The following is a 114,875-nucleotide window of genomic DNA, read 5'->3' on the forward strand; positions in this document are numbered from 1 at the left end:
AAGATGATTTGAAGTTTTCTTATTTCCCACTAGCAAAATTAAAAGCAGAATGTCATTTTTTCATAATGCAATGAAATAATATGAAAGGCTATGAAGGGAGATTTTATTCTACCTCTAAAATACACATCTTAGTTCAACATGCTCTTACAATTTGACAAGAGGATTTTCATTATTAATAAGATTAAATGTAAGGCTTCTAATTAAGTAGAAAACAAATCAGTGTAAACTACACTCAGAACACACAAACCTATTAGGTTTTGAATTTAATAATAAATCATTTATCTAAAGCACAGCTGATTTGTTGCATGATCTTACTTGATAAGACTTTATTTCATTTCTGCATTTTTTGCTTCCTTCTATCCTTACTATTCTTAATGGTGATACAAGAGCAAATTTCTTCTTTCAAATCCCTATGCTGAAATGTAGCTACACAAAATGATTAGCAGGTAACAAAATGCCTTAGTAGTGGTCTCATTAATTTTGGGGAAGTAGAGTAATTTACGAGTAAAATGAAATGTCTAATATGAATCAAACACTAAATTAGAACTGCTCTGCTGGACTGTAAAAACAAAAATACTAGAGAAAGAAAATGCATGCTACAAATTTCAGCAGGAAAAATGCTAAATAGCCCTTACCCACAGGAGTTTTTGGAAACAATTAACTACTGACTTCAAAGTGATTTTAAATACTACCTAATGTGGAATTTGCCACATGAAGACAACTATTCAGAGAAAACCTTTGACAGGTGAAGATGTATCTGCATAGAAGTGATGTAACTGGGCTCTACCTGTCTGAAGCAATTACTGTTGCACAACAAACTATTTAACAACTATGAGCATTACATGTAACACTGCTCAGCTACATGCATGAAACATGGGTGACTGAAAGGTGCCACACATGCAGTTGAAAGCTGAATTTGACTCCCATGTATATTAACTCTTTTCTGTGGTCTTTGAGTAGAAAATGGCTGTTCATAAATGGTGAACAACTATCGCCCTACAGATAATGTACCTATTTCACTTATTCTGCCATGTTTTCACAGCTTCATAAATCCTCAGTTTTTAAACAAATATCTAATAGTTCATATTATCACTTTTTAATAGATCTCATAATCTGGAGAAAAACATTTGTGGTTTTTTTTTTTTTTTTCTGATAGACAAAATGGTATGAAATCTTGATGATTGATGACATCTTCTAAAGAATTTGGTGGACACAACTTAAGTGCTCCTCTCGAAATTTCTCAAGTACCAAATATGTATCAGTCTCCATATGGAACGACAAGTTATTTTTAAGTGTATAGCCTTTTGAAAATGCCAGCCTTAACAGCAGCAAGTACCATGTTATCTTATCTGCAGAAGTCCTAGGATTTGCACAGATGATGAGGATGGGTCCAGATGATCAGGATCGTATAGCAAAGAAATGTACCCCTCTCTCTACTTTCATCTGGTGAAAGTCACTGGGCTATGCTCCTTTCATCTGCAGAAATGGGAAGAAATGAGACAAGCTTTTTATACTAAGTCTTCCTACCTTTAGGATAGGAAAAACATGCCTTAATTGTTGTAACAATTCTTTTTTTCATGTATGCTAATATGTATTAAAATGTACATCTTAAAGCAGAGCTGCCCTGAGAGCCCAGAAAGCTTTTTTTCTAATATGTACCACAAAAATCATTAGAGGATAATATAGAAGATCTAAGCTGGGTCATAGTAAAAATTGTAACTGTTACTTACAGAAAGTGTTCTTTCATGTTTAAATCAAATCTCAATTATTCAGCCTACTTATTCCTTAGAAAGTGGAAGTGAAGCATAAATATGTTAGATGAGACCTTTTCTGAGAAATATATGTGCGACAAAGAAGCAGAGGGAATCGCAGATGACCCCAGAAGAAAACTGTATAAAGTCAATCAGAACGATCACCTGAGTGTGTCTTTATTTGCCTGTATACACATCATATTTGTCAGAACATTATCACACTGGTTAATTTAAAATTCTCTAAGTAGAAGATTTATGACATCAACAAAGACTGTGAGGAACAGAAAGAGAACTGGGGAAACTTAGGAAATTTGGAAACGGAGCCAAAAAGTGTCCAAGGGCTAGGATTAGTTAGCTTGCCAAGATAAAAAAGTTTTTCTTTTTAACACAGACAGCAGTTCAAATGGTTGACCAAGCCTTACTATCTTCTAAACAGTGAAGTCTATTACATTTGTTTACGATCTAATGAATTCCAAAGTAAAGTGACAACAACCGGTTTTAAAAGTGATTTTTCCTTTTTTTTTTGAGTACTTTCCAGCCATTAAGTTCACATGCAAAAAGCTGATTCCATGTACAGAAAATACTTTGAAATAACCAAAGGATACCCATTCCAGTCCTCAAACTGACAAAAATACATTTCACAGAGTAATCAATACAAATAGAGCAAACAAAATACAAAATCACGGCTGCAAAGCTTCAGATATGCAAAATGACTATTTTAATGTTGTGACAGATCCATGATTTGAAAACATACTATAGCATGTTTTAAGCAAACTAACATGGGATTATAGTTACCCGTGCTGTACAGGTAAATATAACTAAAAACAGCTGGTGGCATTCTGCCTCTCCCCAAAATCAGGGGATGTGTAATGGGATGCGTATGCTGGAAGTCCAGCTTTTTTTACAAAAAGAGAACTGACAACGTTAAACTAACCTTGCATACTGGAAACCCTCAAGATTAATATACAGTAGCACAAAATGATAAAAGTAGGTTTTTGCTAGGTAATAATAAAGAAAACAAAATAAGTATCTGACAACACACAACTGGAGATACTGTAGATACAATGTGACACTTAATTATAAACCCCTCTGGGGATTTACAATCTGACACCCAATATGCAGATCTGCACATTCGTCGCCAGAACTCCCGTCTTCACCTGCTGTGGACTGAAATGCCATGAAACATATGTCTTCATCTGGATTATAATGACAGTTTCAAAGTCCTAAGACTTTAATAAGCTGCATAAACAGTTGCAAACAGTCATTTGCTCTAATTATGTTACTGTCAAAATGTAAAAAAAAAAATTTTAGAGAATTTTAATTACTGCTTATTCAACTTAAAAACGTAGAGAAAAGAAAAGCAGCTCAAGGAATTCTGAAAATAGGGGTAAATTCAGTCACGGACATGAGCTAGGGGCTCCAAGGTTCTGTACAGAAATGAAAGTATGAAAACAAAATAAGCAAATTCAAGAAAGGAAATGAGCACTGATATTTCACCTCTAAAAACTTTAGTAAAAATGCTTTTTTTAAAATGCATATAAGTAGGAGCATGGTTGATAACATGACTGCAATATAGCCATTTTCTACAATCTTTGATTGATATATAAAAATAATTCTCTGAGTTCTGTGCCAAACAGGACTTGCAAATATAACCTATTCCCATTAAAACTGTGCTTGGTGTCTTAAATGTTTAAGGCTATACATGCACTGAAATTTAAGGAATTTCAAGTTGGAACAGTAGTTGAAAACTGTGTTATATTACATAAATTACACAATGAAGGGATACTGGTAGGAAATGTACATACAATGCAGCATGAGTCGGTTTCTGTAAGACCAGCATACACTAGACAATTATATAATATCAGAACTTCAGACACAGAAAAGCCAAATCTGTTCCCAAAGTTGCACACTTCAGTTATAGGTATAAAATGGGTAAAACAAGCTAACTGGACAGCACTGCCATATTTTTGCTTGTGATGGGATTTTGATTAAAATGCACAAAGAAATACAACTCAAACACTTTGCTACTGATAACAACAATGCACAACCAGTCAGAAAAGAGGTATCTTGAGTTCTCGGCTGTGAGTCACATTTACAGAAGCCTATTTTGTATTTATTCAAAGAGATCCAGCACATCATTTCTGTCTTTAAGTAATAGCAAGTCCAAACATTATTTGTCCAAAGAATTAGAAACAGACTTGGTTCTTTGGTTAATACCATGTGACTTACATCAGACACAGGAATCAATTAAGAATAAACAGTCGTATGAGGAGGTTTCTTGGAAAGGGGGTGAGGAAGGAAAGGGGAAAACTTCAAATTCAAAGAAATGCATTGTGTTAAACTGAACTGCCATTTGAAACCTCCTGTACTAGGAATAATCAGGTTAAGACATCTCTCCAGTTGCAGTGACATTGCTTACACACCATAACTTTAGTTTCTCTACGTTAGTTTTATACAAAAGAAAGAAGGCACCGACTGCATCGGTGGCATACAGGCAGTATAAAAGTATGCAAGAAAATGCTACATACTGTATATTTCATACTTTTTAAAAATGTGGTGAATGTGTGCTATCTCTATGCAATATAATGCTTCACAAATCCAGTTTCTTATATCCGAATGAAAGAATGAATTAAAATGTGAAACACATTTTCATAATCTTGCTGATAACAGCGCAGTTCAATAGTTGTATTCACTAAGATCAGTTATTAGCTTATAGTCACCAGAAAACAAGTTCAAAATTACTGAAGATCAAGGGAACTATAATCTATAACTATACTTTTGGGACAGAGCTAGCAGCCTTACTCATGACAGATGTCCCGCTAAGAATGGAGAGGAGGCTCAGTTTTACCACTGTTATTCATGTTAATAGTGCCTATCTCTGAGTCATCCTGGAGAAATAGATGGAATTGCTTATAGGGAAAGGTACTACACAACATGAAAGATGTGTGGTTAAACCAGGACCTGGGTAAAAGGCAGTAGGTTCAGGCCCTTAGTCATTGTATTAGCACTTTAGATTGTGTAACAGTGATATAGCTTGCTCATAGAGCATTTAATTTTACATTGTTAAATAATCTTATATAAAAATAGGTAAGAAAGCTCTGTAAGAAAGTATATATACTATAGAAGGAGAAATCTCTCCTTAAAAAAAGCAAAGAAAGGGAAAAATTGAATAAAAGGTTTCACTAGTTACGCTTTGTAATGAAAATCACATTAAAAACAGTTACTGTAAATGAAACAGTACTGAGCACTAATGAACCTTGTGGTTTGCTGGAAAGGACAGCAAACTAGCTGTATAGTAAAAAAAAGATCATTGCTCTATATCCTTTTTTGTAAATATTCCCTAATACATTCAACTGCTTAGAAATTTTCTTAAAATGTCATAATAAGCCATTTGCAAAATTTACTATCAAAACTTGTTCAAAGCCCTGCCCCTTGCTTGCACTATGGCCTAGAGATTACATCTCAAAGCTATAATGCTTCTGGTTAATTCTGTAAATTCATTCAAACTCATGCTTTGGAAATGAACCAAAAGTTATGAAGCAACCCACTTTAGACCCTCAGCATGCAGTGAACATCCACAGGATTTGCAAAACACAGGAAAAAAAAAAAAACTTGATAGAATGGGCAAAACTCTTGTCCTCAGATATAAGAGAAAAAGGATGACATCAACTACATCTCTGAATGTCCATGAGGTATTCCTTCAGTGGTATGGTATTACTGTTTCTGCTCTCCTGAGTAGGGTCCTCAGAGACAGGCAGCTTTTGGAGGCTTTATGCCAGCTCAACCGGTAGATGCTTCCAAGGAAGTGAATGAATTCTTCTTGCTATTAGGCTAGCCCTGCCTATTTTCTGGGCATAGCTGTTTCCCAGTCTTCATTCCTACAGGAGCAATACTACCCACTTTCCTGACTCTTGGCACATTCCTCTGCATAAGGATGTGATTTCTATATTATACCAGCATAAGCCTGCACAGCAAAACCTGATCCAGCGTGTATCAGACCAATTTATTAATTCAGTCACACCATGTTACATTTGAATTAATTAAGCTTGCTAGCATTAATATAATTGTGCCGTATTCAGGTAGGCATAATATAAGCAGATACGTTGGACACGTAAGATTTCTGCATAGTCTGCAGAAAGGAAGAAATCCTGTTTGAACTTAAGGAGGGGCAGTGATAAGTTCTTAAGGCTAAACTAATCTGTGTCACTGTGGGGCAGTTGGTACTCACCCTACTCGCACTCGGCAAATAAACACCATCTGCCCTGCTTACATCTGTAAAATACACTAGGTTAGAAGCCACAGAATGCCCACACAGACCGGTGCTGCTTTGAACGTATAAACTCCCGCAATTCAGATGTCACAGTTTCTCTGAGTAGGGCCCTCTGAGGGCCACAAGGCTCCAAGAGTGGAATCTGAGTCACTGTCGCTGCTACTGCATGAAGCCATCTCTTTTTAATGCTCTCACTCTCAGATGACATCTCTTCATCAGGCATTGATTCACTGACAAGCAAACGCTCCTGTGACTTTCCCCTCAAAAACTACCATCAGAACAAAGTAGTCTGAAATCCAGCTGTGATGCACTACAAATCTGGCAGTTGAGTTAAACAGACCAAAAATACAGAACATTCTTGATGGCTCATTCTAACAATAAACTTTGCTGAATGTTCCAGTTAAAATGATCAAGATGTTTGGGGATTGCTTTAACATTTTTAATATTAAGTTTTAAAAATATTTCAGAAGCTGAGGAAAAGAAGAAATGGAAATAAGAGATGATTAAATAACAAGTTTGTGACACTATCCGGATATTTGGTTTTTTACCTCCATTCATAATTGAAATCACATTTGATTGTGTTGCAGGTGCCATGCTGTACCACTGCTCCAACCTACTGATCCTATTGCACTTCATACTTTCAGGATCAGGCCTACTCTCCTGTTGATGCCCATGGGCTCCTCTCATTAACATTAATGGCAAGCAGACATGCACATCAGTGGGACAATGAAGTGGATGTTTAGCTGTTACTGAGAATTCAGCTTCAGGAGGAAGTCAGTCTGCCCTACAAGTGACAAGCCGTAATTTTAAAGACTGCTTTAAACAGGACAGCTTTTTTTCCCTCCAGAAAAGTGTGATGAGTAAGTAAAGGGCTCCATACAACTCTCAGTTAAATGAAAGGGCATTCTGCTGTTAGTTTCAAGTTGGAACAGCTCAGGCCAAAAGGCTTCCCCTCAAACCTCTTTCTTTGATTTTACCGCAGACTTTTCGTTAGAACTTGTATGTGTAATAGCGATCTGTATTCAATTCCTACATGAAAATGTCTCCTTCAAAGAAAAAAGTTTTCTTCTTCTGCTTCACTACATTAAAACTGATGGTTTGCATTTCAGAACTCTTAGGAAGTTGGACAGGTCCCAGAAATTTTGCACCAGTACCTTACTGTAACAGGTGCAGAGTGCCCGTGACTTCTAAGGTCCAGAGACTGCCACAGACAGCTTCTCAGGGTGCTGGGGAGTTTGCAGGAGCAAGTTAGAGAGAAGAGAGAATAAATCAGTAACACAAACACAAATTTTAGACCACAAAAAAAAAATTGCTCCAAAGGTATGAAAAATAGGAAGGTACTGATGCTGGCACTGCATGTGCCTTCAGGAATGGTTGCAAAAATTTACAGGTGAAAATACCTCCTACAGTAAATGCCATAAAATCTGTTTTCAGCTCAAGTGTTCTCTTAATTGATAAACAATGTTCAGCTCCCGTAAGACCATATATATTCATCCCAAGGGCTCACCGTATTTCGAAATCTAATTACTAATGAGGTTAGAGGATCTCAATCAGATTTAGAAATTACGTCATATTTCTCCAGGAGCAGATCTTACGCCTTGCCTAACTTCTGCCTTTGCAGCCAGACCTCACAGTGTGGTTATGACATGGATGTCTTAAGTCCTGAGCATGAGGCAGCACCACGGGGACCAAGCTTTGCATCTTACCAGTATTATCCTCCTTCCTTGTGCCACCTGGCTGAACGGGGAACAGAAGTATGGCTGTGCTGACTCCTTGCCTCCATGCATGTGGGAGGCAGCGATGTCCTGCAGGTGCTGTACCACCTCTCATCCTTATGCGCAGTGATTTCATGCTTGTCTGTACTGCCCTTCACCATCTTGCCCTTACCACAGAAAGGAACTAACCAACTTTTTCATATTTGTAATACTTCAAGAAGACCTATGTGGAATGTTCTAAATATTAAAACAAACAGATCATATGCAGAAAGGATGCAATATTTTCAAGAATAGAATCTGTAAGAACATCACTGTTCTATAATTATTTAAGGCTACACTGACAGGAAACAGATTCAGTTCAAGAACTGTAATCTCTACATGGTATATTGGCACACAGAAAAGTAATTTGATAAACTCTTCCAAGTACTTACTGTACTTTTGAACAAAGGTAAACACAAAGAGCTATAAAAAAACTCTGAGGAAAATACAAATGCCTCTAATTTGTTTCCAATACTTTGTTCTTTAGAAATTCTGTTCCATGCTTAAGACCTAACTGAATGCACAAAACCACACTGTATGTATAAGCCCTTATGCAGGGTTTAAAAAACCCCAGTATCTAAAGGCAGATTTCAAATACAAAAGTAAAGGTTTGCATAAAGCAATAAGAAAAAACAAAATTACAAACAAATCATAAGAATGGGATCTAGGAAGAAAAAACAACATGACAGCTATTGATACTACAACTAATTCATAAAAATCCCAGGGTGAATCCAATTATTGGTGTGACTGGTTTTGCATGGCAAATCCATATTCTACTGCCTCAAAATGACACATTCATTTCCATTCTTTATACATCCAGTTCCCACCCTTTTTACAGTACAAAACCAAGTAAGCCAAACCTGCTTCTGTGAAGCACAGACTGGATCTGGACACCTTGGGAAAAGTCACATGATCTAGAAAGAGATTCCTCTCCCCAAATGTGCCCAACACAGACTACTATAAAACTCTGCTGTGTCTAAATTAAGATTTCAGTGTCTTAGAAATCTGAATGGTTTCATGTAAAACTGAAGCAATGGAACCTACAAACAGAAACCCAAGTCATGACACAGTTTAGTTTAGTTTGGTTCTGTAAGAGGTTATTTGCTGCACCTTCCAAACTGACTTCTTCATCTGTTCGATGGTGATGTTAAGTATATTCTCCACTGGAATTAATTTGCTCAGTTCTTGCTGTTAAATACTGTACCTTATTTTATAAAGCAAAACCTGTACAAAGAGACAACCATCAAGAGAAAACTTTCAGCTTTAGGAAAGAGCATCCAAATATCCGCAAACAGAATGAGTAAAAACACTTCCACATCCATTGAAAAATTCCTTTTGAACAGCTTCTAAGTCAGTGTTTCTATTATATGGAAAGCTGAAAGGATTGGGAAAATCTGAGCATTTTCCTTATGCATATAAAATTAATGTTGATTTTTTATTAAATTCTACACTCAATATTACATTTCACAACAAAAAGGACTGAAAGAGACAACCTGTATTGTATTACTGCAAGACCATTCCTGTTTAAAGAAAGTTTTTGTATAATTTGTATTTAGTAAATAAAGCTTCTGTAAGTGAAGCAGCAGCACAATACCAGAAAAAAAAAAAAAAAGGCCTGTAATAACATTTTAAATCTTTAAATCAATAAAAAACTGAAAGCCTGGCTCTGCAAATAAACCCCTCAAATGACACCAAATAAACCAAGAAGTGGAATTACAATATCATTTAAAAAGGACTTAATGAAATTGTTAAATAGTGTGAGAATTTGAGAACCATGTGAAATATCTTTATTATAGCATACTCACTGTCTCCAATCCCACTGTACTTGACTGTCTGTATACCCTAAAGCCAGAACTGTTCACAAGTATTATAAATAAATTCAAGAGAAAAACATTTGTCCTAATGAGAATGCTCTAGACTACCACTAATTCTCTCAACAAAACCCCAAACGTCACTATTCAACCCACCAAGTGATACAACAGTCAGTGAAGTCCTATGTTAGTAAGACATCACAATCATTTGTAAGAAAAAAACTGCTTGCTTTCCAGATAGCAACAATTAAAAGTAAATGAAACTTATAATTAGAGGCAAAAAGAATATTTGAATTGGGAAGCTTTTCAAAAATATGTTTCCTCAATAATCCACAATTTCAGTAATATGAATTAGATTCAGCAGTCAGTAAACTAGCGCGATTCCAGTTAAAGTATTTGGGACAAATAGGAATCTCAGAAGCACAGATATTTCCTTAATTTCGGTGGAAGCCATGAATGTTTATCTGATGGCAAACTTTCTTGTGATACTGTGGCTTCTCAATTGTGTCATTAGAAAGCTGTGTTTCCCAACTTGAATGTAAGCAAAGCAAACTTCTATTTTGGGTGTGAACATTCATTCAATTGCTGGCAAATCACTAGAAAAATAACTTAGTGATGTTCTCTTCTGCAAGAAGAAAGGTAAAAACTCCTGGTCTGCTCTCTACTTCCAAACAACAGCATACGGTAATCCCTAAAACAGCTCAGAAGAGACTCCAACAGATACCTATTTCAACCAAAGCCACAGTATTTCACATTCATTCGGAGTAGTTCAACTGCTTCCACTTCCTTCACAGTCTTTCAACCTAACTTCCAACTGCTGATATTTTAAATAAATTCGTATCAATTTGTTTAATGAAAATATATTTTAGTAAAGTCGTGCTCTATGAGCTTCCTACATTGGAATACATGAATACAGGAAGTGCTTTCAACAGAAAGTTACATAGTTCTACAGTACAACCTGTCTAAGGAGATTTGGAAGGGACCAAACTAATGATCTGGTCTCTTTGGATTAGGCAGAAGTACAGGCAAGAGGGAAAAACCCAATTTATGCCATATATAGAGCTCGTTCCTGTCACAGATTGAAGAAACATTAGTTTGATGTCAAGGTTCACCCGATGCCCAAATGCTAGTATTTTTCAAACCAACTGCATATCAAAAAATGAAAACTTACTTGTACTAGGCTCCTGGAAAGAAACTCAGTGTAAAACAACAGTATATACATATTAGCTATATTACTAAGTGTTCTCCACCGGTGGTTTTTTTTTCTTTTGCTCTACAGATCATTAACTTTTTCTCAAAGTGCAAATTATTGACCTTTAATCTGAATGCAGGCAGGTCAGAAGCTACAGTATTAGAGCAATACAAAAAGTACACAAGGAGGAGCTTACATTAATTTGGAGAACCTTACATAAAATGTTTCTAAATTGAAAACCACAAAACAAACCCAAACAAATACAGCATCAGGTGGATGGGGGAGAGACCGCTAACATATCTGTGTACAGCAAGGCTTCTCTGACACTAAGGAAGTGTCTGACACTAAGTGAAGATTATATATTAAATCCCGCCATTTGCATGTTGTGCGTTCTTTACAACGGAATGTTGACCTCAATTTTCGTTTTTTACTTCCACAACAAATCTGTTGATTGTGACTGGGGATGATCATCTTCTTGAGAGACCAAACTCCCTTAAAACCATGACTGCACTTTGTACTGTCCATTATGATTCTAGTAAAGTATGCCATCTACATACTTGCTGTCCTTTAGATTCTTTCATTTCAGTCCAGTGATTGAGTTCATCTTCTCCTGAGCTGTTGAGACCTAAGGAAATCCACCCTATCATCTCTTTTCGTTTCATGCTGCGCTTATTATATACAGACAGTATGAGCGTCACATCTGAAAGCTGAAACAGTGCCACTTGGAAAACGAAGGTTTCTTTATATACTGGATTTGGCTGCCCTCGGCGGATTGAAGTTTTGCATTTGGACATCTCTTGCCCCATCGAGTTCAACAGTGTTAACTTAACATAGGTATCTACAAAATAAATCATATTTTGGAATGTCAGATATCTTAGAACAAAAGTTTCTGAGAATGAGATATTTACAAGATAGAAGGATATGGAGTATACCAGGCTGACTGAACACAGCTTAGTTTAGACACATGGAAAGATGACAAGTAAGCAAAATTATAACAAACACACTAACAAATTAACTAGCTTCAGTACTATGTAAATGGATTAATTTAAAGGTATACCTCATAATCCTCTTCCCCTCGACCCCCCTTATTTGTTCTAAACAAACTTAAATTGCATTAACACTTAGCAAGCTCCAACTAGCACAACACTGTAAAGCATACCACTGAATTTTCAGAGAATAAGAATAAACGAAGTGGAATGAAGGCAACTAATGAAGAGAAAAAAAATAACGCTGATACGCAGTGATGATATCAAAACAGCCAGAATGAAATGTTTAAGAATAATCTCTGCATGGATGTGGTTCCCACTTTGGGCTTTTCGATTTTATTTATTTTAAAGACCAAAATGTAGCAAAGTGTATTCAAAGGTGGAAGTTTACAGAATAAAAAAACCCTCTTAATTCCTAGATTCATGAAGGAATAAATTTAATACACCTTTAAAGAGAAGTATGTTTTTGCATAATTCAGGATGGTTGTTTAAAATACAGCTTGTACAGTGCTCTTAGGAAGTACGTTTAAGAAGCTGATTCAAGTAAACGTGGTTAGCACACACTGGGTGCTAGTATTTGGGTAGAAACCCTTATTTTTAAAGCTCTGTTTTCATTTGACTAGGAGCAGCAAGCCATTCTCCTGCAGAAGGATGCGCATTTCATGAAGTTAACTGATTTTAAGAAATATTAAACTGTATAAAACCATCTGGTGTTTCACTCTTTATTCCTGTAATATTCATGTTAATGAATAATATTATTAAAAGATTGGAGTTTATGTAATAGAAACACATCGAATATTTTCACTTTGCAGGTACACTGAAATCCCAACATCCATAATCAGAGATAAATGCAACTTTTGCATTAGAGAGTGCCACAAATATTAAACATATAGTTTTATAAACCAGTATGGTAGGCAGCCGTGGATAGCTTTACTGCTGGCAAGTTTTCTTTTGCATGAAAAAGACAACATCCAATTAGTTTCTGCAGGAACTCACCTCGGATTATATAAACCTGTCCACCTATCAAGTGTTTTAGACAACAGAACAGTCCGTCTGACAACAGGGGGTGGAAAGCAGTAAAAGAAATAATGACCAGATGTCAATAGTTGGGTGAGAGAGGATCAAAGGTTAAAGTTTAAGAGGAAACACTATTCACTGGAGTGGAAGAACACAAAACCTTAGCAGCATAGATCAGAAGAAGGATTGAACAAAAGGATTGTTGGGTAAAATTTAATGAAATGAAAATTTTGTGCAGTTTTTGTGTAATCTTTAACAAAAATTACACCACTTACATAATGAGTTATCTTAGCACTAATAGCTACTGGGTTCTACAGCACACTTAACATAGAAAGAACCATGCAAACAATTAGATTATAGAAGACTGGGTAAAAATCACTGTATCCTTTTTATCAAACCTTATGCTTTTTCATGCAAACTCCAGCATATTAAGAAAAACTGCACAGAGTAATTATACTTCATATATTAAAAGCAATAAAATGAAAAATCACCGAACTGAAAACTAAGCTGGTTTTGCCCTTAGCTTTTATAGTTACAGATATTTGATTGTAATACTTCAGTTTTTGAGTAGTGATGGACTTGGGCATGAGAATGACTCTGACCTAATCTCTAAAAGTAGCTGAGGGATGCTTGCATCTGAAATTCAACTATGGGTCTCTACTTAAAATGCAAAGATCTCACTTGTTAAAATCCATGTGTTTGTGGATTTAATGTGTGTGTATGCATGCATACACACACATGCATTTAATGTGCAAAAGCTTGTACCCCGTTTCAACAAAATTTTAAAGAATACTAAGAAGCATCTTTTTCTCAGACAAAATATTGTCACACAGAGAAACAAAGACACGTTCTAACACCAACTGCTGTTGCCTGCAGGATTTGGCCTATTTGCCTGTACTTGGTTGCTAAATGAGTTACTACATAACTTATAAATATGCAGCAGAGGAGTATATACTGCCAAGAATCAGAAATGTAGGACTCAATCCATACTTGCTGCAGAAGCATTTCACAAAAATTGCATAGGTTCACAACCCCTAGACTACAGAAAGGATCGCATGTGGGAAAGAATAATTGCTTCCATTTGTATCATAGTTTCTCAAGACCTGAATGAAAACTGACCTGTGCATGTACTTTGCAGCACTTTTCAGGATTTTGGACCACTGACGGTACAAACAACAAATTTGATCAGAGCATTTCATCATCATTCCTATGGGCCTTAGTTTTCATTTTGTGGAAATGATGGCATAGAAAGAGGCTGGTACGTGTCCACGATGTTCTTGACAGGGAATTAGGAAATGGCAGTGGTATGTACCTGGGTCCAAGAGTTTACAAGAAGGTGCTACCACTGCTGGGGGGCAGGGAGGGACACATGGCACAAAACAGCCCACAGAAGAAATTTGGATTCCACAATATTCTGTGCACGGTCTTACCAGACCCAAAAAGTGCATTAGTTTCCAGATTTCTACAAACAACAGAACTCCAAACCTGCATTTGCCTAAACAGAACTGGATTATTATTATTATGAATATCAAAACTTCCCCCTATCCTTCACAGGGTATGACAAAAGCTAACACACAAGATCTTCCCTCCAAAAAGGTTAGACAGAACATGGTATTACAGGGCTATGTGCCATGTTCTATGCTGCTTTCTTGCAATTTGAAACAGATTTTTGACCCCAGTGACACACACACATGTGTTAGCTAGACAGCATGGGCCCACAGAGCCCATTTTGGGAATTAACATACCGGGGAATGAACATATCTGTCTTCAAAACAAGTACTGAACCCACATCTAACTTGCATATTCTAAATATTAAGAAAAACTTGGCTTTCTCTAGAGATTCCAGAAAGATAAGCATAAGCCACCTACTGCTTTTGCTTTAAGGGAACACATGGCCCCTTCTCTCCAAGTCTTCCCTCCCATTCATTCCTTCCCCACCCCAGTGTCCTTGGGCCTTCTTGGCTTTCCCCATCTATTTCAATGCTTTGTCTCCAAATAGGTGACTCTGGGGCAGCTACCTAATTATATAAAAGTATGAGAGATTCTTCTTCCGCCTTCCTTCTTTGGCCATGTTAACAAAGTCTGGCTCCATCAGTGTGAAAAGTATAGAGAAAGCAAAGCAGAGTAAGGCTCAGCCAAATGTAATTAATGAATAGAATAAAACATGGGTCAAGAAAGTGAGAGGAGAGCATCAGTCTCAAGTTGTTTGGCTTACTTCCTAAACTCTGAAGATAAAGTGAGATGTGCAAACCACTTATAAAATGTTGGCAGCCTGCTACATAATCTAGTAGTGCCAGTTAACCTGCTAGTGCCATAAAATCTGGGGATTAAAAAACAGAAAGAGGGGCTAAAACCTGAGCCTCCAGACAAAATCAAGACGAACAGGTAAGGTATGTCTACAAGTTATGTAAATCAGACTCATCATCTAAAAAACAATTTAAAAAAATTTTTAAAAGTTCATTACTGAATTTTCTCAAGCTATATCAAAGAATTAGAGACAGTAAAAACATTCTGTGTGTGTGACATTCCATCTGCCTCCAATTTAGAAGTACATAAAGTTCACAGATATTTCAGACAAATATATTTTTGAACAAATGCTTGAACGCACAGTTCAAGTCCTTTCCAATGAACATTCCTTCTGCACAGTAAACATGCCAAAGGTCTCAATTCGTTTCTCTGTTGTCTTTACTGACATTCCCAAGTTACATATATTACTGCCACATATACACAGGCATATAAGCAATTAAAGACTGCAGTATCAACCCCTCTAGGAACAGCAATAACTGTTCAGAGTGTTTAGATTAATATTAGCTGGCATGTACTTTCTCTTTAAACACTAACTTTTTATTCTTGGCCTGTGATGTGAGGCATCAGTAATTTAGCAATTAATCATTATGATAAAGGTAATTTATTAGTCAGTCATCATGAAAAATTAAAGTCTTGTCAACTTACAATTAATATTTTGAATTTTAGATTTTTGCTATTTCCCGACTGACTAGAAATATAAAACATGAAACAGATTAGTTGATGATTGCTCTATTTCATTTTGATTGGGTAGGACTAAATGATAGGATTGAAGTCCTTGCTACTGAGAGCCCCACCAGTACAGAAGCATTAGGATGAAAAAAGATTTTCACTCACTGGGTGGTCTGTTTGCTGCCAAGTTTTTGAAGTGGCTGCCTTTTATCACTTCTGCTGATAATCTTCCAGTTGTAGCATTATAAAGGAGGCCAATGAGGATTTCTGGAGCTGAGCCATGTACCAGAGACTGACAAGAGGAGGTACTTTCACTGCAGGACACTTCTGACATGCTCATTTGAGAGTCACAACCCTATAAAACAGATAAAAAGTTCTATGTATTTTATGGAATGATGTTACGGGAAGTCAATTTTTAGAATAACGCATAGAAAATTAGGAAAGCAACTTACTGACAATAACAGAAGTTCCATTCAATCACCCAATAAGAAATGTACATCCTTAATATATATTTAGTTTGCATATGTTAAAAGGTAACAAAGACTAAAGCAGTCTGGAATTAAAACAATTCTTAATTTTGTGTTTCCGTTGCTTCATAATTCAGGAGAAATAATAGCAGAAGATGAAGAGCACCCTTTATGGTCCCTATTTACTTCAATTGCTAAGATAAGACCTGTAACGTAATTTGTCAGCATCCTGGAGAACATTAAACCTTGCATCTTTTACTTTCCAAAAATGGAAAACACTAGTGGAACTCTGAAGATAATAAAATGCAGGAAATTCTTATTCATCCTTTGTAAAGGTTATTCTCTAGACTGAGAATTTATGAGTAGCAAAATAACAGAACACATGCAAATAGAAAAATGCACTCTGTCTAGAATAAATTAGCTTACAGGAATTTAATTGATCCAGGGATACAGAATTGCAATAGACCCTTTGTCTTGGGTGGGAAAGGAAGAATGCCATCCTAAAGCTCAGCAAGTGATACTTTAATTTCCACCCTGCAAGCTTCCAAAAAATTCAGCTCTCTCATGCAATTCTCACCACATCGCATCTTTGACGGGAACTTCCAATATTAATTTTTATCATTTTAACCCCTCATTATTGGCCTTAAAAAATAGAAAAAAAAAATTATACTTTCTTTACACTGCCATGCTGATCATACCATAGTTGTTCCTACTTTCATTTCTTGCTTTCATGCACTGGCACATAGAGTTGTACCACTGAAAATAAGAAACTGGATGGAATCTAGCCAATGGCATGGCAATTTGCCTGGTAGCCGAGAAGAGACTTTTGAATTACCAGTACATCCCTTTATGATTCTCTCAGAAAAAAAATGTAAATTGGATCCACAGATCTTTCAGATATGGCTTGACTCATTAGGGAATCTGGCAGCACTCTTTCAAGAAGTCATGATGATTTTGTGAAGCTGATTCTTCCCAGATTCCACATGTCTCTATCATTTCCAAAAACAGCTGACATGGGCGCAAGATCAGTCCTAAAACCTAAATAGCACAAATCTTCATCAAGATAAAAGTTAACTTTAAAAGCAGGTAACTTGATCTGACATATAAAGCCCAAATGCATTATAGAATCTCAAATTATAGAAGACATGATACCTACAAGAAGAAATTATGAACCTACAATAACATCCTCCATATTGATGTTTTAACTAGTTCTTCTCAATAGAACATTTCCAAGAAGTCTGGCAGAATTTTCAAGTAGCCATCTAGTTCCTCACTAATAAACATTCACTGTAGTTGGCAAATGTATTCTTACTACTAAAGAAGGACCTCAACAAAATTCCCTGATTTCCATCCCCCAAGCTGCAAATTCTGAATTTTAAGTCTCAGGTTATTTCTCCAGTAGTTCTCTATTCAATTCCAAGAATAAATTTCAAATGGGTTGCAAATTGTAAATTGCTGAAATTGAACTACAAGTATACGTTCATTCTCTGATTCTTGGGACTCACAAAACAGGGAACTTTTGATTCCTAACTTCAACAGCAGAATACAAAATGGAAAATTTAAAAGAAAGATGAGTTGATTCAGCAGTCAGTATACACTGCTCACTTGAAAGCCTCAGACTGTCGCAACTGCAGCTATTACTTAAGTTTTCTGGTCTTTTAAAATTGTAACACATTATCCCTGTAATGCTTATCCATCTTACTATTTTGTTGGGCCAGGAATTAACCACAGTCAACGTGATACTGTTCAAAGCTTAGGTCTCAAATTTGATTGTGATCGTGCTGCAAATCCCCCAAAAAGACATAACACAAAGTGAGCAGCTGGGTAACACTCCCTCCCAAACCCTCAAAGGGCTTTGACATCTGTACTGAGAGAAGGTGATGATACCACTTTTTTCCTAATTGTGACTTATTTGTACAGTTTACTAATATTCTAATAGGGACTCAGTCTAATTCAGTTTATGACAGAGTTAAACTGATTACAACGGGTATCAGAATAACATTTGGAATGCTAGAAATAGTAAATAGTAAATGAGTGATGACTGAGTGGGAATGAGTCCTGAAGTACCTTGAAAAGGAAGACAAGTAGCTTCTGCGTGATATAACAGAGAAGGGGGAAAAGAACTGAAAAATGAAACAAGTGTGATATTACAAAGTTACATAAGGATGGGCTAGAAAAATCATTCCTTTACAACAGAATCCTGAGTGGATGTGAGAAGGACAAGACTGCATTTGTCAAGGCCAGAGAAAAGGATCTCACCAGCTGAATGGTGGGATGAGAAGACCCAGGTGATGCTTCAGATCTGTAAGTGGATGGAAATGCAACTAAGTGGCTGTACCTTAGAACTGTTGCACGGATAGAATTGGTAGATGTAGCTGAAAACCAGGAGAGAGGGTCTAACTTAAATGTTTTGCTACAATATTTTCTAAAACAAAATATTTTGCCTTTTGTTTTCAGACAGGTGGCAGGTTTGAAACAAACAAAAGCATGGTGTTTAATCCCTCGTGTATAATAAACTTATGAATCTCCTTCCTACAAAATGCTGCGGTGACAGAAGTTTAAAGGCATTAAAATAAAGCAACCAAATTCACTGAAGAAACAATCTAAACAATATTTTGTTTTCCATTTCACATTAAAAAAAAGACTCCAGTCCATTTTATTTCATGCTGACCCAAACATATTTTAAAAAAATACTCTGCTTTTCAATTATGAACTGGAAAATCCTAATATAAAAGAAAGTGAGATGGTTAAGAAGAAAAATGAAGCAGTGAGGAGTGAAGCAGATTAGAAGACAGACTGATGTTACTGGGTTAACAACATAAACCGAAGTATAATTTCTGTGTCTATGATAAGGGAGAAAACAGAGAATTTGGGGGCAAGTAGGTAAAAGAGATGAGAAAAAGGGGAAGGTGAGGTTGTATGTTGTCAGTTTTCTTTTGAAAGAAAACAGAAAGATCCTATGAGGAAGAAAAGAAGAAACAGGAATCAGGGAGGTAAAGAGACAGCTGGGACCAACAGGGCTCAGATCAACAACTGGAGAAAGACTTTTCATTGCAGGACAAAGTTAAAATCAGGGATACTGAGAATTATTAGACATCTTCTCAAAAGTATTTTCTCCACCGCACAGTTTATTGTTCACATTGTGGAGACCCATTCATTGTTTTCAGTAAGGTATTCCATGATAATCACAGCTGCTGGTAAGTAACCTGACTTTGTGTTAAGTCCATAAGCTGCACTAGAATTGAAAATAACAGTTTTCCAAGTCTCTGTATAGAGTTTTTTTTCTGTTTACATAGTCAAAATTCAAGAAGAGTGCTAACAAACTCATCAAGAAAACAGCAAGACAAGAAGTTACATTTTTACCTGCTCAAAATGTAACCTTCATGATCATGTGCCAAACTGTAAAATATTAACACTGAAATTGCTAATTGGTACAACATGAATATAAACTTAGCTACAACAAAGCTTTCATCTCATGACATTACAGTGCTACCAGATGCTTTTCATTCCATACAGATCTGCATTCAATCTATCTGCAGGCCACTTTGATACTCTAGCTCCACTGTGGGAAATGTAATATTTAGACCAAAAGTTACCATTTGTTTGAAATAATCTGTCTACATAAGTTTATTTTTGTAACTCTTCTCTCTCTTCCTCTATAAACACTGTGTGTATTTTAATAAGGGAAAAAAAGGACTAAGGTTCCATAATAGCAAAAGCCTTTCAAGGTCAGTGAAGCACCAGAATAGCCTAGTAAGAACTGTTGTAAAATCTTAAATGCAGATTTTTAAGAACTTGGATGAATTGTCAAGGTATTGATGATCTGGCCACAGTGCAAGAAGCTGTCTCTTGAGTTTGTCTCCAGGATATGAATGCTAAATCTCTAACCTATTTTTGTCAATTTAGCCATAACAAGAATGTATTATTAACAGTAAACACAAGCAAAAAAATATTAGGTAAAGTCTATTCCAAAAATTTGGTTCAAAGGTCTGTCTTACTACAGTAAATTATAAATTTTCAGCTTTTCAATTTTATAACACAGAGCTTTGCACAAAGGACCTAAACCTTCCCATAGACACCATAGGATAGTACTTTACTACAAAGTTAGGCAGATTTTATTTGATCAACACTTATAAGAATCAGTGCCTTTCACTAGATTATAAGAGTAATGTGTGTTATATTCTACAAAAACTTAATTACTAATTCTCCAAACTATTGTCCTTGACGACTTCTATGCATATATTATCTAGGGAAGAAACATCACTTTTTAATAAATATATAATAAAAATATTCCCATTAAGCGGTATTTGTACTTCACAAAATACAAATTTGTATTTGTACTTCACAAAATACAAATTTGTATTTGTACTTCACAAAATACAAATTTGTATTTGTACAACAGTTGGCAATCAAAATAAGAACACTCTTTTCTTCCCTCATGCCAATGGACGTGAACGCATACAATGCACAATGTCAGACCTGAACCCCTAAGAAGTATTTTCATTAATCTTTTTCTCTGCTCTCTTACAACATAGAGAATCCTCTATTTGCAACTATGGTAATATATGTAAAACGTATTTATTTGTCTTCCTTCACCATAATTCCATGGAAACAGGATATTTGTTACTTACATATTCATCTCCTACTGTTATTTTTCTACACCCTGAAGTTCTGCTTATAAATTCTGCTCTTAAGCCAACTGGAGTTAATGACAGGGAATAATGGCGCCATGCTCTGAGGGCAGTTAAAAGTTCATTTTCCTCAACACACAGGTTAAAATCATGCCTCTGTAGGCTTACAAAACAAGAACATCTGATTCTCTTGGCTTTTCAAAATATACACAGGAAAGATGAAACCTTGCTGACAATCCTTCAGCAACAAAAATCTGATTCACAGCATGTTACTTGTCAAAATGTCTCTCTCAAATTTTAAATGTTAATGTTATACCAGTAATCTCTTAAAGAACTTTTTTGCACATTACTTTCTTCTACTGCTATATCAATACAACTGAGGGGTTAGGGAAGGAAATTTGAATCCTAGTAGGCAAAAGAAGGAACTGAATCCAGGTCTCCAACATTTTAGATAAAAGTATTCATCTCTCTTAATCACCAGCCCAGTGCTGAACCCTGAAGCTACTGTTTCACTTTGAGGCAAAAGCTTGCTGGGGTGATGAGAGCACCCAGGCACCAAACAGGCTCCAGACCAGCTCTTAGCCTGGAGCCCATCCCCTACTTCAGCTCTGAGAGGCAGAGAGGAGGAGAAAACTGAACCTAGAGGCTCCACATCCCTCATTAGTGGCTTAACCACAAGGTACTTTATAAAAACATGTTTCAAAGCTAAAATACTTTTGAAAAAATATCAAGATCATTCCTGGGAAAGAGAACTTAAACCACCTGAAGAACTCAGCCCTTTAAAACACAGGGATGTAAAATAATTAGGAAAGTCAAAGAATGGAGCTTTATAATTTTGAATTCTGGCATCTAAATCCCACTTACGTGCTATACTGGACACTTGGATGCTTTTGTGGAGATGTTTGCCTCGGTTCCTCATCACTTCTGCTCCTGTTTCCTCTAACTCATGGAAGAACTGTGACGATCGATATGCTTGAAAAAAGGAAGTCCTCAAGAATACAATACTCATAACAAAACACTTCCTTAAACGAAACAATCAATACTCTTTCTGTATAACCAATAGCTGCAGGAAGTATCAACTTTTTGTTTCTAAAGGTAGAACTAGGTGTTACATGATGCTCAAAACAATATTAAATGTTTGAAATAATAAGATTCTTATTGATAAGATTAATAATAATAGAAGTTCGCAAAGATGTTGCAAAATAAGAATTAAATTAAGAAGCAAGTGCCAAGAAAGTTTGGAGGGTTTTTTTTTGTTGTGGTTGGTTTTTTGGTTTTTTTTTTTGGTTTTTTTTTTTTTTTTTTTTTTTTTTTTACACATTTCTTTCTGTACTGTATACCATTGTCATTTTGAGGCTTTGACAATTTTTAAAAATACCTGAATTTAAATGGTGTCAATCTGGATGTTCTAGCTTTTTTTTTGTTTGTTCTTTGTTTTTTTGTTGGTTGGTTTGTTTTTTAAAGAAAACCAACACTTCTGAAATTGTACAAAGCTACCTATCTTCACAACATGTTAGGGAGGAAATTCCAATTCCTATTGTAGCTGGCTGTCCTGTGTAGTAAGATTAAGAGAACATAGAGTTTTATCAGTATTTTGCTTTAAACTAATAACCTGAACTTGCAAATGCTGAAACATATAGTTTTAGGCACCTCTCAAAGATTCAAACTTTAGGAAAGCATCATTATTTATGACAGGTAATTATTTGGGGGTTTTTTGCTTAATAGCTTCCTTGAAGCACGTTCCAATTAAGTATAATATGCATTTTTATTCAGGTACTTAACACTTTACAGTATTCATATCTACGTCAACTTAAATCACAAACATGAAAGTAAATATTCTAATAATATATCCATTATGCAACCTGATTTTAGGAAATAAAACATATTAATTTGGGTAGAATGGCAAGCTTTAAAAATTACCAGGATTTCCTATTCACAAATTCCAATTAAAAAAACCTTTAGCAAATAAATACATTCAACATTGATGGTATTCACATCAAATATGGAATTGTTTTAATTATTAAGCTACTATTAATGTAGCTGAAAATCAGATTATCTGAAGTGGTAAAATTCACATTTCTCATCAAATGCTTCTGTTCTACCTTCTTTTTTACCCTCAAGAGAAAAAAAAACTTCTAGATGCAGAATTTTACAACACACATTGTTTTCTCACAGATGAAACACTGGAAATGGAGATCAAATGAAAAATAATAATTCTTTCATTCACTACAGTCAAAAGACTAAAATCTTAAAAATTCTATGCACAACTTTAATTTACGATAGATACTATAATGTACAGAGCTATAAAACCTCTTTAGATACATGATGATACTACACAAATTTCAATTTTGAAGTAATTTAAAATTAATTAATTTTAATAAAAATTAAAACCTTTGTGGGTTTTCTAATAAGAATACAGTATTATTAAAATAAGGTTTGTTTTCAAACTTTAGGGTACCATAATTTAGTCATAAAATGAAAATGACAAAATAAAATGTATATATTCTTAATAATGGCAAAACAACATTCCACTTTTCTGAAAGATTTTGAACAAGTTCACAGCGAGATTTCTGTGTTGCTGTTAGTATTTCATGAGAATTTGCTATTAGTACTTTGTGTCTAAAAGTTTTAAAAATTATCAGCTCTGCAGAACAAAACATTAATTCTCTACAGAAAGGGAAGCATTTTAAGTTTTCTATAACTTCTATTCATCTGCATTTAAATTACACCTTTGGCTTCCATGCCAGATTATGAAAGGTCACCTAGTTGTTCCATAGCCTTAATGGGCTTGAAATTTGCACAGCAAACCCGAGCAGCAGTGGAGGCAATTGGAAATGAATGTACAATGGAATTTACAGCATTTACAAAAGTCTACCTGCTTTTTATACAGTCATAGGCAAGGGGAGGAAAAGAGGCAAGAGGCCTTTTATTACTGAATTCTGTTTTCTGAGATAAGACATGTAGCATAAAGAAACACTCAAGCACTAAAAGCTGTTAGATGTTTGTGCTAGCAATTTAGTTAAGAACATCAGACACAAAGTGCAGACATTTTACCTGCACTCCTGATGAAGCTATGCTAACAGCTCCTACTCAGACTCACACCTCCCCCTCTCTTTACTCCCTGTCAAACTTCTAAGACCATGGAGATGTTACTGTGGGACAGCTTCCAAGACCACAGACTTCTTTAAATGACAATACTCTGTCCAGATGGAGTTATTCTCTATGCTCACTGGGGAGATCAATAGAAAATAATTTCATTTTTTCTCTTTTCTCTCTTGATTATACTCTTTCAAACTGGGAAAAGAGAAAAAGATTCAGTGATCAAACAGTAAGCATAATTTATGAGGAGTCAATCTATAGACTAGTATTTGATGGCATAAACATTCATGCAATTATTTTTCACAATGAAAAAATCCATAACATTAAAGGTACATTTATAATGCATTTGTCAGTTAAATTATCTGCGATTAACAGTTCACCCAGCTCCAATTTTATCTGCTAGTGGTACCCCTTTTGATTTGTTCAGGTCATGTTTAATCTTGTGATCGGAAGATCACCAGGTGTTTGCAGTTATAAGGGATCTGCTTCAGTTCTTAGAGCTATTATACACACCACAAAGAAGGGCAAGAGGTGGAGATAAACTGGATTCTCCTGGGGCCAGCTGACAGCTGATTAAGCCCAACAGAAAGACAGGAGCTGTGGAAGATCCAGCTCAAGGTCAGACAATGAGGGCCAAGCCTGCCAAGAGGCTAACACACTAAGACTAGAAGGATCCTTTGCTAAAGACACCCTATGAACAGAAATGCTTATCTGACACCAAATACAGGATGCTTGAATATACAAAAGAAGTGATTACCTGGATATCCTCAAGTCTGAAATAAAGAATGCTAATGAAGAACACTTACATTACACTGCAAAGCCCGGGAGAAGAATAATCACCCAGTAAATAAACCAAAAACTAAACCTAAAAGTTCCACAAATATGTAAGTTATAAATTTGCAGACTAGGTGACTTCATCTGTTTGTGCAACGTCTCTGATTAGGATTTCCCCCAGTGGAGATGGAGGAAAACTGCACATGCTTTTGCTGAAGGGTGCTCAAACCTGCAAACAGAACTGTGTTTTCCCTTTTTCTTGTTTCCTTCAAAGACAGTAACAAAAGTGAGAAGATATTTGTGTGTATGCATACGTGAAAACAAGAAAGAATTCAAATTATAAGAAAATAGAATAGTTGGGAAACTCGGTATCTCTAAGGGAAACAGAAATTTCACTTGGATTCATAAGTTAAAGAATATATCTCCACTGAAAGAGTTGCTTGAGGAAGATTTGAGCAGCAGCCTGTACTCTTCAAAAGTGGAAATTTCATGCAATGTGACAACCTTGATAGTCTTTACTTGTAACTCCTACAAAGCCACTTCTGGGAAATTTACAGTTGTTTTTACAGTATGATTATTTTCCTTACTGCTCTTTGAAATTGCAATCCAGGTTGGGAGATCATACTTAACGCCACAGAGAATGATAGTCTGAGAATCTCACAGACACCTGATGAAATTCTCATTTTTCTAGCTTTATGTATTTATGAGCTTTTTCCATTTTATTTTGTTAAAGATGATCAAAACTAGACATACAATTCACAATGTGTTTGTCACTGACGGACTGGCTTTCTGGGGCAGCAAGAGTATTGCTCAAGAGGATTACTTCGATTTAATCTAGAACAGTCATTCACAGCCTGTCATTTGACTGGGCGCATTTTAGAGACTGAAAAGCATCATCATATACTCAAAATAGTAATACCATGTCTAAAACATATTTGTGAACCCAAATATCAAAGATTGTGGGGATCAAACTGAGTAAATAACTTTTTTCAAGCAACTCATTGATTAAAGGCAAAAGATCCCAGTTTTTATTTATTTTACTCAGTACACAGATACTAACATGGAGAGACAACAAACAATCTTTATTCTGGCTACGTGACCAACTGATGATTTTGACAAATAGATGAAATTATTTACATTGCTGACATCAAAGAATTCTCCCAATATCCTACATTCAGGGTCATGGTAACAGATCTAGTTACCAAAGTAGGAACTTGCCTCCCATCTGAGTATCAGCAAGGTAGTTGAAAGTTAATGTTAAATTCATGGTCTGGTTTTGCTAATGTGTTGAAGAAAGCCCTGGTGTTATGCTGGCATTTTTTTTAAAACCTCTAAAAACTTGAAGGCCAAGTGGACTTTGTTAACTCCGCCACGGCAGTGGCATGTACATTCAGAATGCTTTGACCATCCACATTGGCCAGCATATCCCAGAAATAGTATAGAAATACCATTTTGATAGCATTTTTATTAGCTCTATTATCCGTGACTGTCAGGGGTAACTGGAATCAAATTATTATTCTTGTCTCTTACAAAAAAGTCCAGCAATAAAGGCTAGAAATGCAAACTAATTGAGAAATGTGGTGGATGTGCAAGATCCAACTAAGGGCTCTCAGAACCTCATAAGAAGTCAGAAGCTTGTTTCCAGAGAATTAGGGTTTTTCATTTGGAAAAGCTTTAGACTCTTTGAATTGCTGATAGAACAGGAATCACAACCCTAGCTAGCCTAGACATGACAGAATGACAAACCCTGAATTGTTGCTTTGTGAAAAGCTTCCTGAACTGATCTTGGACTTGATTTTCAATGGACGAATAGCAGCAATATGGCCCATGCCTACGATGGTATAAGGCAGAGCATCCTAATGACAAAGATCCTTCTCATAATCACAGTGGAGATAGCCAATAACCCATGAAAGGGCTGAAGTACTAAATTTAGTTATAGAGTTTAAAGCAGTTTGCAGGGACTATTGCCTCTTACTCTGGATTCATTCAAATAACTGGATATGAATTTCTGTAGAGCTTGAGGAAACATTCTAGTGTTTCTGGATAGCTCACTCAAGAGGCTTGTTCAACTTAGGACAGAAATAACCGTATCACCCTCCACGACAGTAATCAATTATCAAAAACAAGTGGCATATGTTGAAACTGGTCAACCATTTTGCTCCTGAGATGACAGAATGGCTGCAGTTACCTGAGACAAGTTGTGATTGTAAAAAAAAAAGAAAAATCTTGAAAACTACATAAAAGTGTTCTACAAAGCATCAAGGTTATTCTATGTGGGACTGAAACAGTCCCACAGTCTCAATGCCTAGTCCAGTGCTTCTTGGATGAACAGACTAATTATATGACAAAAATTGCCATGAATGATTAGACATATTTACATAAGAAAAAATCCGGAGAAAATAGCACTGATTTGGAAAGCCAATTAATTTTTAACTGTGACAACTGAACTTAGCTAGCGGGAGGTCCTTATCATCTGGTCAGATTCTATTTGAGTTCTTGAAACTTGCATCTGTCAGAAGAATGCAGACACACCATTGGCTTTAAAGCACAGTAGCCACAGCTGTCTTTGTGTTTTTCCCCCCATATCCTGATGAAGACCCAAGCAGAGAGAGAGACATGGGTTAGCACTTATCTTCTCAGCTGCCAGGAACAGTGCTCAGTCACCACCACACAAAGGCACACAAGTTGAGGCAGCCATGACACTGGAAAGACAATGGCTGTTACTTGCCGATACTGCCACGAAATGTTGCACAACCAGCTAAACACAGGGAGACTGCTTCATTTGCCAAGTACTGTCAAGTTCTCCTGCAGCCTCAGTAATATGATCACCATTTTCCAGTCACCTAATAATTTTCTTCAAAGAAATCACAGGAGTCATCCTTCTTATTGTGTCAAAGGATTAATTCTGATTTTCCATGTTTTACACCACTAACTCAAATGAATTCAGCAAGCTATTCCCAAGATAAGAATGTGCTCAGTGTTTAAAGATAATTGCCCCTTACTTTGATGAACATAATTTTTACAAGCTAACTGAAAGCATTTATGCACCATCACATAGGAACTGATCCATTTAGGTAGAATTCTAGTTAAATAAAATACTATGAACAAAATCTTTTGAGTATCCCCCCCCCCCAGACAAGTCTTAGTCATTTTTTCATTAGCCGTTTTAAAGTATCATACTGGTATTTAGTAAAGATCTGTTTATACGTATGTATTTTAGTATTTAGCCTTCCAAATATAATCCTGAATAGACCATGCCATAAGAACACAATAGTAGAGTCACCAATAGGTCTAAAGCGTAAGACTTTTCACAAAACCTGACAGCTCGACTCTAAAATGGACAAGAATTCCCAAGAAAGAAATGCCTCTCTGAAAGCTTTTTTTCTGAGAAGTTTATGAACACACAAATATCGATTATAAAGAATACTGAAGATATACCACACATAAAGGGCAACATGGAACAAATGCCTTAAGCACAATGCATAAACCAACATATACTAGATGATTAACCATTGTCAGACTGGAGAGAGTGCGCACTTGTGTGTGCAAGAGCGAGCATTTTTATACACTGCATGCACAAATGCCTTCACTCAAAATATACAAAATAATCCTTTAAGCACATATGATTGCCCACACCATCCATTCTTTGTTATGGGGATCATATCTGGGAGTTCAATATGTTAGAAGTGTTACAGAAATAAAGAAAAATTTAATTCTCCACAGTAAACACCTTGTTATTGACAATACATAATGAACGATTACTAGATTGGCTTAGCAGGAAGAGGCATGTTTTGGTCATCCAAATTGTACTTCCAAAATCAATGAAAAAATAAAATCATGATTGATTGTTGTTATTCTACACCAAAAGCAACCTGTGGGATGGTGAAGAGGATTACGCTTGGTTTTTTTATCTTTTTCAAACAGATTTCACTCAATAAACTGCTTATATGTTTTTATAATCACATCACGCTGGAGGCTGTTGTTCACTGTCAGGAAAATTTCTTTGGGTGAGAAGAACGAAGAGCAACTAAAAACAGGTCCACAGGGATTTCCTGAAGAAAAATAAAGAGCATCGCAATAGATTCTAAACTTCAAGATGGGTGAATAAAAATTTGTCTACAATTCTATTAAAAGGAAAATTTCTCTAAAAGCATCAACAAAGGTCTTTCTAAGCAAACTATACTCAGACAAAACCACAATGTACACCCCTGCTTATTAACTTCTGATGCAATGTCCAATTTCTATCAAATCTGAAAGGGGAACAGTCTCAGATAACAGTGACAACTGCACTCTGGCTAGCCCATATTGGTTCTGTTGCTTCCTCCTCACTCGAAAGTATGCTGAACTTGGAAGGAAGCGTGTGATAAATAAGGGGGCTGAGGAGGAATTCCCTGTTACGTGGGAGAACTGCAGCAACACAGGACTGTTAAAGACAAATGGCAATAGGACTGGGGATAATAGCTCCTAATGTAAGACATTGTATGCAATGTAGGAAGGTGAGGAACAGCGTGACATCTTGGGTGAGAAAGATAGTTTGTGAATGTATTTGTAAATTTGAAGCCATGTGTAGCTTTGAAACCTAATTTAAGGAACATCCTAGTATCACGTACTCACCATGACATGCACTTGTCCACATTTTAACAATAACCAGAGAGTTGCAGGCCCCACTCATGTGAGTGTGCCACCATGTTTGAAAGGCACTGAACTTGCTGGGCTACCTTTAACCAGATTCCCTGGTAGCTTTAAGGTATAACTGAAAATATACTAAACTTCACAGGACACAAACTGTTCTTATACAATCAGAAAGCAGATGATTAGCTAATGAAATACATTCATATAATATCAGTCATAGACAGAAACAAATAAAATATGTTTCTGCAGAAGAGATTGGCAAGATGTTTTAATGCATTACGAAGTTTCAGTGGCAGAAGGTGTACTTAATATATAAAGTCCATATAATAAGAAGCAGTGGGAAAAATAGGACAACTGTCATGTGTCCAAGAAATATTTTCATAAAAAAGCTGTCAAATATAAACACTTGTCAGCAACAAAACACTCTGCAACTGAACAAGACAAATTTAACTCAGAATTTACAATGTACCTCATAATGGATTTTATAATTACAAATATCCCTGAACAACTGGATATCTGCAAATTGAAACAACACTTACCTTCTCCTGTTAAATAACTCCTGCCTGGCATTTATGATTAATTGGGCATAAAGATTGTTGTTGGCTTATTCTAGCAAAAGGACAGTTGAGAAGCAATACAACCAATGTGTACAGATAGACCCAGGGGCAAACACCTGAGAAGGGTAAGAACTAATTAAGCTCAAGGACCATGCTGGTATAAGAACAAATGGTAATAAATTGGCCTTGAAGAAATTCAGGTTGGAAGTGAAACAACCTGATATTTTCAGATGAAAATTTGCAAATTTGTGATCAGGATGACCTGGCTGTTTGCAATAATAAGGGCTTCAACGCAAATGACCCAGGATGCCCCCCACTTCCAGTCATACATCCTAAAAACACGATAAAACGTAACACTCTTGCAAAATAACTATATGTTAAATCCTGTAATAAATCTGCTCACTGAAAAAAATAATATAGGCTATAAATAACAATAGAAAAATATCTGTAAACTCAGATGTCAATGAATTTCCAAAGGTTTAAACCCTGATTTGCATAGTTCCAAAAAACCATGGATCCTCATTCAGGCAATCAAGACTATGAAGGTTCCTTTCCAGCAACAGGTAGGGCTAAGATAAATCTGCCTAAATCCCATTACAGCAACAAACTCTGGAAGATCCTTTCACTTCCTACCAATATTCCTTATTCTTGTTCCTTCTCCCAAAAAATGAGGAGAGAAAAATGTAGACATGGCATCCCTTACCATCACAGAAAATAAATAACCATCTTATCTTTGATGACTTCTGGAATTTGTTTTTACTCTCCCTGCCACAAAAGCCCAAGAAAATAATACAGAAAAATAACCAATGCACATATGGGATATACCAGTTAATCAAAAGCCTGGCCCATTCATTGGCGCCTTTCACTGACTTCGGTAAATTTTATACAAGAACCTACCGAAAACACACACAAATTTAGCCAGTAACATTTAGAATATTCAGTGTTTTGTTTCATGGGGTGCTTTTTTCCCAGCTGTGAAACTAGCAAACTCTGTGTTAGGGAAGTTTACGCTATGTAGGTGAACCACTTCATCCTTGGAATAGACTGATCTGTACTTCTTAAGGAATCATAAAAAAGCTGTTCTATTATCTGTTGATCCTCCATCAGATTGAAGTTTTCATCTCAGCTTTTACAAATTCTAATTAATATTTTTAGTCATTAAATACAATGGCATTTTGAGTGTCTTTTGTAATATTCATGTTCAACAGAAATGCCGTTTCAATTGATCCAAACTTTTTTTGAAAATGTAGAACAAATTAACGGCATTGTTTCACTTGAAAAAAACCTTTTCCTTTCTTTCCCTTCTCCTCCTCTTTCTCTTTTATTGATAGTCTAAAAAACCCACAGAATACACAGAATGTGCACATAAGGATGCCCTTGCTAAAACACCTTCTCTTTCCCCCATAAGTCCATTATTTAGCACATATGCAGCTCTTAAGCAATGAACATTCAAGCACTCCTAGTCTAGGAAGCCTTGACCATAACATCACAAACATTCTCTTTCTGGACAAAAGCATACTTAAATTCTTACAAAAAAGAAAAAGGAGATGCTGATCACTGCCCATATAGTGATCTCCTGTGTTTTTTGATAGTGATACCTAAGTTTACCCTTAATTACTGTTGCTCTGCTTTATTAAAAATATTAAGGTTAAATTATTTTGGGGGACAAAAAATTTTGTTCTTCAGATAGGTAGGAGTTTTTTTCAGCAAACAAAAATCCTTTTCAGTTTGAACTACTTTTCACACTATTTTTCACTTCAGACTGAACCAGAAATCAACTATTTACAAGGTTCTAATCTAAAGTTACTAATAATGGCTTTGTGCTCTCAAAATTCTTCTTTCCTATCTTTCTTTCTTGAAAGGAAAATACCTTTTGCAACCAAAATTTAATTGCAACAGATGAAGGACACTCGCTTGTATAGCTTTTTTTTTTCCCGCTCCTTTTTCTTTTTTTAATTAAAATGCTGTGGGTAGCAGAGTAAAGATTATACTATTAAATACATATATATGTATTTGCATGTATACATATATACATATATTCACCACTATATCCCTATTTATAGACTGGAAATTTCTAAGTAATTAGAAGGAAAAATATGGGCAGCTTTTGCAGGTGGAAAGTGAATGTACTTACAGAAGCTCTAAGGAAATTATCATTGTGCTAATACGGCGCTATGACTGTTGAAAACAAGCCGAGTGGATGTGATGACTCTATAAATATACACACTATTCTTACAAAATTCAGGACACTGTATATCGCTGCATTCTTATTCTGCCTCGTTTAATACTCACAGACAGACTGTAAGAAGGTTCCAGTATCACTGGCACTGACATCTTCCCTTGAAGATTCAATTTTGTTAAGTAAAAAATCTTTTCTCCCACAACCCTCTCTTTTTTCATGCGACGTACGCTGTACAGTCTAAAGCGAACTGCATAATTCCCAATCATCTCAGACTCAACGTGATTAAATTTGAATGTCTCTGTGAAGACAGGGCACGGTCCCCGCTGGATGCTGGTTTTTGCTCTTTGCTTCTTTATAGGGAGAAGAACTAGGTGTACTTGCCACGAGCTTCCACCTGTCCTGCTGTATGTGGGAATGTCTGTGACAGCTGTCACTGTCACCAAAAGCTTCTGTTCCTGTGAGTCATAGTCAAAAGTCACATCCAGTGTGCCATATTTAGCTACTGGCTCAGGATCAAAAGGTTTAGGAAGCTGTGAAGACGATCCTCGAGCTGACATATCCTGAAGAAGAAGAAAAAAAGCTATTTATTTATTTATTTATTGTACTCTATTATTAAATCTAGCGTGGAAATACATGGTTTTCTCTAAGCAATATGAAGGGACTATGATCTTTTTGTTCATTTCATAAACAAGGTAATTAAACACCGAAAGCCTGAGGAGATGGCTGACTAGCAGCCAAGAAGAAATCAAAAGACTTTACCTAGCCAAAACCACCAAAAGACAGGAGTCAATCAGACAAAGCTCAGATTAAATTAGGCCTCTTCTTCTGTGCCCCACGTTAAAACGTATATACATTTGTTACAAGATAGAACTACCTTATTTCAGTGCAAAAATACACACATTTTTAAGTTAACATATTACAGTGCTTTAAGACCCGGCTAGTGATTGAGAGCACGGTGAGATGCCAGCAAAGAATACAGGAATCACAACACCTGCTTGCACATGCAGCTCTTGTTGCAGTCCACAAGGGTTCCATGAATGTGCCAAAAATTATTATGGCTTTATTAATGTAATTTTACTAGAACTGTGTAAGATGCATCTGTTTTGAACACACCTTCTGAACTTTCTGTCAACAGCACCAGTCCTAAAACTGTATTTTAAACTTAATTTTAAGATTGCTTATCGTCACTTCAAATTTCGAACAAAATATTGATCCCCCATATTGTTACAACAGCTAGTTTGATAGTGATACTGAAACACAAAATATTTACAAGTACAGGTCAACCTAGTGTTCATATAATAAGTTATTCCAAGTATGTAAAACAAATGTATTTCCTGTGTATTTTCATATTATCAAAGATACGTTTATTCATGTAAATTAACAGATGCCACAATAAAGAGTTTTGCATTAAAAAGTTATGTTCTTATTTTAAACTGGTTGCTACATAGTTATTGGAATTCATTCCTCTGAAAGCTTCATTCTTCAAGTTGTTGAGTGGCTATGAAAAAAGCTGGCAGTATTCTTAGTTCTTATTGAGTATGCTTACCTTAATGACTGGTGTGACACAAAAGGGGAAGAACTAGGATTAGATTTGCTGCAATCTGATAGGGTTTGAGGACCATATGTACACACTATGTCTTTACTAGCAGTGAAGTCCATAAAGATTGTGGTCCTAGCTGATCATCAGGTACACATAGACAGCTAGCTACTGGAGGACCTTGCAGCTGGGCCTTCCAGGTGTTGCACCAACACCCCAGCTATGTAACATCAACTTACCAAGAGGTCTACCAAGACAGAAACAGCTGTTGGCACATCAGGACTGAGCCCTAATATGCAATTCAAAACTTCAGGTAGAGACAAAAGACAAAGTTGTACCAAATAGAGCCTCTTCTGCACATGACATCACTAATGCAGACTTACCCATAGATGTCAGTGCAGTAAGCGGTTGTTAAAGACACTTCAAGGAAATACATGTCAGAAAAGATGATTTCTTCATAGTAAAAATAAACAGATATCATTACAGTTTATAGCAGAAAAAAGGGAAATTAAGTGGACCAAATCTCTATACTACCATCAACAATTTAAAAAAATTCTTTGTAGTAATTTTTTTTCATAAAGGATGTTTTACATTATGGGGTGTTCAGTTTGAAAAGCGTTAACAGATTCTTTTTCTTTATTTGGGTTGCTTGAAAAATTATGTGGAAGAAAAAGAATTTTGACTACAGTCCTTATTGTGTGATGAAGTTTTCTGACTGGTTTAAAAAATAATTCACTCTTACTAGGAGCTTGTTTGAAAGTTAAGATGCCATAAAGATAACTATAAAGAAAAATCTGAAATCCTATTGTAATGCTTTCTGATGAACTAATATTTTAAAAAATGAATGAGCTGCAATATTAGTGTTCATATAACTGTGCATTGGTCTTAAGATAAAAAAAGCTCTCAAAAGGTTGCACTGCATGACACTTCAGAACACTCAACTGTTTTCATTTACCTCTGGACTAAGGACAGCTGTGCTATCACTTGGTACATCCTCTTCGTATCCTTTGTTATGAAAGCTTTCTATTTCGTGTCCCGTGCTTCCCTCACTTGGGCATTTATATGAACATCTTGGACTGTTGCTACACTGGGAAAATTCACATTTACTGTCTCCGACTTCAGAAGGTGTACATGAAAGATGAGGAGAACCACTATCATCCTGGTATGGAGGCGGCTGCAGTTCATCTAGTGGAGGTGTTCTTCTCATCCTCTGAATGCAGTTCGCTGAGAATAAGTGAAAATTCTTTACTTACTTTCTGATTATTTACTGTTGAAACAGTTCTGTGGAAAATGGTAAGTCTAAATATCTGGACAGAATATTTTAAAAAAATCTGTAAATGTCTTTTTTTACTTTACATTTCAAATTAGATAACATACTACTGAAAAATATTTGTTAAAAATGGAAATGAATGATCTCAGATGAGATTTAGATAAAAGCAAAGTATTAAGTATATAGTCACAATGGATTGTGTAAACCATATATAAATAAATATAGCACAAATATGACATGACAAAAATTCTAGGCTTGAATTTCAGGGATGCTTACCTTGCAAAAACCTTTGGATACCTTAAATCAGATTCTGTGCAGGTGGAATGTAGACCAATTAAGGAAACAAAATGCACTCCCTAAAGCCATGATATCAAACCTCTGATTACCTCCCATACAGTTGCTCACCCAGGGAGATACTAAATTAAAGTCTGAAGACAAATAAGGTACTAATAAAGGCAGACGCAAGCCTTTTCACACAAGCGAACTCTGCTCACCAGTGAATTTAGCAAGTGAAGCAGCGTCTCAGATCCTAATTACTTGTTAAGGACAGCTAAAGGGTACGTATCCGGTGTCTAAAAGTTAGACACTAGATTCAGTCACTAAAGGCAGTGGAAAAAGGATCATGAGCAATCTTGTGCTTGGGATGAATACTTGATGCTGACCATCTTTGCTTCTCACACTAGATAGATAGAAACGTGGTTATACATCTCCTCAGAAAATAAACCTGATGCAAGGCTATGGATATAGAAAGTTAATTCAAAATAATTACATTTATTACGCAGCATTACACAGTTGACTAGAATTGGGAAAAGACAGCAAGGTGTGCAGTAGCTGAAATGAAAGGAATACCAAAGATAGGTAAAAACCTGTATCCCATTTTGTTTACATCTTCTGTAGAGATTTTAATGAAGATTTCGATGCCCCTCACACATAGAATTAACTTATACACAAAAATTTCAAAGCAACAATGTTTTCTGGTGTCAGACATACCACTTTCACTCATAGAAAAATCTACCAAACAAGGAAGTTAAGGAAAGTATTAACATTAGAACAATATAAGCTTTGATTTCAGATTCATCTAAGAAAAACCCAATCTTGGTGGTACATTTTAGTTTCATCATCAAATTTTTGTATACAGGATTGCCCTGCCTGTGTCCTAAATTCTCACCAAGTACATCAACCTTTTAACTGCTTCAGAGGCAATTACCAGTTGTTCAACATACCACATAAACAGTATGTGTAAGAGTTACCCTTTATGGAACAAGGCTGAAAACACAGTAATGTGGCTCTCTTGGGAAACAAATAGTCTTAGCGAAAGGCTCCCTTTTGTTCTCCTTTCCTTTGGAAGTCTGGGCTGTATCTGACTGTGGCATGCTGGAAAATTTCACAGCATCTGGGACTTCACATAAGCCCAAAGCACCGTGGGTTTGGTGCACACTGTCCATGGGAGGCAAACCCAGACACGTTGTCTTGGAGGGGAGCCAACATGCATTGCAGATCCCCAAAGCTCGGCAACTGAAGGACAGGGACAGGACAGCTCATTATGGAGCATATCTACTGCACAGATAAATATAGGCCTCAAATGTAATTGGGGAATGCAGGGCTCTTCTCTATTTCACTGGGCTCCTAATGGAACTCCTCTTAGCTTTAGCTAAGGCAAATGAGTAAGTAAAACACTCCAACCAGATGATACCACCGTCAGGAATCCTCTCTTCTCTGATAAACCCATCAGAGCCAGCCTACCATTCACAGTGATTCCAAATTACTGTTACAGCACTCCTGCAAAAGGTCTTCTGCTGTTAGTTAGCACAGTGCCACTAACTCTTGAAACTCCAGTCCCACAGGACTGGAAAGGAAAACAGAGCAGGCAGGGAATCTATACTCGAAACGTAGTCATCAGTCTAGCAGATACACATAAAACCTTACATACAAAACAGAGTTAAGTGCAACAGTTAGAATCATGAAATCGCCATGCAGGAATAGTAAGAAAGCTTTATTTGCAAAACACAGAGAGATACGGGAAAGCACTTCTTTTTTTTGTTAAATATTAGATAACTTGTGCCCATGAAAATAGATATAATTTTAGAATCTAAACTGATATTTTAATCATAATAAAATAATAATAAATATCCTTTGACTCTCTATGCCATGAAAACAGGACTTCCTTTTCAAAATTTATATAAATAAATATTCTAGCAAATTTAGAGCAACAACATTTTTGCTCATTGTTGCTAAAAGGCAACAAACAGCATTAAATGACACGGTAACCACCATGTAGCTATGACTTAATTTCTTTCTTTTCGCTTGTAGTCAAGTCTGCAAAGACTTTTTAACTCCCAGCTTTTCCACAATCTAACAAAATGAAAGTGTGTCCAGGTAACTACCAACACCACTATTGTCTTACATGAGTAAATAAATGACTGTGTGACTCATTTTTTTTTCACTTTGATGAACTGCATTATATGTCCCTATGGGAAAACTGCACAGGCTGTGTGACAGAAAAGGTACTTTTAATGTAGGCGGGGAAGAAGTGAAGAAAAGAAAATCCTTATTAACCAGCTGTGACTCAAAAATCTCAGAAAATGCTGAAACACTGGGGCAGGTTTTAACTATTTATTTTTGAAAGTTTAGTTTACCAAAGAGAAAAAGCGTGTAAATTCTTAAAACAAATATCCAGGTTTAAAAATCTAAGGACACCTCTGTCTAAACAGGTATAAACTGTTTTTGAACAAAAGGTTTCTCTACATAAAAAGATATCAAAGTTTTCAAATTAATTTTTAAAGTGAAAATGTCTCATTTTAAATTAATTTCCCCCTCCCCACAGTAAATGATGCAATAAAATGATGATTTCATGTTATAGGTCTCTGAAAATACTGCAAATTTGAATTACGTGAAGACATTCTAATGACTGATGATATCAAAGACAAATGATATCACAGACAGAAGTGAATACAGCAACACTAAATACCTGATACTCGGTATTTTCCTTAAAAATTACACAGAAGTAACAACTAACTCCAACAATCAATCCATCAACAAAATTTTGCATAAGTATCAAAGTTTAAAATAAAAAAACACTGCTAATACGTGCTGGCCTATCACTGATCGTATTGGAGAAAAAAGTTTGGAGCTGAAAGGAAAGCACGTTCTGAAGTGTTCGCACGTTTACATGTAAAACCATTGTCTCTAACATACCTTGTACCTTTCATTTAAGGTATAAACTTAGACACAGTTACACTTGTGCATACTTGTATATTGTGACAAAGCCAAAGAATACATTCCAAAGACCACTGAATGTGGCTTATAACTTCTGCTAAAGAGTTACTCTTAACAAGCAAATGGTTACAGTGAAAATCTAAAATTAATTGTTGCATCATTTCTATGCAAGTTTCCCAAGAAACTTTCTGCTCTCAAACCAGATAGAAAATAAATTTTGCCAATTCCCCCAGTGAAATTAATCATATTAAATTACCATACCAGTTTGGACTAGACAGGGTAAAAAACCAAGGCAACATATATCCCAGACGTGGAAGAAATAAATAGTCACAGAGAAACCAAATTGGGTTTGACCTGAGGTTCCTACCAGCCAGAAAATGCCAGAATGGAGGAAAGACAAATAGAAAGAAAGATCCCACACCCAGTTTTCCACCCAAACTATGTGAAATAACTTTGCATTCTCATAACATGAGTGAAACTAAGTTGTTTAGTAACAAATATTTAGTAAACTCTAAACTGAGTATACAGTGTATTGCTGTCAATAGGCAGATTTGAATAATCAATCTTTTAAGGGTTAACTGCTTTACTTCAAATTTGCACCCTTCTCTAGTGGGCTGGGAAAACACTCATATAGTGGTAATAATAAAGTCCTTGCTCAACAGTTGAAGAAACCAGAATTGTAAGTGAAATACCTGACAAACACAAGCAGATTAGCATTTTGCTGGTACACTCAGGAAATTACAGCGTGTAAACTGTCATTAGCACCTTTAAGTCAGAAGTAAATAAATACCTTCTTCTTAGTACTGTTTGTTATACAATGAAGGTTAATTTGTTTTCATAAATCCCTGTACAGGGGACTGATTGAAAGCCAAAGGGAGATGATACATATCTTGCCATCAACCTCAAGGGACTGCCAGTAAAACCTGACACAGCAACTTAGGCCAAAATGAGCATTCCTGAACATACAATTGATAACTATGAGAAAATACACAAACTTCTTCAGTCATTTTTCTGAGTGGAATCACAGTTTAAAGATACATGAGCTTACTATAAGAAATGCTTTTTCTTTAGGTTTTCAGTTACTACTTGAACTTTCTACTTCCAATGCTTCTCATTTCTCTTCTCTGTCCTGGTCCCTTGTGAACCGTGCTAGGCTGTACAACATTTCACCACAAAGCTGGTGATGTTCCTTTCCATGTTTACAATGTTTAGACTTTGCTATCTTAATTAATTTTCCCAAAGGTTGTCAGCAGCAGCACAACCCTAGCTTTCTTTAGCCCATATTTCCTGAGTAATTCCAAGAACATCCATCTCTTAACATAAGGGAAAAGAAACTATCCTTGTGATTTTAATTCCCCTGTCTCATAAGCAGTAATTAACTACACTTCTGCAACTTGTAGTTTCTCATACATATTACTTCTTCAAATATTCATTCTATTGTGAGAGGCAGCATTACTGCAAAACTTCTTTGGGAATTTGGTTTCCAGTTCCTTTAAAACAAATAATCACTATATAAATTAATAATTTTTGCAAGTCATATTTTGTAATTATCAGAATATCTTCATACTCAAACAGTACCTTTTATTCCTCTAATATATCTCCACATACACTATGCTTCATAATTATTTATTTTTTTAATCTAACGTAAATTTCAAGTTTTCAAGCCTTCAAGGGGTTCTATGTAAATGTTACAATTTAAATAAAACATAAAATGAAATACATGTTTAAAAATTAAAGAAACCTTTCTTATTCTGAATGATTAAATACCCTTAGAGATTTCTGATATGCAGCACAGAGAGTCCAAATGGAATTTTCATGTTTGAACTTTTCTACCATCCAAAAATATTCTGTTGACTGAATAACCCCACATTACGAGGAGTATAAAATACAAACATTAAATATTGAATGAAACCTCGGGGCTCTCCTTCCTTTAAAATGAAAAGCTTACATGCATCTTTGTGAGGAAAAAACCCATATTATTTCACAATAAAACAAATTATCTTGGCATTATTCTATGTCTTTTCAAAAGACTTATGGCACGAGTCTTGCTTAATGAAAAAAAGAGAAATATAGCAGTGGTATGGGGTCATACGGACAACAGAAAAAACATCTTTTATCAGCTTTCTTTTTGCATTTGCCACATTTTAGACTTTTATTCACAGTTGAACTATTTTCTACATTATGCAATTCACCAGTAAACAAGATAAGTAATCGTATCTGTTTGGGTTTTTTTTTTCAGTAAAAAATAGTTCTGTTTCCTAATATTTAGAAAATTCCATACACTATTAGCTTAATCCCAGACTTCTGGAAATCAAAACAGCGTTGCTGCCATTTACATCTGATGTCAGATGAAGTTCTCAGCACTGCATTTTCCTCACCTTCCAAGGCTAAGTCTACTGGTAATTCATGTAATAAAAAGGTTCTCTTGTTTTTTAATAGAACTAATCCAAAATTACTGAATAATCTTTCATGTCCAGTCCTTAAAGCTTCAATTTTCTTCCTCAGGAAAGGTCTAAGACCAACTGAAGTTACTGATACTCACACAGTAACTTTTTTTTTTTTTTTGTCTGTTTACATCATAAGCCTGCAGAACTACAGCTTGGTTTTGTTTGCTGACAAAAGAAATTAGCTCTTTTCTTTGCTTATTAGAGCACTTCTGATTTGTAAGAATTTATGGTCTGTTTTACAGAGCAATACAGAAAGGTGCTGCACTGGTGAAAAATTCCAAGCTTTCTCTTTCCAAAATTAGCCCAAATTAGAACATTTAAACTACAAATACATTATTAAAGCATTATAGTGAACTAACTGTCAAAGACATTCTTTTGTTTCCTCCCCAAATATTTTGGTCGTCTTTCAATGAAAATTATACATTAGCATCTCTTGAATTAATTTTCTTTCAAGTATCATTCTCTGATTCCTTATACAGTATTTCTATTAATTTTAATAGGAACGAGTTCTGCTACCTAGTTCTGTATTTATACTTTCCAGCTGTCCAAAATATATCTAAATAGTGCTTAAACCTATTGGTTCAATATTTTAATATCTTATTGATGCAAATATCAATAAATCAAGCTTTCCAGAATTTTTTTTTTTTTTTTTTTTTACTTTTAAAAGGAGACTTTAGAAACTCTTCTTTTCTGAGACTACATCCAGCTTTATAACTTTTTGGAAGCAGTGATCTTTAAGAAGTGAAATTTTAAAACTGTTTGCCTTCCCTTCCATAATTGTATTTCCTTAGGTAAAGCATTTGTACTAAGTATGTTCATTCAACTTCTTAGGTAGAAAAACTTATTTTCTATTCCATTTAGATGCTGGTTTCACTTTTACTGTTTTTATAAGCAGCCAACTTTCCTTTACACTACTTTTCAGATCACTATGTTGGCTAAATTTATAAATGAACAGGTATTCCTTTGTACCTCTGTTCACTGTTAATTTTTTCCAAGTTATCAAAATTGTTACAAAAATACCACTTCCAAAATGATAGTAAGTTAAATGAATTCATAGAATCTTCCCCACCCCACCCCCCCTCTTTTAAAATACACTACAAGTCCTGCTTGCTGAAGGTGATTGACAACTAGCTTTGAAATCTTAAAGAGTGTCTTGCTGACAAGGAAATGCCTTTTATCATCTCTGTGAAAATTCACCCAAATTTGGCTATCTCACCAGCATTTACAGATGCTTAACAGCTAAAAGCTTTGAAAACTCCACCCTGTAAACCATCTCAGGCCCCTAAGAATCCCCATTTCTCCCCAGTTTGTGCTTAGTAGCATCCCTTCATACCTCTGGACCGTAGCAGCTGGATATGGGCTTAGAAAATATTTTCCTGTCATTGCTATACTTCATTTGAATGTAATTTTCACTTTAAATTATAGTTCAAATACAGCTGCAGTATTAAGCACAGGAATTGAGTAGCAGGATAAAGTGCTGAAAAGGTGAAAAAGATCCCACAGAGGTCTAAAATCAATTCCCAGTAAAGTATTGTAACACACAGCTAATATTCCTGTAATGTTCCTGCTCTCATTCTATTTGGTCTCAAATGAGGAAAGAAAGTGTGATTAGAAAGCAAGATCAATGTGTTATGTGTATCATTTTCTTGAACATTTTAGTATTTTTGCAGCTCATTTCAGGCACGTTCATTTTTATTTGACAAAAAAAAAACCCCAAAGTTTTCTAAGTGATACAGAACCCCCCTTTAAGATCTCAATAATTATTCATTGGATGATATAATCAAGATCCATTCAGCAGTATATACTACACTTAAATGTGTTCCTTAACAATCAGAATTCCATCATTCTTTTTCCATACTTTTAAGCAAGATACAACTACTTCCTTTGGTGAGAATTCCTTCTGCACTTAAAATGCAGTAAGTCCATGGTTTCTTAAAAACAGCTTCACCTTGGTAGCTGCATTTTGTAATTTGTTTTCAAAAAACTGTGTAAAATTCCCTAGTATTTTAGCTCTCTGTTTATTACTACCTTAACTGGTGAAAATGAACCAGGAAAGATATTTTCCATCAAGAACTGCTTCCAGAATAGGAACATAAAAGCTTGCTTTGATTCCTTTGCCTTATTTACACAGCAATTTTGAGTGCAAAGGATACTCTGTTGGAGCAAGTCACTAACACAGAGCAGTGCTACAATGATTCTGCATGAACCATTTCAGTAGGGCATGAGTTTAAATTTTCTGCCCATCTACTTAAGATATCTATATGATCCCAGTTTGGGTATCTCGTAACTGTTAATATATATAAGTGAAATATATATTATGGTGAATAATAGTACTACCACAATAGTATAAGTTAACATGTTTGGCATTTTACAGATGGAGAACTAAAGTACAGGTTTAAATAAGAGGCAATAAAGATTGCTGTGAATCTAGCTCAGAAGTGCTCATAATCACAGAAAGCTTCCCATGAAGCGTGGAACTGAAACCAAGTCTTTTAAGACTAGTACCCTAGCCGTTTCTTCAGTTTGTTTTTTTGTTTTACTTCAAGCCTTGTAAATTATTATTATTAATCTAAAATTCACCTGCAGTGTGTACCACCACCAACATGGAAACCTCCAAGCCACTAGCTTCTTAAGAGATATACCCCCACAGAATTTTCCATTATCATCAGCTCTGTAGTGGGAGAGAAGGAAGAGAAAACAAAAAATACAATATTAGGGTGGGGAAAAAAGTAAAGGGAAGGAAAAAAAAAAGGGGGGGGCAAAAGGAGAAAGTAAGTGCAATGATTCAGAAAAAAGTGATAGGTTGTTGGTAAGTGAACAAAGGAAAGAAATAAAGGGAGAGAAGTTTAGTACATCTGTATAGAAAACTAGGAAAAGAGCAAAGAGAGGAATAAAGAACAGACAAGATGCAGACAGGAATGAAAAATTACAAACAGCTAAAACAACAAAGCAAAAGTGACAGAGGAAGAAAGGTGAAGGAATGGGGAAAATAAAACAACACATGACATGCAAAAAAGTGGTTCAGATCTGAGAAAAAAGCAATGTCAACAGAGCAGAGAGATAAAAGAGAAATCAGTGATGTCTGATAGGTGGGAATAACCATATTTGTAGGTGAAAATCTGCACAACCTAGAGAACGCAGCTAGTTACATTCCAGGAGAGGCAAGACACTTCCCAGAATAAGCATTTATATTTATATTTTAGATTTATTATTATTTTTCCTTTTGAGTGGGGAGACAGTGGTAATTATTTATTCAGATCCTGAGATTCCAAAGGACCTTGATTTCTCTTATCTATTCGGGCACTTTTTCTCCTTCTTTCCTTGACAAACTGGCTCAGTGACTTGCTTTAGTAAAATGGACTGTATTTCCTGCAGTATATTAGAGTATTCCCGTAAAAACGATTCTAGAAAATTCAGATTTTTTAACTTTTGAAACAGCTCTCATAACTTTACCAAATAAAAAGCAGCTAGAAACCAGAAAAATCAAAGACAATCTCAGTTTGCAGGAGTACCTAATAGGTCAACAATAGAAGAAAATTGTCTATACATGCTTAAGAACTTCAAAACCTTTTAGATATTAATGCCTGTAGAAAGTATGCTTAGTAATAATGGAACTAGTACCACTTTGGGGGCCAACTGTCCAGAAAAAGAAAGGCAAAATAGACAGTGTGAAATCACAGGAAATGGATATCCTTCAAAACCAAGGTATCCTTCCTTTGCACACCCAGTAAGAGGGCTACGAATTCACAGAAAAGGCACAGATTAAGCAGCAGGGAGCATGTCAGTCTGTTCCACTCACTTCAGCAAGGCCTCAGACAAGTTCCTCCAGGCATAAAGAAACACAATTACTCAAAACTAAATTTCTTGCACTTCTTTGCGGCACTTCTGAGACAACCCACTGTCACAGACGAGCTGCTTTACTAGGCTTATATGTAATATATGATGTAGTTGTTGCTACGTGTCCATAGCTGTGCTATAATTCACAAAACAGGTAATTTTCTGCATTTTGACAGGACCAGATGAACATGAGTCTGGCTGGTGAAGATATTTTCATTCAGCCATAGCACCAGTTTTAAGAGCTATGCAAGAGCTTATGAGGATGAGAACAGTGGCCAAGCTATATATTGGTTACAGAGGGCTCATAAGGTCTACAGAATGATGCTTCAGCCCTCAACAAACAGTAGGAGAGGAACTGGTCTTCCATATCATCCATCCAAAGAAACAACAGCGCTGAACAATCAAGGATCAGAGTGCAGCATACCATTCTCAACCCATTTAACTTCCCAGAACACTAACTGGAAATTGTGTTGTCATGAACATGGTGTTATACCTACAATATTAAACTTACTAGCCGTTGTGACAGAGTAAAACATGCATATCCATAAAAATTTGTTTCTCATGGACTTTTCTTATACTAGCAAAAATTTATGTATCTCATTTGAAATTACCGTTTGATGCTGCTTGTTGAATAAGAGACTTAAAGGTGGTGCACAGCAGTTAATTAGTAATCAAAGTCTGACAGCTACAGCTGCAAAATGTTTGTATGATAATTTCAAAATTGAAAATTATTTATTTCACTCTACATGAAATTAGTGTACACTCATTAGAAAGTCAGTGATTATCTTGAAAAGTATTACTGGAACATTTCAGCAGCTTTGCTACAACATTAGAAAGTATACAACATATATCTCCAGACCTATAACCATCCACTCTTTCTCATAATTTGGTGTCAGCAAAGTTTTTAGATCTTAACATTATAATTGAAAACATACTCAGCAGAATGTTTAACATGGTTCATAACCAGAATGCTAATTTTTTCAAATCTCAGCACTAAGAGTTTAAACTACTTTATTAATAAACTACTTTATTAAGCTATATATAAAACCAATACATAACTAATATACGTGCACATTGCAACAAAGGAAATTCTGATTAAATATAAGGAAAAAACTTTGAAATTATAGTGGCTATAGACTGGAAGAGGTTACCCACAGAGCCTGTATAATTGACAGCCTTGAAGGTTTTAAAAGCTGTCCTGGCTAGGGCCCTGAGCAACCTGGTCTAACTTTGAAGTTAGCTCTCCTTCAGTCAGGAGATCAGACTAGATGACCTCCACAGGTCCTTTTCAACCTGTTATTCACTGATTCTACAATATATATATTGAAAAAATTCAATACTATAATAATCAAGGATGGGGATCATCTCGAATACAGGTATCTCAAGTATCTATAAAGCTCTTTCTGTAATGCAGCAGTTCAACAATTCAGAGGCAAGCACAGCTCCTCTGCATGTACCAGTTCCATTGCTGCATCATCCATTAAATACATATACCTACCAGCACAGTACTCTCATTGTTAAAAACAAAGAAAAAAACAACCAAAAATTCCTCACCCCAAACCCAACCTCAAAGAAACAAATCATACAAGGAGCAAAAGAGATTCAGAATACTTTGTTAACTGGTGAGATTCTACTGCAGTATACCTTGTGGCTGACTAGTTTTAGATAATGTAGTATCACCGAAATTTTTACTTTGATAAAATGAATATGCCAAGATACAGACTTTTAAGTTAAAAACACCCTAAAAATTGTTTACACACACACATAGACATATATGTAAACACACATATATACACATAGGCACCCTATGGCCACATATCAGTAACATGAACAATTTAAGGTTTATGAAATATTAAATATAATTAAGATTACATTGAGGAAGTAATATCCATTACAAAATGCTGATGTTAGACAGCAAATATTGACCTTTATAATTTATCAAGTGAAAAAGCCTTAATTTGCTTGTTATTCAAACTTTAACAATAAGTATGATAGCTTAGATGGCAGAAAGAAAAAAAAACCAAACCAGCATTTGCTATCACTTTGCATTAACATTTTGACCAGTCAACAATTCAGCAGTGATGAAATGTGCAGTTTGATTCAAAGTAAGACAAGGCTATTTAAATAACTCAAAATAAGAAATGGGTATTGAAACATTAGAATTTTGATAAGCGATCACAGCTGCACTAGAATTAGTTTCTATAGCAACAGAGGAAATAATGTGGAGAATTGCACTGCAATACAAGATGGATTCCTTACAAACACTGCTGTTCAAATAGAAAACTTTAAAATTATTCACTGTATTAAAATATTTCTATTAAAATGGTTATTCAAATATCCTATACCTTGTATTTCATACATTGTTCTATTTTCATTCTCCAGGATTCAATTCTAGTCCATCCATTCAAGTTTCGTATTACGTTTTCACATTTTCCCCCATTGCTTACCTTCCTATTTTAAAATTAATTAAAGTGACTTATTCTGAAAAATACTGTATCTTCAATCTCCAACTAATCTGCATTGTCAATCTTTTTTTTATTATCCCTACATAGAAGCACTCATTACATTTATTTTTCCAGCAGTGCACTTGTAAAACATAAGCGAATGCTTTGCACATGCTATTCATAAGAACCTGCATCACAGCTATGAGAATTAACATCACTATGGAACTTCTGAAACTTGTAGTCACATGAGACTTGCACCAGCTTTTATCAGTGTGCGCTCTCATGTCCTAAGCATGATTAAGAAACCATAGCAAATCTATTAGTATTCACAGACCGAATACCCATAAGATGGTAAAATAAAAGCCTTTCAGTTGAGCATATCTTTAGATTTCAAATGTTGCTCATTTCTAACACTAAGAATTATTGTTTCATTGCATTGTCTCTGATTCTAGCTATTTTTGGCAGCTAATTAAAAGCATATGCCTGAACCTTTTATGTATTTTGCCCTTATAATGAGACCTATTACTCTAGCTTATTCTATCCTTTTGAGTTCCAAAGTATCTTTCGAGTTACCATGGATACAAGTGATATGCTTTCTCCCACAACTGCTTTGTGTGCCTTATCAAACACCAGAAAAACTGACACAGTCGGAATCTGAGCCATCTATACAGGATGAATATCTAACCCCTTGGAAGTGTTCCTCTTCCCAATACCCCCCAACACCCCCCCAAAAAACTGAGGTATGCCATATACTAACATTTGTAATGAAATAAACAAGCAGGTTCTTTTCTACCTGAAATCTAGCACTTTTGCTCAAGGAAAACAAAATGAAAAAAGGTGCAGACATAAAACAATTTAATCTGATCAGCCCTGAAACAGTGTTAAAATGAAAACTGGAGCACACAGAATCATTCTGCGTCTGCCGTTTATTTTGAGTTGACAGAGTTTAAGTGTTTCTAGATGAACATATCCACTGGAGATGTAAAACGCAGCAGATTTCAGCAAGCATTTCAGAAAGGAGTTGCAGAAACATTGTATGCAACTCCGAGATTATGCATTAACTAGAGTAAATAAAACTCCCTTAAACAGAAATTGTTAGGCCTCTTTATACCAATTTATTATGGGCATTTTCAAATGCAAATTGCATTCCAACAAGCTGGGAATAATTTGTACTAATCAGTCAAGAAGAGGGCAGTTAGGAAACTGATTTTTCCATTATGTTTCTGTATTCTGACCTCTTCTTAAAGATAAAAGACTCTCTCCCACTCAGAGAGCAAAATTTACACAGGATTCAAAAACCAAGTGCTGATACTAACATAATCTGAATTAATGTATGAGAAGTAAAGGGGAATAACCAGAAGAAAAAATAAATTATTGTAATATGAACTCAATATAGACTCATTCAGAACCGTCTCCCAACTTTCAAGCATTAAATCATTGGAAAGACATCAGTTACATAAATGAGTGCCACAAAGGCAACTAATAGCTAGAGAGCCAGAGAAGAATGGGTAGGCAAATGCTGCTTTTGCCCCTTTTCCTCCATTATCTAAAATTCCCTAAGTATTACAGCAAAACACTTGACAAAAAATTTACCTGACTTGCTCCTGTCCACAAGCTCAGCCTTCCTTTAAAATACAGAGATTTTGAAGCATAATATCTGAGCTACAGACACTGAAGCATAAAAACCGAACTCTTACCCTTGTTTGTATTAACATTATGAAATAACTGTATAATTCTGGTAAGTTTTCCACAAGCACATATGAACTAAAGACATTAAATATTTTCATTTTTCTAACAGTGTCACTGTAGGTTAGATTTACATGTGCATGGATTTCATAAGATGCATTTCTTTCAACTTTTAAATTTAGCTTTGAACTGTCTCAGGTTATGATACTTTCTTTTGGGGATGAAAAACATCCACATAATGTTTTTACTGTGAACATTCAACTAGAATTAAACCTCACTTTTTCTTTTTTTTCCTGGAAATTTCTTTTAAAAGTAACTGAAAGCTAGAGAACAATGAAAAGGAACTCTCAGTTGACTGCTACATAGTGGTATTTATGCTTAGTCATCTGTATTATCAAAACATTACTAGTTCTGTAGTTTAATGTTGGAATCACTCACAAAAAAATGAGCATCTGGAGCAGTGGAGATATTTACACAATGGCTCTGTACTCCTGCCATTACATTCACCATTACATATACTACCGTTTCTCCTCTGTGTAATATTCTCCTGGATTATCTGCACTGTGCACAAAAGCACACAAGAGATCCCCCATTCCTCTCTGACTAGAATTCAAGTGCAAACTAGTATTTTTTAAGAAATAACTACCATTGTTACCATCCTTCATAAAAAGGGTTAAGTTCTTCCTTTGCAGAATCTCACAGTTGTCTGGAAATTGTCACTGTTGTTCCCTACACCTCTGAGGCCAACAGATTGCCTTTAGCACTAATAACAACTACTGTTTTTATTTCCAAAGATTTTCTTCTTTTAAAGCCCCTTCTTGTTAACAGGAAGGCACAAGGAAAGCAGATGATTCAGAGCAGTGGTTCTCATTGCCAGTGAAAGGAATTTTGCTCTGAAAACAGTCAAAGATAACAGCCATTATCAAACAGGATGATGAATTTCTCTGAAGGAGAGCATTAGATGCTAGTCTCTTAACAGATTAATTATTCCTCATTTACAAGGGAAAATGACTATCAACTCAAAACACCTTTTCAAATTTTACCAGATCTACTCAAGAGTTAGCTATTGGCCAAATTTTGTGTGGACATACAATTCATGATCCAAGATTTGACAGGAAAACAAAAAAAGATATCAGAGCAGTACATCAACTTCATCTTCAAGAAGAGCTTTTAAATCATACATTTACTTGCAAATTTTCATGTGATTATTTCTATACTAAGATGTAAGCAAATAAACACTGTAAAGTCCAAGGAAAATACATCATTATTCTCTCTTGTTATTCTCATAATCTAAAAATAGTTCCATTCTGGCATTATGTACAAAATTTAACATAGCCAAATATGAAGGACTCCAAGCAAAATAATTTTGAGAAGGTAGTTCTAAATTAATGCAAAATTAGACTAGTTTTTTGTTTTGTATCCATCAGATCTTGAAAATAAGGGCAATAGTTTTTTAATTTTCACTCAACTCATCAAATTGCCACAAATGCTACATATGCAACAGAAACACTTTGAAGTATAATAAATCTTAATAAAATGTAAGATAGATGGCATTGCACTTTTCACTTCAGAGTTGTCTTTTTTTCTATTAAAATTCACAGGAACTTGGACAAAATTCTAAAGATACTATCTGTTTTAAATCTTACTAACACAGTGTTTTTAGTGCTGAGGATTTAAAAACAAAGTTTCAGAACTCATTACATGTACTACCAAACTACAGACTGCTAAAATACAGGGAAAACCAAACAACAGATCAGACACAACAAAAACAGAAACTATGATATACTGGAAGCCACAGAAAGTTTGAGGAAAATCAAACAACATTCAAAACAAGATTCCTTGAAGATATGAAGAAATTAGTCTAATAACTAGTGTTAATCTTGACCAATTTAAACAAGAACAGACGCTGCCCCTCTGTTTTGCCAAAAGATGCAGAGTTGGCCCTGACCTTTCAGTTACGATTGTGTTTTCTGGTACAGATGTCAACTCTTTGCAGTAAACAACAGCAATCGTGTCACCTGTTCAAGTCATACACATAAGCTGCATTTGTTCGGGCTGAGCATTTTCAAAGAAAAGAAAATCACACCTGAAGTCAGCCTCTTGAAGAGATGAACCTTTTGTAGTTGCATTCTCCAAGATTTGGATTTTTCAGATACACATGCTCTTATCAGCTCTATTTTTAACCTGCCGCTCATATAGGATACTTAAAATTCTGAACATGTTTACATTATCCATCCAGCAGGCTAATGGAACTGCATACCAGACAGTCATGCATAATTCAAATCAATATCCTCAGGCTTGCAACTCTAAGTCAAAGCTGCCTTTAAATAAGCTGGGTGTGACTTTGACATGAATAAAATGTATCTAATTTTTAACCTTTATCTGACAAATTGATATATTTGCAAAGGAATGCCATAAGTCTTCTTTAAAAATTAAAACAAATAGAAAATAATGATAACTGAAAAACTTTTAAGAAACACTTTTAAGGACAAAATTCAGAATGGTTCAACAAGACTGAGCGCAAAGGTTTCAAATAGGGAGCTGGGTAATTTTTTATTTTTTTTTTTAAGCAAAATGTACAAATATATACATAAAAACACATGCTGGCAGAATATTAAGTGGTGTGGAAGGTGAATGTAGCAGGATTTCCTATTTACAAATTTAAAGATCAAGCTTTAATTGAATTGGGCATAGGTGACTACACACAGAAAATCTTATACCCAGTTAAGCATGTCTGCTAGCTTCTCTCTAAGGACCGGAATCAGAATTTCCATAATAAAATAATTTTCCCTTTGAGTTTTCCTATGTGCTTTCATGAGACCATGATTCCATCACAGCAGATAACCTTCAGCCACACTGAAATGACCAGAAGCATGGCAATTACACTAGCTACGGATCTATTTCCAGCTTACTTGTAAATACAGTGGATGAAAGGTAATTACAAACAAAGCCCCACCCCCCTCAACCCCCCCAAAACCCCCGCCCCAAACCAAATGAACACAAAACAAACAAAACAAAGGACTTCAAGTTGTATAATATATCATGCCTTCCCTTTCCCCCAAGGAAAATATTCCAATAATTCCTAAAAGTTAGGATAACTTTATAACACAAAAGTGTTCTAAGTAGTATGTCAGAGCTTATTTTAACAAGAAAAAAAAATACAGATCTTTGCCTCCATAGAAGCTATAGACACAATTTCTTGTTTACTCAGATACAATACAGTCCCAATAAATAATATACACAATTAAAATAGCTATGAGGATAGTCATCCTAACAATAAAATACCTGTTATTAGATAAAAATGGTAACATTGTTCATCTTGTTCAAAGACAAAATATTCATTAAATAATTCCAAGAGAATACTTAGGATATAGCTATAGCATGTCTATGAAATTGATACAAATAGATAAGGAAAATAATCTACACTGACTAGGTAACAAAAGAACAAGAGTTCAGTTACAAAAATAACCTGTTGTTGTTCTTTTAGCAAAGAGACGGTTAAAACGTAATGTGATCAGATTGTAAAAACCAGTCCTAATGGCAACCGGTCTTTAACCTAGGGGAAAAAAGCACAACCAGGAGGCAAGCATTAGTCTCAGACTAGAGATAAAAATCGTTTGTTTTTAACCTTTAAATGTAAGAAGAATGATCCATTTATCCACAGGTGCTATGGAGCAAGAACTGATAAACTGTTCTTTTGTAATAATTTTATGTAAAGTTGTAATAGTGTTTTCAGTTCTTGTATTTATGTAACAAGTACCACTCCATTCTGCTGACCAAGTAGCATGACTATTCTCAGCAGGTTAAGTAGAGTATTGGGTCTATGCAGGGTAAAATTCCTTTTTCCAATGCACCCAATAAATGTCTACACAGAGATTTCCAGTCTACTGTTCAATCCTGTTTCTTAGTCACTCATTCCATGATAGAGCCATGGGATCTCTGCAATTAGGGCTAAGATTAATGAAAACTGTACCTTCTTTTGTCTATTCTGTGGGAGTCTTTCAGAACAAGATATGTCTCACGGTATACATGCATAAAGATCAAATAAACTGCTCCCCTGTATCACTAGATGTTACCATAATACCAAGAAAAAAGAATGCCCATACCCAATAGCTTTTAGATCATATTAGTACAAGAAATACCCAGTCTTGAATGTGAACCCTCAGAATCAGCAAAAGCACTAGGTTCATCAAGGAAGCAATCTTTTCTGCTGATATAGTACTACCTCTTGTGTTTATATAACAAATCAGTTCTACATTTTATTAATGTAGAACATCTATATCAAATACAATGCCACAAGTATGTATGTGAACTTTTCCCAGTTAATGACAGATCTTGATCCTTTCATAAATTCCAGATTCAAACAGAGGAGAGACTTATTCAAACAGTAAGTTTACAATAAATTGAGAACTTTCTTGTAATTATTAATGTATGATTTACAACACTTCAGAGACATCACATTGCTAAGGGTGACTTTCTTCAAAGCCTTCACATCAATGCAAAGGGTATTTCTTCAAAGACTTCAAAATGCTGGCAGGAGAAACCTAATTTGTGAGATTGCTTTGCTCACTTGAACACATCAGGAAAAAAAGCCCTTTCCCATTGGAGAACAGTTTTTCCTTCTCTTTGGCGTTGGTCTAGCTGGAAAGGGGATTTTCCTGTTGAAAACTTATCATTATCACTGACTTTGAGTTTTGTTACTGGTTTTCTTCTCTCAGCAGCAGATGACATGCATGCTTTAACATCTTTTTCCAGCATCTCTGCTGCTAATCACGGAATAAATCCATGATTTCAGAATTATTCAAATTCATTCTATCAAGCACTTTCATGTGTTTCCTTTGGTTGACAAGATTGTGCACAACTTTGATATCATCTATCTGGCTTTTAAACTCAAAAGTTCTCAATGTAAATCCATTCTGTTCCAAACTGTGTTTAAACTCAGACACAGATCTCCTTTGCATTTAAATCCGATGTTTACATCTTGCCACTTCCGTAATAGTCCTCAAGAAAATTACAAGAATAATATTGAATTACACATGTACTTTCTACCCCTATCTGTGAATTCTGTCCATTCCAGGTCTCCAGACTTTGTAAACACTATGCTTGTCTGCCATTCATGCAGGTAAAGAACCATAACCACAACACAATCACAGCCTAATACATGAATTACTTACACAAAAAGTTCCTTGCTATCGGGAACTTTTCAGAATACAAAGGATAATACTTTCTTGGGAAGTAAAAAAGATCTGAATTCTGTAAAACTGAATAAAATACAGAGCAAATGTTAATCTTTAAATCACCTTAGCCTCTGCAATGCTCAGTTGACTATATTTTTGGGAAACATGCATCATAATTTCAAATACTTAACAAAACTGACTGTCTTCCACTATTATAGAACAATAGAGGACTGTCATAATGCCCTAGGAAGCTACTTTTAAACTCTTAAAAAAAAAGCCCCAACAAAACAAAACAAAAAAACCCACAGCATCAGAGAAATGAAGTAGAAAGCAACAAAAATCAAGTTAGGTCTGGACACTATTCTGCAGATCCTTGAATTACAGAAGTATCTTTTGTATTACACAAAACTATCCCTAAAATATTCCCTTAATATTGCTATGGATTGCACTGCCACACTCCCCAGAGGCTTTAAAACCACAAAGAATTCTCTTTCTCCAATTTTTAAGGGCTTGGAGCCAATGAAGAGTCACTCCAATTTACCAATAAATAGGAGGCAGATACACATAATCAGGGATCAGAACTTTGTATCATTAGTATTGCATCATTGCACTTTCTCCTGTACTACATGAAGATTTTTAATTACTCTTAAAGTGTCAAGAGTAGATGCCGACATAGTAGAACATAAGCATAAGGAAGCTGGATCAACTAAAGAAATATTGTAATTAAAAAATCCCCTTTTTCTCTCCCCCCAAAATTCTAAGAAGTGCATCAAGAATTATATCAATTGATAGTACACAAGTACTATCAGCTGAGATACACGAGTATGAATATCTGGAATATCTCATAGTTGTAACATGACTCAGCCTTCAAAATACACTCTGAAACATTTGGGAAATATTGCTCTGAAGATTACTTAAGACTCGTCTTAAGTATCTTTACTGAAGACCCTTTCAAAGTATCTTGATGAATGTACTATTTGAAGCCCCTAGGTCTATCCAAAGCTGCTGGCCAAAAAGAGTATTTTCTTCCAATAGGTATTATGCCAGAGAAATCTCACAGGTGATCTGACAAAAACACATCAGAGAAAAATGGGTGGCCACCTTCTTCCTAAATACTCTTTCCACTGTATTTCTAATTCATTTCTTTAAAGCACATTAGAGGAAGAAGAAGAGAAATAACTATTTTAAGTTATGATCTAGTATTCAACTGAACTTCCAGTCTTCCAGCCTGAATACTAGTTCATAGTTCTTATTCCACGTAAGCCATCTTCTTGGCCTGTAATTCTTAGCATCTGAAATGTACAGATACACTGATTTTGAGAGAACTTTGTGGCCTTATTTTGCTGAACACAATACAACCATACTGAGCCTCTCTATACTTTTGAAACAGTAAGTCTTCATTCACACTTGACTTGAAAATAGATCTGCTTATATGAAAGGAATAATGATAGAAACTAAACTGGAAAACATATGGTTATCATGGGATTCACTGAGTGATCCATTGTTGCTCTCTTAGCCTGTCCAGTGGCTTTCACCTTAGCTTGACAAGTCTGAAGAAGCAAGATCCTGCTTTACAGAAGGTATTTACTAAGGAAAACTACCCCCAAGTTGCTTTAACAAACTGGGGAGCTTCACCTGTATACCAGTTTTGAGGTGTTTATGTTGGGAAGATACTGAAAGAAAATCTCTCTTTATACTTCAAGCAGTCCAGTGAAGAGGCTTTTCCCAAGACATGAAGACTAACAAAAGAGAAAGAAAAGGCAAAAAGCTGCATACAGAATCAGATCCAAGAGATTCCAGAAGAACAGTCGCCTTCACGTGCAAAGATTGACACTGAGGAGCAAGGCAAACATATGTCCAACAGACACATCAACATAAAGTGCCGAAAGCCTAGAGAAGAATAAAAGTGGAGAAGATAAACTACAAAAATAACATCATACTCTACCTTCACAATATGGAAAAGATGGATAAAATCCAGTAGCATATGCCTGCTAGAGCAGCAGATTCTCATTTAAGAGAACTTATGTTTTCTCACTGCAGTCTTTTAGTGCTTCCATATGTTTCCAAAAAACCTTGTGAAATGTAAGGCACTTGGGCCAATCTCAGAAACAAGAGCCTCTGAACAAACATGTCTTCAGCTGTGGGGCTTTATCAATTGAGAAGTTAGAAAAAGACTTTAAAATAGGCTGGAGATGGAACTTGTGGTTGTACTGATCTGGTAAACTATAGCTAAATAAAGTACATCTAAGTATGCTAAGTAAGCAAGCAAGCTTACTACTTTCTTCCATCATGATGTCACTTTGCCTCAGAATTGGGATCAATCCCCCTTGCTTGCTTCCTGATTTTGCACAGCTGTTAAAGAGGTGATTTGGGCAACACATGCTTTAAGAACATCACAAATTAACTCTAAAAAGACTGTTTTCTTCTCCTCTTCTACCCTTCTCATCTCAAGGGATTCAGAGAATTTTGATTTCAAAAGCAAAGAAGAACCTACAGCTTTTGACATCTGCCTGCAAAACTGTAATTTCAATATATTTACCCTAACATTTCTAAGTTTAAAAACTTCCATTTTTATGAATTTATGGGACTGCTTCCTTAAAAAAAATATATTGTACTTGCCTGTGAAGCTTATAGAGATAACAAAGACATAACTTGCCTGTATAATGTTTGAGTTTTTAAAGTTCAGAAAGTACTCACTATTGGAGACAGAGGCTAGTTTAATATCGTATTGTACATTTTTTTGAAATTGAAGTTACTAAGAATGTATGGTCCATGTAAGATCACAACAATATAGATACTAAAAAATATTTCCAATTACCAAAGAATAATGTCCATTTTAAATTTAAAGTTTGTACACTTCCTTGTTTAGACCACTAGTTCAACTCAATCTCCTTGTTAGCAGAAATATCTTACAGTGTTATTTTTGTGGGGGTTTTTTCCTTATTTTTTGTTCTTTATTTTCTGAAACAGATGTGTAATATCACAGCCTATATTAATCCCCTCTTCCAAAATATTACAAATAATTGGAGCACATAAAGGCAATAGTACATATTCAACAGGATAGTAACAGCATTTGAAATGGTAGGGAATAATACGAGAAGTAGGATGCACATTATAAAAAAAAGAAAAGGAAGTTTTATCAGGATATGTATCAGAGAGAAGGAAAAAAGGTCACTTCAGGAAGTATCCATACTTTACTGGATAACATGAGAAAGAACACAAAGAATATTATTGGCAAAAATTAGATTTCAAACTTTGAGCTGACCCTAGAACTCTGGGCCTAAGCACAGAGACTGGCTTAAGTCCACACATATATATATATCAAGAAATACTGTAGTTATACAGGTTTGTCTTTTCTGTGATTAAGAGTTTTGGGTCATTTGTGCAAGAGTTGGAAATTTCAGGTGTAAACCTATCTTCTGTACCATTTTACTTTGCCATCTGTACCACTTACTTTGCCATTCCGTACCATTTTACTTTTGATAATGACATTTATCATCATCTTGATTTTCCAATGAATTAGGTTTTTCTTTAGAGATACTCTGGAATTAAGCCTGTCCATGAGGAGCTCACTGGAAAAGTTATATATTTACAATAGCTTGGAGTCTGTAGAAATACTTGCATCTAAGCACAATTTCTTTTTTTTTTTTCATTTAAAATATATACTATAACTCATCAAAATCGAAGTGCATCAAATGCACTACACAAATATATAAAGTGGATCAGACACTGGTCATAAGCAGGTATTTGTGAACTAAAATTTAAAAACCTAAATTTCATAGAATGAACTAAAGTACTAGTAGAACATTCTATCACTAGAATACACCAACAAAACTCACAAAATATATTGTTTTCTTCATTTAACTATTAAAAACATTATACAAAATGCCATGTCAGTTCTATATAAATATGCTGAAAAGAAAGATTAATATGGCCATCTAGAGGAGAAAAGAATGATGTGAAAACATACCACATACATTTTCAGGCTTCAGAATAAAACATTTTTAGAGGCATGCAGCCAGAAAATAGATGTAATAAACTAATTACGTAATTGATAATAAGTGAACCTTAAAATACGATCAGACATTTTGATGGTCTTAGTATTGTAAACATTAATATTATACATGTTTTTAGCAATGCAACTAAAGCTTACAGGGTGTATTAATAAAGACAAGATTATATTTTTGTCTCATTAAATTTTGTGTGTGCACTTAAGAATGCACACACATCTAAACAAACAAATATAAGAAGTGAAGACTGAAGTGCAGAGTAAAGAGTTATTAGTAAAACTGTTTATTGACTCCTTTGAAAACACACAGCAAGATGTGTTGCAAGATACAACATGTGATAGAAATTAACTGCTGAGGAGAAATTAACACAGAATTTTCCGAAAATGAAATATCATTTTCTTTGCTCGTATTAAGCTACCTCTGATGGAATTTTTAACGATATCATCAGAGGCTGATTTACAAGCAATGAGAAGGGAGGAAACAGAGATGAGACAAAAATGAATTCTGTCATCTCATCACTTCACTGTAACACTATCAAGCCCTGCTCAACATATGGACTGATTGGTGCCTGAAGCTGGAAGTACGGCTGAAATGTTTAAGTCTTAAAAGTAGAAATGATAAAGTATATATGAGGAAACAGAAGCACACAAAGTCAGATATATTGACAATTGGTTTTCGTATTAAATAAAGTGCATAGGAACACATTGCTTGCTCCCCCTCCACTACAAAGAATCAAGAAATGGTCCTATCATTTGCCTTTACCCTTCTTATAAAAATAATTCAACAGTCATAAAAAAACAAGTATTTAATGAAAAATTTCAGGATTCATAAGGCATCAAGTCTTCTACAGATTTATTTTGCAAGTTTAAGGAACAGTAAAGCTTTGAATTTTTAAAAATTTTACTGAAACACCGAGAATGTTGATGCTCTCCACTTGGAATCAGAGATTTTTAACCTCATCTGTTCAGTGAACTGTTTCTCTAAACACACATGAACTATTTGGTAGTGACAGCCAGTCTCTGGTTTATTTCTGCCTGCAGGCTTTCTTCATGAGGTTTCCACCTTCTCTTTTCACCAAAGTTCTGGGTTGGGCAGTTTTGTCTCTGTAATGATCATAACATAACGAGGCATACTCTGCCTTTTATGCTATTCTAACACATTTTTATCATTATGTAAAGATTCTTTCTTTTATGTTTGAAATAATTTAGGAAGAACATAAAAAGTAGTAACACTAATTATTCTAGTGTGCCACCTTCAGGTCACTGAAAAGTGAAAAATACTAGGTAGTTAATCTGTTGCTATGTCCAGTATCACAAAACTCTTTTTAATACTATTGAACATAATTTTGTTGAGACTAATGGATTGCAAAAATGAGACAAAATCATCACTCTAATTTGCAAGCATTTTGCCGAAAATGATAGAATGACTGCAGGCTATCAAATAAATAACATCGCTGATTCTCTACTCCTTTTAAAATGTAGGAAGAGAATGCTCTCACAAGCAGCAGCAAAAGCAAAATACTGACAGTATTAGAGATTTTTTTGCAAGTTGAAATATGTGGTTAAAAATTTACAATTTTCTAAGTTAGAATGTTTTGATAGTTTTTGCTTTAAAAGTTTTTTTCCAAACCCTGAATGTTCTTTCATTATAATAAATTCAATTTGCATACTAATTTTAGAGTGAATATGTGTGTGCATATATAAAAATGGGGTTTACATCCAGTCAGCTTCCTGAATGGAAAGAGCATTGAGAAAGGATAGCAGCTGGTGACAGATATCTTTAGCAATAGAAGAAAAAACTGAAAAGGAGGAGGGGGGAAACAATTGTAACTTTCCTGATGCAGTACTTGGACTTGCCAACAGTGTTCTTTTGTCTTAGATTCTAACCATGATACAGATTTCCAGGCTGGAGTTCTCATTCCCCAGAAGAGCATAAAAAGTCAGTGACTATAAATTTTGATGATCTGAGAAGATGATAAGGAAGACAATTATTAAAAAACAAAACAAAAAACCTGGATACAGGCTAGCACAATGCCTTTGGAGCTTAAGTCTTATAGGGGCAAAGTAAAAAGCTCACATGAACTGAGAACTTTTCACTGAGATGATGAACTAGGTAGAATAAAAAAACCTGAACAACTGTGAAATAGAAAGAGGAGTGTCACATGTTCCAACATGAATTATTCTATGACTGTTTCAACAACCAGCCTCAATAGTTTGAAAAGAGACAAATTCATTATTCTGGGTATCTGAAATTTGTCATCTTGTATAATTTGTATCTGGTATTATTTGCTAATAAATACAATCGAGTTTTCCATCTTCTGTTAATATACATCACCAATCTTTCCCAACAGTCACATAAGCCGTACAAAAAATTTGTATCTAATCTTTTATATTTCCCCCACCAACGCTGTTGATAGATCTCAGTAGATATAAAAATCAAACATGATACTTTCACTATCCCTGTTCCTTGTTGTCCTCCATCACAGTGCCCAAAGGTGGGTTCTTACCACCTGACCTCATCTCTGCATCTCCTTCCCTATTTGCTGGAACTCAGACTCCCAGCCTTCCTACAATTTAACAGCAAAGGAAAGAATAAAAATTTCTGATGATCAGAAAAGAATCCTCTTACTCTGCAACTTACTTCAATTATGGCTTTCATGTCCTTTGTGTCTTAACTTGGAATCATGAATGAGCATGCACTAATTTCAAATTTCAGTGGCAAACAGACTTTTCTATATTTGAATTACATCACATAGTAGAAAATTTACATTTTTTTCAAGCAATTCTGGACTGTATAGAACATTTAAGGACAGATATCTTTTAATTACATGTATCCACTTTTTTTTAGACAGTATCAATCACTAGAAAACCTTTGCATTTTAACATATTAGAGGGAGATCAATAAATATGTTACTATAACACAGCATCTATATTAGAATCTGACTTTTATGTAACTTCAACAAAAGCTCACTTTTCATGCTAGGAAATGGCTATAGACACACTTCTCACATACAGCTATTTTCAAGCACAAAAATCATATTGACAAAATTATTGACAGCAGAATTCTCAGCCTCTGTGTCAGGTTGTCACCCCAACTTAAAATCAAGAAATGTATACCACGAAAGAAAATATCCATCGTTTACATCCAACTTTTAACGCCATGGAAAAATTATATTAATCTAAACTTTGTAATATATTCTTTCTATGATTTCAAGAGAAGAAAAGATACAGAACATTCCAGTAATGCACCCTGCAATGACCATATGCACCATTAACCAATAACCAATTCCATTTACTTTGCTGCTATGACAGCTTATCAGTAGAGGAACAACAGCTCTTCTTTGTATTTATAATACCATAGTACTTATCAAGAGTTGCCATGTTTCCTTCCTAAATCAAAACAGTTTAAATTCCCCCCAAAATAAAATTACTAATGATAAAATTATATGAAACTTAATATAACAAGATATTGTATCATTTGCAGTATTTCTGGAAGAATGCTCACAAGCCTGTGCCATTTTTTTTGAGCATGCACAAATATAAAAGATATCTGGATATTTCTTGCAGACATTGACTATTTGCAAGTCCAGCTGTCCTTGTCTAGGACTTAACTTATCCAGAACATAATTCTGAAATTTGGAATAAAAGGAATGCTTTTAAATCACTCTTACCTTCATCTATTGAGGCTTCACTACTGTATCCATCATATTCAGCAGACAGGGGACTATATTTTTGTCTGGTTTCCCATATATAGTTTTTTTGCTGTCTGCCATCCACCACTGGCAGCCTGGAACTCTGGGTTCTAGACAAGGCCTCATGATATTTACCCAGTGCTTCATCTTCACTCTCAGATGATGAACCATGCTGGTCTTTACTCATATAAGAGTTGTCTGTTTGAATAAAATAAAGCAAATCGACTACAGCTCAAAATAGAATACAACAAAATAACCATAAGAGGTTATCACTGAAGATATTTAACCTATTTCAATTAAAACTTCTGTAATATTTTAAAAATATCACCTCCTTGTAATTATAAGTATTATGTGACTTTGTAACTGGTGAGAGCTATTTTTATTTTCTAGAAAAACTGGAAGATCATTAAGCCCCCAAAAACCATTCTAAAACTTATTCAACAGAAAATGGATCAATTTATGTAAGGCAGCACACACCGAAGTTCTTGAAACCCTTCATTAAGTAAGAAAATGCTTAAAATCATTTATGTAAAGTAAGTCCAACTGCTGCAATATTACATTTGGATATGTAACATATCAAAAAGGCAGCTCCTGATCCTCCATTCCCAGCTGATTTTTGCTGTGAGCATGCAGTGTAACATAGAAACGAAACTGATTTACAAAGAGAAACCTACAACAAAATCGTCTTAAGATATTTATGTCAGTAGTGCTTAAACTCACAATAACAAATGGGGGAAAAGCTAGTGAAAGATGTTTGCATGCACAATTTTATTTAACTTACAATAAACAGCCACTTGTTCAATAACTGAAATTAATGCAGATTCTCACTGCAGACATCTGGCAACAGCAAAAATTGTGCGGAAGAATCTATCTAGTTAATTCTTTTATACCAGTTCTTCTATAATGCCCAATACTGTGGCCAACTTTTTCCAACTATATCTCGAGTATGACTTCCTCCCACAAGTCAAAGATTCAGCTGCATTTCTATTTCGGTAAAAAGAAAGCTTCCTCCTCCCTTTTCCAAAATTCACATGGATTCTGCCCAAATTTAACATGCCATGCAGAGGTTCTGCAGATTTCAAACTCTAATAGGCATTAAAAGAATTCATGTAAACTCAGTAAAGGTCAGCATTACCACTACTCTGTGAGCAAGCCTATGGTATATGATTTGCCAATGGATTTCCATTACCAGCAGAGCTACGAGATGCCCATAACGCTGTTTTTCAGCTCTTGATTCTGCAAGGGAATATTGTCTAACACGCTATCTAGCCACATTCAACCGCTTCTCCCCTCCCTGCTTTTATGCCCTCCTCCCAGTCCCCTGTCCTTAGCTCTAGTTCTGCATTTCCGCTCCCATTAGTCTGTCTTCATGCACCAGTCTCACTCCCTCTGCCTAGGTATTCCAACTAAAGGAGGGTTTCAGCTTACCCAAAATTCAGCCATTTAAAGTTAAAGTAACTCAACCTATTCCAGCCACCTAGGCCCTCTTTTACAGTCAAGTGTTTGCTTCTTCCTACTTCCTTCCCACTTTTAGGTAAGCCTCTAGAGTAGACGAGTAAAATCACTTCCCATAGAGGTCTATTTCTCCCTGGTACTCATACAAAAGAGCCCATGCCACAAGCTTAGGTAAGACATCTTTTGCAAAGTTACATTTATATGAGTAGAAACTTATCCTAAGTTCCTCTCTCCTGGCCCCATATTCCAGGTTCCTGCTCCAAGCACCCACTTGTGGTCTCTTATGGGGATTTCCTCTTCATTCTCTTTATCTATTCAATCCCAAATTCTTTTTACTTGCACCTAACCAACTACTCATGTAAGCTCAGTCTTTCACCCTTAGTTTCTCCACCTTCATATAATGTTATCAGTTCTCTCCATAGCTGTCACTCATCCTACTTCAAATCCCAGTCTACCACTTGCATTGTGTCATATTCCTCACATAAGTCATGTTTATTCTCAATTCTTGTGTTCAAACTTCCAGTGTTCTTCAGTAACCGTAAGTATCAAAAGCAGGATAAGACCTGCTCTGTTCTTCAACCCCTACAATGAAGCATATGAGTGCAAATGGGATAGTTAGTGAATTTAACAAGCAAATTATAAGAAGTGTTTACTATTCCTTTTCAAAAGGCAGAGTTTCTGAAGATTTACAACTTGGTCAAACTTACGTGTTTTTTCATAGAAGAACATGGGCATATCTGACATCGGAAAAGCACTCTCCGACATTTCCACTACATACTCCAATATACAAAGGTGCTGAAGCATCTTAGTGAAGCAGATGTGAAACCTATTTTTTGCACAGATAACCAGCATGTTTTTCCCATACTCTATTCCAGGAAACAGCTAAAGATTTTAAAACTATAGCTTAAAAAAAAAAAAACAAAAAAAAAAACCCCAACCCCCCCCCAAACAAAAACAAACAAAAAAAAACCCAAACCAAACCATCTCAGACAGAAAGCATGACAAATTTCATCCCAAGTATTTCAAATTTGGCACACAGTTTTAGGAAACTGAAAATAAGGTCTTGAAATGGAAAATGTCAGGAAACCTTAACTGCAGATGGTGCTACCAGCTCTACACGTAATGTGTACGTAATCTTAGTTTAGTATTTATAGGAAAACTGGTGCCTTAAAAAAGAGTGCTAATGAGCAACGAGATCTTTCAAATCTAGGCTATCAATTTTAATTCAAGTCTAACAGATATGGTTCTTCCCATTGTATGGATGGCTACAAAGCAAGTTCAATTATTTCACTGATCACTTATTGAAAATATCATACCAAGCAAGATATATTCTGGCCAGCAGATTCACTGCAAGAGGTTGCCCAGAAAAAGAAGCCTCCTTTGTTGGTACACAGAGTAAAATTTTTTATCTCATATGGCCCTCAACAGGTTGAAACCTGCCACCTAGGAAACTTTTACAGATTTCCAGAACTATAATTAAAGTAGGGCATACCAGGACTAAAATATAGTGCCAGATATCAGTATTAGATACATCATTTATCATTACAAGAAATGTATTCACAAATGTGAAACTAAGTTCATTAATCAGTCTATATAAAGAATGGAATACTATAAAACATGGTAGCAACATGTTTGAAAGAAGTGCTGAAAGTTATGCCTCTAATAATACACTGACATTTGTAAGCATCCAGAAGTTCTCAGTGATACCAGATATTTTTTCTCCAGTTCCTAGCATAAAAGAAAAAGAACGAGGATGTATACTATTACTACAAGTCATGAAACAAGACCTCTTCAGAGGACTTAAAAACCTCATTAAAGTTAAAACACAAGCTATCCATGCAAACATTTTTTAAATGAACAATACAAATCTGTTTCAGTTTCTTAGGAAAAAATAGCTTCCTGCACATTAAAAAAAATCCTCAGGGTTTTATGCCTCTCCTTGCCACTTCTCTTTAGATTTTTATATCTTAGTTGGAAACTTGCCTACGAGAATTCATGTTCTTATTAAAACCTTTCCTTTATTTGGCTAACACAGGTCATATGTAATTATTAACTATTGAAAGCTACTAATTTGCTTATTATGGGACCTAAAATGCCATTTTTGATAGAGAACATACTTTACAAATACTGTATTACATGAAGAAATAACAGATAAGATCACAGTTTACCATACAAACATGGAAACCACTTCCTAAATAAAATTAAAAAACCAAACTGAAACAAAACAAAAAAACACCAAAACCCAACAAAAAAAAACCCTGAAATTTTCAGATAAGGGAAAACACACACACTGAAAAAACCCCCAAACCTATTTCTACTACGAAATCATTCATTTCTCTACAGAAACAGCATCTCCAGAAAAGCCCGTGTTGCTTTCTAAAAATTCGCTACACAGCCTGCAAAACAGTTGTGTAAAAATGCAAGGTTTTAATTCTTACTCACAGACTATTATTGCAATTTCACTGTCACATTGTTTAAGACTGGATGCTAAGGACAGCACACATAGCATCCATATCAAAAATACACAGGTTTTCTTTGTAAGACTACAACTTTAGTTCTTTGTATACTTAAAATCACTTAATTGCCACTTCTCATTGAGTTTTGTGTCTTGAAATTATCTTACATATCCCAGAAATACATTCTGAAGATCTACTATAATGTAAATGTAGCCGAAGTTATTTTTTTTCTTTATCATCTTATCACATTTTATGCAATGCTTTTAAAATACATAAAATAAAAACCACTTTCACAGAACAAGTGTTACTTTCCAGTATTAATTAATTCATCATTTTTAACAGAAACCACACAAGGCACTGCAGACAAGGTAAGAAAAACTGTATATAGAAAAAGAAAAGTTAGAACATAGGAAAGGCATTTATTAATCTGTTCCTTTAAGTAATACTTTAAAAAGTAATTAACTTCCAAGAAATATCAACATAATTAGAGAATGAAGCACTGACAACACAGACATCCACAGGAAACGCTATTATTAAATATGTAAATTAGGTGAAAAAAGTAGGAAGTATCATAAGTTTCAGGAAAGGTTGAAGAATGCAGTTTGCTGATGGACTCCTCACCTTTTCCTGCTGTCTTCCTATTACATAGCTCTCTTTCTGATTTCTTTGAGTTTTTCTTTTTACCCATTTTTGCAATTGTAGTTGACACATATTCTTCATCCTTTGATACGAATTTTCCTTTTCTGTCAAAAAAGGCTTCAGATTTCTTTTCTTTTATTTCATTAATGCAATTGGGGTGGTCATTGTGCATCTTCTTCAAGCTGGAATCTGATAATTTTTGCTTCTGTACTTCAACAAGTTTTGTTTCTAAATCTTGGGGAACGTTCATACTGTGCACTTCTTCAGAATCCTTAAAATCACCTCCAGGTGACCGCGGTTTGATTTTTCTATGCAAGTGATTCCCAGATTTAGCTGATACTGCACACAGGCAATTGTCTTGTTCCTCAATAGAGTGCTCCATTGTAAATTTATTACTTTTCAGGTTACTATCCTTAAAGAACTTATCATTGACAAAACACTCATTTCCTCCTACTCCTTCCCTTTTAAAAGGTCCTCCTACAGTCTTCAAATCCTGAGGTACTTCTGTATCACTTGAATGATTATTACTATCTGTGCCTTTTAACTGGCACTGGTTTTTGTCAACAACATGGTCGGATACTCCATCTTGACTTGTATCTTTTTTTACAAAATGTAACGACTTAGAATGAGTCCCTCTCTGTTCTGCAATACCTCTCTTCACTTTCATATTAATTTCCTGAGAATGAGTTAATGATCGTGTATGTTCCTCTCTCCCTTCCAGCGGTTTATCATTCTGTATTTTGGAGCTTTCATCTTCTGCACGAAGGCCATTTATCATGCTTGTTACTTGTTCTGTTACTGAATCAGCTACACTGTAGCCAACCTCTCCAACAGCACTGGTCAGATCATCCACAGCACTGCTAAGGGTGTCGACCAGTGAAGACACAGAGGGAAGGCTCAGATTCTGGTGGAGGTTTCTGAAAAACGCCATTTGTCCAACCTATTCAGCAACAACTTTTAATACCGAAAGGTCCTCTGCTTCACAAACAGATCAACTCCATTTCTCCAAGTTCAATTTGAGAGCTATTTGCTTTTGCTACCTCAAACTCAATACATTTACCAGGGGAAGTTGCAGCTTTGCTCTTTCCATTCAATATGCATTGAAAATAGTAAGAAAGCAGCTAAGTAAATATCTTGAAACGAAGCCACAATCAACCAGCAAAACCATAGTCTTTCATCAACTGCAGCATCAACTAGCCATAATAAAATTCATTCTTTTCAAAAATAAGACAACTGTGTGAGGTGGAAATATGTTTTTTTATTCTAACCTGCAAAGAAGAAGTTGTGAGACATTTAAATTATGTCCTTTCATCAATGTCACACTAAAACAAGCTTTTAACATAATAGCTGCACAAAACCACGCATCATGGAGACTTCTTCAGCCCAAAATATTTGTTGTCTTTTACATAAGGTAAGATATTTTGAAACATGAAGACTTGTTTTGTGGCAAAAGAAAGTTAAGATGACAGACTTAATTTCCAGCAAGGAGAACTTTTTCTGTCTCCAAGGAAATTGAAAATAAAAATTTAGCTGCACCTTTCAAAGAGGTAGAAGGGAAGAAAACCTCTCAAATTTCCCATTCTGTTCTCTGGTGCCTGTCTCTTCCTCTCAAATCAGCTAACTAACAAAGCCCATTCAATTTCCACAGCCCAAAAGTAGAAAGGGGTTATTTTAGCAACCCTCAATATCTTTTTCAAGGTCTATTTTTTTAATTTCACATTATCTTTAAAGACCTTCTTCTATTAAAAAAGTATAGAAATAATTTGTTAGTCAGAGATAAGATGTCTTTAGCTTCTAATGTTTTACTTCTTTAAAATTATTTTCCAGGTGAGTAAATGCAAGACCTTCTCCAACAGGTCAGTGAAGAATTTTAACAGGCTGAGTGAAAATCCAATAATCCCATTCACAAATTTACTTGAGAAGATTTAATTATACACAATTATGGAACATTTAAGGTATATTAAAGAGTATTCTCATAGTGCAAGAGAAATATCTTCCCATAAGCAAATGTCAACTCTTCAGTTATATATAGCTGTTGAATTTCTGTGGCTTGTGAATACAAAGGTTTCTTCCTTTCCACATACTGCACAGTCACAGGAAAAGTCAACATTGTGAGTTTTCATCACTTGAGTCAAGTGATTATTTGTGTATTTCTACACATCGTTGTAAAAATGTGCGTTCTTATAATTAAGTTTAGTACACTGTATTTCAGATACTTACAAAGTTTATCTTGTGAATTCTTTCTTGTAGTGTATCCTGAATCAAGATCTGGGAAACCACTAACATTTTCGAAACACATCTTCTTATTAATATATAGGAAAAGTAGCAACATGAGAATAATGAACACCCCGACAGCAGACAGGAATCCAATTGCTTCAGGAGATACTAAAAGAAACAGAAAGAAACACGTTTTAAAAATCTTGTAAGTTTAACTCGTAAAAGTTATAATATTATATCAGAATTCATCATTACTAAATACTACTAAATTTCCAAATATATATGCAAATACAACCAAAAAAACTCCATTTAAATTTGAGTTACTGTTTAATCACCTTTTCAAAGAATAGAAAAGTATCTGGTCCTAATCTAAGGGATGACTGACATTGTGAGCAAGAGATTCTGCTGGAGTACTGGACCCCAAAACAAGACAGGGTCTCTGAAGAAAATGGGGAGATTATCAGCAGATGCCAAGGCCGATGATTTTTGATGGAACATCTGAGACAGTGCTGGAGCACTGGAAGGGAGCTAAGAGCATTCCCCTCTCCTGGAAGGGGCTGGACGTTTGGCTACCTGGACCCAGGGCCAAGTCTAAGACAGTGCTGCTGGGGAGGGACTGAGCCCTTGCTGGTGATGCCATTGCCTCTGCCAGCCATGTTCTGCTCAGCTCCCGGCTCCTTTTTCCTTAGGGACCAGCTGGCCCTTGCTGCTCTCTGACAAGTAGTATACTGTGTGAGCAAAAAACAGAATGAGAAAAAGCAAATAATGGTATGTTCCTTGCCCTGGTACATGTACCACTTGCATATTAACCAAGAAAGAGCTAAGTGGAATAGAGATAAAGCATACTTAATCAAAACCAGGTAGAGGAAAAAGGCTGAAGTAGACTGACATGTCTTAGAAAGTGTATAAAATAAAGAATATGGAATTGCTATTAAGCAGATAACTGAAAGGGAGTACTGGGCATCTTTTGCAGAGGTAGAATCTTGCAAGTCCATCACCACCCAAGTAACAACATCAGTAATACCATTTAAGGCCAAGAGTGGAAACGGTTTTAGAAATATGAAATCTGGGAATAGATGTAGCAAATTGGACCAATGGGGAAAGAGAAATTAAGGGGCAGCTTGTTTATCTGAAAGGAGACTGTGCAGAGAAAGGGATACAGAAAGGCAGCAAAAAAGAGGGCCTAGAAACGTAAGAAATAATGAACAAGTTATAAAAGCAGTTCAAGAACAAGAGAGGGCAGATCTTTTGACAGGAGGAGTGCAGATGCCCACAGACTATAATGAAGCTCACATGATTCATTAATCAAGGTTGCCAGGATGTCAGAGGGAAGACCCTTGGGCAACCCACTGGACTCTCCATTGGGTCTACACATCCAAAAGACTTGATGTGATACATTAAAGGGTGACAGAATTGCAAATTCGTTACTAAGTAGTGTGGGAGGTTAAAGAACTATAATTCAGTAATATTTGGGTGCAATTTATAAGAAAAAAGTGATAGAACTCAATAACTGCATGCAATTAACAATGGTGTAAAGCATTATAGAACTACTAAGTGATTCATAGTCGTATGTTTATTAGTTAATTAATCTGTTAATTGGTTTATTAGTAGTGTGCTGATCAACTAATAAACATTATAGCCTCTTATATCAGTTATGTCTCAAAGCTGCATTCTAAAGAGGGAGAGTAGGACCTTGAGGTAACAGACACCTTAACACTTCAAGTGGGTTTTGTGGCCTAAACACACAGACATGCATCTTTCAGGATTGAACACGGCTGGATTCATCTGTATGAAAGCTAGGATTTCACATATCCCTTTCTTCCTGCTGCTTTTGCTAGATTTTAAGCGTCCCTCTACTCACTACCATAAATCCCACTCTTGGGGGTTGATTTTTTTCTATTTATAAAAGATTTATGAAGATTTATCAGATTTATGAATTCCATTTGCCAATATCTTGGCACTTCACTTTAGGAGTATAACGCTGTGTGGCAATATCTTTCACTATGTAAAAGGAGTGGGATTAAAAAAAAAGTTGGCGACAGATGCTGCATTCTGAGAGATGCAATACAAAAGGACAAGAGGCAACAGTTCACAGTAGCAACAAGAAAAAATCCAGTTGGAGATGAGGGGAAAAAATCACAGAATAAGAGGGGTTTTTCACTGGAACAGACTGCCTAGATCAGTTATAAAATCCAACTTTAATGTTAGCCCTGCTTTGAGCAGGGGGCTGAACTGGGAATTACTTTCCCAGGAGCCTTCCAAATTAAATTACTCTTTGAGTCTACATATGTCCTTTGTAAATCTGGGGTCATACATCTATGTAAAAGTGCTGACTGAGAAACACACACAGTTCCACAACCTCCTCTGTTTGTTTTGTGGGATGACAAGGAACATTTGTGGTCCTGTTCTTAAATAATTATACAGGTGTGTATAGAAGAAAGATCAAAAGAAATCCACTTTACATCATCTAAAAGGAATTGGTGAGATTTGCACGTCTATTTTGAGCTGGACATCCAGACCTATCTGAAACTGTGAAAATTATTTTTGCTTCACTTTTTACCTCTGACCAGAAGAGATCATGTAACATTGTGCCTAGAACCCTGAAAATTTTCACATGAAAAGGAACCTGCCAACAACTTTGAACCACCCATCCTGACAATACTACTAAAAAAATACCGGAATAGCAACGAAAGAACTCCCAAAACGATAAAACAGAAACCCCAATTACACTAGACCTCTATTTAGTCAATATCAAACTTGAGTAAAATTTTTTCTTGTTTTATTAGATCATACCAGAAAAGCTAGGAAAAAATTGAGCAACTGTCAACTGAGTTAAGTTGGGAACACTGAAGAACTGAAGGCAAAGCTAGAAATACTTGGAAACCTTCAAAATCTGACCTCCACTTTCCAACCCACTAAAGTCCAAGAAAGAACAAGAAATACAAGAACACAGTATAACTGCTTAATAGGGCCAAAATAAAACAAACAGGGCAACAGGGAGGGGCAGGCATGTGGTATTTTCAATTTCAGACAGTACAACAGAAATGCAAAGACCCATAGAGTTACGGAGTTCCTCATCAGTCCTTCAGGATGAGATGTCCTGCTGCATCAAGCAGAGCAACAAGGTGAGAAAAGTGGAATTCTATTCTGGGCCAGAGAGGAAAGGAAGCTAAAACTTTTAAAAAAATATTTTCATTATCATGAACAAATAGGAAAAAAAAAAATCCCTTTGTTCACGAAAGACCTTGGTTGCACATCCTGCTAAGATTACCTGATATTCCCTTCAAAAGTCTGCTGGGAGTTGCTCATCATTTCATTAAAATCACTTGTTACAGCTGAAGTATATGGCAACTCTGCCTCACACTGAAGGGGTTTTGTTTGTTTTTAAGATCCCCAAAAATAGTGAAGCCATGACCAAGAATGAGGTGAAGGAAAAAAAATTACTGCTATAGTGGTGACTAATTTATTTTTTTTAAAAGCCCTAGTGTTCCCTGATTAAGAGCAAGGAAAATTTGGCATGTCAGGTGTTCATTTATCATTTGTCAGGCATCCATTTACCATTTTCATGCAATCTTCCTAAACATGGGAAAGCTCTGAGATTTGACAAAACCCTCAGTTTCTGTATATTCATTTTTGACCTCAAAGTTTAACAGATGAAATCTCCTAAGGTTCTGCTGGCAGTAAGCATGCTTCCTCCCAAGACTGCATATGGATAACTGAGAATGTCTGGGGCTATTGGAACAACATCCAGTTTTCTTTGAATTATTGATCCTGACCCAAATGAGACTAGAGACTGGCCAAGAGCAGAAAATCTTCATTTTTCAATAACTTCCAGTTCTAACACCTATCAAATACAGAGGCAGTGGCAGAAAAGGCAGGAAGAAGAAATGCGATTCACCACACACAGGGACCAACAGAAGTGAGAGTGAAGTGGAAGATGGCAGTTAGGCACAAGATAATGATGAAATGGGAAGTACGAGTTATGAAGAAGGTGCAACACTGGGATAGAGTACACAGAACAAGTTGGAAAGTTAAGAGAAGGCAGAAAAAGACGACAGATTAGGAAGACTAGACAGGTAAAGATAATGGCACCACAGAAATTTATCTATGAGGATAATTGCTTTGCTATTGGAGCAGGCTGTCCTAAGCAACTTTGCCTGAATTCAGTGTCAACACTGCTTTGAGCAGGAGACTGAACTGAATTCCAATCATTCTATGATTCACAATAAAGGACAGTGAATGTTTTCTTTTAATAGGATAGATTAACTGTACAACATCTTCAGAGAAAAGTGGCGCTGGCCACGGGCAAGTATTTCCCATTTGATCTTTTGAAACCGTTGGTTTAAATTTTGGGTTTTTTTTTTTTTTTTTTACTTATGCTTATATTGTTCAGTAGTCAAAGGTGCTTTGATCCATCAAAACACGTGCTTAAGGAAGTTAACCACAACCTAAAAGTAACTTGAAAACACAATGCTTTTGTTTTTTTCTCAAGTACTTCCTGGATACTAATTAGTTAAAAAAGGCACTGTATGCAAACTGTATAGTTCTCTATGGAAACACAGTATCTGATGACATCTTTCTGGAGTGAAAAAAAACATTGGCTGATACCTTACAAAAAGAATGAAACTTTAGCTGCAGCAAGACTACTTAATTATTTATGTAATTAAGTGTGAACATAGGGCTTGAAAATTATATTCCCGTATCAATTTGCATCCATGTAAAGAATCTTAGAATGTTTGTTCACAGATTAAGTATATTATCAAGTTAAAATCCTTTAATGTATTACCATTGTAAAGCCAGAAAAAAAACCAAATAAAATTGTACTTCAATTTTCCATATGTAAATATGTACAGATTCCCATCTATGAATAAAGGTTTTATACATCACATTAATCCTTCAATTAGTTTCTCACAGCTGAAGTGCCAAGCAGTTATACTTTGTAGACAGAAAAAAAAAAAAAAGTTCTTTTTTGCACATAAAATACATCTGTGTCACATTCAGCACCAGAATTATTTTGATTGAAAACACACTGTCATAAATTCTGATTGGTTTGGGCATTAATTGTACCATTAAAAGCAGTTTAAAAACTCTCAGAGGTTCCCAGTGGTTTCTTCTACAATCACAAACTGGTAGAAAGGCAATATTTTCTCATAGTCATATTTCAAATTCAAACATCCTACTTTTATGAACTTCATAATTATCCTCAGTTCTTAAGAAAAACAACAATGAATGTTTGAAATTCATACTAATACAACACACTTTTATAAATACTAAAAGAACAAATCTCTTGCTACAAAGTTATGACTAATTGAATTGCTGGCTATGGAAATGGCATAGAAAGTTATACTTATTACAGAAGTATTACATTAACATCACTAATTCACTTTTATTATTATCATCACTAGAATTAGAATTATTAGAACACATAAACTTACCATCTCTTCATCTTAAATATCAAATTAGGATCTCTTTCTCAAATAACTTCCTTATTATTAAACAATTTTTCTTTTCCAAAAGATGTTTCAAACTCTTCAGAAAATAATGGCATCTTTAAATAAGTATCACCAAAACAACAAAAATCCTCAGACATATTAAAAAGCATTTAATGTTTTTAATATTAAATTTAAAAGCATTTAATGTTTTTAATATGTATCTAAACCCCCAATTATATTTAATATCCAGTCAATTATTTTTGGAGCTCTCACACTCCACATCATACTGCTCACTCAGCTAGTAATGTAAAAAGCCACATAGTTACCTCAGTGATGTTTTAATTATTCATTTACAAAGCAATACTATCTGTTCTGTGCACAAATTAACTAGGGGTATGATCCAAAGAACCTCGATTAACTTTAAGATCCTAGCACAAAAATATTTGAAATGAAAAATGTAAGCTTGTTTTTATTTATAACCTGTTTTGTTTTGTTTTTTTTACAACTTGATCTAAAATATTTTAGCCTTTAAAATTCTTTTAAATAATCAGGACTGTTGTTTTGTATTTAGTCCTGAAGAAGAATTATTTATTGTTATTAGTTTTTACACCATTACATCTTGACATTACATGAAAATAACCTGCGCTGTCCAGCTCAAAAGTATTTTATCCAAATGCTATTCACTGGTGCTTGTCACTTCATACCAACTTTCCGACTTGCACAAGAAATTAACATATTTTCAGAAAGCTAAACAGGTTACTGAACCAAAAAATAAGATTCATGCCTTGACTGCCTTTTCTCCATGCTTAAATTATTTATCTCCAAAAAGCACATATTTATTTCTCACAGACAACTCATGTCATAATGGAAAAAAACAAATAAAACCCTCTATACCTCAGAGTCAGCTCAGAAGTAAAATACTTTGGTCTGACTGATTACTCAACAGGAATAAGAACTGTACTTTTGTATGTGTCAGTTTACACATAAATATTTTTTTCTTTTATGACTAATTATATAGGATGGTCTCTTCTCTAAAAGTAAGTAACTGAATTTGAAGGCTACCTACGATTTTGTGCTCTTTCTGAACAGCTTTTCTTTGACAAGGTAAACTCAATACACAAAGTTCCACAATAATTTAGCAGAATTATTGTCTTCCTGTTTGCTGGAGTAGTTGCAGAAGCAATCACAAGTGAATAGAACCTAGTTTACCCAGACAAAATGCTACACCTACAGGGGGCAATATTTTATCCAGTGTTGTGTTAGAAGACTTAAAAAATTGAATTCTTGACTAGCTACACTGTTTTACAAACAAGATAAACTCTATGTAGCAGCTGACATTACTATTAGAATGCTTTCCCATAGAAAAATCAGAAGCAACTTTGCCATAAAAATTGACTAGCTGATGTTTCTGCTAAAAATCAATGACACACAATGAACTCAGAATTCCCTCTAAACATTTTATTAAATGTGTAAAAAACAAAATTCCAAATGTATTTCCTATGCTTCCTGTTTTATTCAGTATTCATCTTTCTTCTTTCTCTCATATAAAACATCAGAACTATGTAATTCCTTTCTACAGATTTACCCATATCTTTTATATTTTGCCAAAACAAGCATCAGAAGTGTTTTAGCTCAACTTAATACATGCAATTAATTCTCATCTATTAATGTTTTTAAATTTTTAGCTACATTTAGGTAACATTAAAACTGAAACCTTCCTGTATAAAGATGCTGTCCCCTTCAATTAAAACTTGTATTCTGCCTTTCTTCTCCAGCCCAGACTTAACTTAGCCCACTGCTAATGGCTACGTTTGTCAGTGTATTATGTTAAATACACGTTATACTGCTAGTCTTATGATGTTCCTTCCTACATGTTTTTCTCCTGCATCTTGCACTTTGTTATACAGCAAGTTTACGTGCTCTCCAGTACAAATTACAAGCATGTGCAACATGAGCTACCTGTATTTCAACACTTCAGATATCTATATTGAATATATTACCCTGAGTAACATGCAATTTTAAATGAACATAAACCTTGAATGACAATTGAATTTCAATGCAGAACTGAAAAGAGCATTGCATTTCCTAAATAAGAAAATTATTAACAATTTTGAGTAACATGAACCTTTCAGAAGTTTTGAAAGACTGACAGAATGAAATTGGGATGGAAGTGCTTATTTAACTTTCTATTTGGAACAAAAATGCCCTTTAAAAATTCTGTTTATAAACCTTTCAAAGTAATACTGGGGAAAACAGAAAACTTACATTATCTGAAGTGATACACAATGCCATTTAAAGGTTAATTTATTAAAAAATGACATACATCTAACATTAAGTAAAAAATATATGTCCTTGTTTACATAAAAAAAATTTACTGCAATTACTGTATCACAACAGCTACACTGGTCTAACTCCACCGCCACTTTTATTGCAGTGGAAAGTCATCAGGAATAATATCAACTTTTTTCACCATTTGGTTTATGTCACTTCATACTGGCTGAAGGATAATCTGCAGTGCTACATAGATAAACCAGAACTTCTTTTCCCCCTCGTTTTCTTAACACCTAATTACAGGGACTAATAAAAAAAATACATTTTAACATCTAGATTCCAGGACTTCCTTCACACAGGAATGTATTTTAATTAAAAGTCTAGAATGTATTTTAATTTAAAAAATTAATTTATTTAATTTTATTATGAACAATTAAATTATTTGACTAAATATTTACATCAAATAAGAGTTCAATATATTTCATAAATTATAGTTTGTGTTAAAAAGGGCTTGGTTCAGCAAGTTAACTAATCACATACATAACTGCACAAAAATACTTCTAGCAACACTAGTACTGCCTCTGCAGATCATCATTTACAGGTTTCCTTTCCCTTTCTTTTAAAATACCATGCTGAAACTGTCTTTTGGAGATAAAATTATAGGAAAAAGAGGACCCTGGGCTCCAAAATATCACTGACATAAGAAAGAATTTAGGAATAACAGAAGCCATAGTCTGAGATGGAGATTTAAACTTTTGACAGAAATCTTTTAATTCCTAAACCCTTATGGGCTGAGGAAGTTGTCAGCCTGCCACCCCTGCTGATTTACCAGTCCCTCAATGCCTTTTCTCTCTAACATGGAATTCATCTCCTATTAAGTAGTATCTCACAACAGAAATCTCTGAAAAGAAACAGCGAAGGAAGCATCTCATTGCTACTTGGAATAGACATAGATCATGGAATCATCTTGATTACCTCCAAATCCCAATAATCTGCTGCAATTACATAGCATATTACACGACTGTAATCTCAACACAGTGGGTAAGAGAACAGCTGTGATTATAGATTTTTAATGGCACTCTCAAATAATCCTCCCAGTGCAAAAGTATTAAAGACCTGCAGGGGTCTAGAGACTTGTGGTTTGAAAGTTCATAGCTACTACAAAGTAGCTCTCCACTACTGGGGAAAAAAATCTATGTAATAAAAATCTCTTAAAACCACATTTTTCCTATCAGCCGCTACAATTAATAACAAAGTGTGAAACAATCCAGGATGCAGATTTCTGAACAGCACAGTGATTAACTAGGATACATAGCAAAGTACTGTGCAGTAAAAAATGATTACATGAACATTTTAAGTGAAGAAATGCCAGGGTTTGGATATAGCAAAGTTCTTACATACAAAACTTGCTACAGAAGAAAGGTACTGTGATAGTTGCAATTAAGTGATCCCAGTAGCTGCTGCTTTCCAGAAGACTCCAAACACAGGAGAACACACAGAAACATAACTTTGCTTCCTGTATGGGCATCAATAATCTCAAAGAAAAATACTTACTTCGTATTAAATTTTCTCTAGTCCAAAATGTATGAATACAGATTAGCTTTCCAACAGAGTGCAAAATTTAGTATATATCCCGGTGTTGTTAATTCTAAAATTATTACTTTCATTTTTTTTAATAGGTAGTCATACTTTTATAATATCTCCCAGGTCTATTAAATTTAGTATTCATGGAATAAAGGACACAAAATTTCTTCTAGCCTGGAAAAAAATACGTATTTGTCTATTAAAAATTAACTAGTGCACAGTTATGAACAGATTAATTACTATTTTCTGTGTATATTATAAAAGTAGCTTTAATTTTGTATACTTTTTAATGAAGAGTTTTTATTCCTATCTCTGTAAAAAGAGGAAATGCACTGCACTTTGTACTGTCCACATCTGAACTCTTAAATGAGTAGAAACGATGTATATTTATAATGTTTTACATTAATGTGGGGTTACCTAATTTAAAGAAATTTGCTACCATCTGTGGTATCACCTTTCTCTTGAAGAACAGTAAGTTCTACCAACTGGATGACAGCAGAAAGAAAGGGGAAAAATTATTTTGTTTCTTTTTCAGAGGCACTTAGTGTAGACTATCATAAAAACTGTAATATAACTTGAATATCAGATGCAGTTGACTTTCAGTAAAATACTGTTTCTACTTGTAAAATGAAATTCATGAATAAATATGATTTTTTTCCATTTGAATTAAACGCAGTTGGCAACTTAACATTCAGATACATGCAAATGGATAAGGATAGTTGACCAGAACATTAAAGAGGACATAAGTCCTACTTAAAATATACTTCTGACAAAACAAAAATTCATACCTTCTTATCTTTTCAAAATTATTATTACAAGTGACATTTTTCATTATCAGCCAAAGACGTTGCTCTTTTTGCAACTTTCTTTTGCATATTAAAGAGCAATTCTTTTCCATTATTAGTCACAAAGGCAGTTTGCTGAATAATTTCCTTTGTTTGCAAGACTGCCACAACAACAGAAAGAAAAGAACATTTGGAAAAGAAAAAAAGGCTTAAAAAATAATTTTTAAAAATCTGTACAACTCAGACCTTACTCAGATACTCAGTCTACATTTCCATGAATTAAATACAAAACACATTGCTGAGTTAGAAGTATCACTTTGCATTACTTCAAAAATACACAAATGAACAACGAAAGGTGAAAGAGACCTAAAAATAATATGGCCATACATTTTCTGCTTTAATGTCACCTCCATGTCGCACAGTGAATATTACACATATCAGAATATATTAAAGAGGGTTTCTCTTCAGTTATAGCTCAATATCATAAACACTCATCACAAGTCTGTCTCGTCTGTACAAAGAGAACCTCAAAACAGCCTTAATTAAAACATTAGTACATGTAACAACAGTCAGTTCCCAGTTAGACTAGCAGCCTAGCTACAGTGCATTACACAGCCAAAAAAAGAAATATTTTTCTGAAGTCTGATGTCAGGTTCCCTAGATTCTTTTATGTCCACAGCAAATAACCAAAGGAACAATTTAATGTAACTCTCACGACTCTCTCAAAAACACGTTAGGAAAATATCCAGCAAAAAGGGAAACCTTTAACTGAGTAATTTCAGAAAAATCCTGTCACCTTTTTCTGTTGTCAAGAACCCTAAGTGACTGAATGAAATGACTCAGTCACTACTAACTAAACTATGCATGACTCTTCTTTCCTTAGCCAAGCCTTCAATTTGTATTGTCAGACAAGAAGAATTTGAATATGTGTGTGTACATAAAATAAACTTGCATTAAATAACAGAAGTAAACAAGAAGTTAATTTATAATAAAAGCAAAAATACCTTCTTCCTTTTTCCAATTTCCAGAATTTGTCAAAGTGTAAATACAAAATGACATAAACAGTTCAACCACTTAGCTATGTTAAACACAGGAGTCACAAATTTCAGTGCTGTATTACTGAACTTCTGTAATAACTAATCATACTTAAAAGTTCTTTTCTATAGCTGGAAAGTGACTTGTTCTCTATTTTGCAGCTATTAGATGTTACATAATGGCCACAAAAATATGCACATTTTCAGGACACACACCCCCTATAAGTACGCCTTTAGAAAAAGCCTCTATTTAAAAATACATACAAATTAGTTTTTAAGGCTTTCCAGAAAAGCCTATCACTCTTCTTACTCCTGACCAGCTCTTTGCAGCTTCTTCTCAAAAATGTATGAATCTGCTAAAAGGAAACTGAACAAGCAAAACACTATAAAAGTACTTTAATCCTTCTTGTGCAGACTAGAAGTGGACCCACCACAGTCTATCTTGGGCAATTATGAAGCTGTAACAACATTATGTGACGTGGGGGCAGCCCTGTGCTAGACAATGGCTACACCTTTGGTTAGCAAATCTGAGTTCTGTATTGATACTGTATTGGTATCACATTTACACTAGAATTCAGATAATCTCAGATATTCAATAAGCATTATAACTGGTACTTGCAAATCTTTGAGTCTTAGAAAGCTAAAAATAAATCTACAAACCAAATTAGTTTTATTTATTTCAGTGGAACCATTGTTAACATCAAAGAAGTTTTAATGATGCTTTTAAATGAAAATGCAACTGTTTTAAATGAAAATGCAACTGTTTGCAGTCCCAGTACGGCAGCCTAGAGTACCTAAAAAAATTGAAGATAATGAACGTAAAAAACCCCTTCCATTGTTTTGGCTAATTTGAGAAATGCGAAACCTCACAAAAAATGAAAAGTGAGGTTTCAGATTATTTTCATATTAACAACTGAATATTCTCAGAGCAGACATTTCCTTTTTAAGCTTTGTTTTGTTTTTTTACAGTTATGCCTTCATACATTGATAAGAAGTTTTCATTAAATAATTCGAGCTAAATGGTGTGGTCACACATAGCCTTGCAGACCTTTCTGGTCCATTTCCACATTTCATCATCTGATACACCAAGGTTCCTATTTTTCTAGAAAAAATGAATGGGCAGGCAAGAGCAAGACAATTTAGGAATGTGTTATTTTGCTAACCAGAAAGAAAAATTAATCGCCAGCAACAGGTGTTCTTCAAGTCATATAATCCCCATATAAATTCTAACTACACTCTATCACTTGAAACCGGAAAGTTTTCCTGTGCATTATTCATAGAAGACACAAGCTTGCTTGCTTGCTTTTCCCTTTTCTGTATTCAGTAGAGGACAAATAAGATGGAACATCACTGTTTATCATATTAGTTGCTTCTCAACAACAATGTACTTGGAAAGACTATGAGAAAGATGGACAGACAAGCAAAGCACAAACGTCCACTGGACATCTCTAAGAATTCTAGTTACTTATGCTGGCTATTTACTACTAATCTTTCTTTCAGAGGTTCCACACAGGCACTCTAACTACAGTCACCTGGCAGTCAGAGTTACCTACCATCACCTGGCAGAAAGCACTGGAAGCTTTCAGGCAAACAGCAAATGCAGAACCATTTTGTCAAACACTGCACCAACTCCCAAAGCCTCATAGATAGCATTTGGTAAAAAATGAATGAATGATAGGAGTGCCGGGGTGTACTCTCCTGGTGCCACAGTCGCACAGACACCAGTGAAAAAGGAGAGGGGGGACAGTGCAATCTTGCCTAGCACCAGGCAAGACTACAGGGAATTATCCGTGTGTCAATGTGAATACTTAATTTGTCTATCAAACTTCCACAGTGAGCTCACAGACCAAAAAATGCTTGGCTTTTCACAGCGCAGCCAAGAGATGGTGAAGAGGAAGACCTTTATGCCACGAAACTTTTCAACTCAATCCTATATAAGCTTGAAATGAGTACCCAGTGGCATTAAAGACAGAGCTGGAAGGTCTGATTTGACTAGCTCCAGACTGCTGGTAGCCAGGAATTCTCTGCTTGGAAAGGCCTTCCTATTCTGAGGAGGTCAATACAGATCTTGAGCACGCACTCTGATCCTGGCAAACAAGCAGGCCTGGACAACTGGCAAATAAAGTAATCCTTCGGAGCCTGGCCATTGGTCAGACAATAAAAACATCTTGAATGCATATCAGATGATGTAAAGTCTTAGAAAAAGTAATCAAAACACTACACGACTGGAAGACTTGAAGTATGATGGCAAGCATCTTCTGCTTTATATGTACACCTCAAGTAGGGAGAGAGGACAGACAAGAATGCACCCGGCTCCACACACTACAAGGAGAAATTTGTCAGTGACATGGCTGGGCGTAGGGGCACACAAGGTTAGAATACACATAGAAACTCATATGAAGAAAAAAGGAACCCAACATGTGGCAGGTATAAACGGCACTAAGAGGATACTTCTCTTTTAATCATGCTTATCCCTAAGCTAATTTATAATCACCAATGCTAAAACACAGGTTCCATGCAACTGTTTCTAAAAAAAAAATGTTTATAATATCATATCAATGGCAAATGGAGCCTAGAATCTAGTGTTCAAACATAACATAGAACCTTAAAAAACAATGCACGTCTTTTCAATTTAGCTTCCCAGCAATAACATTAAAAACCATACAGCACTGCCTCCAAGAACGTAGAAAAATTGTTTTTCTTAAAATCACTACAGTACGCTGAAATAAATAGAGATTAGCAAGATTAATAGATTTTGAAACTTTATCAGTAGGCTTCCTGAACTTCCAATGAGTTTCATAATTCAGAAAGAAAAACAGAGCCTATTACAGAAGGAATACAGAGCACTGTGTGTACCAACTTATACACCAACAGAAAAACAGAGATAGCAATAAAGAAGTTTTAAAAAAACCCAACAAAACAAAACAACAAAACCCCCTCCTCAAAACATAAAAAGGAAAAAGTACACCCCCCAAGTGAGAACGAAGTAATTAAAAAAGCAAGAATGAAACAATTTACAGTTTAAAAAAGCAGAAAATTGTTTTTAATTACAGTACTGTCAAACCACATACAACACCCAATTATTCTTTTAATAGATATTTGGAAAAGATGACTTGTGACGATAAAGCTATTTTTCACCTTAACTGGTAGACTTAATTCTGAGGTTAGGAGATATTAAGTAAATGTTTAAAAAACCCCTCATTTTACTAAAACCTTTAAGTGAATGCAATGGAAACTAAGCTCTATTCAGAAGCCAAACAAAATTTCTTGCCACCAAGCACGACATGGTTTGACAATACTATTGAGCCAGTCTAACACTTAGTTGTCAAGAGTCTTGCAGCCCTCCTCCTCTCCCACCACACTTTCTTACTCCTTTCCTTTTGAAAGCACTGAGACTCTTCTGACCTAACGGTGAGTCAATGCAAGGAACTAATCCTTGAAGAAACTTTTCAGGTTTTTTTGGTTAAGATTAGCTTTCACATCAGAACACAGAGGTTCAATAGCAACGCCGCAGAAAGAAGCGTAGGGCTGGCAAAAGGGACAAGAAAACAGAACTATATCTAGTCATTGTATCAGCTGAGCTGTACTGTCAAACTTCAACTTCTGTCATTGTAACTCAGCTTTAAACCTATAAAAGTCCTCTCTTGAGCACAGCTCTGTTTCAGGCTCTATTAATTACTGGTTTCATTACTAATACAGTTGTTTTCAAAGAAGTTTGAGTCATTAGGGTCTCAACTGAAAACATAGGCAGAGATTGCCAGTCCATTACATCAGTTGTTTAAAATACCCTCACAACTTTCTATTACTACTAAAAATAAAATCATCCTACAAATATCTGAACAAGGCAAAGATCAAAGTTTTTGTGGCTTCCTATCACAGCTGAACAACATCAACAACTTCCATGTAACTCAGTGAATATTGGAAGAGCACATTTTTCCTTCTTGAGAAAATTCAAAATTTATTTTGGAACTTCACATTTTATTTATTTTTTTCATTGACAGCATCAGCATCAAAAGATTTTGCAACACAAAGATGCAACGCTAAGATCCAGAAAACCTACGATTGTAACATTAGGTAGCACATTTCTCACCAGTACTATTCACAAGCTCAGAAGTTCACTTTCACAAATCATTGCTTACCTTTTCTAATGCAGATTAGCTCATGTACACCACAAGTTCGTTCTCCACCTATGTGGAAATAAATCATTAGAAAATATTAACAAATAAAATGTATTTGGCTTCTTAAAAAGGCTTATAAACAGTGTAAAAGAAAAAGCTGTAAAACCATGTCATTTAATAGAAATGCAAAAGCTTGATTCAACAAGTTTTCAATTTATGTATGATATTCTTTGGAAAAAACAATAAATGTACCTTTGGCTTAATACTACTAACGATGGTGCAGTTTGAAAAGTCTTACATAGAATTTTTACAGATAAAATTACAAACACAAGCAAACTAACTGAAGCCACACTAATATTTCCCAAGTATAAAACATTATTTCCTGTTCTGAGGGAACTAGCATCTACAGAAGAATTCTCAAAATATCAAAAATATTTGTAACATAATAGAATGCCAAAATAATGTTATTATTATCTTCCATGGTAAAAAAAAAAAAAAAAAAAAAGAGAGAAAGCCTGTTACTAAAGGCTGGGTTTACCTGGAATTTTTAATAAAAAACATTTTAGTGTTAGAATTACAGGAGTAAACAAAACATCAACACATAATATACCTAGTGAGGGCAATGAAGGAGTCCACAAAGGAAGGAGAATACATTCAGTCAACCATGTTGAAAGAGGAAGGTGTGATACAGGGACGGGACATGAAACAAGCTATTGTTAAGCCTTGCAGAAGGAGGAACAGGCAGGTACAAACTGTTGAAGAGATTCTTTTAATGGTATCTAGAAATTATTGGAAGAGTTGATTTTTTTATTATGATTACTTTATATTGAATGCATTTACAGCATTCATGATCCTCTTCACTTTTAAATTAATGTAGTTTGGAATGACAGGTCCTGCGGTCAAACCTTAACATTACAAGCTACACCAAGCCATGGCCTATCTTAACCACACCCTAACGCCCACTAGGCCTTTTCCCACTGACAACAAAAGACTGCATGTATATGAATACAGAACTGAAGGGAGCTGCCTAGGTCTTCATACCCAGTTCCCTGCAACCTCATGAAAATACAAACCAGACAGTTCCAAAAACTCACAAAACATCTATTCCATATGCATTAATCACTACCGTACTCCAAACACTTCACTAGACTCTGAAACAAGCTTTAGATAACAAAATTCTTTCCATCTCGAGAATGTGGAAATACATTATATAGCACTTATTACTCTCCTTCGTTCCATAATAAAGGAATTATGCCATATAATAAAGGATATTATGATATAATATAAACTAATATTTAAAACTCATAATTGATAACACTAACAGATGGTGTAAAAGCTTTAAGAAGATACCTGTATTTGTAGTTAAATTTACATTTTAAAGAAATAACTGTAGGAAATGCATATATTAAGAGGAAAAAAAGGATAAAAGGAATCAAAAAATGGAGTAAAACATAACTCTTCTAAAAATTAATTCTGTGAGGTATGAAGTTAAAAAGAATCCTCATTTTATGTCAACATACTTTTTTTTCATATTCAGTAATATGAAATACAAGCCTTGAAGATACTGTTGAATGGGAAATCAAGTATCAATGAGTCTGATGATCCCATGAGTTTTGTATAGTCATCACCATTACAAAACCCAGCTATAATAGCAATAAAATAACTACCTCTTTTCAGTGCATTCTAGAAGCTGGCCAATATCGTTTTCATTCAGAAAACATTTTGGAAGGAAAACATAACAAAATGTTATGTAAAAAAAAAAATCTGGTTTTATGACAACAAGGCTTTTTAAAATAACAAACTTTGGGAGAAGATTACCATCTTCTTTAAAGTCATTGCAATCATCTTCAGGCTACAAAAGAGTGACTGAAACTCTTCTCCTTAGATTTTCTTCCCCCAATAGACTTAAATTCAGCAGTGAAGAAGAATAAAAATTACTGAAAAAAATAAAAGAATTTTTCATTACACAGATGCTAGACAGTTAGTTAAAAATAAAGATTCACCTAGAAATGACCGAGAGAAGAACAGTGAGCAGCATTAGATTTTAATTATATACTGTCCTCAGTTAAATCAACCAGCTTGAAATCTCATCATAAAATACTAGTTTTAAGTTTGGATTTTGCATTGCTACCTACTGTTTTCTAAAGAAAGCTATCTTTTTTCAATCAAGTAGAAGCTAAAATACGATGGTGCTCCACTAAATAATGCCTTTACATTAATCCTCATGTTACTTTTTATTGACCACAAGGCTATATAGTAAATTTATACAATTTAACGTGCATTCATTCAGGATTATTATTTTTTCCTTTTTATTTTGTTAGAAAATGCTGAATTATATTTCTTATTTAATAGGTGATTAATCTACTACTCTTTTTCCAAACTGCTTTTGGATGGAAATCAATTTAAATAAAAATACATCAAATTACCTACATGTTTTGAAAATAAAGTTGAAGCAAGCATCTTTTATATTTTAAATTAACCAATTTATTAAACACATGAAATATTATCCTCAAGTCACCTGGGCAGATTCTTCTTTTCTCTAGTGCTCTTCAAAACTGTGGAACTAATACACTATTGACACCTTGCTTTTACTCAAAGATCAACAAAGGAACACAAGTTTTCTGTCTTTCCAACTCCCAAGAAGTCTCTCAGCTTTGAATAACCTAGTCATTGGAAGAAATTAAACTGAAAATATGAAAACATTCTGCATGATGGCAAGATGTCAATTGCTAATTTAGCACTTCAGTCTGAAAGACTAGTTTTGTGTTGGTTAACCCACAAATCCCAAAGGTTCGGTGGTATGACCCACTTAAATTTTACAGTCTTTGGATGTTAAAGTAATTGACTTTAATATAGTGGTAGGTCACCATACTTTTACAGTTAAATTTAAGTTTGATTTAGATATAAATTATTATTAATTCTATTTCATCTTGACTATGAACATGATCTCCTATTTAACAGTTTAAAGTGAGTTTGCATATAAAACTACATAATACTTTGTGCAAAATGAAATCTGAGAATACAAAAAACCCATCTGGGGACATAAAGCTTTCCATAATTTCAGACAATGGAAGTAAAATGAGAAATAATGAAAGATGAAGTAATTTTAGAACTGCACATTCAACAAAACATTTAAATTTTCTTCAGCAAGGACCATCACCTCGTGGCCCTAAAATCTAAATCATTCAAACATTTAGCACAAACAGAATGCCCAGATGTTTTAGAGGCAGCTGAAACACCTGAGGAAGTTTAATTATCTCAATTTAAGATAGAGATTTTGTATACCAAGTCTCTATTTACCAAGATGACTATTGCACCAAAAAGATGAAATGTTGTACATCAAAGAAGATAAAGCACCACCTGAATTCTGTATTGATTAAATTTTATGTCTTTCTAAAACTAGTACAATTCAAAACTCAAAGTTCTACTATGTTTGGACTTTAGCTGAAACTCCACTACTACGTGCTGAAAATAATTGTCTAGGAAATTTAACATAGCAATTATCGTACAGTGATTTAGGTTGGGAAAAACCTCTGGCGCTCTGAGAGACTTCAGAACAGGACCACCTTTACAGGAGGTTCCTCTGGGCCTCAACCAACTACGTTCTGCAAGGACGGAGATTCCATGACCTCTCCAGGCACTACTGGTTCCAAGGGGAAGGCAGGGAAGGTGTCACCCCTCTCACGGTGAGCACTTCTTTCTTATAGCCAGTCAGGATCTCCCTTGATGTAGCTCACACCCATTGCCTCATGGGCTTTCTCTGTGCACCTGAAGAACCCATCTTTATTTCTTAGACCCCCTTATACAATGAAAGGCTGCAGTAAGAGGCCCCCCTTCAGGTTTCCCCAGACTACACAAACATATCTCCCAAGACTCTCCTCACGTGCCATGTACTCCAGTCCCCCACCATCTCAGTGGCACTCTGCTGGAGTCTCTCCAGTTTGTCAGTCTCTCTCATACTGGGTTAACACAGCTGGATACAGGTCAGAGGCACATGGTTGGTCCATGTTCAACATGCTGTTCACCAGGACCCTCAGGTTCTTTCAGGCAGAGTTGCTCCTGGCCAGTCTGTCCGCAGCTTGTAGTGCTGCACGGACTTGGACTTTTCATTTGTCCTTGTTGAAGTTCATGCAGTTCCCTTCAGCCCATTCTTTCAGCTTGCTGAGCACCTGCCAGGTAGCAGCCCTGCCCTCCAGCTTATTAACTGCTCCCTTATCTGGCACCACCCACAAACTCGGCGAGGGTCCATCCATTCCATCCCTTCAACAAACATGTCACACAGTCTCAGTTCCAGTATCAATACCGTGGTGCAACTTAGGCTGTATAAGATACATTATTCTTCCGTTCAGCAACAAATCCATGTTAGTAGCTGCAGCAGAACATTACATCGTATCATGAAGTCTTTGTCATTGGGTGTAAGTTTTGGGACATACTCTTTATATGATAAACTACTTTCCTGCTGAGGATTGTATTTTAATTAGAATTTTCGTAAGTTTGGACTACATTCAACAAACATTCACTTAATATTTTATTCAACATTAGACAACTATTTTTTCCCTCGACAAGTCCATGGAATACCAGTGCAGAATGACAATACCATGCAGGCTGAGTAGCACGAACAGGGTGAGGGGCACAGCATTCATTACAGCCCTTGAGAGCCCACCTTGCCAAATTACAGAGGAGTAGCTGCTGCTCACACACAGCAACGGCAAGGGACATCCATTTCAGCAGAGCTCCTTCACTCCTGCTCTGTAACCCCAGGTCAGACACAGTCATTGTCAATCTACAGATCACAGGTAAGGCTGGCCACCTGCCTCGAGCATGCAGGATTGTCAAACGAGAAGGAAACAACAGTGCTGTGCAGCAAATGCATAAAATAGCGGTGTTACAGTGCAGAAACGTAAAATGGGATACAAGTGATAAAGCCTAACACACTGTTAATGTTAATGTGTCTGAAGCACGTGGAAATACTAATGCTTTTGCTTCGAATACAAGATACTTAGGAAACCCATTCTTACGCTAATCTGTTTCATATAACATACTACAAATTTATTCTAAAAGGCAACTATAATGAAAGTGTTCTGGCTCACATACACCAACAAATCCAGTCCTTGAAAAATTGCCTCATACCATGAACTGAATTTAAGGAAGAATATGGTTTGAGATGAACACACAGCTAACTGCAAAGGAAAATAAACAAAGCTGAAAAGACTTTCACAGAACAGCAACTCTACAGCTGGCATCAGTATGATCTTTTTCCTAAAAAGGTTATGTACACCCATTAGCCCACCCTCACCCATGGTGTAAAATCACCTCTGCATTCCTTTAGTACCCTTTTTACCATTTTAGTCTACAAACAATATTGCATATGTAAAAAACGAAATGTTTAAAGTTGAATGCTTGGAAGCAGTGAAAAAGCAAACTAAAAAGCAAACAATATTTGAATTTATTAGGACAGAGACAGCAAGTTAAAAAAAAAAAACTCAAATTTGCTATTTTATATCCTTATTATGCGCCCACATCTTGTATATTTTCTGCAGTTTTGGTCTCCTCTCTGTCCCACCAACTCAAAGAATAAAATAGAACCACAGAAGTCACAGAGAAAGGCAAAAAAAGTCAATAAAATGGTTAAAACACAAACAGTTTCCATTTAAGGAGTGATTTAATAGACTAAGACTCTTGGACCTGGAAAAAAGACACAGCAGATGGTAGACGTAAGCAGGTGCATAAAGAACAATTATTTACTGTCTAACCCACTAATAAAAGAAATAAGTATCAGATTAAACTAGCAGCAGATGTGTTCAAGATCAGAAGTTTTCAAGAGTAAAAGTTAGAAATCAATGTTCTGATTTTATAATACAAACTCCTACTGTACACAGTCTTCTCTGCTAGCACCATTTAAAAAACCTGCTTAGTTCAGACTACAAAACAAAAATACCTGTAAGATGTGTGTCAATCATACAGAACCTACCACTTTTCACATCAAAGAATATGCTCCTCTGCAGAATGTAACCTATTAGTTCACAAACTCAACACTCATTTGCTGTCTTACAATTAACTTTCAAAACCATCCCAAAGTTTCTCCATCTCACTCTAGAGACAGGTTTACACAGAAATCCGAAAACATCTCCCACCTTCAAAAGTTAAATACTCAAAAATTAGGAAGTGCGAGGATTAAATGCTGACTTGAAATCCACTTCAATCCCCAGGTGCACATTTAGTTTTATATACAACATAGGACCTTTGCCTTATGCAGTTCAAAACCTGACAATATTCAGGAAAAGCCTGAAGTATCAGCTGTGGATCCCTCGCACCATTCACTACAAAAGCTGCAAGAAGTGTAATTGAATCAGGCTGGGAATAAGGTGAAGAGAAAATATGACCTAATGGTTAGAACAGTTGAAAGTTCTCTGGAAGATAGCAAGACTCTCCTCTCTTACAGATCCCCTGTATTTTGATAGGCAGTAATATAAGCCAACATTTTTAATCAGGTAGCAACTGTGCATTTGCTTTCCTGCATGCCCATCTTGAACGCCAAGAGCTCCAATTTGCAAAAGTGCTAAGCACTAAAAATGAACAGAATTCAAGAAGAATTTCACTCTGAATGCATCAACTGTTCTTATATGCAGCATGATAGTTTCATCTTGGCCCATGGCGAGCTTGTCAAAAAGAAGTGTGTAGAGCACTAGAGGTTAGATTTTTTTTTTTTTTTTTAAAAAGGTAGCCCACTCTTACCTAAAAGGCAAGAGAGACCTAACAGCTTTCTATTTCAATAGATCCATAACACCACAGTGATGATGGTGTAACACAAATCCAACCAGGAAATTGGTAATTTTGCATACAGCACAAGGTTTTACTGCCATCAGCAAATAATGCAGGGAATCATCCTCACAATGACAATAAAAAAATTAATACCGGGTAACACTCGCTGAATAGCTTCCACTACGGACAGTGAATGAGCATAAGACAGCATTAAACAGATTCTGTGTGGCTGATCAAATCTGATACCCTGACATTTGATCCACCCCACATTTAACAAAAGTGTTTAAAAGTGGGCCTAAGTACAAAATACGGCTTCTTATATTTAGGCTTTATTTAATACTTCTGCTGCTGCTCAACCCCTGCCCTGGCTGCACCAACTTGGATTCACAAGCACTACGGCCAATTCAGATCAGTGCTAACTTAAGGATCTCTGTGTCATCTTACACCCTTCTAGTACATGCTGCAGTGACACCTGAATATCCCAGGTAACTTGGAAGTTAAGATAAAACTGTTCCCTGAGCCAGATTCAACCTATGAGCCAGGTGTATGATACTCCTACCTAAGCACTGTACGCAGCTCATTGCTCTTTTGTTTTCTTTTCTGGATTCTGGCAATTTGCAACTAGGGATAGTTTTCATGTAACGTATATGAAGCAGTGTTCTAAATCCTCTCTCTTCTTATATCCATAGAAAAAAAGTAGGTTCATTTTGTAATTTTTGTCTTTGTTTCCCAAGGAAATGAGGGTTATATAATTAAACAGTTTGTTTCCTGCCCCATCCTTCTATTGCTTACAAATTCACTGGCTAATTTAAGCCAAAATTGACAGAAAGTTTTAAGAACTTAATGCTTTTAGGATTCTATGTTTCATAAAAAATCAGCAGTCAAATACGACATAAACACAGACCCCACCAAACACAGGGACAGCCAAACAGCTGAGAAATCCACACACAGCACACACAGCTGCAGCTGCCTGCTCCCAACCAAACAGCTGGCAGATGAGGAAAGAGAGGGAGGACAATCTTGTCAGAAACATCAGAGAGCTCAGGACACTTCAGAGACACTCAGGAGTTATTCACAAGCCTAGATACACGACGAGGACCTTGGCATACTACATCCAGAACGGCAAGTGTTACACTAGTAGGATCACAGGGGAAAAATATGGGAAGCCATGTTCATTAGTCTCATTACTCTAGCAATAACTTATTAGATGACAGCACCACCCTGTAATTCTTTCTTCTCTAGTAGATTCCTTTTATCTTTACGGCTCATTATTCTCTTTAATACTACTTCTCAGTTCTTAACACCAAACTCCTCACAATGAAAACCATAGGAAAGAGTTTAAATTAAAAAAGAATTAACTCCATCTGAAAAGGTTCATCTCTAAATGTATTCCCCTCCTTGAGAGATGTACACTTTTGTATAGCCTATACCATGTTAAAGCATGTTCAAGTGCAGCCCAAGAACCTGGTAAAAGTAAATTCATAAGGATATGCAAGATGTGCAATTCTGCCTTAGGTTACAAAGCATCCCACTGCGACCTTTACATTTCTTTTCCCTCCTTCATGCAACACAATGTGATTTCTGCTGCTAGCTCCTCACCCAGACCTCAATTCAACAGAATTCTTAAGGCAGGTGCCAAAGTTTTGCTATTGCTCAAAAAAGGAAAAGCAGCTTAAAGAAATCAAATTAATGCTGCCATGAGAAACATTACCATGGCAATGCTGAAGGATTCTCAGAAGTGACTCCTCAACACTCTCTCTTCCCAATCCCAGCAAACCGTCACAAGACCCGAGGCCTGGGCAGCTGCAGGTGAGAGAATCTTAAATCTCAGACTGCCTGCCGGTCTGGGCTTACTACTGCTTTCAGTTTGGCCTTACTCTCTACCATATTTGCAATCCTCCCCATTCTGATACTCTCCACATTAGATTAATTTAACCTTTCCCTATGAAAAAGTGGAAATATTAAGCAATAAAAAACCTTGCATCATAAAATAGAGCTCCTACTTAATACTAAGACTGATTTTGTTTTGGAAGAGAAATATACTGAAATGACTGTAAATACAAGTCTCTCAACTCCTTTGAGCCAAAAGTTTTCCAATTGGGTTGCCCTCTGCTGTTTCCTAGCAAATCCAAGATTGCCTGACCTATGCTAACTATATATCTGATGTCTTTATAAAGATATAAAAAAGAACATGTTTTAACATGACATTAACTTTATAAAGAAAAAGATGTAACTGTTCCTGCAATCACTAAATTAAGGCTTTGAACTTGGTCACATGAAGGATACTTGTCTTTTAAAAGTCTGTCAGTGATCATAATGCAAAAAAGTAACAAAGCATTGTCACTGAACAAAATGACAATGGTCATTCGCCATGGCCAATGGCTCCCCGGTTCTCTATAACACTTGATACAAAAGCCTCACTTTTAAAAAAATTGGGGGTTTTAGTGTTAGAATCAACGTAAACTGGTACCGTTTCCAGTGTCGCTTTGTCAGCATACTTACAGATTTTTTAAGAACAACCAAAAGCACTTAATTTCTTGCAGCTAACAAATCCTATTTTAATTTGAGCTCTTTTTATTTTGTGTACTCTTCACATATAACTGTACATGTCCTGCTTTGAAGGAGTTTTGAGCTATTTTATATTTATTCTTCAATCAGGAATTTTCAATCTTGCTTATTTCCCATGCCTTTACCAAAAAAAACCTGGACAACTGCAGTGTCTTTAAAATGGAGCAAAGTATTTTCTCTGTTTACTTAATTAAATACATTTACAAATTTACTTGGACACAATGTAAATTCTGTATTTTGACACTTTAGACAGGAAGCCCTGTGGTTTGATCCTGACTTCAAGAGTTAGTATTCACCCAAATCAAACTCATATTTTTAAACACTGCTGGCCAGGAAATAGTACTGCTAAACAGTCAAGGCAAGGTACTGTTGCATAAACAGGAGGGAGAGAACACCAAGATGAGGAATAAAAATTGTAACACCTACTAACAAGTCTACAGCATTCAGCTATTCAGTTGAAAACAAAGAGGATGCTGCACACCGGCTACAGATTACAGCAGAAAAATAGATTGCATTTTCTGTCTGTGGGAAGAGTACTAAATCAAAACCTAGCAGATCACTTTCATGATTGGATTTTTTTTTATGCTGCCTCACATTTAACTGTAAACTATGCACCCAATTTTCTCAAGAGCTTCAGTCCCATTTTGGCAATTTCACAGAAGTATCCACAAGATGGGCTATTTCTAAAGTCTGGCCCTAATGAGAAGTGTTGCATTCTTTTCAAAGGCTAGATTGCTTAATTCATTCATGAGTTTTTGCTTTAAGAAGTAATACCCTGAATCCTCTGAAAATATTAAACATGAACTTCACATTATGTGAATATTTTCAGATCTAACAAATTCTCACAGATTTCTGGGATAATGCAGCCTAAAATGAAAACAGAGACAGATTTTGAAGGACTGATGTATTTTTTTTCCAAGCTTGAGTTACATAAAAAGTCCAGACCCAGCAGAAATTTTTGCTATCTTCTTGATAATATTAAGAGGGCTTTTCAGCAGAAAAGAACCTAGCCAACTTAAAGCTGGCCAGCTTAGACTCCTGGTGTGCACAGCTTCCAAGACAGGGTGAACACGCAGCTTTGCTTGCGCAGTGCAACTTCTTACAGAGGCCTGAGTTACTAATTCAAGGAAACCGACAGCACAGAAGCATCCCACATGCAAAACAAACAAGAACAGTTTGGTTTTCGCCCCTCACTGTTTTCCTGAATTCTTCAAGTTATAACAACAGATGCTTTCAGAAAGAAACACCAGGGTCGAGGAAGCAGCATACCTTAGGACCTTCTTTTGCTGGAAATAAAGTTCTAGGATCTACTATTTTTTTTAAAGTATTTTTAACGAGGTGTAAAGTTAGTCTCAGAATCGAGGGAAGGTTTCAAAAAAAAGCTTGGAAACCCTGCCTTTTAAGATGATCATCTCCAAACAAACCCAACAAGTGTCTAGTACATCTCACTCTTCTATTGTTGTTGTTAAGTGATGACTAGAAAGATCTGCGGACGCAGGCTTCTGTGCAGCCTGTTAGCTCTCAGCAGCCGGGCAACCGGCAGAGAGCAGGGAACCTCCCTCGCCTGGGGAATCAGTTTTCAGAGACTTCAGGGCCGGGAGGGACGATTACTTTTAACGCAGTTGGCAAAGTCTCTCCGGGGAGGATGGATAAGGCTGCGCACGTTCAGCAGCTGACATTTACAACCAGGGTGCGGGCTGTTCCGAGACACCCCCTCGCTCCAGCGGTCTCGGACCCGGCGGCGGGCAGAGGCGGCACAGCCCCGGCCCCTCAGCCAGCCCCGGGGGGAGCCCGCCCGCCCCCGCCTCCCCACCAGAGCAAGGGCGGCTCACGGCACGGAGAGGATGCCTTCGTCCTCCTCAGGTCCCCTCCGCGGCGCCCACAGGCGCACGCCCGGCAGCCTTGGGGCAGGCGGCGGCGGCGGAGGAGGAGGAGGAGAAGGAGGAGGAAGGATGCCGGCCACCGCGCCAGGGATTATTTACCCCTGCCCGGCTCCCAGGCACGGAGACGGGAGGAGGGAGCAGCGACACTCACCTCTCCCCCACGCACGGAACAGCCCCTCCGCGGCAGCCCCCGCCGCGGGGCCAGCCCGGGGGGGGAAGGAAGGGAGAGGAGAGAAGAGGCGTCCCCCCGCCGCCCTCCTCAGCCCGGCTCCGGGCACCGCTGGGCGGGGGTGCCGCTCGGCTTCGGCGCGCCCCCGCCTCACGCCGCGGTGGCAGCCCTCTCCCCCCCCCCCCCCCCCCCCGAGCCGCCCCGCTCCCCGTGCCCGGGGGAGGAGAGGGAGAGGAGGGGGCTGGGGGAGGGGAGCGATTCGGGGCGAGAGGAGCCCGTTATTGGCCTACTTACCATCAATCGCCATGATCCCCGGGGTGGGCCGTACCAAGTGGAGCGCACGCAGGAGAGGCGCTGGCAGGCGCCGCGGCTGCGAGACGGGAGCGCCGCGCGGGGCCGGGCGGGGGCGGCGGGGCGGGGCGGGGAAGGGGGGGCGGGCCAGCGGAGCGTGCCGGGGCGCGTGACTCCTCCCCCCGCCGCCAGCGCCCTGCGCGCGTGCCCGCCCGCCCGCGTTGGAGCGGCGGCGGCGGAGGCCGTCGAAGCGGCGGGGCTCGCCGGCTGGGGCGCGCGCCCGCCCGCAGCGGGATGGAGACGCCCCGCCCCGCCCCTCACCTCACCTCAGCGGCCGGCGGTGCGGGAAGTCCTGAGCGTCCTCCGGGTTTGGGGAGGAAATGCTGATATTCGTCAAGGGAAGAGCTCATCACTTTCCATGGTTCTGTTCCGTGGGGTTTCTTCCCAAAGCTAGTGGCTGAAACAGAAAACAAAGCTGTTAAACCGCGAGCGTCAGTCAGGCTGTGGCTCCATAAACATCTCCAGAGCTTCGCACGCCCAGCACCTGCAGTCAAGTGGGCGCAGCTTCCCCGTGTTTACACAGGTACGGCCGCACTGAGGGCCCATGCAGCCCTGTAAAAACGCTGGGAAAAGTCATACTTTAGCTAAGTAAAGCAGCTGAAAGACAGGACATGTCAGCTTTAAAATTACCCATGTGGCCTTCACTTGCTCCACAGCGCAAGTAATACATCACGACAGGGTGCCACTGCACAATCACAGACCTTTTTTTTTTTTTCCTCCCATTGTACCTCTGACTGACTTGGTGCACAAGACAGGTGGCATTTAAGAGTGAATCAGGATCCTGTGGTGAACAGATACCATAAATCTCAGGTTTGATGGCTTCCGTTTCTCACCGTAACGTTCTGTAGTCACAGCATCCAATTTCCTATAGATTTGGAGGTGTAAAACTGAAATAACATTCTGTCACGTGGAGCCACATTCACAAGCATGCTACGTATCTTCAGAAGGGCTTGACACCTTCAGATTTACAGCAACCTTCAACAAACGCTTGAAGTGAATTTGATGCTAAAAGGGATTTGAAGAAATGAGAAAGGGTTAATGGATCTGCAGTACTTTACACAGGGGGGTTTTGGCGGGGAGGTGTTTTCTTGTTGAAACTTGGCTATGGCAGGCACTTCCCTGTGGCTACACCCTCTGTGTGCTCCTCCTTTCCCCCCTCAGGTGCTGCTTCAGTTGTTACCCTTTCCTCTGTCCTGCCTGCCACCGGTCCTTCCTCTCCCTTCCTTGCCTTTTCCTCACCTCCCTCACACTGGGACCAGCCTCTCTTCCCCCAGGGGTCTGGAGTTGCTGTCCCACGCGGGACATCCTTCTGCACTCTCCTCCTCGCCTCCCAGCAGCTCCGTGCAAAAGGAGCAACATGGCGAGCAAAGAGGACAGGGTTTTGCGAGGCCCCATGGCGTTTACCATGGGGATCCTGGGAGCCAGAAGGATGTCTGAGCCGGGCTGTGCATGGCTCCTGCGACTAACAAACAGCCAAGCAGATCGGTTGTATTATGGATTTTATATTGTGAAAGACAACGGGTTATACGTAAAACTCTTGTTGCTGTGTAGGAAAGTCCCGCTAACATTTGGAGCTATAAGGAAACAGAACACATCAGTACATGCGAACAGGTTTTTCGGACACGGGCTGGCAGAACATAGGAAGATTTTCACAAGATCGTCAGGAGGAATATCTTTGGTACCAACATATTCTTTCTGCCAAATGTAAGTCCCTGTTCAAATCCTGGAAGCATTAATCTCCTTCAGGCTAGCAGCCTTCAGAAATGTTTTGTCATATGGAAAAATCAATGTGTTTTCTCAATTTCATTCTTCACCTCAGTTAGAAAAAGCAACTTCAAAGTGAGGAGTTTAAAAGCAAAGTCAGCTTGAGCAAAATGGCCATCTTGGAAAACATGAGTCCCAAATGACAGACATTTGTCCAGACAAGAAGCAACTGTAAAAAGGATCTTAAAAGAGAAAATGTCAGCAGAGCTTAATGGCAAATACATTTCTCTGTACCGGCACTGACATTTACCTCAGATACCCTGATGATTTTCTGTTCGTTCCTAGAAAGTGTTCCGGCCCTGAAGTTTTCTGTACAGTTTATCTTGATAGCCATCTTTCTGACAATATTACTGTATTGAGCACAGGAATGAAGACTCCTGTGGGATCAAGTACATAGTTAGAGTTATTATTCTTCTTGACATTATTTTATTTCTCCCCCTGCTTTTGGCAGCATCCCCGTACAAAGGAAGTACCAGTCACTGACGTCAGCAAAACTTCCCAGAGCACAGACATCTACCCATACGGAATCCAGGATTCAGGCTGTGAGATGTTTAAAAAGTAATCTAAAATTTTTGGACAGCCTCACATGTCATCACATTTCTGTGATTCATGTATGCAATTAACATAGTGGGATGCAGAAGTTCCTATCATTGGACAAACTCTTTTTGAGGGTGAGGAATGAATACATGGTTGTGATGTAGTAACATTACAACTGGAACTCTTAGTCCAGCCTTTTGGTTTTCAAAACGTGAAAGAAACACATAACTTCTACCAAAGTAGTGATTTGCTCAGTTTGGAAAAACAGTTTCAGGACATGAGGAACAAACATGGTTCCACATCAACAAAGAGATGGTATGAAAAGCATCTGTCAAGAACCGAAACATGACTTTTTAGAGCTATGCTGAATCAAATCAGTTCCATTTGTGCTTTAGTTTCACAAGCACATGTTTAAAATTTCTAAGCTTTATTCAAACATCAGATACTCCTGCCCACCACCTAAGACTCTCATGTTTCAGTGTTACCAGGAGCGACAAATCTTGAACAAACTTCCAAAATTCAACTATTTTTGTTTTTTCCCGTGGTATAATTGCAACAGTATAAGCTATAGCTTCATCCATTCCCTGCATGAAGGGAGCACAGTTGATCAGTTTGGATGTGTCAGAGGCTTTCTACTAAATCTAATGGGCAATTCTTTCTGCTGAAAGCATTTCCATGTGATCCTATCAGTCTGTCATTTGCAAAAAAGGACAGCTGCACACAAACATGACTACAGTGCAACATGAGACCTTAAGTAATGGTGATAAATCAGTAATGTACAAACAATTCACAGGTTATCAAGAGTTTCCTATCAAAGGGAAGAACTATCACCTGTTGTGACAAAAAATTTGCCGACAGCAATATAACTGACACGTATAGGGTAAATTTTATCCCATAAGCCCTAAAGTTTTCAACAAACTACCTACACAGGAGAAACTTCTCCCACTGCACTGATGTGAAACCCCCTTTGGCAATTAAAATTGAAAGCTGCTGGAAACTTTGGCATGAGCGCCATAGAAAGGTAAATACTTTAAAGATCATGAAGGTCTCAGTTACTGGGAAAACAAGTACAGTAACAGCATATTATGTAAGTATATATATGAGATATAGTATAGTTATATGTAGCATGGGAAATAATTCTGTTTTAAGACCATGTCTGTTTAACATATCTTAGTGCCATTGTTTATATACATTCCTTGTGTGTGTGCAGGATATAAAAATATTTGCTTTTTCTGCATAGAACTCTGCAATGATTTTTCTCAAAACCAGCAAATATTTTATATGAGATTACCTCTTAATTCTAAATCATCTGATCCTTGTTATAAACTGATTCTTTGCACATTTAAGGCATGATCCACTCCAAATCTATTTGGATTTTCTCTTCCACCTTAGCCATAACCTTAGTATTAAAACAGTTATGATTGAAGAGCCTATGCTTAATGAAGACATAGAATATATGAAAACCATAGCATATATGAATGAAAAGACTAACTGAAGGGTTAGAAAACAAAGGCTATCAGTAACCAGAAAGATTGAAGTCCTAGATTAGTAATCTGCTAATTAAGATGCCAGACAGATAAGCTATCTCTAATTGTCATGATGTGAACAAAATGTGTTCACAATTAAACAAACAGTGGAAGAAAGCTTCAAACAGCTGGATGTAAATTTTCCAGTGGAATGTTGCCATTTCATTCAGATGTAGGTACTTGGCAGAAACATAATGATTTCATTGAAATGCCATTGGGGAGGGGGGTGAAATTAAGAGCATATGCAAGGTCTTTCATTTCAGAAAAAACTTTTAATCTCAAACCTTTTACTTCATATTATATTTTAACATAATATTGACATTTAAATGAACCATCTTGATTTTATCAATATAAAATCTTTCAGCTGGAAAACTCAACCCTTTGTTGAAATTTCACTTAATGGGGTGTTCCAAGAGTGTGTGTGTGCACATGCACCTGCACCTCCCTCTGTGTGTGTGTGTGCCTTTTCTCTGCTTGTATGTCAATCTGGAATGAAAACAGATTTTGAAAGAATAGATCAAAACTCCCACAAACCTGAAATTCTGGGTTTTTTTAATCAGGAGCCTTACAAAAGTCCCAGCAAGAAGCAGAATGATGTACAGTTCTATGGTATTCTACCCTTGCAGATTATTTATAGGAATGCAAAAAAAATCTGGTGCGGCAATGTTGAAACAAAGAGACAAACAGACAAACACAAAAGCTCTAACCCCTAATGTTGAAGTTAAAACATGACCTCTGAAACATCATCAAGAGATATCTCCCAAAGATATTGTTGCTTAAGCAGAAGAAAAGATGGCTAAGAATTATAATACGGTGCTGTGCTCTAATTGATTTGGGATATCAATTTACAACTTTCCCTAAGAATTTTTGGCAGCAATTTTGTGAACACTGCCAATCAGATTTGCAACTTAACATCCATCCAGATTAGTTTCTCACACAAAGTGTTCTTTATTAGGATATTAAATACCTGACCTTTCAATATTAAGGTTTGCATTACCAAGTTGTTGACACTAAGTAAATAATCTGTGACTCGTACTTAGCTTCTCATAGTTTTTGAAAGCTAGGAAAGACAGCCTGGGCCCTCTGACAGAAATTGCATAGCTACATCTGGTAAGAGCGATCTACCAGATACCCTCAAGTCTGCAATTGTTGGAAAAGGATCATAAACCTGACTCTTGAAGCAAATTATTTGGCCAAATACCACTCAGTGTGTAACTTTGTCTTCATGAATAAATGATTGAGAAACTGGAGAAGAATATTTCCAGCAGCACCTTCCTTCTGCCAAATTTGGGACTCCACAAGGTCAGATTTCTAACTAGGATACAGTCGGAAAAGGTCCCATGAGCTAAGGCAAAGAGCAAAGATTTTTGTTCAGTTTCACATTGTTAATCTATGGGCAATGCATCTGCTACAGAAGTAAAAACTGAAAACATAAATAAAAACGTGATTTTTGGTGCCTAATTATTCTAGCTGATGTTCAGCTAGCCACAAGTCTCATGCAAACTTCAGAGCTGGATAGATTAGATAATGACTCTCATTGGTACACTTGTAAAAAACTTAACTGGCTCAAGTTACTAAAGTAAACATTATTCCACTGTGTTGCCTTGCACTGTTCCAAAACAAAAGTGTCATGAAGATACAGCTAGGACTGTTAAATGCAATTCCAAAGAAACGTGCCTATCAATGAGCACAAGTGCTCGTACAAACCACAGAAATCATAAACTAAAACTGTGCCAAAAAATCCTGTGCCAAATTAATCCAAAATCCATGTGGACATGCCAGTTTTTCCATGAGCAGCTGAACTAATGAAGTGGGTTTCCTGCAGACATAGTTTTTCACCACTTACCTCCATCCCTCCTCAGTGGGATAACCCTAGCTCACCCCCATCACATCCTCTGTTATATCCCCAGTGATAACAGCACATGTTGCAATTATTCCAGAGCTTTGCACATGCTGTTTGAACAGTCAAGAAGCTGTTGAACAAAAAGTATAAATGATGAATTGTCTTAACTGATTAATTCTCCTGGCCTTTTTTCAATGGGGGCACTAATTTCATTCTCTTTCCTCTACACAGAAGTTAGTTTCCATGAAACTAGACGGAACTTAATTATTTCTGGGATCTTGATGAACTCAACCAACCGTTTCGAAGCTGAAGCTTCCTTCGGCTTTGACAGGTAGAAGCATTTGACAAAGAGGACATGTTCACATAAGCCTCATTTGCTTGGGAAATCAGGCTAAAAATCTCAAAGCCCAGCAAACAGCCTACACAACTGCAGCAAAATATGAAAAATGAGCCATTCAGTTACACTTACAGAACAAAACATACAATTTAATACAAATTAACAGCAACAAAACCCCTTGCTTTTTCAAAGACAGGTATCACATATGAATCTCCCAACATAAAAGTGGATGGGAATTACCGTGCTTTCTTACAGAACAGTTATGTGGACTTCTAATTGGAGAAACCATAGCATACAACGATGATATGAAAATAGGCCAATACGTAATATGAACGAATAGCCATTCAGAAAGTAATGTCTATTTTTTTTATGGAATAAACCTTCTTCGTCAAAAAGCCATCAAAGGTAATACCAGGGAATAAAACCAAATTCAATTTCCGTTATTCATACTTAAAATATTAAAAGGGGATGGGAAGATAGGATCCAGCTCTCCTGGAGGGCTATTTTTAGAAAGAACAAGATCCTGGATGCTAACAGAGCCTACTGGTCTGGTTCATGCCAGCACAAAATGAATTACCTTGCTGTCACGACCTGATCTGATAGAGATGAGAGCCTACAAATAGTTTGAATGGAGACTGAGCTGCATCAAGCTGTAAAACCATAGCATACACAGAGGCAGAGTTAAAAGTTGTCCCCATGTTGGTTACTAAAACATTTTAATCTCAAATGGCTTGAACGATACAAAGGTTTTTCTGTCAAGGTGTTCTTAAAGCTGATTGCTCACCAACTGGCACTGAGAATACGAGAGTGGGAGAGATTCACCTCCCTGTGCCCCAGGTAGCTCGTAAAAGTGGTGCGTGCATATGCGTGCATAGGCGGTGGTGGTAGTGCAGGGAGTTAATTGTCCTCCCAAGGAAGGAGAAATGATAACAGATTCACAAAGTGGTTTGCAGTGTTAGTTACTTACAGCATGTATGCCAGTCCTGTTTTATTGACTAGCCCTGGCCAAATCTACCCACAGTTGCTGTTCTTGGCTAACCTTGATGAAGTCATTCCCGTTGCCATGAAACAGCTTCCTTCGCTCTCACTCTTCATCTCCCTCTAATTGCCTTTAGTGCACTCTCTGATCCTCTGCTTTGTTTCTCTGCCCTCCCACCTGTAACCTGGTTAGCTCGAAGCCACCACTTCTGGATTGCACAGAGTACTTTTGTGTAGCTGCTCTGCATGTAAAGGAGGAGAAAGTGGTCTCTGTAGAGAAGGATGACAGTATCTATTAACAAAAGAAAGTGCTTGACAAACACTGTCCCCTTAGCAACCGGATAAGGCTGTAGCTGCAGCCAGACCCCATAGGGTCTCTCTGGAATGAACTGGTATCCTTAACCACTCCTACCGGGAGGCTTTTGCAGAGTATATAAACTGCATTTCATTTCTTTCTAATTGCAGTGACTTATTTTGTTTATGTTCCCGCACAGCTGAGAGCTCAAGCCTGCAGAGTACTCAGTATTTTCCTTTCCCATTGGACTTAGCCCCTAGGAGCAGTATTGTAAAAATTATTTTAGAAGTACTAAGGGTTCAAAAGGCTGCATCCATCTAATTCCGTGCTTCTTTTTACTGATAAAAGCTTTACCGTGCCTTTTAATTATTTCAAATATTCCAAAGGTATACAGCAACATATGATCTGCTCTGGTTTTTTGACTTAGCAGAGCTGTTCTTAATGCTGTTTCTGAACATATGTTCTGTTCTTACTTTTAAAATAACTACCAGAATATGTCATTCATTCTGATGGCACCACAAATATTCTATTGATGCATTAATGACACTACTGAATCTAAAGGAACATTTTTACTAAAAATATATGCAACCTGCGGAATTGTTAAAACCACTGTTAAATGCAGGAACCTATTTAAATACATTTTTTAATTAACATTTCTATTGCCTTATTAAAAGAATTCCTTTTGTGAAAAAAACACATTACATGTACACTGAAAGTATAGTCCTGGTTCTTTTAAAGATTACTCCTGTGTACAATTACAGCAAGATTAAGAATTCTGCAGAAGAGCTGTAGAATCACAAAGTTAAAGTATTATTTGTATAAAGTGCTCAGGCTTTATCTACATCTTTTAAGGTAATTAATAAAAAGCTACTGAATTAGTTCATTAAAACCATTTTATATTTGCTAGCTTAAGCATGTGATTTTGAAGATTGCCCAGCTTCTAGCCTGGCTGTTATTTAGCAGAAACTTCCACAAAGACTTCTGAAATGCAATACTCACCAATGGGGAACTTCACAGAGGCAGAAATGATAAAAAAGAGAAAACTTAGTAACAAACTAATCTGAGGTTAGTTTGCAACTGAAGTATGTAAAACAAGCTGTTTGAAAGACAATCAACTAACCTGCTTTCTCCTTCCCCAAGACCCAGCTTCTTCCATTAGAAGCAGCAAAGTGATACATACTCTGGTCTGACCTCTGTAATTCCCTTCCAGCCTGAATTATCCTCTGATCCTACCAATACCCCACGGTAATAAAGAATTCAAATACTGCAAACTTACTTTTAACTGAGGAGGTTGCCTACGGAGAACTTGCTCCAACCCTAGCACAGCAGATAAGTAAACATGATTCCCCCAGGGATGCTGGCACTAGGCAGAGCTGCCAGGGCATGATGGCCCTAGAGCAGGATTGGTTTGGTAGGGGAATGGATAAGGTGTGTTTGTAATGTATGGAAACATATGACAGGGGCAGTAATGCATTAGCCATATATCTTTAAAACCTTTATTTCTGCTTAATGTGAGTCTGACTTTGGCATAAATTTACTTTGGCTGTCTAAATGTTTTTCACAAAAAGATGTATCTTAATTTCTCTGCTTTTCAAAAAGCTTAAGGTAGACATACTGAAGGTGTATTAAATATCCATCTAATACTCACATCTTTTCTAAGAGAGGTAGATACACAAGTACCTTTGGGGAAAAATGTAATGGAAAATTCAGAGGAAATGTGAAAAATAATCACAAATGCACTACAAAACTTGAAAAAAATTATCCTAAAAAACAAGTTACTGTGCTGGGGTTTTTTATATTACAATATTGTTAAAACTGTGAGGCAACAGCTGCCTAGAATGGTGCTTTCTAACTTTCTGCCTTCTTTGTCCCTTTCCAATATTAAACTTATTTTTCATTCTTTCCAGCTACATGTTACCCCACATCTGGAACCTCTCCACTACTGATCTCAATCTACACAATTACTTTGCCTTGGCAGTTCTTGTTGGCTCCCAAAATTGTTTTCAGTCCAAGAGGTGGTCCAAGTGAAAGCTGTATTCACCACCATTTTCTTTGCCAATTCTCCCAAAGTCATTGGTCCTTGTTGCCAGTTATCATCTGTGTGCTTAATTCCCTCTCCTCTGCACACACTTAGTGTCCTTGGTAGGTCATTCTTTGGCACTGCATTTCATTTGAACCTGCTCCCAAGCCTCACCCTTAATATTCTTCCAACTGCAGCCTCTGTGATGCTCCAAAAGAGAAAGGTACTCCACTGGAACTATATCAGTATAGTTTAGGACAGGATCTGGCCCTCATTTAAATTATTTAATGAGATTAATCATTTGTTGCATAATAGAATATTTTAGTTGAAGAGAAATCAAGTTCCTTTGGTTACATCTTCCTCGTATTGATCCCCACAATACTATTGCAAGGTAAGGAAATGAAATTTCCTTTATTTTACAGATAAATAACAGTGATATAGAAGCTGTAACCACATTGCTCAATAAAACAGGACCAGGGACCATCCTGTGGCTCTGGCGTCAGTTGGCACAGCCTGGGTATCTCCACACTGTGCATGGCCCTGGGTTCCTTAAGTGCCTCTGTGTTCCTAAGATTTTGTTACTGTATACATGATTTTTTCCTACTCAGAATGTCTCAAGTAATGCAAGAGCTACATGCAGTCCATCAGAGTATATGTTCGTGGCATTTATTGATATGTGGGTATGTGTTGCATGCCACTGGGCATGTTATGATGGTACAAAGAGGTAGTTAAGGGTGAAAAATCTGCTGGGGATGTGTTGGAGAACTATGTAGGGTATAGGGACCTGGTACAGGTTTTTCTGTACCACCCAGTGAGAGGAATTTCAGTGGGACAAATGGCTTACAAGCTTTTTATGAGGCTAAGGAGCAGTCTTCCCTGAAGCATGGCTCTGTATCCCTTAAAATAAACTTACTGGGTGGTCTAGATGTACTATGGTCACTTTGCCCAGCCATAAAAATCCAATGGAGTAGAATTTCTTGCACTAATTAAATGCAAGGCACATCTCTAGGATGTAAACTTACACATTACAAGTTGTATTTCAGGGTACGGATAACACAATGATGGTGATACCAGGCAATTCGTAACATGCAACATGACACCTTTGTAAAACAATTTGGCTTTGCTCATTCTCTCTGTGGAAAAGTTTCCTCCATAAGCCATTAGGGAATTTATTTTCAAACAGACCTCATCTTCAGCAATGTTTCTCTGGTGGCTGAGTTCCCTTGGGTTAGTATTTTTTTTAATGAAAAGTGCACTGGTATTTCTATTATATGTCTCTAGCCTAAAATATGGTTTGAAACAGAAACAAATACTTATTTAGCTATTAAAGTAAGTTGATAAGATTCACAATTCATGAACTGCATTTACATACAAACTGAATTAATGAACTCACACAAATTCATAGACTTATGTTAAATGAATTAATATACAAACTGTAAGAGGAGATAGTATATGGGGCCTGATGTTGCATGGAAACGCTCTGCCACTCAACTATATGTTAACATTGCTGTCAGACACAGACAAACAGAAATCCAGCATGTTCAATCAAGCAGAACAGTGCCATCATTTAATCCATCCAAATGACTAGTACTACCAGACCTTCTCCTTGGCACAGAGTACAATTCTTTTAGTTAAGGCAGATCTGCCTAAGTCGAGACAGCCAGCATTCAAGTGGAAGCTTTTTGCTACCATGATAGCACAGCAAACAGAGGTTAGAGGTTACATTCTGACAACGTGGTGGGTTATAGACCACAAAATATTCTTGCTTGATGAAAAAAATAATATGTAGCTAGGGTACCTGCTGATTATTGAAGCATAAGCAGTGGGGGGGGGGGTTGTCTTCTCATCCTTCCTCAGTTATAAAACATGCTCATTAGGATTATTTCTTCCTATTGGTCACCAGCTTTATAAAACTACCCTGCTTCGTTTTATCAGCATACTAAAACTACAGCTCACTGAAGTCAATGCTGTTGCACCAAATGAGAATTAGGAAACTAATTGCCTTTTGCAATAGTGACACAATAGAGGACAACCGGTCACAGCAAAATCACGACATACCTTCCTGCCACTCATAAGTAATTTTTCCTTGGAATGAGAAGAACATGCTGTCCTGTTGCAAAAATAACAGTGTGCTTGGTTGTGAGCCAGAGTCAGTGATAAATATATTTCTGATTACAGCCAGCAACTTAATTTACAAGCATCTGATTAAAAACAAAAACAAAAACAAACCCCAGAAACCAACCTTTCAGAAAATACAGTGATATAAACAAGACAATTGTGATCTAATCCACTGAGCACAAGGTTGGAGTCATAAGACTTAGTATTCCCACTGGTGCCAATAACCTGCTGTATGACCATGAGCAAGTCATTGGATGTCTCTATCTCAGTTACTTTGAGCTGGCAATTAGCTACCTTTGGACAGCTTAGAGATCAAGGCTTCAACTGTGATTTATGTATAAAGTGTCCTGTTTATACAGAAAAATTTTCCATAATTTTAAGGAGAGGTTTACAGTTTCAACAGTTGAAAGTCCATAACTGAACTATACCTCATTTGCAGGTATTTACACTGGGAATTTTAGCAGAATTATGTGCCCACATGATATGATTAAGGCCAGAGGAGCAGAGATAATCCAGCTTTATGCAAAATAAGATCCATGCTGTACAAGTCCCACTCACAGGTTTTGCCACAAAATATACTGGTCTTCTAAAAGTCTGCATTTCTTTCAAGCCAGCATATTACAACTGTATTAGACCAGTCAGATCAGCAAATTTAATATAATTTATCTTCCGAGTTAATGATCAGACATTTATTTTTAAAGACAATATACTGCTCTGTCCCCTAAATGAGCCAGCAATATGCGATTGAACAGAAAGTATGCAATTACATGCTGATGTTCAGTAGGCATACAATAGTCCTGAGTGACTCGAGTGATAAATGTATTATTGTATAAAAAAATGCACCGACCCATAACATCAAAGTTAAATGCCAAACCTCTAAAACTTTCTGCTTCTGGAAAGGAAATAAGCAAACATTTGCCGTTGTTGCCTGAGAATGACCATATAGCCTTTTTAGTAATAACTAATGGGGTGAGCCTTTTAGCACTCCATTATTTTGGTCACCCAATTTTACCTATAATATCTTGTTTTCAACTGCCTATAGAGTTGCCAAATTTAAAACATTTGCCCAACATTTCCCATCTTTAGTCTCAGCTTTAAGAGTAACATTTTAGAAAGTTTAGACAAACTTTTTGCTGTTTGCGAGAGCGCGCTTAGGGAAAAAGATTGTTTCGATAACGTTAACCAATTAATGCTTACCTTTCCCCTATTGTCTCTACTACTTCCCTGATTCAGTACAGGGATTTGTAACAAGTCAAAATCCAACATACTTTTGTGGTTCCCTGTGGAAGCCACAGTAAACTACCATTTGCACAGAAGCAGCAGAAACTGGAGGTTTGCTCTGAAAATGTCGGTGCATTTCATTAAATGTGCCCACGTTGTTCTGAAGTAACCAAAGGCACCAAAACACATGGGCAATGGATCTTTGCTTTCCTGGTGCATGCTTGTTTTCTTTGGAGCCTTCTCTGATTCAGAGCACAGACTGTACAGAGCTCTTAAATCAGAATCACACTTATTTTTTTAAGGAAAGTCTTCCCTGTAAAACTCATATCCTTTATTTTAGAAACTGTAAGATGCACACTGTAATAGATGAGGAGCTGTAGGGAGAGGAAGAATAGTTTTCTCAGTAAAGAACTGGGCAGGCATTGGAGACCTGTGTTTTATTGCCAGCTCTACCACACGGTGCTCATGCTATGCTAGACAAATCAACATTTTTTAGACAGATATTCCTTATACAGATGATAAGGGAAAGAAAAAATAAAGCTCATGGTTGCTTTTAAAATTGTTTGTCAGAACAGTTTTTCATGGGTTATCTTTCCAAATTTTCTCAATTTCAAAAACAATTTTTAAAACATTATTGGAAAAGATTGATTTTTTTTTTTGATGCTTTGGATAGAGAATAGACAAGGAGAGAAAGAAAAAAGCCATGTTTCACTTTCATATGTGCATAAATTAAGATCATAAAGCAAAAAAATTCAAAGGATCTGACTTTCAAGCTTTCAAATGCATTATCCCATCTGGCTTACATTTTGCCCAAAGAAATAGATTCTGCTATCTGGGGACGGGGAGAGAACAACACTTAGGAAGCGTGTTCAGCAGAGTCTAACCAGGCTTTGACCTGTGAAGCTGCGCTCCTACACTGATCCGTGGTGACAGTACAGAAGAGCGTGTAGGAAGCGAGAGGAGGCGTATGGTTGATGAATCCATGCCAGTGTCATTCCACTGGCAAAATCCCCTCTTGGGGAAGGGAAGCTGCTGCAGAAGCTCCTGCATGCTGAAGGCTGCAGCTGTGTGCACGGAGTACTTACGCTAATTTTGCCCAACCTGGAAAAGGATCAGGGGCGGCTCTGTCACCAACCCAGTATACCTCTGCTGAACACTCTCATTTTTGCTTGGGGCAGTGAACAGAATTAAGCTCTGAGAACAGAATCTATTAATATGAATGGAGAGAAATAATCAGTTCATTTGCTACTGTGCAACTTGGAGATACCAGGGTTTTTCCACTCCATTTTAATGTCCTGTTGCCATAGTAGGCATAGAAGTTCAGAACAGTGAGCTGCTGTTCATGGAAGGGACTGGCTCTGAGGAGTTACAGAACAGCGGTGCAAAAAAGGACACAAAGGCAATTACAGAAGCTGCAGGGAAATGAAATAATTTTTCTTTTATCACAATGCTTGCAGTTTCTGTTTTGACACTGGTGGCACAAGAATAAATGCCAAGAAAAGAAATTTAATGTGCATTCAAAGAAATGTGATTTTAAAGAGACGGATCAAACCATATTCTCAATACATGGTGACAGCGTTCTTGAAATCAAGGACTGCTTCATGTGAAAATAGTCATGGATTAGACCTATCTACTGAATTTTATCCTAGGATCAATATCTTGTAGAACTACTAAAACTGATGTATTTTTACCTAGAAAAGAAAAAACTATTTACCTGATAGTCAGTTCTTGTTGGAGGTAATTAATGCACATAACAAGACACTATGTTTTTAGATACTGCTTTCTTTTGAATCATCTGTTACATAGCTTTATAGAGTTAACTTCAATGCCTGGCAAGCCAAGAGAAACTGCTATTATGGGACCCTTTTACAGCTTGGGAAAACAAAGTTAACAAACATATAACTTCCAAATACTTACACAGGGAGTCCATTTGCAAAAGAATTGCATAATCTACATTTGACTTTTTTATTATTATTATTATTATTATTATTATTAATAACATGGGGGGTTTTTTTTTAGACATTGGTGCCCTTCTAGAGCCCAGGCCAAAAGATCTTGTTCATCCAATGCTCAATAAAATTTTGAATCTTAACAGAAGCAGGATGGGATCATTACTATAAAATGATACAAAAACATATAGAGCTTTGATTCTGGATATATTCCATTGTGCATCACTGAAGGTAAATCTATTTTGCAAATGCAGAATGAATATGTCTTTAAACTTCTGCCAACACCCACCTTAGTTTACTGCTGCTAACAAAGAGGCTATCGCAAATGCTGTGGTTTGTAATATAAGAACAAAAATCTCCTGGGTCTCTGGGGTGGGGAATTACAGTAACAATTATCAGCTTCCAATCTTTGTTCTTGTGAATTGATGCAGTGACACATATTTGCATTTCTCTGATAGCAAATGATAGGGCATGATAATAGCTATTTAATAGTTGAACAATTATTTAAATTCAGGTTAACCCTAATTACATTTTCTATTAAATCCAGGGAGTGATTTCCCCCTCCAATGGAAAGAACCACGTGGTAAGGCTTACATGCAAAGAAGGGTCTCTAAAGCTTTTCTCATACCATTTCCTGAGGGGCAAGTCCTGCAGAAGCTGTGGCTTTTGAGTTCTTGCCTCTTTCCCCAGTCCTAGGAAGCTGGAGGATCAGAAAGCATCTGGGAAGGAACTGTCCTAAAGCAACAATATTTAGCTTTGCTGGCCCTCTTTGGCCTGATAACCCACTGGACATATCCACCCAACCCAACCAATAAAAATAACCCAGGGCCCAAACTCTGCTGTAAAAGCTGGGTGCCGGGCAATTAGCAAGGCTGCAGGAGAGGGCACGCCACTATCTTTTTTTGTGGAAACTGATATGACCCTTCAGCGGAGGGCTGCCCAGGCAATACCACATTCCCCAGATGCAGAAGACACCTGTAGAAGTATTATCTCCTAAATGGCATGAGGAAGCGAACAGACCCAGAGGACCTCATTTGCTGAGCAAAAAAAAAAGTGAGGGGGGATTTGCTTTTCAGGCTCACTTATTTTTGTTCAGCAAAGAAGAAACAAAAGCATGTAAGTTAAACCAAATTCCCTCTGCATCCCAAAAAAAGATTAAATGATTCCCTCACATCTTCTGGAATGTCAGCCCTGGTTCTTCTTTACCCTCTAATTAGTCTATTACTAATGGGTATTTATTGAAATCCACATGTAGTCCATCTCTATTATGTAAGTGAAAGTTTTGTTTGGGAAACCTTGAGACAGTGTAATCAGAAATGCGGCCATTGTTGTCACTGTTGATTAATTTCGTTTAGCTTTAAACATGTGATTAATTTTAATACTATGGGAAATTAATTATGTTTGTGTTCTAATGATCAGTATTAACCTCATTAGTGACCATGAAAATTCCCAAGCAAAGCACTTAATTATATTAGAATTAAGATTGTAAATATTTTCCTAGTGGAAAGCTTCCAGTAAAACACTAATGCGCTCAAAGGCTACAACCACAAGAAAACATGCCGCATTTGCAAAATGACTTCCATAATGAGTGTCTGATTGCTAACTCTGCTACACAAGGTAACAGTGTTTGTAATACGATGTTAGAAGCATATCCATACATCACAAGCAAGCTATGCAATACTTAAATCAATGTTTTTAAGCTTCAGTTCACCAGATATATATATCTATCTATACCTATCTATCTATCTATCTATATCTCTCAGAAATTCTTTTCAAGAATCTCTAATTCCCAGGCACAAGTGGTACCCTGCTCCTATCCCCAAGGCCACTGAAAACTGTTTTGGGGACAGGAACAAATCCTTCCCTCAATCTACGTATCCTTCACGTGCAATCATTTTCCTGCTGATAACCCCTGGGTGTCCACTTCCAGCCCACCTCCCATTCACTCCTCTGTTTTCCACTCTTCACATTTTCTGTAGCATTTTTATAAATGGCAAGTAACTCAGAAAGGAGCTGCTGCACCCTGGAAGACACAGGCCAGAGATGCAAATTAGATGGGTAAAATAGAGAATGCCACTGCCAAATCACAAGACAACTGTTTTTGCAAATAAAAGGACAATCTCCAAAAAAGCAGCATTATCTTCTGTCTTCCAGGAGTCAGATAGCCTTCCTAACCTAAGTACAAGTCTATATTAAAGAGCTTGCATATACAGTGCCCACAGAGAACGTCTTAAGTCCACTTTTTTTGTTAAAAAAGTTATGCTCTGCTATGTTATTCTACACAGCCCGTCTTATAATTAAATGACTGAAAGAATCATTATATTCCCCTGGGATAATACAGTTATTCATGCCTGAATCTGACCCTCCTTTCATTTACTTTGTTATAAAAAGCTTCCTTTTACATTGCTTGTTGCAAGCACTGTCCCAGATTTAAGCCACTTTGTAATACAGGGAACGTATTTGTCAATGCGATCCCCACAGGCTACATCTCATTCCCAGGTACTGAGATGATTACAATTAAAGTATTTATTTAAGATAAAAGCTTTGTATTGAATTAGAAATCAATCTTCCACTTAACCAGATAGTATTGTCTTATGTATTTGTGTACAGGTCTCTTTTGAAAGGTTTTCCATCTGTGTGCTGCTCAGAGTGAGCAAATGAATCTTCCCCAGACATGCAGAAATAATACTTGGAAATAAAATTCCCAGCTTTTGTAGGGCTCAGAGTGAACCGGGCAGGCACTAATTCTTTTGTCACCTCCCAGCTCTTGGTTAAACAATTTATCTCAGTTACCAACGGTATGCAAAGAGTGCCAGGAATATATCAAGTCGGTATTATATCTTATCAATTATGTATTGTCTCTAAACACAGTACAGTTCATAAAGTCTAAAACACAAACCAGAAAAATAGAGAATGTGTTCCTCCAGAGCTGCATCATATCACTCATGCACAAGATAAAGATTTTCATTCTGAAGTTAATTCCTCTCTTTCCTTGCAACTTTTCCCCTTTTTATCTTATCCTATAGTTTCTAATCCAAGTTACATGTTAAAAACAGAGAGACAACTAATCCATTAAAGAATTAGTGGAGGTAAGATCCTGAGGAAATGCTGGCTCCAGTAAGCTGATGGTTTACCCTATGAAAGAATTTGTGAGAAAGATTTTTATTTCCCTATTTCTCTACATCTACACTACTTGTGTTACATATGCATTTGTGCCTCAGCTCCCCTCTCCTGGGTAGTAAACACACCTGCATCTCCCAGTGTTATTGAGGGTGTTTATGTATGTGGATTCATTAATGGATGGCTGCATTCCAGCATATGCCATGGGCTGTTTACTGTTTTGTCTTTCTCTCTACTAGCTTCAGTACCTTGTGACAGCATATCATTGATGGTAACATTAATGATAGAACTGTCCCAGGCTGAAAGGATCTCTGGTAAATGCTTTATGGAGAGCAAGAAATAAACAAGTCTTAAAATAATATTCCAGTACTGATTTTTGGGGACTGATGTCTTAAAAATCTGTATCAGTTTTCAATATCCCAAAGTATCCTTCAAAATATATTTATTTCCAGAGACTTGTATCACATTAATCTCTACATACATGGAGGTTTTTTTCAGTCAACTTTAGGTACTAATGGTTGAAATCCATGCTTGGGAAATCAATTTACCCTGACAGGTTTTTTTTCAAACATGCAGAACACAAAAAGCTGCAAGTATTGTGTAGGCAATTCATTCATGCAATAAATGTGTTTGCTATCCTGGCTTTTTGAAAATCAACTGGTTAGGTCATTAATCATTTTTAAAACTCATTATCACGATGAGAAATAAAGCAAAGCCAACTTTTTTGATTGATGGAGATTTATTAATGGAAAGCTTTTAGTGCTATATACTTAATTTTGAAGCTACTGATGTGAAATGTTGTAAGTACAATATATGACCAAATTAAAATTTCATTTTAGATAGTGCCAATCCCTAAAACCTCAGTCTGTCTCCTTCAATCACACTCTACAAGTTCAAACATCAGTTTGGCACCAGCACAGCATTTGTATCAAGCTTACATGCACAGGTCAAAAAAAAAAAATTCCTCTAAACTCATGTAAGAAAATGGTTTCATGTTTGCAGACACTAAACTTACACAATTGATTAAGACTGCATTGAAGATATTAGAAATTACCTCATAATTACACCTTGGAAAAGTAACTATAGTATATCAATTTTGGTATTATTTATCATTATGAAACACTTCTCACTTCATTTTTCCACAGCCACAAAAAACGTAATATCTAGGCTTTAACATTTTTCATTCAACTTACTTATATTTCCAAAAATGGATGAATTCCACATGAATAATTAAATGCACAAACAGAAAATGGGAGGGCTAAAGTCATTACAGAGCAATGCAAACATGAAGTACAACTATGATACGGGACGTGACCTACCATCTTTGTTCAAGCAAATTTTCCGGAGGGAAACAGGGTTAATACAATAAACACACTACAGCCTCAAAGGAGTGTATCCTTCCTCTGGACATCAGTGTACCTACTCTGATATACTAAAATAAACCTCTGCTTGCTACTGAACACAAAATTGAGCACAAACATGCAAAGAAAGCCTTGTGTTATCCTGCTAGTAGAGAGGGAAGGAATAGAGACACGTTCAGGGACACAGCTAGGATATTTTTGGGCCCCACCAGACCAACTACTTGTTTTCCTTTTCAAGGCCATTTGCAATGTGAGTAACTTAAAACATCTCTAAATTATTCAGGGAGACTAGACCTGCACGCAGCTGACAAACAACTAGGGAGCATTAAGTTTACCTTTGGAGGCTTTCCATAGCTCTCCAGTGAGGTGTCTAGCAGGACTGGCTCACCAGGACCATCAAGCTGCTCCTCAAGAAGTCCATGGGCAAATTCAGAGAGGAAGCTGAATGCTTTCCTGCATAGCAAGAGTTTCAAAACTAGTTTTGCACTGCACAAATTAAAGCACCGGGGAGTTTTATATTTCTAACTGTAAAAAATGAGTATTTGCCATTGCCAAAGAAAGGCAACAAGCTGAAGATGTTTTTGAATGTTTTTGTTCTTTCATCCAGATAGAAAGAGCAGCTTTTTAAATTCACTCCACCGTTATTTGGAACAAACCCAAACAAATAT

The 114,875-nt window shown here is 36.4% G+C and overlaps 1 protein-coding gene across 5 annotated transcripts; it reads right to left on the reverse strand.

Moving 5' to 3' along the window:
* Positions 1–1,903: 1,903 nt before the first annotated feature.
* Positions 1,904–95,193, reverse strand: SYT14 (synaptotagmin 14). 5 transcript variants are annotated; one of them, XM_052806202.1, is made up of 9 exons: positions 95,082–95,193; positions 83,427–83,474; positions 68,185–68,349; positions 61,394–61,612; positions 34,592–34,860; positions 32,210–32,659; positions 15,923–16,112; positions 12,761–12,817; positions 1,904–11,616 (listed from the first exon to the last, which is right to left on the reverse strand). In XM_052806202.1, exons 1-9 carry the CDS (start codon positions 95,092–95,094, stop codon positions 11,303–11,305), a joined length of 1,725 nt encoding a protein of 574 aa, XP_052662162.1. In that variant the 5' UTR covers positions 95,095–95,193; the 3' UTR covers positions 1,904–11,302. The 5 variants fall into 5 exon arrangements, with proteins under 5 accessions (XP_052662162.1, XP_052662164.1, XP_052662163.1 ...); XM_052806204.1 differs by lacking the exon at positions 61,394–61,612; XM_052806203.1 differs by lacking the exon at positions 12,761–12,817.
* Positions 95,194–114,875: the final 19,682 nt, after the last annotated feature.

The sequence above is a fragment of the Harpia harpyja genome, chromosome 13 (genome assembly GCF_026419915.1).
Source record: "Harpia harpyja isolate bHarHar1 chromosome 13, bHarHar1 primary haplotype, whole genome shotgun sequence".
In the NCBI taxonomy this organism is placed as follows: Eukaryota; Metazoa; Chordata; class Aves; order Accipitriformes; family Accipitridae; genus Harpia; species Harpia harpyja.

What these genes read in the sequence shown, in the direction of transcription:
- SYT14 (XM_052806199.1), bottom strand. Translation starts at nt 66,895, where the DNA reads ATGGCGTTTTTCAGAAACCTCCACCAGAATCTGAGCCTTCCCTCTGTG. An exon ending in TAGGAAGACAGCAGGAAAAG is followed by an intron (nt 61,613 to 65,946) that starts GTGAGGAGTCCA and finishes TTATTCAAACAG; the next exon opens with ACAACTCTTATATGAGTAAA. An exon ending in TGAAGCCTCAATAGATGAAG is followed by an intron (nt 34,861 to 61,393) that starts GTAAGAGTGATT and finishes ACTTATTCTCAG; the next exon opens with CGAACTGCATTCAGAGGATG.